Here is a 141394-nt window from a genome sequence, read left to right as displayed (position 1 = left end):
ACTAACTAGGCCGTGCTGGGGGATGTTCAGGTGTGGGGATGGCCCCCTCAGGTTTGAGAAGAGGGAGCCAGTGGCCCGGATTTGATTTCTGCTCTCAGCCCAGTACCTGAGAGCAGGAGCCCCTGAGTTTCGGTGCGATTCTAGGCTCGGTCTGCATTTATCGGACCCTTGAGCATCCCAGACCCTGGAGCCCATCTAGGTTTGAGCACCCAGAGGAGGGGCCTGCAGGGCCGGGCTGGGCCTGGGATTTGAGGGTGAAAGCAGACTGTGGCCTTCTCTCCGTTGGGCAGGGAACTTGTCTGCCGACTCCGTTGTATTGTTCTCTCCCAAGCGCTTCGTCCAGTGCTCTGCACAGAGTAAGCGCTCAATAAATAGCAGTGATTGACTGATCCTCAGGGACTCACGTTTCTCCCCCTTTTTTCTTCTTTTCTTCGTCATCATCTTCCCATCCTCCCCCACCTCCTGCCCCGCATCCCCTCCCCCCCACCGTCTCCCTCGCCTTCTCCTTCCCCTCCTCCTCCTCCTCTTCCTCCTCCTTCTCTTCCTTCTCCTCCTCTTTCTCCTCCTCCTCCTCCTCCTCTTCCTCCTCTTTCTCCTTCCAGGATGCAAAATCAAAGCTCTGCGGGCCAAGACCAACACCTACATCAAGACCCCGGTGCGGGGGGAGGAACCCATCTTCATCGTGACAGGGAGGAAGGAGGATGTGGAGATGGCCAAGAGGGAGATCCTGTCAGCCGCTGAGCACTTCTCCATGATCCGGGCCTCCCGGAACAAGGGTGCCGGGCTGGCTGGGGCTGTGCCGGGCCCCCCCAACCTGCCAGGTCAGACCACCATCCAGGTGCGGGTGCCTTACCGGGTGGTGGGGCTGGTGGTGGGGCCCAAGGGAGCCACCATCAAGCGCATCCAGCAGCAGACCCACACCTACATCGTGACCCCGAGCCGGGACAAGGAGCCAGTGTTCGAAGTGACGGGCATGCCGGAGAACGTGGATCGGGCACGCGAGGAGATCGAGGCCCACATCACCATGCGGACGGGCGCCTTCATCGATGCCAGCACCGACAACGATTTCCACTCGAATGGCACCGACGTCTGCCTGGACCTTCTGGGCGGCCCGGCCAACCTCTGGGCCAAGGCGCCCAACCCCACCCGCCGCCCCTCCTCCGGCCTGCGCGGCGATGGCCTCGGCTCCCTCGGGGCCGGGGCTCCGGCGGAGGCCTTCTTCGGTGCCCACGCGCCGGCCCCAGAGACCGGCCCTGTCAGCCCCTACGGTTCTGCCGGCGGCAACTTCGCCTTCAGTGGGGAGAGCCAGCAGGCTCCGCCCCTGGGCCCCGAGGACTGTGATTTGGGCTTCGACTTCCTGGGCCTCGACCTGACCGCCCCGGCGACCATCTGGTCCCCCTTCGAACGCAGCAATCCCCTGCAGGCGTTCGGCGGCTGCCCCGCCGCCGGCTCCCAGCGGCGCAACAGCGGCCTGAGTGGCGCTGCCACCCCGCGCCACTCGCCCACCTTGCCCGAGCCCGGCATGGCCCTGGAGCACCCCCTGGCCCGGCGGATCCAGAGCGACCCAGTCAGCACCCTCTCCTGGCTGCCCACCCAGGGCTCGCTCTCCTCCTTCTCCAACAGCACCGGCTATTCCTCCTCTTCCTCCTCCTCCCTGCCGGGAAGCGTGTCAGCCGCCTCGGGCTCCCCCACCGATTCCAGCAGCTCGGAGGGGCCGCGCAAGATCTCCAGGGACTGTATGGTGTGCTATGAGAGCGAAGTCATTGCTGCCTTGGTCCCCTGCGGCCACAACCTCTTCTGCATGGAGTGTGCCATCCGCATCTGTGGCAGAGCTGAGCCCGAGTGTCCGGTCTGCCACACCCCCGTCACCCAGGCCATTCATATCTTTTCGTAGCTTAGGCGGGGGTAGTTGTCCAGCAGGCGGGAGGGACCGTAGGGAAGAGCGGGCGGTGAAGGGAGCGGGGGCCCCCTTCTCCTCTCTTGGGTCACCCCGACCTCGCCCCTCTCCTCCCCTCCCCTCCCAACCCCCCCAACTTTGAGAACTCCCAGGCTGCCTCGTTGTTCTGCCTTTTCACTGAACAACTCAGACCGGGGAAGGACCGCCAGCCTCAGATTGGGGTAGGGGGGCGGCAATGATGGGGGTGGCCGGGGGGCGGGGGGAAGAGAGAAGAGAGAGAGAGAAAAAAGATGGAGGAGGGGCGAGGGCGGTGGGAGTAGTTGGGGAAGCCGTGGGTGGGGGCCGGGCGGGGGGGACAAGGAGGGTGGGCGTGGGGTGTTAAATTGGGTTCTGAGGGAGGTGAAGGGAATCCAATGTTTACAGAATAGCTTTAACTCTTAACCCAGGTGTGGGGGCTGGGCCGAGACACTTTGGCTGTTCTACACTTCTTTCCAAATAACAGTATTCAGTTGAAAAGTTAAAATAAACAGAGAGAATGGTCCAATTGCACTTTTATTTAGGAGACACAAGGGTTGTCTTAATTTTTTTTTAAAGTTTTTTTTGTAACGTAGCATTGTTTTTGGTGTTTTTTGCAGGCAGTTCTCAGCGTGTGTGTGTGTGTGTGTATATATATATATATATATACATCTTCATTGAGATTTTTTTTGGGTAACAGTTTATTCTTTGTACTTGGTCAATGTGAAGACAGCCTGTCATGGGGTGGGAGGGACCAGGAGGGGAACGTTATCACCATGAAGGGTGGGAGGGGGGCGGGGGGTGGGGGGCTGCTTGGGGGTCAGAGGGGGTAATGCGTGCACACACACACACACAAAAACACACACACATTTCTACAGGATTTTTTTTTGTGGTTTGTGTTTGATTTTTTTAGGGTCCTTTTTTTTTTTTTTTTACCTCTTGTGTATATGTAGGGAATTTATAGAAAAATGTACTTTATTGAAAAATTTTAAGAACTAAAATATATTTTATTTTAAAGAAAACGGGCCTTTAACGTTACACAGCTAAAGTACTGATTATATATTTGCTGAGCTGACTTGATGGCTATGAAAATTGTATCAAGAGTTTTATTTTTTTGACTTCAAAGCCTTCTTAATAAAGTCTTTTTACTATATATGAAAATTCAGATTTGGTGTGGCGGAGGGCGGGAGGTATGGGCTAGCTTGGTACAGGGAGTGGCGGTGGGGAGAGAGGGTGGGAGACGGGCTGAGGCCTCTGATAAACTTGAGTCCCTCTGGCCCCAAGCCTGCCTGCAGTCTCTCTTGCTGGTTCTTCCCCTGGCCTCTCCTTTTTTCTGGGACTCCTCACTCTCCTCTCTCACCCTCAGGGAACTCACCCCCCCCCAGCCCCCTCCTGGCTTTAAAGAAAGACCCTCTCCATGAGCATCCACTGGGTGACTTCCAAATCTACCTTGCCAGGCCCAGCCTCTCACCTCCACTGCAATCTCACCTTTCCTTCTGCCTTCCGAACAGCTCTGCTGCATCCTTACCCATCTCCGAGGCCCGCAACCTTGGCTTTATCCTCAACTCCGTCCTCTCTCTCATCCCCCAGATTCAGTCCGTCCCTAAATCCTCTCAGGTTTTCCTCCGAGGCGTTTTCCGTATCCGCCCCTTTCTCTCTTTTCAGATGGCTACCGTGCTGGTCCAGGCACTCGACAAGTCCGGGCTTGACTTCTACCTCGTCCTCCGGTCTCTCTCCTCTCGGGTCCTTACTTGACTCTGCTGTGCTGGATCAGTTTCCTAAAATATTTCGCACATCTCCCCGGGTCTCAAAAGTCTTTGGTGGTTGCCTGTTCCTCTCTGCATCAGAACTCCTGAAACTGCCAAAACTCCTGACCGTTGGCTCTAAGGCGTGCAGTCAGCTCTCTCCCCTCTACTCTTCTTCCACTGCGCCACAGCTTGTACTCTTGGTTCCTCTCAAGCCAACCTACTCGCTGGGCCTCATTTTCAACTCTTCCCCTCTCCGACTCCTTGCTCCTCCCCTTCCCCTCCTCTCCTCCCCATCCAGCAGGACACTGCTCTCCCCATCTTCAAAGCCCATTGGAAATCGCATCTCCTCTGGCAGGAACTTCCCCCGTGAATTTTCCCCTCTTCCCATTTCGATCCCCCAGCCACTGCCCCGGCATTCTGCGCCAATCCATTGCTGAACCACTCGTCTAAATGTCCACTTTCTTCCTCCTCCCTGTCTGTAAATTATTTTAGCGTCTACCTCCCCGGCTGGTCTGTAAACTCCTCCCAAGGCAGGGATGGTGGCTACCGACTCGATTGTATTGGCCTCTATCAAGTGCTTAGTACAGTGCTCTGCACCCAGTAGGTGCTTCATAAATGGCTTCGGTTGATCGATTGACCCAAAGAGAACCATGCTGAGGCGGGGGCAGGCTTAGACAGCCTTGTTTTTTCCTGGTTCGGATTTCAAGCAAGGCTACGCTGGCTCAGGGATGGACCTGGTGAGTTAGCTGGACCTGCAGGTCCCGGTAGGGTGACCGCTGGCAGCCTTTGCAGATACCCAGACAAGGCGACGCATGACATCACGTGCTCTGCGCCGGGCAGGCAGCAGCGGGATGTGACGTGTGCCATTTTGCGGCAATGCACTGATTTTGCCCAATCCTAGAGCATTCCTCCAGGGGAACCCCCTGAAGTCCCACTTGCTCCAGGGCCTTTGGGTTCCCCTCCTGCAGCTGTGTGCTCCCTGCTGCCACATCCGAGTCACGGGGGAGGGAGTCTGAGCGTTAATGTTTTAAGGCCATGAAAGCATCTGATGCCGTGCTGTGTCTGTCTCGGGCAGGAGACAGACCAGCTGAAAACTGGACTGTCCTTTGTCAAACTGGAACGCTGGCCACCCTAGCTCCCAGTAGCCCTCAGGGAAAACCCTGCTGCCTCTCTTCTCTTCTCTCCCCCCACCCAGAATTAAGGCAGGGCCCTGACTGGTCTAGCTGGGGCCCTGGATTGCTGTGTGTCTGTCATTCTTGGGCTAAGCTGAGTTTAACATGGTCCCGGCCTGATTCTGACCCATCCTAGGAGGTGGGGATGGGGGCAGGGGGGTGCGCGGGGAAGGGGCTGGCGACGCCTCCAGGCAAAAGCAGGCCGCGGGGGGGCGGGAGGGGCCGAGGCAGGGGGGAGATGTAGCTAGGCTAATGAGGGGGGCGTTCAGGCAGGGCTGAGCCCCTTTCGCTGCCGCGCCCTCAACTCACTGCCAACCCCTTTTCTAATTCCTGTTGTGTCAAGTCTCCGTGCCGCTGTCCAGTTATTCTCTCCGTGGCACGGAAGAGGTGAGCGTGATAGGCCCAGAGTTCAGAAACTTGAATTTCAAGTCCCAGCTCTTAGACTGACTTGCTGGGTGGGACTGAGTTTCCCCCATCTGTGAATGAGAGTGCGAGAGTGGTAAAGAGAACTCAGAACTCCTCGGGAGTGGAAGGTGACGAAACTAAAAGTCCACAATAGCTTTTCATCCTGCCATCGGTTGGCATGGCAACAGCAGTGCATCAGCGTTGAAGGGTAGACAATTGCCCTCATTTTAAAATGAAGTGGCTGGCTGTCACCACCCACAGCTCTTAACTCTGCGGCAGGTTGAGGTGCCCCGGGCCTAACACGGGAATCTAGAGGGCCCACCGGGGGGGCTGGAGGTAGCTGGGGAATCGGCTGCGACCCTCACTGCAGGCATCGGGTCTACCGACGGGCATCGTCCTCTCCCGGGCGCCCAGAACGGGTGCTGTGCATGCCCGACAAATGTCACTCGCTGACTGACCGACTGAGTCAGGGACCCCTCTTCTCATCATTGGTGGTAGTTACTGAGTGCTTACTGTGTGCAGAGCGCTCTGCTAAGTGCTTGGGAGAGTCCAGTACAACAGAGGCAGTAGACATGTTCCCTGCCCGCCACAGGAGGCGTTCCCCATCCGAGTTCCGACATCCCCTCTCAGCCCTCAGGCATGCGACAATGCGAACGCTCCCGTGGATCTGTCGGTCTTTCCAGTCTCTTGCTCGTCTGTCGTATCGCCATTTTCTTCCCTGCTCCCACCGTTCTGCAACTTATCTACATCTACCCATCTCTCCCATCAGCTTGTAGGCGCCTTGTGGATGGGGAACACGCATTCCTGTTCTTGACTTCTCCCAAGCTCCGAATATGGTGCTGAGCGCAATCGAATGAGGTGGAGGACGGTGCTCTGGCAATGCCGATGGCTGGAACCGTCTCCCCGTCCCCACCCCGGGCGGCTTCCTGCAGGGCAGTGTCTGACCCCCCTGGGATTAGGGAACTGAGTCTTGTCAGTCACTGCCCCTTCCAGGCCTTGGACTCTTTGGAGCCTGGGGAGGAGTCTCCAGGTCTGGAGAGAAGAGACAGAGAGCTGGGCACCACGGCCGCTTCCCCCAGTGTCCCGGCCGTGGTCCTGGACCCTCCCTTCTCTGCCTCTGCCGGCCAGAGCCACTTATTCTTAGATGTACAAAGTTTTCCAAGCCACTTAGTATTGTCCCATCCTCACCCTCCCCTCCCTCCCTCCCTCCTTGTGGAAATGGGGAAACAGCTGTTGGGGTGGTGGAGGGAGTGGAGATGCTGGGGGCCGTGTGCCAGGACTAGGCTCTAGGAGTATCAACCCCAGGTCTGGGCTGGAGGACGTTACGATCTCTCATGTGGCCATCTGCCATTCTTGCACTCTGAAATGTGAGCCAGCTCTGTGGAGGAGGAAACTGTCCCAGCCCCCCCAGAGAAGGGTGAAGGAGGAGAGGGGCGAGCGGAGATCTGCTAATACAGAGCAGAGCGGCTAGGTTGAGGTTTCATCTCCTCCTATGACTGCCCATCCTCCAAAGGAGATGCCAACGAGCAGATGGCAGCCATTGTTAAACCCCCGTTTACTATTGAGGCCCCAGAGGTGCGGTTGCCACCCAGCAAATCAGTGGTGGAACCGAGACTGGAATCTAGGTATCCGGGGCTTAGTTCTAGTATTGCCGCCCAGTGGGACAATGAGGGCTTCACTGGGCAGCGCGGGGGGATAGTGCCCCAGGAACCACAGCTTCTGATGCGGGCAGTCTCTCTAGAAGTCGTGGGCGTTTGCCATGGACGGCTGCTCCTCCGATGCCGGTAGGCCTCCGAGAAGAGGGGGGATGCGTTGGAGGTTGTGACGTTCGTAGTGTAGATGCGGAGGTTGGATAGGGGCGGTTGTGAGGCCTCGGAGAGGGACAGCGATGGTTTGGGGGGGACGAATCGAGGCGTGTGAGGAGAGAGGTGCGAGGCTGGGGAGGCCCCACTCCCTCCAACCTTTCCCTTATCTTCTCTCGGATAGCTAGCTGGGCGTCTGCATACGGTAAACCTTAGACTCATGGAAGCGAGCCAACTTTCTGCCACGTTGCGGCTGCAGCTCTCTGAGAGGCAGTGTGGCCTGGTGGCTAGAGCCCGGGCCTGGGCGTCAGAAGGACCCGGCTTCTAATCCCGGCTCCGCCACTTGTCTGCAGTGTGACTTTGGGCGAGAGGAGCAGCGTGGCCTACGGGGAAGAGCTTGGGCCTGGGAGTCAGAGGACTGGGTTCTAATTGTGGCTCTGTCACATGTACACTGTGTGACCTTGGGCAAGTCGCTTCACTTTTCTGTGCCTTGGTTACTCCATCTGAAAAATGGGGATTGAATCCCACTCCCTCCTACTTAAACTGTGAGCCCCATGTGGGGCAGGGACTGTGTCGGACGTGATTCCCTTGTACCTGCCCCAGCGCTTAGAGCAGAGCTTGACGCAGAGTAAGCGCTTAACAAGTTTGATGATCATCATCCGTTTCCCTCTTGGTGTATGGGTGCCTTGCCTACCTGCATGCGTGTGTGTGCGTGTAAGCACACACAAACGCACACTCCTGCAGCAAGCACTCTTAGATGCTCATGGAATCCAAATAGGTTTAATGACCTTAAAAACAGCTCACGTGTTAGCCAGTCACACTGGGATGATTCCACGTTTTCTCAATTGAGCAGAGTGGAACTCTTGAGCTGGTTGGACTGGTTGAGAGCGCATCCTTGTACATCCCTTCTGATGGGTCCAGGTTTCTGGCTGATGGGCAGCTGCTGCCTGGGGTTGCTGGCTGCTCTGTTTTTCCCTTCACCTCCTCACTGAGCTGCTCCCAGAGCAGCCTCTGGGGTGGGAACAGCCACCCCTACGCAGAGGCCGCCTCCCAAATTGACCTCACTAGCCTGGCCCCTGCCTTTGCAACCTTGCATCTTCTCCTGCCTCCAGGACAAACTTCTGCTACTTACTAAAGGTTAATAATGGCAGTATTTGTTTAGAGCAAACTTCCACTTCTACTGATCTTAATAATTGTAGTATTTGTTTAGACCCTACTCAGTGCCAAGCACCGTACTAAGCACTGGGGTAGATGCAAGATAATCAGGTCAGACACAGTCCCTGCCCCACGCGGGGCTCACAGTCTAATTAGGAGGGAGAACAGGTGTTGAATTCCCATTTGACAGATGAGGAAAGCAAGGCCCAGAGCAGTGAAGTGACTTGCCCAAAGTCACACAGCAGGCTAGTGGCAGAGCGAGATGAGAACCCAGGTCCCCTGACTCCCAGACCAGGACTCTTCCCACAAGGCCACACTGTTGCTTCTGCATAAATGTCCCACTGGCCCCGCCAGCTCAACGTGTCTAAAACCGAACTCCTCATTTTCCTTCCCAGATTCTTTCCTCATTTCGACTTTCCCATCCCCATCGATCTCACCATCAGCCTCCCTGTCTCGCAGGCCTGCGGCAGTTGGTATCATCCCTGAGTCCTCTCTCTCCTTCAAGCAGCATATTCCGTCATCAGATCTTGTCAGTTCTACCAGTCAGTGTCTCCAGAATCTGTCTCTTCTGCTCCATCCAAACCGCCACCACGCTGGTCCAAGCACTTGTCATATCCTGTCCCCGAATACTGCATCGGCCTCCTAGCAAACCTTCCTGCCTCCAGTCTCTCCCTTCCCTGGTTCACAGTTCACTCCGCTCTCGTTACTCTGCTCTCGTTCTGGACACGTGTCCCCACTCCTCCAGAACCTCGGGTGATTGCCCACCTGCCTCCGCTTCGAACGGAAACTCCTGACCATCAGCTTTAAGGCCCTCAGTCAGCTCTCTCCCCACTACTTATCCTTGCTCCTCTCCCACTACACCCCAGCTCGCACACTTCATCCTTGTCAAGTCAACCTGTCCACTGTGCCTCATTGTCATCTTTCCTGCTGCCGGCCCCTCGCCCACGTCCTTCCTCGTGCCTGGAGCTCCCATCCACTTCATGTCCGGCAGTCCACAGCTCTCCCCCTCTTCAAAACCCTTCTGAAATCACATCTCAATCAATCAGTTAATGGTATTTATAGAGCACATACTGTGTGCAGGGCACTGTGTTAAGCACTTAGGAAAGTACAGTATTATGGGTTCATAGATATGATCCCTTGCCCACAAGGAGCTCACAGTCAAGAGGGGGAGACAGACATAAAGTATGAGGATGTTTACATAAGTGCTCAAGGGGTACACAGTCAAGTTCGTGGAAGATGCAGAGGGGAGGGTGGATAGGGGAAATGAGAGTTTAGTCAGAGAAGACCTCTTGGGAGGAAATATTTTAGGAGGGTTTTGAAGGTGGGGAGAGTGGTGGGCTGTCAGAAGAGAAGGGGGGAGGGAGTTCCAGGCCTGAGAGAGGATGTGGTCAAGAGGCCGGTTGGGGGGGGGGGCGTAGATGAGATCGAGGCACAGAGAGGAGGTTGGGGTAAGAGGAGCCAGAGTGAGGAGTTTGGGTTGTAGTAGATCGGTGCGGTAAGGTAGGAGCAGGTGAACTGATAAAGCGTTGTAAAGCCAATGATGTGGAGTTTCTGTTTGATGTGGAGATGGATGGGTGACCACTAGAGGTTCTTGAGGAGTGGGGAGATGTGGACTGAACGGTTTTTCTGAAAACCGATCTGGGCGGCAGAGTGGAGCATGGACTGGAGTGGGGAGAGACAGGAGGCTGGGAGGTCAGTGAGGCGACTGATGCAGTAGTCAAGGCGGGATATGCTCAGTGCTTGGGTCGGCGTAGTAGCGGTTTTGGATGGAGAGGAAAGGGTGGATTCTAGAGATGTTGTGAAGGTAGAACCTACAGGATTTCTTGACAGTTTGAACGCATGGGTTGAACGAGAGATGAGTTGAGATTAATGCCAAGGTTACAGGCTTGTGAGACAGGGAGGAGGGTGGTGCTGTCTACAGTGACAAGAAAGGCAGGGGGAGGACCGGATTCAGGCAGGAAGATGAGTTGAGTATATTGTTCGACGTATCAATGGGACATCCAAATAGAGATGTCCTGGAGGCAAGAGGAAAGGCAAGACTGCAAAGAAGTGGAGCAGTCAGGGCTGGAGAGGTAGATTTGGGAATCTGCCATATAGAGATGGTAGTTGAAGTCATGGGAGTGAATGAGTTCTCTGAGGTGTAGATGGAGAACAGAAGGAGATTCAGAACTGAGCCTTGAGGGATTCCCACAGTTAGGGGGTGGAGGAGAAGGTGTGATTTTCATAAGACTTTGAAGGTCGGGAGAGTGACGGTCTGTCATATATGAAGGGGAAGGGGGCTTCAGGCCAGAGGCAGGACACGGACGAGGGGTCGGCAGTGAGATGGATGCGATCGAGGTACAGTGAGAAGGTTAACATTAGAGGAGCGAAGTGTACGGGCTAGGTTGTGTAATAGTAAATCCAGGAGGTGAGGTAAGAGGGGGCAAGGTGATGGAGAATTTTCAAGTCTACGGTAAGGAGTTTCTGTTTGATGGGGAGGTGGATGGGCAACCACTGGAGGTTCTTGAATGGGGAAACGTAGACTGAGTGATTTTGTAGAAAAATGATCTGGGCCGCAGAATGAAGTATCGACTGAAGTGGGGAGAGAGAGGAGTCAGAGGGAGGTCAGCAAGGAGGCTGATGCAGTTGTCAGGGTGGGATAGGGTAAGTGGTGCTCAGACGGATGTCAGAAGCACAGATAGAGGGGGTAGAATTTGAGGGGAGTCAGGAGATTTCCTCTTGAGGTAATGCTGAGATGGATGGGAGAGGTGATTCACCTCATCCTATCAGCGTGCTCATTAAATCCTATTGATTGCGTGATGTCAATCCCGCAGGAGGAGATTAATGATTAAAGATGGTATTCGTTAAGCGTTTACTATGTGCCAAGCACTGTTCTAAGGGCTGGAGATGTGAGAGTGCGGAGGAGAGGGGGCGAGGCTATTGAGGTAGATTTGGGAGTTATCCCATGCAGCTCAAGCTGTTGGGGCAGATGAGCTCCCCCAAGGAATTGGCTATAATTGGAGGATAGGAAGGGACCTAGGACTGAGCCTTGAGAGGCAGAGGAAGAGCTGTCAAAAGAGACCGAGAAGAAGCGGCCAGAGACGTAGGAGGCGAAAGGGGAGAGGATGGTGTCTAGGCAAGCCAAGGTTAGATAGTGTTTCCAGGAGAAGGGGGTGGTTCACAATGACAAGGCAGCTGAGAGGTCAAGGAGGATAAGTCTGTTCCATTTGGCAAGAGGGAGGTCATTGGTGACCTTGAAGAGAGCGTTCTCAGTGGAATGAAGGAGGTGAAAGACAGATTGTACAGGGACAAATAGGGAGTTGGAGAAGGGAAATCAGCGGGTATAAAACCAACCCGTCGAGGAGTCTGGACAGGAATGGGAGGGTGGGGATGGGCCATTAGCTGGAGGGTGCAGTGGGATCTAGAGAAGGTTTTTTTATTTTTTGTTTTTTTTTTGGATAGGGTGAGGGAATGTGGTGATGTTTGAAGGCAGAGGGGAAGAGCCATCAGAGGGAAGAAGAGTAGTGGCAAGTGTTTTTATGAGGGTGGTGGGATGGGGTTGAAGGCACAGGTGAAGGGGATCAATTTTGCAAGCAGGCAGGAGATTTCCTCTTGAGAGATGGCCAAGGAGGGTGAAAGAGTGGCTGTGCAGGTGAGAAGGAGCGGGAGAGGTGAGGGGGAGATTTTGCAGGGTCTCATGGTCTTGATCATCGTGAGTGAGCGGAGGAGAAATGGGGGCCCTGGAGTTTCAGGAGGGAGGTAAAGGTCTGGAATAGTTGGCGGGGGCGATGGACGTGGGGGTCGATGAGGGAGGTGAAGTTATCTAGGGGAAGTGAGCGGGAGAGAGGCGAAAGAGCAGGGGAGGAAGTGACAGAAGAGCAGGAGGCAGATTCCCAGAAGCAGCTCCCTGGCCGGGTCGGAGGGGTTGCAGCACGGTCTCTTCCCTGAGGTTTGCACCTCTCAAGCCCTGTTGCTCTTGGTAATGCTGTGACACACACCTATAATCTGTTCCCCCCAGGGGCTCGGAAGGATTAAGCCAACATGACATGGCAGTGGAGTGGGGAATGATTAAGACATTTGCTCTATGGGCAAATGTGCGGCCCCGGAAGCATCTACGTGCAGCTCCACAGAGCACCCTGGGCTCCGGCCTTACTCCCCTGTGTGATGGAGTCGCCTAAAGCCCTGGCTGGAACCCAACCGGCTTTGAAGTTATGCCCAATTGGGCGGCTCACACCAAAACCTTTCCCGGGCCCCTTTGCCCCCTCCCTCCCCGCTGCCCTGAGGCCCTTGGCCAGAAAGCTGTCCTCTTCAGGAGACTGGGGCAGAGTCAAGCTGCGCAGAGGCGGGGCAGGGTAGTTTGGCGATATCCCCCTTGTGCCTGGCAGGAGGGGAGATGCCCAGAATGCAAGGGGGCGGGGGTGGTGAGCTCTGGGCCTCTGCCAGTCACCCTCGGTCATCCGCATTACTGCTGCCGGAGGGAGGGCCCGGGAATCTCCTTGTTCACACCCGGGCTCAGCTCCCAAGCCATTTCCATGCTCAGCTGCTCCCTGTTCCCGCTCCCCTCACCCAAAGGGAATAAGGCTCCAAGGGTGAGAGCCCAGAAGGCTCAGTTCCCTCCAAACACTACTGCGAACTCAGCATGGACTCACACCACTCTGAATCCTTTATCCATCTCCTAGGGGCTGGGGCGAGGCATGAATGAAATGTGTGATGTGGAGGCTGAGGCCTTAAAATAACAGGTAGCCTTTTTTGAATGGTATTTAAGTGCTCATTATGTGCCAAGCATTTTACTAAGTGATGGCGTAGATACGAGATCATCAGGACAACAGACACAGTCCCTCACGGGGACTCACAGTCTTAAGTAGAAGAGAGAAGAGGTATCGATCCCCATTTGACAGGTGAAGAAACAGAGGCCAGAGAAGTGAAGTGACTTGTCTAAGGTCATGCAGTAGGCGAAGGCGGAACTGGGACTAGAACCCAGGTCCTCTGACTCCCCGGCCCGGGCTTTTTCCCACTAGGCCACGCTGCTCCCAGAAGCATTGTTCTGAACATAGCTTGGAAAGGAATGTTCCTCAAGAATTCCAGCTGGGGCTGGAAATGACAATAAGCCCTCCCTAATGTTGGGTGTGAGGTGGATAGTGGCAACATTTTGGAGATTTTTGAAGCATGGAGAGAGATGTGCCGGGCTATGTTTCCACTGGTTCGAATTCCAGAATTGGATACCATTTGGGTTGGACATTCTATCCTTGAAAGTAGCACACGTCGTCTTGTAGGAAGCTTAAATTGGGGTGTACCTTTGGCATGAGGCAGAAGATAAAGTTAAAACTCTCTAAATGTCTCTTGCTTTGAAAATAGAGTGTTCCTCTGAAATGTATTTTCTGCCAGCGTGGAAGGTCCAGAGGGAGGAATCTGGCTGGAAAGAGAATCGGGGCAGACGTTTCATTCCTCCCATCCTCTGAGGACCTGGGTTCCGATCCCGATTTTGTGACTAGCCTGCTGTGTGACCTTGGGCAAATCAGTTCACTGCTCTATGCCTCAGTTTCCTGGCCTGCCCAATGGGGATTCAATACCTGTTCTCCCTCCCCCTTAGATTGGGAGCCCGTGTGGGACAGGCACTGTGTCCGGCCCCATGTTCTTGTATCTTCTCCAGCACTTATTACGGCGTTTGACTCATAGTAAGCGCTTAACAAACACCACGATTATCACTGTTATTAGTGTGGGCAGAAGAGATGGGAAGGAGAATAACTAATATATCTTTTATTTATTCTACTAGCTCCTGGGCAATCCTCTTGATTGCTAAGTAAATACCAGTGACAGTCGATTGGGGAGGGAGAAAACACTACTTACACATTGACTGCTGCAGGATTTGGTGGTTACAAGAGAAGAGTTAGGTTCTCTTAGGAAAATCAATTCCCATGCTCGGGTATATGGCTATCAACGTTGATTGGTTTTTTCGGGTTGCTTTTTTTTATTTTATTTTTTTTTTATTTTACTCTGCCGAAACCATGTGAGCAAGGAAGCTTGGGAGGGAAAAGTTTCCTGACTGCTGATGTGGCTGAGCCAAAGCCCTAGATTCCTCAAAAACCTCTTTTTCCCCAAACAAGGGCTTATTGCTAGTGAGAAACTGCGGCGCTTGTCTCCTTCCGTTAGCAAGCTCCACCCCCGCCTGAGCCCCGTTCAGCGAGAGAGAAAATTTGGCTGAGCTTTCTCACATCAGAGGTGGGATGGGGAGGGGCTGTCACTCCTCCTCTGATGAGTGCTCCCGCAATCTCCCCCCATCACCCCTTCACCAGAGAGAAAATCTGGTTCCCCTTCTGGCCTCCCTGCCAACCTCAAAGGCTCAGAGAAGGGAGCATAGGTGGCGGTGGAGTCCTGTGAGGTCCGAATGATGGTCCAGGATCTGCCCAGATTTGAACCTGACCCTGCACTGAAAAATGTGAGGGCTGGCCAGCCTGAAGCCTAAACTTTCAACAAGAACTTTGATTGAAGGGCAGGGCGGCAGGGCAGGAAGGTGCCAGTCATATCTTCGAATGACTGTTCAGCGCTGAGTTGCGCACGCACACAGCACAGTGTGGGCAGAGGCCCCTCAGCGGCTAAGTGGAGGCAGTGGAGGCCCCTCTCCCTCCCCCATCAGCCTGGTAGCCCTGCGTGGGACAAGGAGGGTGTGGCCTAGTGGAAACGGCACAGACCTGGGAGTCAGAGCCCCTGGGTTTTAATCCGGGCCCCACCGCTTGCCTGCTGTGTGACCTTGAGCAAGTCATTTCATTACTCTGTGGCCTCTGTTTCCTCATCTGTGTAAATGAGGATACCCGTTCTCCCTCCCACTGAGACAAGTTTTGAGCCTCTGGTGGGACAGGGACTTGTCCTGACTAGCTGGTATTTATCCCAGCGCTTAATACAGTGCTTAGCATATAGTAGTGAGCACTTAACAGACACCACAATTGTTATCATGATTATCCAACTATCCCGTATCCACCCCAGCGCTTTGCATAGTGCTTGGCACATAGTAAGCGCTGCACAGACACCACAATCATTATTCTAGGAGAATGCAGTCTTTTATTTTGGGTCGTTCACGTGCCTTTAATCTGACCTGACCAAATTTGGGATGGGCTTTGAGCTGGTCCCTCAGGTTCAGGTACAGATGGCCAGCCGTCTTGGGTAGGGCTCTATTGGGCTGAGGCCCTAGCTGTCCCACGGTCCAGACGGACAACTGGTCAGGCGTGGACACATCACAGATGTCCACTGCGACCCCGATAAAGGTCAAGACAGTGGGCCAGAGGCCTCTAAGGCACACCCTATTCATCCGGCCCCATTTCCTGTCTGTTGCTACCTTCAAATGGAACTCCCGGTCTTCGCCATCCCTCAAGAGTCTCTCACAGCTTCCGCCCCCACAGCCTCCGTGGAACTCATCCATCAGGGCAAGAAGAGCACCCCTGGAAGAGCCATGAGAAGGCTTGGCTGAGGGGTCTTGGTTGAGAGCCCCCCTTCCCTAAGAAGAGAGGGCTAAGTAACTTCTGGAAAATAGAAGGGAGTGTCTGCCTTTCTGTCGCTGGTATCTTTGGCCCGGGTTGGAGACGAGGGGAAGGAGGGCCGGGGGTGGAGGTGGGGGGGTGGGGATCCTGGCTCTTGGGCTCTCCCCACCTCTCAGCTGATGCCCCAGAAGAGATCACCGGAGTTGCATCAGGAAAAAGGATCTGCTATAGCCCAACTGACTTGAAACTGTAACCAACTTTTACGCCAAGAATTGAGGAATCCCGGCCCGCTGCCTTGGGAAAGGTAAGTGTTCTCCCCCTTCCCTTTCTTCCCTTCGGATTTCCAGGAAGAGCTCACAGGGATATCTCCTACCTCACCTTACACACGGAGTCCTACCCAAGAAGGCGGCGTTAAGCGGCCGAGTCCCAGCCTGTCTCGGGGTAAGATCTGTGCGATCTTAAAACCCTTCGGTCAGAGGGCTGGCTGGTTGAACGTTGATTAAAAAACGAACAGGAAGCCAAGTGGCTGACTGCCTGCGTTTCCTAGCAGCCTTCACACTGCCAGGGTTGGAGACTACACCTTTACCTTTGGGTGGGGGCTAAGACTTTTGAAGGAATTATTCAAACTCCAAACCTCTCTCAGTTCCTGGCCGCTTTGGGCCCTCTGACTCTGCTAGGAGTCGGGCCTGCTCTGTTCCCAATCCAGCCTGAGGGTATGTGCAGAGTTTTCTCCCTTTGCCTAACCACAGACAGGCCAGAGACATAAAGACTTACTTTGGGGATGTATGATTCCATCCTTTTTCCCAATGAAGGGTTGAGAGTAAAGGTGGCTCCAAGCACACAGTGAAGGAGCCTCTTTATCCCTGAATTCAGGTGGGTTCATCTTAAACCTTAACCTGTGTGTAACTTCTAATCAGTGGTATTTATCGAGTGCTTTACTGTGTGCAGAGCACCGTAATAAGAGCTTGGGAGACAATTTTATTTTTGTATTTTTTATTTTAATCTTGTATTTTTCTTGTATCTTCTATTTTTATCAATCCATCCATCAATCAATAATATTTATTAAGCTCTTTCTGTGTGCAGAGCACTGGACTAAATGTTTGGCAGAGTACAACAGAGTTGGTAGACACATTCCCTGCCCACAAGGAGCTTACAGTCTCAGGGGGGAGATGGACATTAAAATAAATTATGGCTATGTACGAAAGTGCTGTAGGGCTGATGGTGTGGTGAATATCAAGTGCTTAAAGGGTACAGGTCCAAGCACAAGGGCAACCCAGAAGGGAGAGGGAGGAGGGGAAGTGAGAATTTAGTCTCTTGAAGGAGGTGTGATTTTTAGTAGGGCATTTAAATCAATCAGTGCTATTTATTAAACGCTTACTCTTTGTAGAGCGCTCAGCTAAGCACTTGGGAGAGGATAGTAGAACTGACCCAATCCTTGCCCTCAAGGAGCTTATAGTCTTTGGAGCTCTGATTATAATACTATTTGTTAGCCAGTATATCTAATTAGTCTCACAGCTACCCACAAGATTTATAGAGAGTTTTCTTTTGGCCCTTGGGCAAACACCATACATCCCTTATTCCTTTTGAAGGTCCGTCAGTCAATCAGTAATATTTATGGAGCGCAGGACACTGGATTGGGAGAGTTTAGCAGGGATTTTTATGCTGATTCAAGGGAAAAGGCAAATTCTTAACAGGTGGTTCATGGTATTGGTCACCTGGTCACAGCACCCCTGAAAATTGTCTGCCTCTCCCAAATCATATGGGGCTCACCAGTATACTGCGACTGATAAACTGTACACTTGTGATGCTGAAGTTTACAACAACACAGAAGCAATACTTAGTATTAAAGGAAACGGCCATCACGCTGCAGAATATCCAGATACTACGTGACCATGAAAACAGTCTTCACCCTGTAAGCAGTATTAGAACCCAGTCCTCTAACATCCAAGAACCCAGGCCTGGGAATCAGAGGACCTGGGTTCTAATCTTGGCCCTGCCACTTGACTGCCGGGTGACCCTGGGCAAGTCACTTCTCAGTGCCTCAGTTCCCTCATCTGCAAAATGGGGATTCGATTCCTGTTCTCCCTCCCCCTTAGACAGCGAGCCCCATGTGGGACCTAATTAACCTCTCTCTACCTTAATACAGTGTTTGAAACAGAGGAAGAGCTTAACAAATACCACAATTATCATTAGTAGTAGCACTTATTGAGCACCCACTTGGTGTGGTGTACTGTGATAGGTACTTGGGAAACCCACATTAACAAAATGACACTTTCCCTGCCCATAAGGTGTTTACATGCTAATGGGCGAGGCAAGCATTTTCAACATTGTTCAATTTGATAAATTGAACAGGCATGTAACATACATGTAGCAGATGAACTGGTTGGGGCGGAAGGCAGGTGCTGAATACAGAGTCTTTTAGAGAGACCTTCCCTCTTCAGAAGCTCTGCAAGTACAGTGCTTTGCACATAGTAAGCGCTCAATAAATACTATTGAATGAACGGACCTTCCAAATCTACCTATATCTGATGCCTCTCTGAAACAAAAACGTTCTGCCCCCATCGTGAGCGCCTGTGCTCCCACGGTGACCAACTCTGATGAAACAAAAGAACAATTTTACAAATGTTTTAGATGGGCTTGTGGCAGTACTAACATCCTAGAAACTATTAGTAAAAGGAGATTCTAAGGCTCCAGTTGGTAGCGATGCCCACACGGGGAAGAAAGTCATGGGACCATGTGGGGTTGACAAGCTCAACAGCAGTGGTCCGCTTTTGCTAGGCAGGTGTACCAAACTCCATTTTGTGCCTTTCCCCGCCCCACCCCTTCTCCATCCTGCCACATAAAAAGAAAACCTCCTGGATACCCTCCTGAGCTAAGCAGTGATATCTGACTGATTGTAACTTAGTATGGCAGAGGGCACCGTACAGGTGTATGGCTCACAGGGACCACATGCTGATGCTCTTTAAGTTCACACCGACTCCACGGAAAATAGGCTCCAAAAGGCCAAGATAGCTCCCAGAGAACGAAGACATCAACAAGGAACTCTGCAGCAGCATTACGACAACCCTGTTGGAAAAAGGAATCCCAACCACAATTTCTGACATAAACAGCCAAACGGCACTTGTCCACTATGCTTGTCAAGACATTGGGCAGGGCCAGGCAGAAATCCCCAAGATTGGTTCTATGCAAATTGCTCAGAGATAAAACATTTACTTCCTTGAAAACAAGTATCACACCAGTGACATCTCGCAACACCTCACGATTCATACAGAAATGAGTTTTTATAGAAATCTATATTGCCACATAAATCCATCAGTGGAATTGATTGTCAGTCAAACATATTTATTGAGCGCTTACTGTGTGCAGAGCACTGTACTAAGTGCTTGGGAGAGCACAATATAATAGTAGACAGACACATTCCCTTCCCACGACAAGCTTACAGTCTAGAGGGGAAGATAATATAAATAAAAGATGTGTACATAAGTGCTGTGGGGCTGGGAGGGGGATGACCATTCATTCAATAGTATTTATTGAGCGCTTACTATGTGCAGAGCACTGTACTAAGCGCTTGGAATGAACAAGTTGGCAACAGATAGAGACAGTTCCTGCCCTTTGACGGGCTTACAGTCTAATCGGGGGAGACAGACAAGAACAATGGCAATAAATATAGTCAAGGGGAAGAACATCTAGTAAAAACAATGGCAACTAAATAGAATCAAGGCGACTAAAGGGAGCAAGTCAGGGTGATGTAGAAGGGAGTTTAAGAAAAGGAAAAGAGGACTTAGGGAAAACCTCTTGGGGGAGATGTGCAGGACTTTGAATGCAGGGAGAGTAATTGTCAGATATGAGGATAGAGGGTGTTCCAGGCCAGAGGCGGGGCATGGGCGAGAGGTCGGTGGCGGGATCGATGAGACCAAGGTACAGTGAGAAGGTTAGCATTAAAGGACTGAAGTGTGTGGGCTGGGTTATAGTAGGGGAGTGGTGAGGGAGGAAGGGGCAAGGCGATTGACTGCTTTAAAGCCACTGGTGAGGAGTTTCTGCTTGATGCAGAAATGGATGGGCATCCACTGGAGGTTCTTGAGGAGTGGGGAGACACTGCCTGTATGTTTTTGTAGAAAAATGATCTGGGCAGCAGAGTGAAGTGTGGACTGGCCTGGGGAAAGACAGGAGGCTAGGAGGTCAGTGAGGAGGCTGGTACGGTAATCAAGGCTTCCTGAATGCAGAACAAGGTACTAAGCATTTAGGGCAGTAGAGTAGACCAAGCAGACACGATCCCTGCCCTCAGGGAGCTTATAGTGTAGTCGGGGAGAGAGGCATTAAAATAAATTGCAGGTAAGGGAAGCAAGAGAATATAGGATATGTTCAAAAGCACTAGGCGGTGGGGGGGGGGGGGTTTGGGTTGTGTGAGTGTGTGCGCGTGTGAACACACGAGTGCTTCCCCCCTCTTTTCCTCTTCTCCCACTCCCTTCTGCATTGCCCTGACTTGCTTCCTCTGTTCTTCCCCCTCCCAGCCCCACAGCACTTATATTCATATCTGTAATTTTTTTATATTAATGTCTGTCTCCCCCCCCCCCCCATGGACTGTAAGCTCATTGTGGCCAGGGCATGGATCTGTTTACTGTTGTATTATACTCTCCCAGATGCTTAGTACAGTGCTCTGCACACAGTAAACGCTCAATAAATACAATTGAATGAATGAAGTGCTTAGGCGACATGAAGTTGCATTTGAAGATGCATTTGGAGAGGATGTAGGGTCAAGGGATGAGAGGGTAATCAGGGAAAGTGTCCTGGGGGAGATGGGATTTCAGAAGGGCTTTGAGGATGGGTGAGCAGTATATGTGGAGGAGGAGGGCATTCCAGGCAGAAAGGAGGGTGTGATCAAGAGATTGACAGCGGGAGAGATGAAAATGAGGCAAAGGGAGTAGGTTTTTGTTTTTCTTTCTAGGGACTATGTCTGACTTGATTTTGTATCACCCCAGTGCTTAGTACAGTGTTTGGCACATAGGGCTTAACAGATAGCATAATTAATTAGTTAAGGGCTTATTATGTGCCGAGCACTGTACTAAGCACTGAAGTAGATACAATAAACAGATCGGACACAGTCCCGGTCCCAATCGGTCGATGGACTTTACTGAGTGCTTACTGAGTGCCAAGCACTGTACTAAGAGCTTGAGTGAGAACAATACGGTAGAGTTGGTAGATGCATTCCCTGCCCCATCAGGAGCTCACAGTCTAAGGGAGAGGGAGAACAGGCATCTTATCCCCATTTTACAGGTGAGGAAACTGAGGCACAGAGATGTAAAGTGACTTGCCCAGGGTCACACAGCAAGTAGGTGGAAGAGCCAAGAATAAAGCTCAGGTCTCCTACCTCCCAGGCCTAGGCCTTTTCCTTTAGGCCACGCTGCTTCCTTCTGGCATTAGAGCAGAAAAACGAGGCTAAATTGGGGGAGAGAGCTGGTGGAATGCCTTACAGCAAATAGGAACTTCTGCTTCACGTGGGGAGACATGGATGATGGTAGAAGGTTTTGAAGAGTGGGGAGATGTGTGCAGGTGGATGTTTTAGAAAAATGATTCCGGCAGCAGAGTGAAATCTGTGAAATATGCACTAGGTAGGGGATGTCAGGGAAGAGGCCGAAGCAGTAGTTGAGTCGGGATCTGACGGGGCAGTTTGGATGGAGAGGAAAGGGTGGATTCTGGAGATGCCGTGGAGGGAGAACTGACGGGATTTGGTGACAGACCGAATGTAGGGTTGAAGGAGTGGATCAAGAATAATGCCAAGGTTACGAACTTGAGAGATGGGGAGGATGGCAGTATTGTTAACAGTGATGGGAAAGTTAGGTGGAGGAGAGAATTTGTGGAGGGAAGATGAGTTCAGTTTTAGTCATATTAAACTTCAAGTTCCAACAGGACATCCGTGGTGAGATATCCTGGAGGCAAGAGAAAATGTGAGCTTGTAGTTGATGGGAGGTGTTGGAGCTAGCAAAATAGATTTGGAAATCATCCATGTAGCATTGGATGAGTTTCCCAAGTGAGTGGGTATAGATTGAGAAGAGAAAGGGTCCCCAGACAGAGCCTGGGGGACACCCGCAGTTGGGGTATAAGAAACAGGGGAAGGAGAAGGAGTCTCTGGTGAAGGAGACTGAGAAGGATCGGCTAGAGGGGTAAGAGGAGAATTAGGCAAGAGCTGCTGTGTTGGTAAAAGCCAAGGTTAGATAGCATTTCCAGGAAAAGGAGGTGATCCACAGTGTCAAAGACAGTTCGAGATGTCAAGGAGGGTTATACATTATCTGCTGTGATCTACAAAGACAAAAGAGATGACCTCCTTAAACACATACACAAGCTCTCCCTCAACATATGGACTGCTGAGAAAATGCCACAGGATAATAACAATTCTGGTATTTGTTAAGCACTTACTATTTGCCAAGCACTGTTCTAAGTGCTCGGGTAGATACATGGAATCAGGTTGTCCCACGTGGGGCTCACAGTCATCCCAATTTTACAGATGAGGTAACTGAGGGTGGCTTGCCCAAGGTCACACAGCGGGTAAATAGCAGAACCCAGGCCCGTGCCACTAGGCCACGCTGCTTCCATACCTTTCTTCTTAACCTCTCTCCCCCAGTTTAGATTTCACCCTCTAAACTCAACTGAGACTATGCTTACTTGGGTCTCCATTGATCTCCTTCTGGTTAAATCTAATGGGCTCTGTTCTGTCCTATTACTGCTTGTTCTTTCAACTTGGTCAATCATACCCTCCTCATGAAAACTCGCTCTTCATTTGGCATCCCCCTTCTCCTCTCACTCCTCAGCCTCCTTTGCTTTCCCCCTCTCGGTCCCCGATTCCTCTTATTCCAATAGTGACAGAGATCAGTAGTTATTTGTTAAGTGTTCATTCATTCATTCAGGTGTATTTATTGAGCACTTACTGTGTGCAGAGCACTGTCCTAAGCGCTTGGGAGAGTGCAATACAACAATAAACAGACACATTCCCTGCCCACAGTGAGCTTACAGTCTGGGGGGAGGGGGGAGATAGACATTAATATAAATAGATAAATTATAGATATGTACATAAGTACATACGTGCTCTGCATACAGCAAGCACTCAATAAATTCGATTGAATGAATGAATAAGTGCTGTGGGGCTATGAGGAGGAAGAACAAAGGGAGCAAGTCAGTGTGACAGAAGGGAGTGGGAGAAGAGGAAAAGGGGAGAGCTTAGTCTGGGAAGGCCTCTTGGAAAAGGTGTGCCTTCAGTAAGACTTTGAACGGGGGGAGCATAATTGTCAGATTTGAGGAAGGAGGGCGTTCCACTCTGTGCCACCCGCTGTACAGAAACACTGGGACAGATTCAGTATAAGCAGATAGGGTAGGTCCTTGAGGGATAGGGACCATGTCTAATTCTCAGCTGTCTATTCTTTCCCAGCACTTAGTACAGCGTTCTACACCCAGTAAGCATTTAATCAATAATATTACTACTATTGCAGAGGGCTTATAGTCTAAGAGAGAAGGAGTGCTACTAGAGAAGGAACGTGGCCTAGTGGATTAGGGAGTCAGAAGGACCTGGGTTCCAGTCCCGGCTCTGCCACTTGTCTGCTGTGTGACCTTGGGCAAGTCACTTAACTTCTCTGTGCCTCAGTTATTTCATCTGTAAAATGGGAATTAGGACTATGATCCCCATGTGGGACAGGGACTGTGTCTAACCTGATTATCCTGTATCTACCCCAGGGCTTAGAACAGTGCCTGGCGCTTACTATATGCCAAGTATCTTATCACCATTTTTACCTATGCGGAAACTACCGAGGCACTGAGAAATGAAGTCAGTTAATCATATTTATTGAGCGCTTACTGTGTGCAGAGCACTTGGGAGAGTACAGTATAACAATAATGTAACAGACACATTCCCTGCCCACAATGAGCTTACAGTCTAGAAGGGGAGGCAGACATTAATATAAATAAATTACAGATCTGTATTTAAGTGCTGTGGGGTAGGGATGGGGGGAAGAACAAAGGGAGGAAGTCAGGGCGACACAGAAGGGAGTGGGGGAAGAGGAAAGGAGGGGTTAGGGAAGGCCTCTTGGAGGAGATGTGCCTTCAATATAGCTTTGAAGGAGGGGAGAGTTACTGTCTGTCAGATACAAGGCAGGAGGGCGTTCCAGAGCAGAGGCAGGACGTGGGCAAGAGGTCGGCAGTGAGATAGAGGAGATCGAGGTACACTGAGTAGGTTGGCATTAGAGGAGCGAAATGTGCAGGCTGAGTTGTAGTAAGAGAGTAGCAAGGTGAGGAAGGAGGGAGCAAGGTGATTGAGTGCTTTAAAGCCGATGGTGAGGAGTTTCTGTTTGATGCGAAGGTGGATCGTCAATCGAGCCCTTCCACCTCTCAATCTATCAATTAATTAATGGTACTTATCGAGCACTTACTATGGTACTAAGCACCTAGGAGAGGACAGTGCAACAGAATTAGCGGACAAGTTCCCTGCCCATAACGAGCTTACAGTCTAGAGTCTCAGTACGTGTCTCTGCCTACCTTATCCTCTCATTTTCTGCCTCTAATGATGATAATAATAGTGAGAAGCAGCGTGGCCTAGTTAAAAGAGCTTGATCCTGGGAGTCAGAAGGACCTAGGTTCCAATCCCGGCCCAGTCACCCACCTGCTGTGTGATCCTGGGCAAGTCACTCCACTTCTGTATGCCTCAGTTCCCTCATCTGTAAAATGGGGATTAAGACTGTGAGCACCGTGTGGGACATGGACTGTGTCCAACCCGATTTGCTTATATCTACCCCAGTGTTTAGGACAGTACCTGGTATATAATAAGCACTTAACGAATACAACTAAAAACATTTAAAAAATGACTTGTGTAAGGTCACAGAACAAGCAGCAGAGCCAGAATTTGAACCCAGGTCTCCTGACTCTCAGGCTCCTTCCTAGTGATAGAGCCTCAGAGATGAGGATGATGGTGTTGGTGTCAACTATGATTGCAAAGTTAGGTGGGGGAGAGGGTTTGGGAGGGAAGATGGAGAATTGAGTTTTGGATGGGATGAGTTTGAGGGATCCTGGAGGAAGGAGGAGATGCGAGACTGCAGAGGAGGAGAGAGGTCAGGGCTGGAGAGAGATTTGGGAGTCATCCATTTAGAGGTGACAGTTGAAGCAGTGGGAGCAGATGAGCTCGCCAAGGGAGTGAATGTAAATTGAGAAAGGGACCTGGAACAGTGCACTAAGGAATCCTCACAGAGAGTAGGAAGCAGAGGAAGAGCTGGCGAGAGAGAAGGAGTGGCCAGAGAGATGAGAGGAGAACCAGGAGGCAACTGTCAGAAAAGCCAAGGTTAGATAACATTTCCAGCAGTTTTGAGGAGGATCAGAATAGAGTAGAATCCATTAGATTTGGCAAGAAGGAGGTCATTGGACCTTGGAGAGAGCAGTCTCACTCCTTATCTTCCCACTCAAGCCCTGTCCTCCCCCGACTTTCCCATCACTGTAGACGGCACCATCACCCTTCCTGTCTCACAAGCCCGTGACCTTGGCGATGTCCTCGAATCCTCTCTCTCATTAAACCCACATATTCAATCCATTACTAAATCCTGTTGATCCCACCTTCACAACATCACCAAAATCCCCCCTTTCCTCTCCATCCAAACTCCTACTACGTTAATACAGTCACTCATCCTGTCCCACCTGGATTACTGCATCTGCCTCCTTGCTGACTTCCCAGCCTCCTGTCCCTCCCCACTCCAGTCCATACTTCACTCTGCTGCCTGGATAATTTTTCTTCAAAAACATTCAGGACACGTTTCCCCACTCCTCAAGAATCTCCAGTGGTTGCCCATCCACCTCCACATCAAACAAAAACTCCTCACCATTTGCTTTAAAGCACTCAATCACCCTGCCCCCTCCTAGAGAAGCAGCGTGGTACAGTGGAAAGAGCGCGGGCTTGGGAGTCAGAGTTCATGGGTTCGAATCCCGGCTCCGCCACTTGCCAGCTGTGTGACTTTGGGCAAGTCACTTAACTTCTCTGTGCCTCAGTTACCTCATCTGTAAAATGGGGATTAAAACTGTGAGCCCCACGGGGGACAACCTGATTACCTTGTATCCCCCAGCGCTTAGAACAGTGCTTTGCACATAGTAAGCGCTTAACAAATACCACCATTACCTCACCTCGCTACTCTCCTACTACAACCCAGCCTGCACACTTCATTCCTCTACTGCTAACCTTCTCATTCTGCCTCCATCTTGTCTATCTCATCACTGACCCCTAGCCCACATCCTGCCTCTGGCCTGGAAAGCCCTCCTCAAATCCGATGGACAATTCCTCTACCGCCGTTCAAAGCCTTACTGATGGTGCATCTTTAATTTATTAATTTATATCAATGTCTCCCCCTCCCCCACAAGACTATAAGCTCATTGTGGGGAGGGAACGTCTCTGTTTTATTGTTTTATTGTACTCTCCCAAGCGCTTAGTACAGTTCTCTGCACGCAGCAAGCACTCAATAAATACGATTGAGTGAATGAATGAAATGGGGCAGAAATTGGATTTGAGATGGTTAAGAAGGGAACTGGGGGAGAGCAGGTGAAGGTAGAATATAGCGATCATGAAGGGAAGAAGAGTGGGAGGAAGAGTTTTTGGGAGGTGAAAAGGGATGAAGTCAGAGGTTACGTAGGTAAAATACTATAAAGGCAAGTCCCTGGCCCGCAGGGGGCTCACGTTTTATAGCAGGGGGCTGAGCAGTTGGTGATGAGCACTCAAGAAAGGATTGACGAAACAACATAAGAACCCAAGGACAACAATTAACACAATCGAACTCCAGAACGAGATGGTAGAAGGAGTCAATTTCAGGCTCCTCAGCACTCAGGCAGGATTACCTCCAGAGCCCGATAGTCACCATAGCCACAGTGTTAGCTTCATCCATAGCCACCACCTCAGTCACAGCCACCGTCTTTCCAACGCTTGTGGAGGCGTCTCAAATCTCTCCCCACTCTAATCTGGAAAGGCAGATCGAGACCCCCTGGAAGGCGTAGGGGAGGGTGGCGTGTGACACCTGGTCACCGACACACGAGTGTAATTGATACTGATGACCTGGAGAGTGGAGAAGCTTCTCTATGAAGAAAGACTGAGATTAGGACTCTTCTGTGGGAAAAGACGAAGGTTGAGAGGGGATGAGACAGGAGTTTATGAAATCACGGAGGGCATGGAATTCGTGGCCACAGGAAATTGTCCTGGCCGCAAATATCCGTGGGTTCAAGTGTTTGGACGAGAATTCATCATGGGTTACCAGAGAGGAAAGTGAGGAATATTAGCCGTATTCCCACTGGGGCATGGAGTACACCGAGTAAGGAGATAGGTAGAGGGGCAGCACATCATGAAATGAACGCCAAGGATGTTTTTTACCTGCGGGATCCATTTATGGCTGAAGAGTGTCCGTGTTGTGCTGTAGTGCCACGACCCAGCAGGCAGTTGCCATGGTAGCTGCTGCGGTCTCTGCCGCCCACGTCGGCCAGCTATTTGTCAGGGTTCCTGTTGGGTCTGTCCACCTTGCAGAAGGCCCTAGGTGGTTCTTCGGCCAGAAACCCTCACCGCTGATGGCAGAGCCCCAGCAGATGGAACCGGGACTAGAACCCAGCTCTCCTGATTCCCAGAGCAGGGCCCTTCCCACTGGACCTCAACTCATTTCTCTCCTATAACCCAAATGTTCAATCTGTCTCCAAATCCCGTTGGTTCTACCTTCACAACGAGGCTAAAGTCCCCCATTCCTCTACATCCAAACTGCTACCGTGGTGAGCAAAACACTTTTCCTATCCCACCTTGACCACTGCACCTGATATTCGCCCCACCTTCAGCCCCACAGCACTTATGTACGGATACATAATTTATTTTAATGTCTGTCTCCCCCTCTAGACCGTAAGCTCCTTGTGGGCGGAGGACATGTCTACCAACTCTGTTGTACTCTCCCGAGCCCTTAGTACAGTTCTTCGCATACAGTAAGCGCTCAGTAAATACCACTGATTGACTGGACTGACAGCAGGGCTTGGAAAAGTACAGCAGAAGCCCCAAACGATTCCCTGCCTGGAGGGAGCTGGCACTTTAATGGGAGGGGGAGGGGGCAGACACACCTAGTATGTGCAAATCATGGGTGCAGTTGAAAGAACAAGTTTCAGTCAGGCAGTAAAACGAATATGCCAGGTCCAGAATAAGTAGAATAAATAAAGGAATCAATCAACCAATCAATGGTATTTATTGAGTGCTTACTATGTGCAGAGCACTGTACTTACTGAGCACTTGGGAGAGTACAACAGAATGAGTGGACACGTTCCCTGCCCACAACGAGCTCACGGTCTAGAGTACAACTGAATATACCTATATGAATTGTGTTGAGGGTGGAGACAGATACGTAAGTCGCTGTTGGGGTGCTGTGACTTGGGAGGTAAGGGGAGCAGCGTGGCTTAGTGGATAGAGTAGGGGCCTGGGAGTCAGAAGGACCTGGGTTCTAATCCTGGCTCCACCACTTGTCTGCTGTGTGACCTTGGGCAAGTCGCTTTGTTTCTCTGTGCCTTAGTTATCCCATCTGTAAAATGACACTTGGGACATGGACTGTGTCCAACCTGATTAATTTGTATCTACTCCAGCGCTTAGAACAGTGCCTGGTACATAGTAAGCGCTTAACAAATACCATACTTTAAAAAAATTGCTGCAGAAGGAGGGATTTTACCAGGGCTTTGAAGATGGGCAGGGTTATTATTATGGTACTTGTTAAGTGCTTACTATAATAATAATGTCGGTATTTTTTAAGCACTTACTATGTGCCAAGCACTGTTCTAAGCACTGGGGTAAATACAAGTTAATCAGGTTGGACACAGTATCTGCCCCACATGGGCCTCACACTCTTAATCCCCATTTTGTAGATGAGGGAACCGAGGCACAAAAAAAGTTAAGTGACTCACCCAAGGTCATACAGCAGATGTGGCAGTCTGGTGGACCTGGCAGCAGCTGGGGGGCGGAGGGGAAGGAGGGGGCCGGCGAAGGGAGCCTCCAGGTGCAGATGAGATGCAGATAGAGTGATAAAGGGCAAGTGAGGGACTTCCTCTTCAGAGATACTGGGAAGGAGGAGAAAAAGGAGGAGGAGGAGGTGGCAGAAGAGCCCTGAAGAGTTGATGGAAGGACTTTTGGAAGTGCAAGCCAACGAAGTAGTTGGGGAAACCAACAGGGGCAACAGGTGGTGATGTAGGGGGGCTGTGGGTGTGGGAGTCAATGGGTTGGGGACAGAAGTGCTGCTGAACAGAAGAGAGAGCTGAATTTAAACAGACCGGGGAATTGGACTCTGGCCTGCAGTGCTTAGCTGCGCGACCAGACCGAGGGGGGATGATTCAGGGGCGGAGGTTGGTGATGTCAGAGTGACAGATCTTCAATCCCGGATCGCTAAAAAAAGAAAAGAGAGAGCCATTTACCTTGGATGATTTAATCATTCCCCGACTGGCCCAAAGGCAGGGTTCTGGACCAGATCATCCTTCCAGTCTCTTCCCGACCACCGTTCAAGAACTTGCCCCCGGGACTTTTCCTTTCCGTGCTTCCTGGATGCAGGGAGTGGAAGATGGTGGAGAGGGAGGTTGGTGGGAAATGAGCTTCTAGGATGACAGGGAGAGTGCCGAGTGGGAAAGAGTGAATCTGGCCGTACTTGTGCTGTGCGGGGAGGCCTGTGGCTTCTCTACAGCCTGTGGGGAACAACTCTGCTCGGTCAGTCAATCAGTCGTATTTATTGAGTGCTCAGTGTGTGCAGAACACTAGATTAAGAGCTTGGGAGATAACCCAACCGAGTTGGCAGACATGATCCCTGCCCTCAAAAAGCTGATTTCCCAAGCCTCCTCTGCGCCCACGTCAGTCACTTGGCCTCTACCTGTCACTCAACCGATGGTATCTATTGAGTGCTTACTGTGTGCAGAGCATTGTACTAAGTGCTTGAGAGAGTGCAGTATTACAGAGTTGGTAAATACGTTCCCTGTCCATGAACAGCATGACCTAGTGGAAAGAGCACAGGAGTCAGAGTCAGAAGGACCTGGGTCTTGATTCTACTCCATCGCTTGTCTGCTGGGTGACCTCGGGTGAATCACTTCACTTCCCTGTGCCCGTCACCGCATCTGTAAAATGGGGATTTGGACTGCAAGCCCCACGTGGGACATGGGCTACGTTCAACTTGATTTGCTTGCATCTACCCCAGGGCTTCGTGTTTAGTAGGGTGCCTGGCCCGTAGTAAGCACTTTACAAATACCATAAAAAAAGGAGTTCACAGTCTTCCTCTCTAAGCACTACTCCATCTGGGCCTCATCCGCACCACCCCTTCTCATCTCTTCAAACCACTTCCTATCCCTCACTCGCTCGGCTTTTTCAGCGCAGAGCAGAAACCGGAGTCATCCTTCCCCATTCGGAAAAACACACTCTCTCTGCAGCCCTCATGGTTCACCTCTCCCATCGGAAGCAGAGCTGCAGAAACTCCATTCCGGCTCTCCCGGCAGCGCTGCCGGCTCCCCACCCTGTGGGGCCCGGTGGCGCTGGCTTTCGGCCGGAAGCCCCACATCTCGAAGGGTGACTGGGAAGCAGCTTGGATGGAGCCCGGGCCAGGGAGTCCCAAGGTCGTGGGTTCTAACCCCGGCTCCCCCTCTTGTCTGCTGCGAGGCGTCGGGTGAGTCATGTCTCCGGGCCTCGCTCGCCTCATCTTTAAGATGGAGGGGTGAAGACGGTGAGGCCCAGACAGGGCAGGGGTTGGTTCCTACCCAACTGGCCGGTCTCCTGGCACACGGTAAGCACTTAACCAAGAGCACGGTGATTAGGAGAGGAGGCATCGCTGGGTGGAAGGGAGGCGTCGGCCTGCCCCTGCTCACCCGGCTGCCGGGCTCCGTGCTGAAGCTGCCGCTGAATGGGGCGCCCTCTAGTGGGCAGAAGCCTCGTTGCGAGCTCCCCGCCCCACTCGGCGGCTGCTGCTTCCCGCTTTCGTCAGGTCGTCTGGCCCCCACACTTCTCGACGAGGCTACTTGTCCAAGCTTAGCCCCTGCGGTTCCCTCCGCCCAGCTGCAGCCTGGCCTTAGGGGAGCAATCTGGGAAGACCAGCCTCGGCGGCGTGGCCGGCGATGGCGTGTCCACCCCCTTCCAGATCCCCTCAGATGCGTGTGACGGCACACGGTGTGATGACATGTCGTGGCTGCCATTTTTCAGAACTCCACTCGACTGGGCCTGGATTTGGCCCACCCTGGAATGTTTCTGTAGCTGGAAGTTGAGATCGGGGCCCTTTCTTTTCAGCTAGCTGGGAGAGGGAAGCATCAGGGCCCAGCGGAAGGAGCACGGGCCTGGGAGTCGGGATACCTGAGCTCGAATCCCCGCTCTGCCACTTGTCTTCTGTGTGACCTAGGGCAAGTTGCTTCGCTTGTCCATTCCTCAGTTACCTCATCTGTAAAATGAGGATTAGGACTTGTGAGCCTAATGTGGGATAGGGACTGTCCAACCTGATCATCTCGTATCTACCCCAGCCCTTAGTACAGTGCCTGGCACATAGCACTGAACAGATATTCATTCATTCAATCATCTTTATTGAATGCTTACTTCGTGCAAAGCCTGTACTGTATCATTAAGAAAAAGAAAAGGGGGATACCTCAATTAGACTGCTTTGTCTTCAGCTTCGTTTCTGCACTCAGGAAGCAGCCTCACACCTCTGCGGAGCAATCAGTCAATCACTCAATCGCACTTATTGAGCACTTACTGTATGCAGAGCACTGTATTAAGCACTTGGGGGAATCCAGTATAATAGGTGGTAGACAGGTTCCCTGCCCACAAGGAGCTTACAGTTGAGAGGAAGACTTTTAATAAATAATAATAATAATTACAGTATTTGTTAAGCACTTATTATGTGCCAAACACTGTACTAAGTGCCAAAGGAGATACAAGGTAATCGGGTGGTCCCAAGTGGGGCTCAAGGTCTTAATCCCCATTTTTACAGATGAGGTGAACTGAGGCACAGAGAAGTTAAGTGGTCTGCCCAAGGTCACACAACAGACAAGGGGCGGAGCCGGGATTAGAACCCATGACCTCGGACTCCCAAGCCCGTGCTCTTGCCACCGCTTTCTTCTTTGACCGAAGAACACCTTTCAGCAACGAGTTAAGAGATTGCTATTTTGTTCTTGGGAACTGAGTCCTTCTCCCTTCACTAGTGCCTCCAGAAGATATGACAGGAGCTCAACAGCACCTGCTTCAGTTCTGAATCCCCAGGGGAGTCCTCCTGTTACTGCATGGAATCGGGATGGGGAGTGGGGAAGGGACAGGGAGAAAAACACTTCCTTCTCTGTCCCCATAGATGTTTAGCTTTGGAGATCTCCCTCCGAACCGTCTCCCTCTGACCCCCAAGAATGGATGACCTTCCTGCCGAGGGGGTTTGGAGGCTGGCGACGGACGCCCGAGAGGAGACCAGCTGCATAAAGATCCGAGGATGGCGGAGGAGGTCCAGAAGGCTGCGTTGGAGTTGAGTTGTTTTCAGGCTCCTCACCGCTCAGGCAGGTCTGTCCACAGCCCAGTAGTCTCCCCAGCCAAAGCCTTCCCAGGGGACTATTTATTTGGGGGAGAAGGTGGGCTGTTTCTCCTGCTTCAGTCTCCTCGCCCAGCTCAGATAAGGGCAGGTTGGCAGTGGAGCCCCTGGATGATGCGGGGGGTGGGTGGTGCGGGTTCCAGGCACGGCACAGTGGGACCCATGTGGTGCCGCTGCTTGATGTACTGGGGCTCTTGGCCAAGCATGTCCTTATACTCTGCCATTTCCCTCTGTCATTTATTTTCATGTCTGTCTCCCCCTGTAGACTGGAAACACGTTGAGGGCAAGGATCACATCTACCAACTCTACTGGATTGGATTCTCCCAAACGCTTAGTCCGGTGAACAGAAGTGCCAGGGTGCCGAGATGACCACTGATGATCTAACTGGGGTCCAGAAGCGAGAGTCCGGAGTGCTACATTCTTCCCAAGATGGTGGTTGCACATCTGTGGATCCCCCTCCCCATCTATGTCTAATCATGTGACCAATCAGACCCCCAACACTTGAACCTGTCTGCTCAAGCTTGCTAGAGCCTGACATCCCTCTGCCGTCCTTCTCTTCCTCTTTCGAATGTCTGGAGCTGGACAAGCTGGAGTTAAAAGTCCAATTTTTCGTTTATGGTATTTGTTCCGTGCTTACTACGTGCCAGGCACTGTACTAAGCGCTAGGGTAGATACGAGATAATCGGGCTGGACACAGTCCATGCCCCCCCAGGGGGCCCACAGTCTTAATCCCCTTTTTACAGACGAGGTAATTGAGGAGGCCCAGAGAAGTGAAGTGACTTTCCAAAGTCACACAGCAGACATGTGGCAGAGCAGGGATTATTCATTCATTCATCCAGTCGTATTTATTAAGTGCTTACCATGTGCAGAGCACTGTGCTAAGTGCTTGGGAAAGTACAATACAACCAAAAACAGTGACATTCCTTGTCCACAGTGAGCTCACAGTCTAGAGGGGGTGGAGACAGACATCAATACAAATAAATAAGATTACAGAAATATATATAAGTGCAGTGGGGGTGGGAGTGGGAGGAAGAGCAAAGGGAACAAGTTAGGGTGATGCAGAAGGGAGAGGGAGATGAGGAGAAGTGGGGCTTAGTCTGGGAAGGCCACTTGGAGGAGATGTGCCTTCAATAAGGCTTTGAAGGTGGGGAGAGTCATTGTCAGATTAGAGGAGGGAGGGCGTTGCAGGCGAGGGGTCGGCGTCGGGGAGACAGGCGAGATCGAGGCACAGTGAGAAGGTTAGAGGAGCCAAGTATGTGCTTAGAACCCAGATCCTTCTGACTCCCAGGCCCATGCTCTGTCCACTGGACCCCAGCTTGGGTGGAAGTTTCAGGGCTAGTGTAATTTATTCTAGTGACTGTCTCCTCCTCTAGATTATAAACTCCTCAAGAGCAGGGATCGTGTCTACTGACTGTATTGTACTCTCCCCAGCATTCAGTACAGTGCTCTGCCTACAAAAGCAGCATGGTGTAGTGGCTAGAGCCCAGGCCTGGGAGTCAGAAATTCATGGGTTCTAATCCAAGCTCTGTCACTTGTCTGCTGCGTGGCCTTGGGCAAGTCACTTCTTGGTGCCTCAGTTACCTCATCTGTAAAATGGGAATTGAGACCATGAGCCCCACCTGGGACAGGGACTGTGTCCAGCCCCCTTGGCTTGTATCCACCCCAGTGCTTAGTACAGTGCCTGGCACATAGTAAGTGCTTAACGAGCACCATAATTATTACTATTATTATTAGAGCATAGACCTGGGAGTCAGAAGGACCTGGATTCTAATCCCAGCTCCACCACGTGTCTGCTGTGTGACCTTGCGCAAGTCACTTCACTTCTCTGGGCCTCAGTTACCTCACCTGTAAAGTGGGAATTAACTTGTATCAGTGCTTGGCACATAGCAAGCACTTAAAAAGTACCGTAATTATTATTATTATAACAGAAAGCGTTCTACGATTGTTTGATTGAAGGCTCCAGCCAGGCAGGTTGCCCCCTGGCTATTGCTTCCACTGCTGCCATTATGGCTTTGGGCTAATATCCCTTGGGGGTTTGGCAACGCCCTCCCTGTGCCCTGGTGTGTGTAGGCAGGCAGGGCCAGCAGAGATGGCAGCGGAGCTCTGGGTGGAGCCAGGGCAGAGAAGGATATGGGCGAAGAGGTGGAGGGAGTGTCCGTGCGGCAGAAAGCCCCAGCAACAGCAGCTGTGGTGAGGTTGGGGATGGGGCGGGATCGACTCGCTCCCTTTGCTCTCCGTGCCCCCTCCAGCACTTACGTATATATCTATATATATCTATAATTCTACTTATTTTGATGCCTGTTTACTTGTTTTGATGTCTGTCTCCCCCCCCCAGACTGTAAGCCCGTTGTAGGCAGGGATTGTCTCTCTTTATTGCCGTATTGTACTTTCCATGCGCTTAGGACAGTGCTCTGCACACTTTAAGCGCTCAATAAATATGATCGAATGAGCAATTGAAAGTTGGGGTGCAGGTGCCTCACTGGTTCTGTCTGCATCCCAGGGTTGGGTGATGGCGGTGGTGGGGCGGAGGTGAGGGGTGGGAGGGTGGAGGTCCCTAGGCCAGTTCGGGACATGCAGAAGCCCCTGGTCAGAGTCAGTTCATGCCTCTGGTGGCCTCTGGGGCCCAGAGAGGTGTAGGGGGGATGGTGGGGGGGCGGCACTAAGGGAGGGAAATCATGGATTCCCTTACTCCCCAAGGCTTAGATAAACAAATATTTTCAGAAGCCTCCTTTATTGTTTTTATTTCAAGGGGGCAGAGGCAAGGTGTTACGGGAGGGCGGGAGGAATGGGGGAATCACAGGAGAAATGAAACCTTCCTAAAATGGCTTCTGTGCACCCCGCCCCAGGGTGACCACTTACCTGGCTTGTGGTGTGCGGCTGGCCCTGCGCAGCTGGACCCAGAAAGAGTGAATAGAACTGGTGGAACGAAGATCTGACTTTGGATTTCTCATGGGTCTCAGAGGAACCCATGGGGCTTTGGGAAGGGCTGAGAAACCCTGTTCCCAGCTGGCTGGGCCGCCAGAGAGAAACTGCTTTTTTGTTCAGCGTCGGCCCCTTCTCTCATTTGTCTAGCTTCTGGGCTCCGTTCTGCTGACTTGAAAAATTCTCTGCGGCTTCTGATGGATGAGGTATTTCCTGTTCTCCAGGCCCCTTTCCACCTCTCCCCCTCCTCCTTCTCCCCACTCTTTCTACATGCCTGAAGCAGCTGTTTTGTATCTCTTTGGAGGTGGGTGGATGGGAGATTCTGACCCATTTGGTTCCTCAAGAACTCTGGAACTTTTAGCTGGGAAAGGTGTGTCTGTGTGTGTGGTAGAAATCCGGTTGTCTAACCGTGTCTGGCGCTTTAGATAAATGAACAAACAAAGCTTTACAGAAGTGTCCTTTGTCGTTTTTATTTCAGGGGGCAGTGGGGTAGGGGCGTCATTAAGGGGAAGGAGAGAAGGTGCAGGGTTGTTCAAAAAATGCAGTCTTCTAAAGATGGCTGTCAGGCATGCACAATATCAGGGGGAGTGGGAGGTAGTGGGATTCTGCCTGTAAAGTGGCCTTTGGACTGTAAGTTCGTTGTGGGAAAGGAATGTGTCCGTTTATTTTTGTATTGTACTCTCCCAAATAGTATAGTGCTCTGCACATGGTAAGTGCTCAATAAATACGATTGAATGAATGAATGGTTTAGGCACCATCTTGTATTAATATCCCAGGCGGAGGCCATCTTGAGTGGGTTAGGAAGCAAGATGCATGCCACCCTGAGGCAATTGATTACCTCAGTTACCTTATGAAGCCAGCCCTGTGGAAAAGATAAATCTCTACATCTATTCAGTAGCTGAGAAAGCACCATTTCTTCTCCCAATAATCTTATTCTCTCTCTCTCTCTCTCTCTCTCTCTCTCTCTCTCTCTCTCTCTCCCGGTGCTGGGAGATTGACTGGTTTCATTCATCTACAGTGTTAGTGGGGAAATATTTCAATAGAAGAAAAATCAGTTGAGAATTGGGGAATAAGAGGAGTCTCCAGAAGAGGAATCCCTCTTCTCAATCAATTGATCGATCAGTCTATCTATCAGTGGCATTTACTGAGTGCCTACTGCGTGCAGACCACTGTACTAAGTGCTTGGGAGCGGACAGTTAGAAGAAGACATGTTCCTTGCCCTTAAAGAGCTTACAGTCTAGTGGGGAAGCCAGACACTGAAATCATTTCCAAATAGGAAGAAGTGCTCAAACAGTGTAGTATGAAGTAGTGAATGCTAAGGCAACACAAAAATGCTGAATTGATAGTAGGGAGTTATTAAATAAGTGTTAACTCATATACCCATCCCATTTTCCTTCTTCCTCCTAGCTGTAATTTATTTTAGTATCTGTCTCTCCTGCGGGACTGTAAACTCCTTGACATCAGGGATCCTTGTCTAATCACTGTATTATTTTTATGGTATTAGTTAAGCACTTGCCATTTGTTAAGCACTGTTCTAAGTGCTGGGGTAGTTACAAGTTAATCAAGTTGGACACAGTCCCTGTCCCACGTGGAGCTTGCAGTCTAAGTAGGAGGGTGAACATTGAATCTCCATTTGACAGATGAGGAAATTGAAGCGCAAAGAAGTTAAGTGACTTGCTCAAGGCCACACAGCAGGCCTATGGCAGAGCCTGGATTAGAATCATTCAATCGATAGTATTTATTGAGCACTTAGCATGTGCAGAGCACTGTACTAAGTCCTCGGGAGAGTACAGCATAGCAGAAGTGGTAGACATGTTCCCTTCCCACAATGAGCTTACAATCTACAGGGATCTAGAACCCAGGGCCTCTGATTGAGAAGTAGCACGGCCTAGTGAATAGAGTACGGGCCTGGGAATCAGAAGGTTTTGGGTTCTAATCTTGCCTCTGCCACTTGTCTGCAGTGTGACCTTGGGTAAATCACTTCACTTCTCTGTGCCTCAGTTATCTTACCTGTAAAATGGGGATTAAGAGTGTGAGCCCCAGGTGGGACAAGGACTGTGTCTAACCCGATTTGCTGTATCCGCCCCAGTGCTTAGTACGGTGCCTGGGTCACAGTAAGCACTTAAATAATAATAATGTTGGTATTTGATAAGTGCTTACTATGTGCAGAGCACTGTTCTAAGTGCTGGGGTGGATACAGGGTAATCAGGTTGTCCCACGTGAGGCTCACAGTCTTAATCCCCATTTTCCAGATGAGGTAACTGAGGCACAGAGAAGTGAAGTGACTTGCCCACAGTTACACAGCTGACAAGTGGCAGAGCCGGGATTCGAACCCATGACCTCTGACTCCCAAGCCCGGCATCTTTCCACTGAGTTACGCTGCTTCTCTGTGTAAAGACCACAGTTATTGTTATTTCTCTGCTCCTCATGTGTAGACATGACTCTACTGTACTCTCCCAAGTGCTTAGTACAGTCCTCTATACACAGTAAGTTCTCAGTAAATGCTGAGAATAAATAAGTATGTGAGAAGCAGCGTGGCTTAGTGGAAAGAGCACGGGCTTGGGAGTCAGAGGTTGTGGGTTCTAATCCCAGCTCTGTCTCTTGTCAACTGTGTGACTTAATTTCTCTGTGCCTCAGTTACCTCATCTGGAAAATGGGGATTAAGACTGTGAGCCCCACGTGGGACAACCTGATTACCTTGTATCTACCCCAGTGCTTAGAAGAGTGCTCGGCACATAGTAAGCGTTTCACAAATACCATCATCATTATTATTATAGAGCACCTTAAAACTGATAGGAGTTTCTGCTTTATGCTAAGGTGAATGGGCAACCACTGGAGGTTTTAAAGGAGCCTCAGTCCATACAATCATATCTTTTTACTCAGATTCATTCTGTACCTGTAATTTCTGTCTTCCCCGCTAGACACTAAGCTTCTCGAGGGCAGGGATCATGTCTACTTACTCTGTTGTCCTCTTCCAAACACTTAATATAGCGCTCTGCATACAGTAGGTGCTCAATAAGTACCATTGATTGATTGAAAGAAGCGTGCAGAATGACGTTTTAGAAGCAGGGTGAAGTGCAGACTGGGGAGGGGAGAGGCTGGGAAGTCAGGGAGGAGGCTGGTCTAGTAGTCAAGCCAGGATGTCAGTCCATCAGTCAGTCAATTGTATTCACTGAGCACTTATGGTGGACAGAACACTGTACTGCTTCAGAGAGTACAATGCCACGATATCATGGACACATTCCCCAACCACAACGAGCTTACAGTCTAAAGGGGGAGACAGACATTAATATAAATAAATAAAATTACAGATATGTACACAAGTGCTGTGGGGCTGGAGGAGGGATGAATAAAGGGAGCAAGTCAAGGCGATGCAGAAGGGAGTGGGAGAAGAGGAAAGGAGGGCTTAGTCAGGGAAGGCCTTTTGGAAGAGATGCACCTCCAATAAGGCTTTGAAAGAGGGAGAGAAAAATTGTCTGTCCGATATGAAGAGGGAGGGCGTTCCAGGCCTGAGGCAGGATGCGGACCAGAGGTTGGCAGTGGGATAGATGAGATCGAGGTACAGTGAGAAGGTTGGCATTAGAGGAGCCAAGTGTGTGGGCTGGGTTGTAGTAGGAGAGGAGGGAGGTGAGGTAGGAGGGGGCAAGATGATTGAGTGCTTTAAAGTCGATGGTAAGGAGTTTCTGTTTGATGCAGAGGTGGATGGGCAACCACTGGAGGTTCTCGAGGAGTGGGGAAACAGGGCCTGAACGTTTCTGTAGAAAAATGATCCAGGCAGCAGAGTGAAGCATTGACTGGAGTGGGGAAAGACAGGAGGCAGGGAGGTCAGTAAGGAGGCTGAAGCAGTAATCAAGGTGAATGCCTGGTGGCTTGTTTGGCTGGAGAGAAAAGGATGGATCCTGGAAATGTTGTGCAAGAAAAACTGACAGGATTTAGCAAGAGAATCATTGTGAGAGAGGAAAGAGACTGAGGAGTCAAGGGTAATACCAAGGTTGTGGTTTTGGAAAACAGGGACCATGGTGGAAAGTTAGATGGAGGAGAGGACTTAGGAAGGAAGAAGAGTTCAGTTTTGGACAATATTGAGCTGGAGGTGCTGGTGAGACCTCTAAATCAATCAATTAGTGGTCTTTTTTGAGCATTTACTGTGTGCAGAACACCGTTCTAAGCTCTTGGGAGAGGTCTTGCAGGCAAGTTTGCAGGTAGATGGAGAGGTCAGACTCTCGAGATAAATTTGGGAGACCTGGCCATAGAAGTGGTAGCTGAAATCAAGGAAGCAGATGAATGAGTGTAAAATGTGACGAGACGGGGACCCAGAACAGAGACTCGAAGGTCACCCACAATTAGGGAATGAGAGTCGGAAGAGGAACAACCAGTGAAAGAACATGAGAAAGTGTGACTGGATAGTAGGAAAACCAGAAGAGAATTGTGTCAGTGAAACCAAGATAAGAAAGTGTTGCTAGAAGGAGGGAGTGGTATAGAGTCCAAGATGACTGAGATTTGGCAAGAAGGAGGTCATTGGTGACCTTGGAGAGTGCAGTTTTCAGGGAATGAATGGGAAGGAAACCAGATTGCAGGGGGTCAAGGAAGGAGTTGGAGGAGAGAAAGTTGGAGGCAGTGGATGTAAGTATGTCAGGGAAGGAAGCAGTGTGGCCTGGTGGAAAGAGTCTGGGCCTGGGAATAGAGGACCTGGATTCTAATCCCAGCTCTGCCCCTTGCCTGCTGTGTGATCTTGGGCGAGCTACTTCACTTCTCTGTGCCTCAGTTTTCTCACTGGCAAAATGGGGATTAAATACCTATTCTTCCTCGTACTTAAACCGTGAGCTCCACATGGGACTGGGACTCTGTCCGATATACATTTACTGTATCTACCCCAGTGCTTAGTACAGTACTTGCACACAGTAAGCGCTTAACAAATAGTAATAGTATTATATTAATACTTATAATATATTAATAAATTAAGCGCTTACTTGGTGCTGAGCACTGTACTAAGCATTGGGAAAGAATATCTAGGTAGGAATTAGACATGGTCCCTGCCCCTCAGAAGGCTCACAAGCTAATAGTGAATCCAACATTTTGGGAGTCCTAGTACACAGCAAAAATAACAGTAACAGCATTGTATATTATTTAGTTCTCAGAACACTTGTTTTATTAACTGGTCATTGAGCATTATCTTACTAATCACCACCATATTCCTTAGAATATCAGTCACTGGTATTATTCAGTGCTTACTGTGTGCAGAGCACTGTACACTTGGGAGAGTACAACACAATGGAGTTGGTAGACAAGTTCCCTGCTCACAATAAGCTTACAGTCTAGTGGGGGAGACAGTAATATAAATATTTACGATATGTACATAAGTGCTGAGGTGCTGAGTGGGAAAGAATATCAAGTGCTTAAAGAGTACAGATCTAAGTATATTGGCAATGCAGAAGAAAGAGGGAAGAGGGAGTAGAGGAGATAAGGGCTTAGTCAGGGAAGGAAGGCCTCTTGGAGGAGATATGATTTTAAGAAGACGTTGAAGATGGGGTGAGTGGTGATTTGTCGTATTTGAAGAGGGAGGGAATTACCAGGCCAGAGACAGAACATGGGCGAGGGATCCATGATGAGACAGACAAGGTCGAGACACAGTGTGTAGGTTAGTGTTAGAAGAGCGATATGTGTGGACTGGGTTGTAATAGAAAATCAGGGAGGTAAGGTAGGAAGGAACAAGCTGACTGAGTGAGTGCTTTAAGGTCCATGGTGAAGAGTTTCTGTTTGATGTGGAGGTGGATGGGCAGTCACTGGAGGTTTTTGAGGAGTGGGATATGTGGATTTAATTTTTCTTATAGAAAAATGATCCAGGCAGCAGAGTGAAGTAAGGCCTGGAGTGGGAAAACACAGGAGACAGGGAGGTCAGTGAGGAGGCTAATGCACTTGTCAAAGCAGGATAGGAAAAGTGTTTGGATCAGTGAAGTAGCTGTTTGGATGGAGAGAAATGAGTGGATTTTAGAGTTGATGTGAAGCAGAACTTACAGTATTTGGTCACAGACTGAATGCGTGGGTTGAATGAGAGAGATGAGTCGAGGATACTACCAAGGTTGGGCTTGTGAAGCCGGGGCAATGTCTACAGAGATGGGAAGGATGGGGGAGGACAAGGTTTAGGTGGGAAAATGAGGAGTTCTCTTTTGGACACATTAAATTTGAGGTGTTAGCAAGATATCCAGGTAGAGATGTTCTGACGGCAGGAGGAAATGCGAGACTGCAGGGAAAGAGGGAGGTCAGGGGTGGAGAGACAGATTTGTGTGTCATCCCTGTAAAGATGGTGTTGAGGTCATGGGAGCAAATGCGTTGTCTAAGATAGTGGGTGTAGATGAAAAATAGAAGGTGACCCAGACCTGAGCCGTGAGAGACCCCACAGTCAGAGGGTGGGAAGCAGAGGAGGAGAAGTGAAAGAGACTAAGAAGGAATGGTCAAAGAGATCGGCGGAGAATCAGGAGAGGACAGTGTCAGTGAAGCCAAAGTTAAATAATGTTTCAAGGAGAATAATAAGAATCATAATGGTGATATTTGTTAATCATTTTATTATTATTATTATTATCATGATCATCATCGTATTTGTTAAGCACTTACTATGTGTCAAGCACTGTTCTAAGCCCTAGGATAGATAGAAGTTAATCAGGCTGGACACAGGCACCCTTTTTTTGTGGTATTTGTTAAGCGCTTACTATGTGCAAGGCACTGTACTACAGTAGATATGAGTTAGTCAGGTTCGACACAGTTCCTTCCCCTCCCCTCAGCACTGTGCTCATTTGTATATATTTTATTACCCTATTTATTTTGTTAATGAGGTGTACATCCCCTTGATTCTATTTATCGTGATTAAGTTGTCTTGTTTTTTGTCCGTCTCTCTCCCCCGATTAGACTGTAAGCCCATCAGTGGGCAGGGATTGTGTCTATCTGTTGCTGAATTGTACATTCCAAGCGCTTAGTACAGTGCTCTGCACATAGTAAGCGCTCAATAAATACTATTGAATGAAAGTGGGACTCACAGTCCTAATCCCCATTTTACAGATGAAGTAACTGAGGAGGCCCAGAGAAGTGAAGTGACTTGTCTAAGGTCCCATATTAGCCAAGTGGCAGAGCCAGGCTGAGAACCCAGGGCTCTCTGACTCCCAGGCCCGAGCTCTTTCCACTAGGTCACAGTGGAGCACTGACACCTATTCTTTTAGCCGTGCCTTGTTCCCGGTCATGCCAGCGTACTTTCACCCCTGGTTGTGCTATGATAACCTTGACAGGTGACTGGGCCTTCTCCCTCCTGATTATGTATCCAGGCTGCTGAAGTCACTTCCTGGCCCTGGAAGTCCTGGGCCACTCTTTCCTGGCCTCCAGAGTTGCCATTTTGCTCGATCTAAGCAAACTAGGGCTGGGGAATTCCAGTCTTGAGGAAGGGAAGAACCCACTGAGCCTAGGGAAGAGTATGCGACCCCGATAAAACCAGATGACAGTAGGGCAGGGGGACTGTGTGAGGAGAACCCAACCCACTATAGCTGAGCTGCCATTTTAGGTTAGGAAATCAGGGAGTCAGTCCATACAGGGGAGGGGCCCAGTCCCTGCTCAGGGAGAGGAAACCGGTGTCCTTAACTTCTGGTCTTGTTGGTCAATCCTGTTTGCCAGTCTGAGCTATTTCTGTGCCTGTCCCCCCCCACCTCCTTGCCAATGGATGGGAGATCTGGGGTGAGACTAGATCTGCCACTCTCCTTCTGTGTGACCTTGGGCAAGTCACTTCTCTGGGCCTCAGCTTTCTCATCTGTCAAATGGGGATTCAGTATCTGTTCTCCCTCCCCCTTAGACTGTGAGCCCCACATGGGGCAGGGCCTGTGTGCAATTTGCTTACGTTGTGTCTACCTCCGCACTTAGCACAGTGCTTGGCACATTGAAGGCACTTACCAAATACCACAACTATTATTATTATTACTGTTGTAAGAGAAGCAGTTTGGCCTAGTGGAAAGAATGTGGGTCTTGAGAGGCAGAGAACCTGGGTTTAATCCCAGCTCCTCCGTTTGCCTGCTGTGTGACTTTGGGTAAGTCACTCCACTTCTTTGTGCCTCAGTTTCCTCATCTGTAAAATAGGGATTCAATTCCTGTCCTCCCTTCTATTTAGACTGTGAGTCCCATGTGGGGCAAAGACTGTATCCAACCTGATTAGCTTGTATCCACTCTAGTGCTTAGTACAGTGCTTGGCACATAGTAAGCACTTCAATACCACAGTTTATTATCATTATTATTATTATTACTGACTTCAAGAGTAGTAGGCCTGATCAGTGATCAATCCTGTTTGCTGCTCTGGGCTATTCCTGTGCCTCTCCCCACCCGACCTTCGCCGAAGGATGGGAGGCCTAGGATGAAGCTGGCTTAGAATGGTTTGACCACATATCTGCAGGAGAACCAGAGGCTTTTGGGAAAAAGTTTGAGGCAAATGGCCATGAGGTCTGGAAACTCTGCACTGCCTTCCTCCAAACCTTCCCTGGGCCACTTCTCCCAGACTTGGTCTTGGACATTCCCTCTCTGCTGCGGCCTAATTTCATGGCCCATTAAGGCCGGGAACCCGGTCTGACGGATGAAGAGACACCAGCTTGTGAGCAGGTGTTTCCTTTTGATTCACTTCTCTAGCTTCTGGGGGCCGGGGGTGGGAAGGGCTCCAAATGGAATTAACCAGTGAGAGCACGGACCAGTTTGAGGTCTCAGAATCTAGACTGTTTGCTTGGGACACTCAGCTTCAGGCAGTGAGGCTGTCTCCAAGCAGAGCAACTGGAGCCTGCACACTGGGCTCCTCTCCGATCCTCTTTGCTCTGTAGCCGGAGTATTTGTAGAAGAGCTTTCTGGAGGCAGACACAAGATTCCAGTGTCTCCAGAGCTGATCGGAGGGATACAAGCCAGCAAAGAGGCAGTGTTGGCCAAGGAACAGAAGGGGGGAGTGTGGTCTCGGGCTGTGCGGCTTCCCGCCACGAGAGAAAACTTTGTCCTTCCCCAGGGGCTGGAAAGGAGAGTCTTTCTTTCAGGGCCTACTAAAACAGGCTTCCTGAGGCATGTGGGGCCAGGAAAGAGAGTCAAGCTAGTGTCTGAGGGAAGAAATTCCTGCTTCCTTTCTATTTTAGAATTGGGAAATGTGGACCGGGTTGCATCTACCAACTCTGTTGTGGTGAACTTTCCCGAGCGCTTCAGACAGTGTTCTGCCCACAGTGAGCGCTCAATAAATGCCACTAATCAATCGATCAGTTGATTGATATAGCCCTCTCTTTTTCTCACTTCCAAGCACATTGCTGATCCCCTCGTGATTACCAGGGTTTCCTCGATGGGCTAAGAGCTGGGCTTCTTGGCCTGAGACTTTCCTCTGCTTGGGTTGTTAGGGCTGGTTCTGGCCTTTCCGGGCTGTAGGCAGCTCTTTTGCAGGGGCTGAGGGTTTGGGTTTGAAAAGTCAGTCGTTAGAGCATGTGCAGGAGTGAAAGGAGGGTAGAACGAGTGCTCCGTGTGGCCTCAGAGGGATGGAAGAAGGGAAAGGAAGAGAGTTAATCCTGTAAGAACTGCTGAAGGCAACACAATTGCTTTTTATATTAAGACTTCTCCACAACTAACTCTTCCCACAAGGAGGTGCCAGAGTCCACGCTTTTGCTGAATGCTTGAAAAAAGCTTCCTGGCTTTTTAAAATTTAATTTAATTTATATTTGTTAAGCACTTACTACGTTCCAGGCATTGTACTAAGTGCTGGGGTAGATACAAGCCCTCATTTCCTCTTCTCCCTCTCCCTTTTGCATCACTCTTGCATTTGGATTTGCACCCTCTATTCTCCACTCCCTCAGCCCCATAGCATTTATGTAGCTATCCATAATTTATTTATTTGCATTAATGTCGGTCTCCCCCTCTAGACTGTAAGATTGCCATGGGCAGGGAACGTATCTACCAACTCTGTTGTGCTGTACTCTCCCAAGGACTTAGTACAGTAAGTGCTCAATAAATATGATTGATCGATTAATTGATTGATAGGCACAGGGCATCCCATGTGTCTTGCTGGGCAGACTGCATAATACGATGGCACCAGGCATGCCGTTTTGTGGAAGTATGCTGAGGTCCCCCGAATGTAGAGCGTTTCCCCTGAGTGCCCCACTTGTTCCAGACTGATCACATTCCCTTTCCACAACTTTGTGGATGTGGACGCTGCATTTGAGCTGTGGAATTTGGTGGCAGGAACCACGATGGAGGAAGGCTGGGCACTGCAAAGAAAAATACCAGTCATAAAGGCTGTCTACCATTAAATCCATAACTAGCTGAAAACCAGAGAGTTGGCTCTGGCCTTCCTAGTTCCTGCCTTTCATGTGGAGTGCTTGAGCCAAAGCCTTGCTAGTGTTGATGCTCTTCTGATTGCGGGAGCAGGGGGGCAGCTCCAAATTGATACTACTGGGAGAGGAGCTGGGGTGGGCTGTGAGAGGCTTCCCCTTCCCCTCCCCTGCTGAGACTTTGCTCTCCGCTGCTCAGCTTCTCCCACATTAAGACCAGGAGAAGAAGCAACGTGGCCTAGTGGAAAGAGCACAGGCGTGGGAGTCAGAGGACCTGGGTTCTAATCCCAGCTCTGCCACTTGTCTGCTGTGGGATCTCGGGAAAGTCACTTCACTTCTCTGGCCCTCAGTTTCCTCATCTGTAAAATGGGGATTCAATCCTGTTCTCCCTCCTACTTAGATTCTGGGCCTTCTGTGGGACAGGGACCGTGTCTAACCTGATGATCTTGTACCTACCCCAGTGCTTAGTTCAGTGCTAGGTACATAGTAATTGCTTAACAAATATCATCATCATTATTATTATTATTCCCACCAGGAGCAGAGAGGAGACTAGAACCCGGGTCTCCAGACTTCCCGTCCCAAGCTCCTCCCACTTGCATGGTGCCTCTATGCCTCTCCAGCAAGATTGGATCCTTTTGCACCTCCCTGATACACTCACACTGCCAGGGAAGCGTGAATTTATAGTGCCCAAACCAATCAGTCAGTGGTATTTATTGAGTGCTTACTGTGTGCAGAGCACGATACTAAATGCTTGGGAGAGGATAATACAACAGAGTTGGTAGGCATGTTCCCTGCCCACGACACACTTACAGTCTACAGTTACAGATATATAAATAAGACCCAAAACATATAGCATTTTCACCTCAGCAAAAAAAAAAATGTGTAAAGAAATCCAATTCAAACCACCTCATCCCACCTTTGGCAGTTATTAAAGGATTAGCTTTCTTCTTTTCCCCTCTTCCATGCCTCTGAGGCCACATAGAGCTCTCATTCTGCCCTCCCTTCACTCCTGCCCATACGATGTTCCAAAAACCACTGCAGAACCTCCCTGGTATGGTCTAGTGGAAAAAAACCACGGGGCTGAGAGTCAGGACACCTGACTCTGATTCTAGTCCCACCTCTGCCCATCCCACCTCTGCCCTTGTCCTGCTGTGGGACCGTGAGTAAGTCACATAACCTCTCTGGGCCTCGGTCTCATCTGTCAAATGGGAATGAAATACCTCACTCACTTCTTAGATGGTGAGCTCTGTGTGGGGCAGGGACTGTATTCCATTTGATTCTCTTGTATTTACCCCTCTGCTTTGGCACAGAGTAGATGCTGAGTAAACACCCGAGAAGGGGAGGCTGATAAATCTCTCTGAACCTCCACCTCCACCAGTAGCCTTCGAGAAGTAGCATCTGGCTGGAAGGAATCCCCAAATGAGGTCTCTCTGATCAGTTCACCTGGACTCATCACTTCCTCAGAGTGGCCACCTCTGATTCCACTCCTCTGGCCCGCTGGATCTCCAGAGGAGGTTCAGCTTTGCCGAATCTGAAGCCTAAAGATCTCATTTTCTTGCGCTGAATTTATACTCCATTTGCCTCTCTTTCCCCTGCTGGCTAGCCCATGCCCCTTTTCTCAAATCCTTCTTGGAGTGGCCCTCTTCTGATGGTCTGAGAGGAATGGAATAAATTTGCTTTTCTTCCTGCAGTCCTTTTGAGCCAGCAGCTGTCCATGCATGTCAATGAGCTTTCCCTTTGAAAGTTTTCTCAGGATGCTGGCTATCGTTTCTTAAGGTCATCACCCGAGGATGGACATTTTCCAGATCCACAATCTTAGTGAGGGAACTGTCCCCCTAACTCTCCTTCCCCAATCAATGTCAGATGTCTTTTTCCCCAAAGTCATCTCTCTCTTTTCCCCAGGCACCAGAGGTAAGTCTCCATACCTCCACCTAGCCACTAATCCTGACTGGGACCACCTGCCTGGCTTGGAGCAGGTTACAGAAGTCCTGATTCTTGGGTGGGGACTGCTCCAGAGCATGTTCTAGACAGCAGAAATCCCTGGGGCCTCGACTCCTCAGCTTTCTTCTCCCTCACTGAGGGAGCAGAGGGGCTCCCTACAGCCTAGGGCAGTGCCACTGACCAGGCCTCACACCACTAGTCTGACACCACAAGGTGTTCTAGCTGAGGGCTGCTGTCTGCTCTCTGCCAGCGTGGACCCAGGAAGACACTTAGTCAGCAGGGACCCAGCCAGGGTGATGCCCAGGGCAAGCTTCTCGCCCCTCAACCTGGCATTTGATATCACCTCCCACCCCCTTTCAGTGTGCAGATGGTGCCCTTTGGCTCTGACATTTGCTGATATTTCAGGCATATATTTCCTCTTCTTTTCCCTGGGTGGAAATGCCAAACTCTGCCATCTGGGCTTTCACTCCCATGAGACTATTACCACCCAGCTCTGTTCCTGAAGGCTTGGAAGCAAGGCCCCTAGGCCACAGAGGTTCTTGCTCTGAGATATACCTCTCAACCTCTGGGCAGAGTTTCCTGGCCATCTTTCCATCACTCCCTGGCCCAGCCCTCCAGTTCTGTGACTGTCCTGGCCAATATGACACCCAACAAAATATTGCCCCGTTGTGAGATCCTGGACCACTTCTGACTGCTCTAACTTCTCTAGACTGCACTCCATGGGCAAGGGGAAAGTGGCAGGTGGGGGCGGATTCGTTCCTTCCTTTCTGGACTCTAGCCATCTGACAATTGAAGACCCAGTTGGCCAGTTCATGGTGAAGCTAGACTCTTCAACCCTGCCAACAAGGCGTTTACAGTCTAGAGGGGGAGATAGACACTAAAATAAATTATGGCTATGTATATAAGTGGTATAGGGCTGAGGAAGGGATGAATGTCAAGTGCTTTCAGGGTACAGGTCCAAGTACAAGGGTGGTGTAGAAGGATGAGGGAGTAGGGGAGATGAGGGAGTAGGGGAGATGAGGGCTTAGTTGAGGAAGGCCCCTTGGAGGAGATGTGATTTTAATAAGGCTCTGGAGGTGGGGAGAGTGATGGTCTGTTGAATATGAAGGGAGAGGGAATTCTAGACCAGAGGTGGAACATGTGCGAGGGGTCGGCGGTGAGATGGGAGAGATCGAGGTACAGTGAGTGGGTTGGCACTAGAAGAGCAAAGTACGGGGGTTGGGTTGTAGTGGGAGGCCAGTGAGGTAAGATAGGAGGGGGTGAGCTGACTGAGTGCTTAAAACCAATAGTGAGGAGTTTCTGTTTGATGTGGAAATTCCTCCCCACATCAGGCAGACCCCAGCTCTCTGTACATTCAAAGCCTTCCTAAAATCTCATCTCATCCAACAAGCTTTCCCCAATGAATTTCCCAGACGCCTATGCCATTGTAATCTGTCTATGCAATTGTACATTCAAATACTTAATAACAGTGATAATAATAATGATAACAATTAAGGTATTTGTTAAATTCTAGTCTCGGTTCTGCCTCGCTGGTAACAACAGTAATAATAATTGCGATATTTGTTAAGCACTTACTATGTGCCAAGCACTGTACTAAGCGCTGGGGTAGATACACGATCACCACATCCCACATGGGGCTCCCAGTCTAAGTAGGAGGGAGAAAAGCCTGCACATGTCACTTCTCTAATGCCACCGTCCCTCCATCTCGTCTATCTCACCACCAACCTCTCGCCCATGTCCTGCCTCTGGCCTGGAATGCCCTCCCTCTTCATATCTGACAGACAATTACTCTGCCCAGCTTTAAAACCTTATTGTGAAGGCACGTCACCTCCAAGAGGCCATCCATGACTAAGCCCTCATTTCCTCTTTTCCCATTCTCTTCTGTGTCTCCCTGATTTGCTCCCTTTACTCACCGCCCCCCTCCCAACTCCACCCCTCCAGACCCATAGCACTCATGTACTTATCTGTAATTTATTGATTTATATCAATGTCTGTCTGCCCCTCTAGACTATAAGCTAAATGTGGGGGCAGGGAATGTGTCTGTTATATTGTTGTGTCGTGCTCTCCCAAGTGCTTAGTACAGTGCCCTGCACATTGAGTAAGCACGCAATAAATATGGCCTGATGGATTGATACTGAATCCCCATTTGACAGATTTAGAAACTGAGGCTGAGGCACAAATAACTTAAGTGAATTGCCCAAGTTCAGTAACACAAGGTCACAGAGCAGGTGAGTGGCAGAACTGGGATTAGAACCCAGGTCCCCTGACTCCCAGGCCCATGCTTTTTCCACTAGGCCCTGCTGTTTCCCTAAATAAAGACTAATACTATTTTGGCTATTTCTATATGCATATTTATGTTTGTTTCCCTCATGTAAGCCCCTTGTGGGCCAATAATGTGTCACTTCTTCATTTTGTTCTTCCCAAGCCTCTAGCACAGTGCACTGCACCAAGTGGGTGCCCAATAAATATTATTATTAATAATAATACCAATAGTGTTTATTCGACCTTTACTATGTGCCAAGCACTGTAGTGGATATGATATAATCAGATCAGACACTGTCCTTGTCCCACATGGTGCTCACAATCCGAAAGGGAGAGAGAACAGGTATTGAATCGTCATTTGACAGATGAGGAAACTGAGGCACAGGGAGGTGAAGTAACTTGCCCAAAGTCATACAGCAGGTGAGTGCCTGAGCTGGGATTAGAACCCGGGTCCTCTGACTCCTGGGCTCCTGCTTTTTCCGTTAAACCACGCTCTCTCCCTAAATAAAAACAAATAAATGCTAATTATACTCAATATGCTAAAATACATAATATGATATATTCTCATATAATACTTGACAAACATTGAACAGAACAACACAGCAAGGGACAGCCTTTTCATGTGCCCAGTGACTGTGGGTCCTTCACTGGCCTTTTCAGTCCCACACTCACTCGTAGGTAAACTTCACCATCAGTGGTGTCTTCCTGAGTGCTTACTGTGTGCCAAGCACTGTACTAAGCAATGGGGTAGATTCAAGACCTCAGGATAGTCACAGTCCCTGCCTTATTTAGGACTCACAATCTAATGAGGAAGACATAGGATTTAATCCCCATTTTACATATGCGGAAACTGAGGTACAGAGAAGTTAAGTGACTTGCTCAAGGCTACATAGCAGGCAGCCTGGATGACATCACTAAAATCTGTCCTTTCCTCTTCAACCAAACTTCTACCATGTTAATCCAAGCACTTATCCTATCCCCACTTTATTACCGCATCAGCCTCCTTCTTGACCTCCCAGCCTCCCGTTTCTCCCCACTCCAGTTCCTATTTTACTCTGCTGCTCGGGTCATTTTTCTACAAAAATGTTCAGTCCATGTTTCCCCACTTTCATTCATTCAATTAATTCATTCGATCATATTTATTGAGCGCTTACTGTGTGCAGAGCACTGTATTAAGCCCTTGGGAGAGTACAATATAACAATAAACAGACACATTTCCTGCCCACAATAAGCTTACAGCTTAAAGGGGGAAACAGAAATGTAATAAATTACAGATATGTACATAAATGCTGTGGGGCTTGGTGGGGAGGGGAATGAATGAAGGGAGCAAGTCATGATCGCTGACCTCTTGCCCATGTCCTGCCTCTGCCCTGGAATGCCCTCCCTCTTCATATCCAACAGATGATCACTCTCCCCATTTCAGAAGTCATATTAAAAGAACATCTCCTCCAAGAAGCATTCCCTGACTAAGCCCTCATTTCCTCTTCTCACACTTCCCTCCGTGTCACCTCTGCATTGGGATTTTCACCCTTCATTCACCCCTCCCTCAGCCCCACGACACTGATGTACCTATCAATTATTTATTTATATTAATGTCTATCTCCCCCTCTAGACTGTAAACTCATCGTGGGCAGGAAACACATCTACCAAATCTGTTATACTGCACTCTCCCAATACTTAGAACAGTGGTCTGTACACAGTAAGCACTCAATAAATGCAATTGATTGATTGAAATGAAAGAAACATCATGGCCTAGTGGAAAGAGCATGGGCCTGGGAGTCAGAGGATCTGGGTTCTAATCCCAGATCTGCCGTATGTCTGCTTTGTGACATTGGGCAAGTCACTTAACTTCTCTTTGCCTCAGTGACCTTATCTGTAAAATAATAATAATTATAATGGTATTTGTTAAGCGTTTACTATGTACCAAGCACTGTTCTAAGTGCTGGGGTAGATACAAGGTAATCAGGTTGTCCCAAGTGGGGCTCACAGTCTTAATCCCCATTTTACAGATGAGGTAACTGAGGCACAGAGAAGTTAAGTGACACAGTCACACAGCCAAGTGGTGGAGCTGGGATTAGAACCCATGACCTCTGACTCCCAAGCCTGTGCTCTTTCCACTAAGCCATGCTGCTTCAATACCTGTTCTCCCTCCTACTTAAGACTGTGAGCCCCAAGTGGGACAGGGACTGTGTCAAACCTGAGTAACGGATTAACTATTAATTACTGATGATTAGAAGAGAAATTAATCCAAGCAGGGTTAGGGCTAGCATCACAGAGGGCCCAGGCAAGACAAACCCCGAGTTGTTACTTATCAAACTACACCACTACGATAAAGCTCTGGCTCTGGGCTCTCTCCATCCAACCACTATCTTGCCCTTGGGGCACAAGGACTGAACTATTTATCTTGTTTATTCTCTAGTCTGTTATCTCCTTGTGGGCAGGGAACACGCCTACCAACTCTGTTGTACCCTTAATTTAGTGCTCTGCACACAGAAAGCACTCAATAAATACCACTGATCGAATGATAGGTGAAATAGTAGAGTATAAGGATATTTACATAAGTGCTCCTTCCCAAATCTATAGCCCCTCACCTCTCAGCCTAACAGTCATTTGCCAATGAGAGGTCGGTGGGTTTTAATCCCAGCCTCTGTCTGTGACAAAGATGCAGAGACAGGGGATAAGTGCTGCTTCAATCAATTGTATCTATTGAGCGCTTACTGCATGCAGAGCATGAAGCACTTGGGAGAGTACAATATAGCAGTATAACAGAGTCAGTAGACACATTCCCTGCCTACAATGAGCTAACAGTCTAAAGGGGGAGACAGACATTAATATAAATAAATGACAGATAAGTACATAAGTGGTGTGGGGCTGAGGGAGGGGTGAATAAAGGGAACAAATCCAAGTGCGAGGGCAACCCAGAAGGGAGTGGGAGAAGAGGAAGTGAGGTTCTAGTCAGGGAAGACCTCTTGGAGGAGATGTGCCTTCAATAAGGCTTTGAAGGTGGGGAGAGTCATTGTCTGTCAGATGTGAAGAGGAAGGGCATTCCAGACCAGAAGCAGGATGCAGGCAAGAGGTCAGGAGTGATAGACGAGACCGAGGACCGGGTCCCTGGCCCCCGAAGAAGCTCTGTACTCAAAACTGGGACCTGAAGCGCAAGAGCTGGCAGGGGGGATGGGCCTGATAGGCTGGCAGACTTAAGGGGTCCTGCCAAAATCCTCTCCCCAAAACACCCTAACATGCTCATCGCAAACTCTCCCTGCTGGAGTCTTCAAAATCCACAGTAGAATCGGGCCACTTCGCTTTAGCCAACAGTCTGTCACCTTGAAAACTAAGTGGTTTAATACAGTTGGGCTATTGTATTCAAATTTCCATTCACCACATTTCCATTTATCACTACATATTTTCAGAAACAAATAGGAAGACTCACATCACTGAAGTTCAAAATCACTGACCACCAAATCATTGCCTAGAATGAGTCCGATGGTCCCAGCCTCCTTTCACCATCTTGGTGAACCACAAGGGATCGAGGAGGCATGGAGACGTCTGCTAACCTTCTGGGAGGTGCATTCCACTCCCTGCTCCCACCCGAGTGGGAATCTCAGCCCACAAAATCTCCTGAGGACCTGTTCCCCAACCCCCACCTCTGCTTTGTCCCCGTTCACCAGGTCCAAGACCGCCTGGAGTTTTTTAAGGGATCCACTGCCTCGAGAAAGAAAAACTTTGGGTCGCCTTTTGAGCCTGGGAATCCTGGTTTATGGTCTGCCCCCATATGCCGAGTTCCTGCCCCTCCTTCTGACGGGGCATAGGTAGGGGGATGTCCTGCATGTTCTCCCTTATGTGGTTCCTCTAGAGACCTTGTAAGTTCGTGGTGGGGAGGAAACGTGTCCACTGACTCTGTTGGATTTTACCCTCCCAAGCTCTTAGTATAGTGGTCTGCACAGGTTAAGCGCTCAATAAATACCAATGAATGATTTCAGAGGGCAAGCGGTGGGTTTCTAAGAGGGAGGGCATGGCCGACTAGAAAAAACTCGAAGAGGCACCACCAGGTGGCGCTATTACAACTAAAACAACCCCATTTTTAGTAATAATAATGTTGGTATTTGTTCAGCTCTTTCTATGTGCAAAGCACTGTTCTAAGCGCTGGGGTAGATACAGGGTAATCAGGTTGTTCCCCTTGGGGCTTACAGTTAATCCCCAATCTACAGATGCGGTAACTGAGGCACAGAGAAGTGAAGTGACTTGCCCACAGTCACACAACTGACGAGTAGCCGAAGTCGGTATTCGAACCCATGACCTCTGACTCCCAAGCCCGGGCTCTTTCCACTGAGCCACGCTGCTAACTGCATTCAAGCTTTGGGAAAGAGGGTTCTTTGTGAAAGAGAAAAGAACTCCAGGCACCACAAGCACTAAGTACAACACAACGAGGGACAACTTTTTTGTGTGTGGTGTGTGTGGTTAGTGGGGCCACCACTGCGGATCCTGCATTGGCCTTTTCAGCCATACCCGCAGTCATAGATGAACTTCACCGTCATCTCTCTCTGTCCCCCTCTCCCCCTCTCCCCCCAACCTCTTTCTAATTGTCGGCTTCTCATTGCTCCAAAGCTCTCCTCGAGGAAGCCAATATCCTGCCAAACCCAGAAGCCAACTCTGGCTTCTGGGAGTACCTATCCCCAGCACAGCGACTGTAGCGTGTGGCTAGTGAGAAACGGGCAGAGCAAATGACAGTTTTGCAGATTGAGAGCTGAGGTTTTGAACTCAGTGTGCCAAAGTTTGCCTGAACCCTGGATTTCCTGGAAGATACAGGGGGCGGAATGGGAGGTGAACGGGGTAAGTAGACACGTCAGGGGGTGGGCCCGGCCTGATGGCCCGGAGGGAGGTGAGGAGGAGTCTTTGGCCTTTCCCTAGCCAGCAGGATGCCTCTCTGTCATGTGTGATTTCCCTTCTCTGCCCAAAGTCTGGGCATGAAGGCAGGGAATGGAGTGATAGAGACGGTCGGGGTGGGGGGTGGGGTGAGCATGTTTTGTGGGACTCGGGGAAGGAGCCAGCTGACTCCCTCAGATCCCTCCCCAGTGAGATATGGAGATACTCTGGATTGGAGGGAGGGAGGGAGAGAGGAAGGGAGGGGTTGGGGATGGCAGATATATTGCCACAAATTTTCCACTTTTTGGAGGACTTTCACCAGGAGGCTGGTGTCCAATCGCTCTTCCTGTCTTCTGAGGGCAAGGTTTAGGCAATCTGCCCCCCTTTCCTCCCCCCAGGCAATCAGGAAGTGGGACAGTGGACCGGGGCCGTTAGACAATAGAGTGGACGCCTCTCGGTTTGGTTTCAAGTGCACCTAGCCTGGAAACAAGGGAACAAACTGGATTTACTGACCACAACCTAGAGTCAGAAGGAGGGGAGTGGGCAGGGCTGGACAGGAACTCAAGCAAGCCCCAGGCTGGGGCCACCTGCATCTTGCTTCCTCACATCCTGCTGGACACTGGGAGGCGTGGGGAAGGGAAATGGGACTGAGGGGGCGGGAGAGACCAAAGGAGACAAGAGGCAGCCTCAGAGAGGATGTGCTTTTTTAATGTCTGTTAATAAAATATTTTTACAGAGACCAAAAAGTCAAAATAGTGCAAAACATCTCCATATCATGCATTCATGGTCATCGTAACACATCTGTTCATTTGGATATTTACAGGGAAACACGGCATTGATGGAGGTGCTAGACTAGCTTTAATGCTGTTTATTTTAGCAATCACATGCCGGAGAAGTTGTGTAGAAGGGAGATGGTGGAGGGGAGGGAATGGGGTGGAGGGAGCCAGTTGTGGGCAATGGGTGGGGTTTTACCCTGAAACAAATCGTCATCCTCTTTGCTCAAACTGGGGAACCAGCCTGGGCCACTTGTGGTAGTGAAAGAGGAAACAGGTGGGCAGGAAAGAGATTCCAAGGTGGTGCCAACCAGACCCTGCTTCTAGCTTGTGGAAGGAGGGGAAGCCAGGGCATGGGGAGAGGGAGAAGAAGGGGACACGGGAGATCTGACATAGTAAACTTCTCTTTTAAAAGGCAAAAGATGAACTACAACCGGGTGTTAAGTGTGTACCACTTTGGTCCTAGGCAAGTTTATCAAAAAAGGAATGGCCACTGAGGGGCAGGGTGGAGTAGGGCTTAGATCTGCACCTGTTGGGCTGGGGGCAGGGGCAGGCAGTAGGAGGGGAGCCTTGGGTCTGACCCACCCATCCATTTCAGGCAGTGGCTGCTCTTCTCCTCCCTCCCCCTGCTTCTCCCCTCTCACGGGCCCCACCCTCTCCAGCTGTTGACCAGATGAAACTTAACTCCTGCTCCTTCCCCTGTCCTTCCTTCCTTCTTTCCTTCTCCCTTCCCTCCCTTCCCTTCTTTCCTTCCACAATCCTGCCCCCGGGGGTGGGGGAATCTCTCCCAAGCTAGTCTCTTTTCAAACTGTTTCCCTGTCCTCCATCCCCTTAATCCTTAACAGGCAGGCAGGTAAGGGCTCATGTACCTTCTGGGCACAGATGAGTGATAATACCAACCCTCTGCCACCGCAGGAGCCACTGTAGAAAGAGTGATGTGTGCCCACTGGTGTGCTCTGCCTCCCCGCTCCACCCACCCCCTCAGCCCCAATCCAGGACCCCAACAGAAATGGCCTCTCTTCTCCAGATTCCTATGCTTCAACATGGCCTTTCCCCTCTGAAGCTGTCGGTTGCTCTAGAGCCTCTTCCCTCTCCTCCTGTAATTGATCCCAGCCATCCTCCCTGCCCTGCTTTTCAGACTTGGGAATAACATCTGGACCGCCCCTCTGTACAGACCTCTGATCTCTTTCCTTTGGTATCGCCCTCATCTTGCCCTTTCCTCCTCCCACCTCCCTGGTTTTGTTCCCCTGGCCTCCACCCGCCTCCTCGGCTCTCCCTGGCTAAGATGACTTTCCTCTTCCCCATGTTCCTGTCATGGAACAGTTTCTCTAGCCCCACTTTTCCCCTCCCCACCTCCCACCCCAGGAGTTGGTTTGGAGACTGAACCTGGCTGAGTATGAAGGAAAGTGGCCGGGAGGGGGTGGGGGCGAGGGGGGCTAACTTCATGTTTCTCCTCTTTCCTTCTACCTTCCTCCCACCCCGAGCTGTCTGGCAGAGGCGGAAGTCCACCCTGTAAATATCAGTGAGGGGGACGGGACAGGATTTAGATGCTTTTTCCTACCCCTTCTTCAACTACCCTAATTCAATCGGATAGGTTTTTCCTTCAGTAATCATTTTCTGCTCTTCCCCTCTCACGCCTTTCTCTCCCCACCCCCACCCCCCCACACAAAGTAATGGAAGGGAAAGCAGCAGAGTCTATCAGCAATCTCATCCCATGGCACTGTCCCCTCATACTGACATCCCTGGCCCCTTTCCCCATTATGGATTATAACCATGCCTCACTCTGGTCTGAACTTTTCCAACTCCCGGAATGGCCTGGAGTTGGGCTGGGATCCCCAAAGAGCACCTTGGGATTCCTTCCTCTCTCGCCTTCAGTGTCTCGATTTGCCCCCATTCTCCCAGGCTACCTTCTCAGGGTCTGAAAGGCTGACACCCTGTCCCCTCTCTCCTCCCCCCAGCCACCCTCCCCCCCGCCCCCGTGCACCCCTCCAACACAGACACAAAACACACACACACACACACACACGCACACACGCCCCCCACCCCCACCCCCCTCAATCTCTCTAGTAGTGGAGAAGAGGTCAGACAGCTTCATGCACTGATTGGTCACAAACACTTGGGTTAGGGACAGGGAGGACAGCAGAGGCTTATTAGTGCAGTTCTGCTTCCCTGTGTATTTTCACAGGCCTCCAGAATGCAGTCCTTGGCAGAAGGGGAAGAAGGTGGAGCTGGGGCCAGGGACAGGAGGGGAGGAAGCTTCCTTCCTTGGCGCAAGGTCACAAAAATGAAAATATGCCAGTCGGGGTCATGCTGCTCAGTGGGCGGGATTAAAAAAAATCTTCCATGGCTTAACCGGCCTGAGTCCTGGAGCAGGAGGCCAGTGGGAGTCGGGGGTGGGGGGGAGGGGAGCTGCACTCTCTGCTTGACCTCTAGCCCGTAGAGGGTGGCAGTGAGGGAATGTCAGCCACCGTCGGTTTCAGAGTCTGAGTTCCAGGGAAGGGGCTGAAGTAGGGTGGGAAGGGGGGTGCCCAGAAGGCGAAGGGAATGAAGGGGCGAGGGAGGGAGTTGAGTAGGACCCTTGGGCCCGGCCCCGGCCCCTGGCACGTCAGTGAAAAAGCCCTTCTTGCCAGCGAACCACTCCCTGTTCCGTACTGGCTCTCCAGCCGATGGGCCTGGGGACAGGAGGGCGGAGAGGCTAAGGGCCTGCCTGGGAACTTGATTGCAGGGGGTAAGGAGGAGGGAGAGCAGCGGCAACAACAACAGAGCTCAGAGGTCTGAGGTCCAGCCCTTTGCCCTCGCTGAGTCCTGGGTTGGGAGGAGGGACCGATTGGCATCGAGAGCTCCTCCCCTGGCTGCAGAGACCCCAGAGAGGGCTTGAGGGGTGCCACCTAAGCCAGGGACAGCCTGCTGGGCTGCCACCCTGCCCCCGTCAGCCAGTCCAGGGCAGGAGCCCCATCCTCCGTGCTTTCACCCAGGGGCCAGGAGAGAGGGGGAGGGGGCGGGAGGGCCCATTATTTGGTAATTCTCCGCCCGTTTCCCTGGGCTCGATCTCCGGGACCAGAGCAGTCCTGCCCCCAGCACAGGACTTCGTGGAAGGCGGCAGCGGGACCGCGGAGGGCCCTGGGCTTTGACAGGCAGGCAGGCGGACGGACGGATGGACAGGCAGGCAGGCAGGCAGGCAGGCGGGTGGCGGGGGCATTGGCCCTCAGTCAGGATGGTGGTGCTGGCTCCCAGCTCCCTGCTCTTATGCTCCAGAGAGGAGCTCCTTGCTCCTTGTGCAGAACAGACTCTGGAAGTGTGTGCTTTTCATAGCGATACTTTGGGGGTGCAATCCTTGTGTAACCTCCGGTCCTCGAGTGGTCTGCCCAAGGAGCCCTCTCGGAGGGATTGGGGTGGGGAGGAGGAAGGGAGGAGCTGACCGATGGGGAAGGTGGAGGTTGAGGGCCCCTGCATAGCAAAGGCCCAGCCTCTGAGCCCTCGCCTCTCCTACCCCTTCTCTTCCCTGGGACTCACCCCCGGGGCTGCTCACTTTTCTCCCCCAGGGCCCCCGGGCTGGCTCTTCCTCCCATATGGCCCATCTCCTCCTGGGACCGGCCACGGAGGGGGAAGGGGCACGGAGCCAGGCAGGCCCCAGGGCTCCTTCCTGGGAGGTAGCCGGGGTGGGAGTGGTGAGCTCTCATTAGGGACAACCTGTATGGCTTTTGGGTGGGTACGAGAGAGTGGGTGTGGGGGTGTCAGAGGGAGGGTGGCCCCTGTGTCCCCCCCCTTCCAGAGCTCCTTAGGTGGCAGGCGGGGCACCGCCCTCTTCAGCTGAGCGGGTGTCGGACTTGAGCTTGACAAATTCCTTGGCCACTTCGTCGTTGTTGCGCTGGGACAGGATGCGCAGCACCGTGAGGCCTGTGTCATCCATGTGCACGCGGCGACCCAGGGGCAGCCAGCAGGCGCAGCTCCCCCGCTGCATCATGTCCTTCAGCTGCAGCACGGCGATGCCCACGGTGCGGTCTTCTCGGGCGAAGCAGTAGTCCTTGACGCACACCTGCAGCTCATAGCATTCGGGACCTGTCTCGCTGCTAAGAGTGCTGGGGGTGGGGAGGGAGAGGAGGATGGGGTTGCGGGGAGGGGTGGCATTTCCTTCCCTCCCTCCCTACCCACCTCCTCAGACTGGCTCTCCCCGGCAGACATACCCACCCTACCAACCAGCTTTCCTAATAATAGTAATTGTGCTATTTGCTATTTGCTAAGTGCTTACTGTGTACCACTGTATCAGGCACTGGGGCAGAGACAAGATCATCAGGTTCCACATGGGGCTCACGGTCTAAGCAGGAGGGAGCACAGGTATTGAATCCTCACTTTGCCGATGAGGGGACCGAGGCACAGAAGAGCAAAGTGACTTGCCTGAGGTCACACAGCAGACAAGTGATGGAGCTGGGAAGGGAACCCAGCTCTTCTGCCTCCCGGGCCTGTGCTCTTTCTACTAGGTTACACCATTTCTGCTTGTTCTCCCCCTCCCTTGGACCATGAAACCCCATGTGGGACAGGGAATGTGTTCAGCCTGATAATAATAACAATGATGTTGGTATTTGTTAAGCGCTTACTATGTGCAGAGCACTGTTCTAAACACTGGGGTAGATACAGGGTAATCAGGGTGTCCCACGTGAGGCTCACAGTTAATCCCCATTTTACAGATGAGGTAACTGAGGCACAGAGAAGTCAAGTGACTTGCCCACAGTCACACAGCTGACAAGTGAGCGTGGCTCAGTGGAAAGAGCACGGGCTTTGGAGTCAGAGGTCATGAGTTCGAATCCCAGCTCTGCCACTTGTCAGCTGTGTGACTGTGGGCGAGTCACTTCACTTCTCTGTGCCTCAGTTACCTCATCTGTAAAATGGGGATTAAGACTGTGAGCCCCACGTAGGGCAACCTGATTCCCCTGTGTCTACCCCAGTGCTTAGAACAGTGCTCGGCACATAGTAAGTGCTTAACAAATACCAACATTATTATTATTATTAAGTGGCAGAGACAGGATACGAACCCATGACCTCTGACTCCCAAGTCCGAGCTCTTTCCACCGAGCCACGCTGCTTCTCCATGATCCTGTATCTGCCCCAGTGAAAAAATACCACAATCGTCATCACCATTAGACAACCCCCCAGCCTCAGGGTAAGGGATGGATCATCTACCTGTCTGAATCTGCCCCTCTGTGTCCCTAACCTTTTCTCCAGCCATCCCGCGTGGCTGGCTTTATCCATGCCCTTTAGTGGTTGAAGAGTGCTGCTTCGAGATCTTCCAAGAGAGACAAGCTGGGTGACGATGGAGGACTGAATGGAAGCCGAGGGGGGATGGCCTAGAGTTTCTTAGTCATGGGTTGAACAGGTCCACTGAAACCCACCTTCCTTCATAGTCTGTTGCTCTGTCCCCAATGTAGGTCCTTAAGGCAGCTGCTCTGGCCTTGTGCCCCTTGTGATCACAAACGAGACCCTGGCTTGCTCCCCTCAGCTAAGCCCCTTTTCCCTCTGCTCCTCCCCCTCTCCCTTCCCCTCCCCTCAGCACTGTGCTCATTTGTATATATTTTTATTAACCTATTTATTTTGTAAATGAGGTGTACATCCCCTTGATTCTATTTATAGTGATTATGTTGTCTTGTTCTTGTCCGTCTCCCCGGATTAGACTGTGAGCCCGTCATTGGGCAGGGATTGTCTTTATCTGTTGCCGAATTGTATATTCCAAGCGCTTAGTACAGTGCTCTGCACATAGTAAACGCTCAATAAATACTATTGAATGAATGAATGAATAACTAGTTCAGCGACCCCCTGACCGAAGCCTTACTGAAGGCCCATCTCCTTCAAGAGGCCTTTCCTGACTAAGCCCTCATCTCCTCTTCTCCCACTCCCTTCTGCGTCACCCTTGCGCTTGGATTTGCTCCCCTTATCCACCCCTCCCTCAGCCCCGTAGCACTTATGTACATATCTATCATTTACTGATTTATATCAATGTCTGTCTTCCCCCTCTAGACTGTAAGCTCGTTGTGGGCAGGGAACGTGCCTACTAACTCTGTTATATTGTACTCTTCCAAGCACTTAGTACAGTGCTCTGCACACAGTAAGTGCTCAACAAATACGATTGATCGATTGATTGACCCTACAAAGAAACTGTCATCTGATGCCTCCCCTACACTTGCCTTCCCCTCATGGAACTGTGGAGCTGCCTCCCACTTGGACTGCAACCAGAGAGGTCAATCTCCGTCAGACTAGACCCCATTAATAATAATGATGGTATTTAAGCGCTTACTATGTGCCAGACACTGTCTTTTCTGGGCTCCCACTGACCCGCGCGGAGCTGTTCATTGTAGATCCCCCTCCCTAGAACCATTTCCTGACTCGAGATTGGTCACCCATCCAAACCCTAGCCCTGTCTCACCCTCCTTGGGTTTATGAGAGGAGCCAGCCACCCCAGCTAGCAGAGCCCATCCTCCTGCCCAGTCTCTGCCTCAAGAGCCCACTCACAATTGGAAGTTCTCGTTGTACTTGGGGGCCCAGCTGTTGTTTTTGGACTTGGTAGCAAATTTCCTCTTCTTGTCGCTGAGCTGAGGCCCAATGATGTTGACCTCGATGAAGGGACGGAAGATGCCAGATGTCTGCCATTTCAGGTCGTTCGCTGCCACCACTGCCCCGGGGAGGAAAGTGGAAGGGCCCAGGGTGAGGAGGGGTGGGGGCTATGGACCCCTCCCCCTGACTTCGGAGCCCCAAGGCCAGGCCTGTTTACTTGTTTGAATGCCTGTCTCCCCGCTTCTAGACTGTGAGCTCACTGTGGGCAGGGATTGTCTCTATTTGTTGCTGAAGTGTACTTTCCAAGCACTTAGTAAAGTGCTCTGCACACAGTAAGCGCTCAGTGAGTATGAATGAATGAATGACTAGAGTTCATGCTCAGTCTTCCTTTCAAGCCAGTCCTGTCTGTCCATGGGGGAAATAGCTTGGTAATCAGATCAGGAGCCAGTCCCAGGAAACTGGTGATCTGTGGAACCAAAAGCTTCTATTGGCTGAGGATGGGATTATGTTCCCATGAGCCCCAGACCCAGGAAACAGGAGAGGAGAGAAGCCCTTCTCTGTCCATGGCCCCCCACCACCAACATTCCTCCTCCACTTCAATTTGGACCCGAATGGTTCCAGTTGCTGAGGATGGGGTGTCTTCCCACAGCTTTGTCCCCTCCTGGCTGCCTGTGTCTACTGCCAGCCAAGGCAGGTCTCTGCATATCAGTGCACCTTACATTCTCAGCGTTGTGGTAGCTAGTGTAACTAGGAGCACTTGAAAACTCTCAAGGGAAGAACCCCGAGACTCTGCGTGTTCTGACATGCCCCGGCTAGTTCTACAGATATCACCTGATCTCCACAAGATGATTTAAGCTCAGACTGCTAACCCACCTGGGCAATGCTTCTCTTCTGTGCCTTATAGCCCCCTGCCACTGGCCAGGAAGAAGGACCCGGACTAGGGGCCTGGCATGCTGCCTTTCCCCTGGACCTACATCCTCTTCAACCCCTGGTGCCTCTCCCACCCCCAGGCACCCACCTTTCCCGGAGACCTTGTGCTCTCCCGTGCCTGGATGGGTGAAGAGCTCCACGTGCACAGACACCTCTCCGACGGGGTCGTCCACACCTGATCCTGGGCGGGGAGACACACAGTCAGCTCTGCTCACTGCTGCAGGGACCTTGGTCAGTAGCTCTAGGACCTTCCACCCCTCTTTCCTCCTCCCTTCCTTCTTCCTTCCCTCCCTCTCGCCTTCCCTCCCTCCCACTGTGCTGTGGGTATCAGGTCAGCAGGGAGCTCAGGTCTAGGTTACCAGGGAAACTGGAGACCCAAGAAGGAGGAGGAAGATGGCTGAGGCAAGAAGTCATATTTATCATGGGTGAGTATCGTTCCTGCATCCCTGGGGTAGGAGCCTGGGCCCTTCCCCTCCCAGTGAGTGGTGGGAGGGTGGGAGTGGTCCCACATTGGAATCATCAGCTAACTGCACTCCTTTCACCACCAAGCCTCAGGTCTCATCACCTCCCACCCCCTGCAGGGATGCTCCTCGTTGGGAGCTGGGCTAGGACATAAGCTATTGTGCTCTCTTCCCCTCTGCCCCCTGGGTTGACCACTGACCCTGCCCTTCGGACTTCAGGCCTGCAAAGTTGAAAAGCCCCAAAGAGCATCAGGTCTGCCTCAGGGTTCCCCTGGGCAGGCTGCCCACACTGTCCCATGGTGTCTGGTTGGCCTGTCCTTCCTTGCCTCAGAATGGGATATGGGAAGCGTACCCCCCCCCCCCACCCCATTAGAGCCTTACTTGCAGCCTGGTATGGTGTCACATGCTGGCACTGGGTTCAGAGTTGGTCAGGTCAGTGGAGGGACAAGAATGCCCTAAAAACTCCCCAGCACCCTGCCCTACACTGAGCCAGCATCTCGGGGTCTGGGTTTGGAGGGTGGGGAGGGGTCTGGTTGTGTCACTACCATGAAGACAGATGCCCTCCTAGCTACGCCTCCCCCTCCCTTCCCCTGGCTCCCAGAAATCAATTGGGCCATGCCTTCTTCTAGAGAAGACAGCTCCAAAGCCATCTGGTGCAAAGTTTTTCCTTTGTTCTAAAGGCAATCTCTCACCTTTAGCATCACAATCCTCTAGGAACTTCCATGGGATAGCCAGAGGCCCCAGCCTCAGACCTTGGTCTGTTCTTTTCTTCTCCCCTTTGCCCTCCCTCCCCGCAAAAGAGACAGGAGGGTTTCCTTGCCAGGATCCCCGTAGATAGAGCCCATTGTGACCTGAGTCCTCCAGCACATCCCTCTCCTTTGCCTTCTCCCCTGTGGCCCCAAACACCCCTCCTGATCCCAAAGGCAGCACCCTGCCAGTACCCCACAATGCCCCTCTATCCTGTCATCCCCTCTAGGGTGGGGAGGGCAAGCTTGCTTTACTCCACATGCAACTGGGAAGGGAAGGAGGAGGGGGAGGGCAGGGGAAAGAGAGGGTGGCGATAGAGGGTGAACCGCAGAAAGATTGTAGGGGAGGAGGCAGTAGGGAAAAGGGCCCTCATTGGCCAGGATCGGAACAATTTGGTCCAAATACAAATGAGGAGTATCTTCACCCTGAGTGGAACGGGAAGCCTGAAAAGGAAACCACAAGACTGGAGAGGAAGAGGGTGGGAGTAGTGGGGGGGGGGGGGAGAAGGAGGAAGAGGAGGAGGAGGAGGATTCCTGGCTGATGGGAGAGGCTATGGATCCCCATGCTGGGCCGACAAATCCCTGCCCTGCCTCTGAGCTGGCCCTCCAGTCCCCCTTCCCTTTCCTCTCCATATGTGCCTGGTGGAGCTGAGGGCCCCTCTGGATAGAGGGAAGAGTCGGGGGAGAGGGGCAGGGGAAATTGAAGGATGACCCAAAGCCAGATACCCAGCCCCCTTAGCTTCCTCTCCATCCACTAGCCGGGGGGCAGGGTGGTGGTCGTGGGGAAAGGAGGACAACTGGACTTTTAATCCCGTCTTTGTTCCTTCTTCCACCAGGCTCCCACCCCTGGCCTCCTCTCTCTGTGATGGCCACAGCTACCCCAGGGATCCATAGCTTCCACCCCTGTCCTGCCCCCTTGCTACCTGTCCTGGGGCTGCTCATGAGGGGTCTTGGAACAAGTCACCCCCTCCCCAACAAGTCACATGCTCAGCTTTGCCTCCCTTCCCCTCCCCGCTGTGCTCAGTGCAAGCATCAAACCAAACGGCACCCTGTGACAGGCCAGCTCAATGCCAGGGCAGCGCGGGGACCCGGCCAGGGGCAGTCATTCAGTGGGCTGGGCAGAGGCGGGGGATGGGGCTGCAGGGTACACCAGGACCAAGGCTAGTAAGAGTCTGGGGGTCTCGATACTTTGGCCAGAGCTTGGATGGAGCTGGCTGGGCTTTGGAGGGGCTGGGCTTTGACTTTACCTCTACCAGGTTGAAGTTTCCAATCCCTTTATTTGCTGGCTCCAAGGGGACCGGTCTTGACTTGGCCTTTGCCCCCCAGTGTTTGGAGACAGTGGACCCCCGAAGTGGGGGTGAGCAAGAGTGAGTCCTCCCAGTAACCTTGAACAGAACATTGCCAATCCCGAGGAGTGCTGGTCCCTATCTTTCCAACAACCCAAGTCCCATCCCCTGGGTGCTACGTTCGATGGTCAGGCATCGTGGGAACTGCTTGATCAGCTGGATGGATGCAGTCCAGCAGACTCCCCTCTCCACCTCCACTCTGATGGGGGAATCTGCTGAAACAGCATGGCCTAGTGGAAAGAGCCTGGGCCTGGGAGTCAGAGGACCTGGGTTCTCATCCCGGCTCTGCCAATTGCTTTCTGTGTGACCTTGGACAAGTCACTTCACTTCTCTATGCCTCAGTTTCCTCAACTGTAAAATGGGGATTTAATTAGCCTGTTCTCCCTCCTACTTGAATTGCTAGCCCCAAGTGGGACAGGGACTGTGTCCAACATGATTAAATTGTGTCTACCCCAGAGCTCAGAACGGTACTTGACACAGCTCTTGTAACGGCTCTTTCTGAGTACCCTAATGATAATAATAATGATAATAAGAAGAAGAGGATTGGGGAGCCTGGTCCAGCCCTGTAGTGGGCAGAAGAAAGTGGGAAACAGCTGATCCAACTGGGGAGGGGGAGGGGGAGGTGGCAGACTGATACCAAGTTGAGGAGAAGCAGTATCTAGTAGCTATGGTTCCTATTTCTCCATCTCTCCCTCCTTCCTTTCCACCTCCTGACCCCTTCTCCTGTTCTCCTTGTGATAGCCCAGGAGAATCCAAAACTGAGCCCTAGGCTGGGAGAAACAGGATCTGGGGCTCAATTTCTCTAGGGAAAACCTTCTCCCTTCCCTGACCAACTTTGTGGCCCCTCTCCCGGATTCATTCCTCCCCTTGGAACCAGCAACCTACTCAGCACCCAGGTGAAGGCCTGGATGACCCCACCCCTCTATACCCCCCTTCCTGTGCCCCCAAGGCAGGACTAGCCCAACCTAGTGAGCAGCTGGGACCAGGTGGATTCTGGGAGAAAGGAGTGTATCCATCTGTCATTCCCCCCCCCCCAACCCCCCCTGCCCATCTTTTGGGGCTAGAGAATGACTTTTACTAGCCATGGGTGGCAGGATGGAGACAGAGTGCGGGAATCCGGTCGGGCGAAGAGACGTACCCTTCTCAGGATAAATTTCTTCACTAAGGGTAAACCTAATACCTTTTCCACCATGAACTTGTCAAAGGTAAGAGGAGAAAGAAAGGGAGAGAGTGCCAGAGAGAGAGCCAGAGATGGAAACAGGCAAAGACAGAGACAGAGAGAGGCAGAGGAACAGTGCGAGGAGGTGGGGAAAATGTTGGGAATTGAAGGGGAAGAAAAATGAGAGAGAAGGTGTGGGAGAGTGAGAGAGAAAGAGAGAGAGAGAGAGAGACATCAGATTTCACAGACAGACACACACTCCAGCTCCTGGTGCTATGATGGGAAGAGATGAAAGTTAGAGTAACGATAGAGCCCAGGACTCTGTTGCTGTGGATTGTCTTAGGCTTCGCAGGCTGGAAGGCTCTCCAGAGATCATCATATCCAGTCCCCTGCCTCTAGGTGGCTGCCTAAGCTTTTTCCATCTCTCTTAGGATCCCACAAGTCCTTCTGCCTAACCTCAATCCCTTCTGCTTTATTTCCTCTCAGGCTGGTAGACATGAGGCCAGGATTCAACTCCTCTTTTCTCTTAGCTTGTCATCCTAATTTCTGTCACTGATAGATGAGGAAACTGAGACCCTCGGGGTGAGCTCACTAGACTCCAGGTCTCCCCCAGGGGCAGCAATTGTTCTCCCATTTCCCCTATTGGTAATTTATTTTAATGACTGTCTCCTCCCGTAAGCTGTAAGCTCCTTGTGAACAGGGATCCCATCTGTCTACTCTGTTGAATTGTACTCTCCCAAGTGCTTATATAGTGCTCCGCACACAGTAAGCCCTCAGTAAATACCAATGAGTGATTGATCCAAGAACACGGGAAGACGACCTCCCCGGAACCCGCTCTAATCATTGCTTCATCTTTCCTCCCCTTTGGTCTCAGGGACAGGGAAGGGTAGTCACGTTCTCTCTCCCCATCCCCCAAGCTCTCAGCTCAGGTTCTAAGGGCCAAGGCTCAGTCTTCTCACTAACGAAGGGAAACAGCATGGCCTAGTGGAAAGAACCCGGGCCTGGGAATCAGAGGGCCTGGGTTCTAATCCCAGCTTTGCCAAGTACCTGCTGTGTGACCTTGCACAAATCATTTCACTTCTCTGTGCCTCAGTTCCCTCATCTGCAAAATGGGGATTCAGTACCTAGTCTCCCTCCTACTTAGACTGGGAGTCCCATGTGGGACCTGATTACCTTGTATCTCCCCCAGTGCTTAGTACAGTGCTTGGCACATTGTAAGCGCTTAACATATACCACAATTATTATTATTATTAGTGGCAGATACAGCCCCTGACCCTCCCATTCCCAGCCTTCCAGCTGCAGTAAACTCAGACAGATGGGCAGAAGACCAAGATATAGGCAGAAAAAGAGGAGTCAGACAAAAAGACCCTGATGGCTGCTAACCCTCCCCTTCCCACCACACATTTGAGAAGCACAGAGAACAGACCTGGCATCCCCTTGGCACTGAGGAAGTTCCTTTTTGCTTCATCAGTCTCTCTTTGTGCCAAGAAGACCCCCTTCCCACTTCCCCTCTTCTCTGCTTTCCCTTCTCTCTCAGGGAGTAGAGCCCAGGAACCTGCCCTGAGCTTGGTCCTTCCCCAAGAAGGGGATGACAAACCTTAAACTTGCCAGCTGGAGCCACTGACTCTCAATGGGCAGGAACCTGCCTCCCCAAGAGCTGGCTATGGGAGGCTTACCCATCCCACCTTCCCAGAGCACACTCCAGGTGGAGGATGGCATCGATCAGATGAGTCCCTCCCCTTCGCTGCCCCCCACCCCTTCTTCCTCACCCACTCTCCAGGGCTCACTGCTCAGCCCACTGCCACTGGGTTGGGGATCAGGGGACACCAGAACACATGACCTGAGGGGACACGCCCTGGACCCCGGGTACAGCCCTTACCCTGAGAGGACTGAGTCTGGACGAAGGTTTTGATGAGCAGGTCAGTGGCCTGAGTGTAGAGCGACAGAGCGTAACGCAGGGACTGTAGGTCTGGACTCTTCTCTAGGAAGGTTTTCTTCAGCCCAACCCCTCCTGCATGGAAATATTGCTGCCGGGGAGAGAGGGTGATTCAGTGTGGGGAGATGGGGGGCCAGCTCTGCCCGACTTAGCTCAGCCTGGGGGCAGCTGTTTGAAGCCACATGCTCTGCAGGGCTGGCTGAGTGGGGTCAAGAGCAGTAAACAATGGGAAGAGATAGGGGATGGGATGGGATGGAGAAACACACAGGACCCACTGATGGTGGCCGATGACAATGGCTTTAAGGCTCTCAATGTGCCTTGACCCTTTGGAGACACACGCAGGCTGAGTTGCTCTTGTGGGGGTGGGCATGGGTGTTGGAGGTTTAAAGTTCTGGCCCAGTGTGGTGGGCAGGGTTCAATGGCATCTCTCTGCTGTTGTGGGTCTCCCTGAGACCCCAGATCCCAGGGACTGATGTGGGGTGGGTGGGGTGAGGCTGGGGTGGGGGTGGGGGCGAGGAGAAGAGGAGAGGGGTATTACCTTAATTGTGTCCAGAGCCAGCTCTACCACCGCACACTGCTTGGGGGTCAGGCTCTTGGCTTCTTCCCTCACCATGTGGTCCTGAGATGAGAGATAGACCCTACCCCCTTAGCTTCCACCCAGGCTCCAGAATCCTCTTTTTCATGGAGGTGGGGAAAGGACTAACTTGCTAAGAGGTGGCACAGGCAGGCACAACCAGGTATTACCCTATGTTACTCAGGGCCTGGCATGGCATGTGAGGGTGAAGAGAGTCTGGCGCATGGTGGACGGGGAAGTGGTCCTGGCCATTTGTGGGGGAGGGGTGGTTGGTGGCCTTTTCCTGGGTAGTGAAGGTTAATTTTCTGAAATTGGAGTTAGGGGCTATAGCAGCACCTCAGGGCAGCCAGCGTGACTCTGCAGGTTAAAGGAACTGGCACCTTCAGGCACCTTCCCAAGGTCAGCACCGCCCCCGTCCTCCCCATTCTCCTTTCTCTCCCTCTCCATTCTATTTGACTCCTTTCAGAACCCCAGACATCTCCAGCCACCGGGCAACTCCCTTCCCACCCTGCTCACCCCGCCCACCCACCATTTCTCCTCACCTTAAGCTTGGAGAGCTGCCCCAGTTCCTTGGCTGCATTGAAGATCATCTGTGTCCCCTGTAGGGCCCAGAACAGAAACAGACACCCCCCTGGAGTGAGCCAGGAGCCGCTTTCCCCAGCCGTAACGTCCACTCCCAGGGAGCACTGCATCCAGCCTGGGCCCAGGCTCTATGGTGAACAGACAGGGTCGGGGGAGGAGGGGGAGTGGGAGCTTGCCAGATTACTGCCCGGTGGCAGCTCATTCTCTGATGGAGCTGGGCAAAGCCACACTGAGGGAGGGGAGGCCCAGCTGGATCCCTAGAATTTGGGCCCAGCAATAGTTGACCCCCGCCTGCCAGCTGCCTAGGGGAGGATGCACTTCCCAGTAGATTCCAGCTTGTTGAGACCAACTCCCATTTCTCTCAGGTACCCAAGTTCCCAGGAGGGAAAGCCCCAATCCCAGGCCAGAGTCTTGGAGTCAACTGGAATGAAAGTGAGTTCGCTTCCTGTCCCTGGGAGATGGCTTCCCCCGTGGTTCTAACTTGGCTGTCATTATTGGACTGGATCTTTCACTCACCTTGGTGCTGACAATGCTCACCCATGCCCCCCTCCCGCCCTCCCTCCATTTGGGGTTTTCAAGACTATCCTCCACTCCTCCCTAAGAGTGCGAGATTCCGGGGTCCCTCCCAACACAACTCCCAGGTTCCCACCTGGCTGAGCCCCAGGAAACTCAAGCCAGAGACAAGAGAAAACAGAGACGAGAAATAGCACATGGTGGGTTAGGGGGTGGGGGTAGGCAGGGGAAAAGAAGCAACAGAAAGAAGCCAGGAGGCCTGGGGGTCCAGATGGGGAAGATTCAAGACAGGAAGACAGGGTCTCGGCCACACGCCACTGTCTCACCTGGTCCAGGAGCCCCAGGTGGGAAGGAACTTAGGCCTCAGGAAGAACTGCCCAACAGCGAGATGGGAAACCCCGGGAAGGGAGGGCATAGGGTCTCCTTTCCTGGAGAAAACCATCTTCTGGGGCTGGGGTCTGAAGGCAGGGGAATGGTCTCTGGGGCTCTTAGTTGCCCCCACTGACTAGTCCAGATGCCCAAATCCCATACGGTAGCCATAGGCCATGGAATGTGGTTCCAGGGAACACCCTTTCTTCTTGGAACCAGCCCAAGGGGCATGGAGGCCATGGCACCTCGAGGGCAAAGAGGGCATCCAGGAGCCCCCTCGGAAAGCTGGCTCCATCCCCGAGAGGCTGCCCCTACTCTGCCAGTCCCAGTGGCTGCCATGAGCCCTTCCACTCCCCTCCCTCACCCTCTCCCAGAGACCTGGGGCTGCAGCAGGGAAGCCAGATGGAAGACAGTGAAGAAGAGGAACAAGATCAAAGATCAGAACAAAGACCAACAGACAGTACAGCACAGGGAGGGCCCGGACTCTCCCCAGAGGGATTGGGCAGTGGGTGAAAGAGAGAGAGAGAGGGAGAAAGGGAGGGAGGGAGGAAGAGAGAGAGAGGACCAAAGCACAGGACAATGGACTGAGAGAACAACAGAGGCAAAGAGGCACAGGATGGGGGAGCTATATAAAGAGAGAAGCCAGACAGAGTGAGAGGGCAAGATCTTACGTCTGAGTGGCTGGGAAGCTTCACCCTGCCCTGTGGAGAAAATGGGAATTCAGTTTTCATTGCTTTTGAGGAGGAATCCACCCCACCTCCAGCCCTTCCAGTCCCCTTTCTCTCCACTCACCTACAACCACCCCATTCACTCTCACTCTCCCTCCACTCAACTCCACAGGCACCCACTCCCCCACCCTGGCTGCTCTAGAACTGCTTTGGTCTCCCACTGTTCCACCTCAAGCCCAGAGAGGGCTAGCAACTTAGTCCAGGTCTCACAGGACTCCTATGCCTTGATTTGGGTCTCTCTCCCAGCTCATTTCTGAGCCCGGCAAGCAGGGAAATGATTCCCTAAGGGCTCTAATCTCATCTGTTACTCTGGCTGGGGGAAGTTTGAAGGCAGCAGTAAAACCCTGGTCTGGATTTCTGTGTCAGGAAAAGTCTCAGGCAGACTGTCCCTTAGTCTGAGTTTCAGGGCTATTTTCATAGCTGAGGGGGGGCCTGAACTCTCAGTTGCCTGGGGTTCTGAGAAGTCCTAGGCAAGTCAAGTTTTGGGGTGCCCACCGGGCACATGGCAGTCTTCAAAGCCTGGTGCCAGTGCAAGTTTTGGGGCCTGCAGCTTTCACTCTAGGTTTGTTTCTCCACCAGGAGAAATAGGCCTCTGGTCCTGTCCCCATGGACAGGGATAGGGGCAGACCCAGGCAGGGCCAGATATTAGACTCCCAGGAAGGACTTGGAGAGCCACCCAAACTGGCACTGTTCTTTTCCACCCAACACCCCCCTCACCCCCCCACCTCTACTTTCCTGTTTCCGCACTCACACCCTTCCATGGCCATGTGGCCTCTCTTCACAAATACACTTCCTTACACTCTCACACATGCACAACCACATCCCGCCACATCCACAAGCAAGGCTCGATTCTAAGTTGAGGTGAAGCAGAGCCAGGGTCCAGCATTGGCCATTACTGGCCTCGTTACCTTCTCTAATCCCTTGCCATGTTTTCTCAAGAGCGTTCCCTGTGGAAGCAACATCACAGGTTGATCAATGTCCAAACAGGCATCAAGTATGTAAGGAGGGAGGGGCAGGGGAGGAAGGAGGAGTCCCTATCTGCTGCATGTGTGTGTGTGTGTGTGTGTGTGTGTGTGTGTGTGAGCGCACATGAGTGCAGGGGGTGTGCATGTGAGAGCCCAGTATCCAATTCCTCTAGAAGGCTGGGCAGGGGGGGCGGGTGTCGCTCCTGATAGACCTTACTCATGATCAGGAAAACGTATGCTATAATGCGCGTGACTTGGCCCATGTGGGATGCATGTGCGCTTGTGAACTTACAGTTTAGGAACCTGTATAAATGTATGTGTGGATATTTATGTGAATCAGAACATGTCTCATTAGATTGAAGGCTTCTCCAGGACAGAGACCATGTCCTTTACTTCTTCTGGGTGTTCCTAAGTGCCTAGTTCAGTGTTCCACTCCTTACCATTGGCTTTAAAGCACTCGATCAGCTCTCCCCCTCCTATCTTACCTCCCTGATTTCTTACCACAACCTAGCCCACACACTTTGCTTCTCTGAGGCCAACCTACTAACTGCACCTCCATCTCATCTATCTCACCACTGACCCCTCGCCCACGTGTGCCTCTGGCCTGGAACATCCCTCTCCCACTCATATCTAACAGACCATCACTCTCCCCACCTTTCTTTTTTTTCTTTATGGTATTTAAGTACTTAACTATGTGTCAAGCACTGTTTAAGCACTGGGGTAGATACAAGTTAATCAGGCCAGATACAATCCCTGTCCAAAATGGGGCTCGCATTCTAAGCAGAAGGGAGAACAGATATTGAACCCCCATTTTGTAGTTGAGGAAACTGAGGCACAGAGAAGTTAAGTGACTTCCCCAAGATCACACAGCAGGCACCTTCAGAGCCTTATTAAAATCCTATCTCCTCCAAGATGCCTTCCCTGACTAAGCGCCCGTTTCCTCTTCTCCCTCTCTCTTCTGCATCTTCTTGGATTTACGTCTTTTATTCACCCTACCCTCAGCCCCACAGCACTGTGTACCTATCTGTAATTTATTTATATTAATGTCTCTCCCTCCCTCTAGACTGTAAACTCCTTGTGGGCAGGAAATGCGTCTATCTCCTCCGTTGTACTCGCCCAAGCGTTTAGTACAGTGCTCTGCACACAGTAAGCACTCAGTAGATACGATCAATTGATTGATTGATCTGAACCCTGTAGGCCCTCAATAACTGCTGTAGATGATATGCGTGCCCAGAAACACCCTCACAAGTACGCACAAGACAGATACACATAAACGGCCAGGTTGGATCTGTGGCAATTGAATGTGTTGCCTCACACTGAATTCTTCTCCCAGAATAATGATTTTCATTTCTACAACATACGGTGGAGACCACTCACTCAGCAAGAGCAGACCCGGTGTTGGGGGAAGCTTGCCTGTGTGGCTCCATCACTGTCCCATCCCCGAGTCCCCTCTGAAGCAGGGGCAGCAACAGTTCTGCCTGGCTGGCAGCATCTCCCCTGGGTGGCCCTGTCCTGCACTGTGGGACTCTGGGACCCCTGAACCCAGGAAGCAGCTCCTATGAACCAGAAAGGGAAGGGAGTGTTCTCCACGAGCCTGCCAGAAGGTGGGGGTTGGAACCATGCAGCAAGTAGGTGATTCAACTGCAAGCCCCCAGGATGCAGACACAACCTGGAACTCTGTGCGTGTGTGTGTGTGTGTGTGTGTTTGTGTGAGGCTGGATGAGTGTGTGTTTGTGTGTGTGTGTGAGATGGAGGGAAGCACACTGTGTTAAGGGACAGGGACACCGCCCTTCCCCCATCTCTGCCACATATCCAATAGGGGACTGGGCTGGGGGGCTAGGGGCTAGCGTAAGAGAAGGTCCCACTAGACGTCGGCTCCTTAGTTAGGTGGGGAGCAAGGGAGCTGGTGGGGGCAGGGCCCAGCTCCCAGGCACGTGGGACAAAGCCCTCTAACCTCCAGACTCCATAGCAAGACTTCAGCTTGCTTCTCCTGGATTTCCTTTAAGCCTCTTAGGCCCTCCAAGACGGGCAGTCCTGCCCTCTGCTGCCCGGAGGGCATCAGCTCCTCTGGAGAGCAGAGTGGAGCCTGTTGGCTGTACCTTTGTCATCAGCTCCCCTGGAACCCAGCAAGTTGTGAGGAGGGGGAGAATCAATCCAGATGGGGCAGTAGGTCCTGGAAACCAGGTCCAGACTGGGGCAGGGAAGAAAGCCCATGGGTGAAAGGCACAGAGAGTTAAGGGATCATGCCCAGAGGCCACGGCGCAGAGCTGAGGAGCCCGAGGAGGAAGAAGGACAGAGGCTGGGGTAAGAAGGGACAAGGGAAAGGACTGGGACAGAAATGACCAAGGGGGTAAGCTCCAGGACTCAGACATTTTGCCGTTCTGGCCTCCAGCCTCTCCAGCCCCTGCCCTGCTGCCCCTTGACTCCCGACACCTGGGATCCAAGACAAGAAGAGCTGGTCGGGGGGGCACGTCCAGCCTTAGAATAGAACTCTAGGAGGACCCTACTTCTCTCACAGTCGCACCCCTCACCTAGGAGGTCGGGTGGCAGGGCGGCGCAGGCTCACCAGGGTGGGGCGGGGGGAGGGAGACGACGACGACAACGACGACGATGATGGCAGATTTGGGTCCCACTGAAAGGGTGAACAGGCTCTCACCCGAAGGAAGAGACAGAGATGAAACAAGGAAGCATCTCCAAAGGCACAACCTCAGAGAGCTGAGGATGGGACAACCTGCCCTCTGGGGGCATGGCGGGACCAGGCCAACTGGGAAGCCTGTGGGGAAGATACCAGAGTGGTCTAGGTGGAGCCCCGGGAGGGTGAACCTGGGGCCAACCAGTGGGCACCACTCCCACCGAGAGCTGGGCATAGTGAGACAGCATCACCGCAGAGAGCAGGGGTCAGGAACGGTAGTTGGGCGGCGGCTCCGGAGACCGCAGGCCTCAGGGGCTGGACCGTGGCTGGGTCCCGTGGGAAAGGAGGGCCCACGGGGTGCATGTTCAGGGCGGGCATCCGAGGTGGGCCGCTCCCCAATGCTGTTGCTCTTCTATTCCCAGCCGTTCTCCCTCAGAACTGCCCAACCCCCAAGACAAACACAAGGCACAACTCAGGCACAGACAGAGGGGCCTGAGGCTGAACAGTTCAGCTGACACCAAGCAGCTCAGCAACCAGGGTGGGAGGGATGGGGCAAGAAGGGACCCCAAGACTGAGGGTCAGGGGCGGGGTGTGGAGGAGGGAGTGCCACGAGGGAGGAGGGGGGCAAAGTGCAGCCACACAAACAGAGGACTGGCTGACCAAGATCAAACACAGAGCAGACAGAAAGACAGACAGACAGACAGACCGGCTGCTGTACTTACAATCATCTGCCGAGGTCAGGGTTGGGGGTGGGGGGGTGGGAAGAGGAACAATCAGAGAGAACAAGTGACAGGTGAGTGTCTTGAAGGGGAGGAGGGGAGGGGAAGGGGCACCTACTCATTCCATGCCATGCTTCCTAAGTATGCCAAGGGCAAAACCCACTCCGCCTTCTACCTCTACATCAGGACCTTCCCCAGCTGGGTGGGGATGAGAGCTGGGACCTCCCCATCCCCATCTCCAGCCAGCACTAGGCAGTGGGGCTAGGCAGTGCTATCTCTGACCCAACCCCATCACACAACACAGGGCAGGAGAGAGAAGCAGAGAGAACCAGGATGGGGAGGGGAAGGGAAGGGAGGGAGTGAAGGAGAGGGGGGAAAGAGAGAAGGGGAGCAAGGGAGGAAGGGAAGGTAGGGGATGCCCAGTTTGCAGAGGAAATTGTGCTCTGAGGCTTACTCCTGTAGTCACATTATGGAGGGAAGGGAACATATGGGTGGGATCAGCATGCACCCAATCAGCTGTTGAGCGGTCCCCTCCCACCACAGCTGCTCGGGCAGTCGGGAGTCAGGTGATACCACAGATGGTCCCCCACCACATTTTGCCACAGGCAAAATGGTGGAAGCCATGGCGGAAGCCATGGCGGGACCTGGTTCTGGTGTCACGTTTGATCTCTCCTTCCACTCGCAGGTCTGGACATCCTGGTCCTGCCACCCCCTCCCCCCAACCCAGACACTTCCATTCACCAGTGGCCCCGGCCTGGTTCTTGGGGACAAGGGAACGACGTAAGCCACCTAGGTATCCAGGGCCATCTGGCTTGGGCATGGGCTGCTGGGGGAGGGAGAGAAGGCTGCTCCTGGAGGTCATGCGGCCCCCTCTGAAGTGGGATATGGAAGAATCACTGAGCAGAGGTCTAGGCTGAGAGCTTGAGCCAACCCACCACCTGACTCCAGGCCAGAGCCCCACCATGTGCAGTGCTTACTTGAGGGGCCCTCCAGGTGCAGAGAAATGGGACCAGGCTTCCAGGTGAGTCAGAGTCTCCTTGCCCAGTGGTGGAGCAGCAAATGGTATTGCTCCCCCTCCCCGACATGGGGATGAAATTCTGACTGACCCAGCTCCCCTACTCCCCACCCTCTCACCTTTGGGTGGCAGTGGGTAAGGGGGCAATCTCAGAGTGCCCTGGAAGGGTTGAGCAGAGGACTTAATGGCACTTCAATGACTCCCCCACCCAAACAACTCCCCAGTGCCAGGGTTGGCCCAAGTAGAAGTTGTGCGTGTGTGTGTGTGTGTATATGTGTATGGAGTGACAGTTCTGATCCTCAGTTTGGTGTGTGTCACCATCCAGGTTTCCCACAGGACATGACCCCTTCAAGTTAAACCCCCTGTCCCCATCCTCCCTCTGGCTCTCTCTGCCTCTGTCTCTCTGTCCAAAGTCTCAGTGGTGTCTGCCTCTTCCTATCAGCCAGAGTCAGTCCCTGAGAACAGACCCAGCTGCCCTCGGTTCCCCGGCACCCCCGATTTCCCTCTCTCCTGTCAGGATCAGAGAGGTCTAGCTCCAATTGCAGAGAAGCTGGGATCCGGACACCACTTTCAGCACTGAGGATCAGTCCCCAAGGCCCCAGCAGGCGGGACTCACCGTCTGGTCAGTAAGTGGTGGGAGGACAATGGTCTTCTCCATAGTGTTCATCACCAGCTTCCAGAGCTCCTTCAACACCCGCTTCAGGACTGTCTTCTCGCATATTTTGGCAAACAGGGTCAAGCTGGGCAATGCAGGATGGAGCAGTGGCAAAGGAGAGGGCAAGAGAGAGAGAGAGAGAGAGAGAGATGAAGGCCAGAGCAAGGAGCCCTGGGCCGGCTTCCCCTATCTGTATGTCCTCAGGCTTCCCTTTCCTTTTTTATCCCTTCCAGCGCTAGCAGATGGAGATCCAAAGCAGGCTCTGCCTCTTTTCCTCCTTCCCAGAGTGTCCCTATTCCCCTTACTGTCTCCAGAATTTCATCTCTTCCTGTGGTCCCCCCCCCACCTTTCTCCACCCGCATCTTCTATGCCCCTGACCCCCAGATCCCACTATCTGAACCCCCTGGTCTCTGACTCCCAGCCCATGATCCCTTGCTCTCAGCTACCTTCCCAGTCCTTGGTCCTTTGATCAACCCTGGCCGCCACATCCCCCTTTGCTCACTTGCTGTCCAACAGGTCCATGATGGGCTGTAAGACATTGTCTGCATCCTGGGCGACGCTGCTGCAGGCACTGGCTGGCACATTACCTGTGCCCTTTACCTGGCTCAGGATATCTCCCATCTGCTTCACGCACTCCTCGATGTGTGGCTGGAAGCTGGGGACCGGGAAGGGAGTGTCAAGCACAGGTCTCCAAGGCTCTCCACCCACTAGGTGGGGAGGAGGCTGGACCCTCTCAGCCTGACCAGCAGGGATGGAGGATGAAGATACTACAGGGAAGAACCAGGGAGAGCGAGGATGCACCTATGTGATTCGGCAAGATGGAGCACTGGGGGAGATTGGGAGAACAGAGAACTGGGCACCTCAGAGAGCTGATGGATCTAAAGACCCTGCTGGAAGGAAGGTGGGATGCTGTTTAGACTCTGTCTCTCAGGGACATGGGCTGCAACACACAGCAGGATCCTCCTCACACACACATATACACACATGGCCACAAAGCAGCGTGTTCTAGTGGAAAGGAGCCTCGGAAAGGTCCTCGGAGTTGGAGGACCTGGATTCTCAGCCCGGCTCTGCCAATTGCTTGCTGTGTGACTTTGGGCAAGTCACTTAACTTCTCAGTGCCTCAATTTTCTCAACTGTAAAACAGGGATTAAATACATGCTCTCCCTCCTACTTAGGTTGTGAGCCTCATGCAGGACAGGAATTTTGTCTGACCTAGTTAACTTGTACCTACCCCAGCACATAGAACATGTTTGACACATAGTAAGCGCTTAACAAACACCATAAAACAAACACACACACACACACACACACAAATCTATATATAGCATATCTAAGCTGGGGAAAAGGGTCGCCTCAGCATTTGGGGTTGTCCTGGCTATCTATGGACTGTTTTCTTCTGACAAGGCCCTGCTTCTTGCAGAAACAGAAAGGCAGACTAAAGCTATCAGGGCTCCCAGAGATTGCCACACCTTCACACTGTCCACCAAGCTGCCATAGCTAGTGTGGAAAGAGGGAGACTCTGGGGGAGTGAAAGAGAGAAAAAGAGAGAAGAGGATATATGGTAGGGTGGTTGAATAAAGGAAAATGACAAGAGGAACAGAGAGGGAGGAGGGAGAGAGGGAAGGAGAGAGATTGTCAGGGAGTGAAAGAATGAGGAGAGGAACCAGGAGAGGACAAGAATACAAACAGTAGAGAGCCAGGATAATGGGGACCAACAAGGGGACAAATAAGTAGAGAGACAAGTAAGAGGGAAGGAAGAAAATCTAGTTAGTCCAACAGAAGAATTGAGGAGTCTGCCAGGAGATGAGGAGAGTGACAGGGAGAGGGGAAAGCAAAAGAGAACAGGGAAAAAAGGAGGAAAGTTCAGCATCTCTCATGTGTGTGTGTGTGCAAGTGTGTGGTTTCAGAAAACCAATATGTGGCCATCAGCCCTTCCACACCAAGGATATAGACTTCCCAGAAGCCCCTGAGCAGTACCCCTCTGGAAGCAAGACCTGAGATCCCCTTCCAATCCTGACCAGACACAAACCCTACCAGCTTGGGAGCTCGACTTGGGCTTGGGCAGGGCAGGCCACTCATTTCCTGGCCTGATGGGGGTTCGAAGACTGGCTGAACAAGACCGAATGACTCTGATGACCCAACAGGAGCCACCCCCAATACTGTTCCACCCTAATCTAGACAGCATATGTCCCCTGCCCCTCCTCTGGGCCTCAGGTACCTGGTGGCAAAGACTCTGCTGAGCTCATCCAGGACGTTGTTTAGTTTCACCTGCAGCTCCTTCAGGATGTCGCTGGCCTCAGCATCCAACTGGGGGAAGGAAGACAGTGGTCAGGAGGACCCACATTGACCCTCGGCCCCTCACAGTGATCCTTGGCTCCCCCACAAAGCTTCAGCTTCTTCCCACCGGCCCTCTCCCCACCCCGTTCTTTCTTCCATTCAGCTCCAGTCTGCCTAGGCAATCTTCCTCCTCCACATCAACCCTTGGCTCCATTCCCCCCGTTCTCATCACTTCTGCTCTGCTCCGCTCCCTTCTCTTCCAGCTTCTTCCCCTTCACCCCCAACCCATCCAATTCCCTTAGCTTCCCTCCACCCCACCTGCCTTACCTCCTTTCCCCCCATGGCCTCAAACATCTTCTCCAACTGCACCCGGAGCTGCTGAGTGTTATTCATGAGGATGCAGGGCTGCAGGGACAAGGTGGTAGTGGGGTCAGGAACGATCCACCATCCTCCTCCTCGCCCCGCATCCATCCTTCAGTTTTACAGTTGAGCCATTCAGGTCCCCAGAGCCCCTCAAACCTCCTCATCTCCTTGGATGCCAGGGAAAGGAGAGACACTGAGATTTCCTTGGCAGAGAAGGGGAAATCTAAGCCTCATGGGGAGAAAAATGTTTGTTTCCAAGGTCACAAGCAATTGGGCAATGGAGCTGGGAACAGGACCTAGGCATCCTAACCCTCCGAATCCAGTGCTCTCAGCCGCTCAGGGTCTGAGGTGGGTCCTGGGTAATGAGGTTGGGGAGACTGGGACAATGGAGAAGTTCTGAAACTTAAAGCAGCTCAGCCCCAACCCAGTCCAGGGGTCAGGGTTGGGGGGGAAATCAGGTGCCACCCTGGGCACAAGGGCTTCAGTTCCCCACTCTGGTGTCCTCAGGTTCCCTCTTCTAGACTGTGAGCCCATTGTTGGATAGGGATTGTCTCTATCTGTTGCCGAATTGTAATTTGCAAGCGCTTAGTACAGTGCTCTGCACACAGTAAGCGCTCAATAAATATGATTGAATGAATGAATGAATGAATGCAGGAAGCAGGGTGAGAAAGACCTCTCTGAGCACTTGTGTACACATGCACACATCCTCACACACAACCCCCCTCAAATCCACACCCCAAATTACTTAATAATGTCGGTATTTGTTAAGCGCTTACTATGTGCAGAGCACTGTTCTAAGCGCTAGAGTAGATACAGGGTGATCAGATTGTCCCACGTGGGGCTCACAGTTTTAATCCCCATTTTACAGATGAGGGAACTGAGGCTCAGAGAAGTTAAGTGACTTGCCCACAGCCACACAGCTGACAAGTGGCAGAGCCGGGATTCGAACCCCTGACCTCTGACTTCCAAGCCCGGGCTCTTTCCACTGAGCCATGCTGCTTCTCCACTTAGACTGTGAGCTCCATTTGGGACAAGGACTGTGTCCAATCTGATTAACTTGTGTCTATCCCAGTGCTTAGTAGATGTTTGCCACATAGTAAGCACTTAACAAATACCATAAAACAAACAAAAAACAAAAACTAGGGACACGTCCCCTTTAGTATACAACAAAACCAGGCTGACCTACAAATATACCTCCCTAACCTCCCCCCCCCATCCAAACAGATGCACACGCCTCCACCCTGATGCTAACAAAAACTCTCTCTCTCTCTCTTTGTCTCTCCTTCTCTCTTCCCCGCTCCCCCCACTCCCTTATTCTGTATCTGGGGATTAAGAAATGGAACTTGGGGCAGGCAGAGACACAGAGGATAGCTCACCACTTTCTCCTTTTCCTTTGAACAGTAGGAGGCGAAGTCCTTGGAGATGATGTCAGCATACTGAAGCAGCACGTTGCTGATGGTCTGGAGGCATAAAGAGGCAAGAGGGGAAGAGAGAGGAGACCCCCAGGCTGTAGGCCAAGCTAGGGGAGAAAGTAAGGTGGCGAGGGAAGCAGGGCTGGGCTAATGAGCAGAGCGTGAGAACCATTAGCCAATTCTCAGGGCTGGACTGATTCAATCAATTGGTGGTATTTATTGAGCACTTACTGCATGCTGAGCACTCTGCTAAGCATTTGGGAGAGTACAATACAATGGAGTTGGTAGACAATGTTCAATAACATGCATTTCATTAGAATTCACAGAAGCACAATGAAGTAAATCCACCTCAGTTCCCAATGAAAGGTGACCAGTGTGGTGTTCAGCTCAATCAAAGGATTCTCCCTAAAAATAAACTTTCACCCAGGCTTCTCCAGGAGCCCCGGGGCAAAGGGGTCCCAGCCCCTCCATTCCAGACAGGGCCCCCAGGGCCTGAGGAAGAAGGCCACCCAAGCTCCCTACCTTGGCAAATCTGCGCATGTAGTGGCCGACAATCTGGGGGTCAGGGCACTCCAGCTTCTTGATGATCTCGAAACTCTGGTTGAGCTGGGAGAAGACGTCCACCACGGAGCAGGAGAAGAGGGCGTGCTCCGAGGTCTGCTGGAACTGGGAGGGCAGGGCGGACAGCCGTGACAGGGGGCCCTACCCACCGGCGCCACGGGCAGCCACCTGGGAGCCTGGAGGGCGGGGGAGCCCCCCCGCCGCCAGCTAAAGTGCTGCCCATCTCCCCGGAGCAGCTAGAGCCACCTTGAAGAGGGCCCAGCAGCTGGGTCATTGAGGTCCTAGGACAGGAGAAGGCTCCCTTCTGGGGCAGCCTTACTGCCCCGCTTCCTCCCTGATGCCCAGGCTGGACAGGAGCAGAGGGCCAGCGACGGAGAACCAAGGAGCTGGCAATCATGCGCCAGGTCAGGCCGGGGGCTCTGCTCTGCAGGGAGGCAGGCACCTGGGGGCCCCACAGTCTGTGCCAGTGGGAGGGAGAGAGCTGGCAGTTGCAGCTGGGCAAGGGCCTGGGCTCTCTCTGGAGCCCTGTGGAGAGCCACGCCGGGGGCCACACCCTACCCCGTCCTTCTTGTCCCGTTCCAGCGCTCCGTGGAGGAAATCCCGGGAGACCTCCTCATTCTCATCCAGCCACTGGATCACAAATGGCTCAAACCACCTGGAGCAGGAGAGAAGGGCCAAGGCCCCTTGGGATGATTAGCAGCCGGGCCCTAAGTGGGCAGGCAGAGAGGGACGGGGTGGCCTCTGACGGCAGGAAAAACAATAATAATAATAATAATAATTATAGTATTTGTTTAGCACTTAGTGCCAGGCACTGTACTAAGCGCTGGGGTAGATACAAGCAAATTGTGTTGGACACAGTCCCTGGTCCACGTGGGGCTCACACTCTCAATCCCCATTTTACAGATGAGGGAACTGATCTGACTTCACGGTGTGGAAATGGAGGAGACAAAGCCCCGGGGGATATAGTGGACTGAAAGTTGACTCCATTAATCAATCAATCAATTAATTAAGAATGTTCAGTTTATGAATGTGGGGAATTGCCTGCTCGCAGAAGGAAAAAGTGACCCTAAACAGGGTCCCAGGTTGGGGCCCTAGTTCACCCACTTCCCTCCTCTAACCCTCCCTTCCTCCCTCCATCCCTCAACCCTTTTTGTCTCCCCTCATTTCCATTCCTCCAACCTTCTTCAGGTCCCTCTTTTCCCCAGCCCCTCCCTTATCCTTTCCTCTGCTCCCTTTCCCTTCTTTCTTCCCTTCCCCATCACAGCCCTCATCCTGTCCCCTCCCATTAGACTGTAAGAGCCTCATGGTCAAGGAACACGTCACTTAGTTATTCTGTACTTCCAAACGCCTAGTAGAGTGCACCGCACCAAGTGGGGGCTCGATAAGTCTTACTACTAACTTGGGGAATTCTCAGTCCTACCTCCTGACCACCCGCTCAAGAGGCCCAGCACTGCCATCCCTCCCCACAACCACCATCATCCCAAGCGAGCCAGTTTGGCCCTACAGCCACAGGATACCATCCCCAGTTCCATCCCTAACCATATTCCCAAACTATCCAGCCCTACCCTCTAGAGCCACCCCTCAGCGGGTATGAAACTTGGGGCCTGTCACCCTGGGAGGAGCCAATGATCCATATAGAAAAAAGAGGCTGGATGTCTACGGAGTAGAACTCTTTGCCATTGCAGGAGTTCTCCCCACCATCTAAACCACTCTTACCTTCCCCTTGGAGACACTGAATCCGGAGCTGATTTGGACCTGTAGCAAGTTGGCTCTGCTCCTTGTAAGGAGGGGAGGGCTGAGATCCCCTAAGGCACAGGGCAATTGTGCCAATTTGCCCTCTCCTAGGAACAGCCCTGCCTCCTTTTGCCCAAGGCCGTTTGATGCATCCTGACTTTTGCCCCAACCATGATCCTGACATGCTGTGACCCCACCTGATCCCTTGCCCAGCCAGAGCTAGGCCACACTCCCAACATCCCCCCTCTAGACTGAAAGCTCATTGTGGGCAGGGAACAAATCTACCGACTCTCCTATACTGCACACTCCCAAGTGCTCAGTACAGTCCTCTGCACACAGGAAGCACTCAATAAATGCCATTGATTGATTGATTGATTGGTCCCACCACCCTGGCCATTTCCTCAACCCGCCCTGTCTCTCTCCTCAGGACCATGTGTGCCAAGGCTGGGCCTAGGAAGAAAGGCTCCTGAAGAGGACAACTCTGCTTGAGTGCCTGGAGGAGACTGGTCAGGGACCACTGTTGAGGGGAGGGGAGGCCCTGGCCTAGCACAGGTAGATTGAGCTCCCCTCAGCTCTAACCGCTGCCCACAATACTCTCCGGCAGTTGATGCTGGCTAGTGGGCAGGGATTGGTGGGGGTCAAACAGCAGCAGCGGTGAAATTGGGCCCCCGTCGGGCACTGCTCACAGCACTTTAGTACACACCTGCAATTTATTTATTTATTCATATTAACAATTGCTTCACCCTCCAGACGGTAGCTCACTGTGGGCAGGGAACATGTTCACCAACTCTGTCACATTGTACTCTCCCAAGTGCTTAGTACAGTGCTCTGCACACAATAAGCGTTTCATAAATACCACTGATTGATTAATTGATTGGCACTCCATCAAATATCAGGCTAATTCCTTCCTCAGCAGAGCCCTTTCAGGCAGGGATCGGGTCAGGATGGGACCTGAGGCTCTTGGAACCGGTCGCTGGTGACTTACGCGGGGTACTCGGGCACACGGTCCTTGAAGGCAGGCAGGTCTGCCACATACTCGTTGTACAACCACTTGACCTTGAAGTGCAGGTTCATGTAGTCGGCGCTTTTACACAGCCGGTGCTTGTCGTGCTCTGGGGGAGAGTCAAAAAGCTCAGATGGGTGGGGGGGGGCCTGGAGGTGACTTCTTCTCTCCATCCTTTACACCCTGCCAGCTGGAGGTGGGGAAGGACCCTGAACTGGAATTCTCTCCCAGGGCTTTGAGTAACCCCAAATGCTTTAAAACACACTCCCTCTGCTTTGTCTTTCCACCCTGGCCTCCTGGGGGACAGAGAAGAGCCAGAGCTACCCAGAGGGGGAAACTTGGCAGCTGGTGAGCCCTCTTTTGCTGGTGGGAACACTTGGGTCATCCTGAGGGATGGGAGGGATGATTAGGGTTAATATTCTGTGTGTCTTTGGACTGAGAACTCCCAGCTGCCTTTGGCATTGTGGACCACTCCTCCTGTAAACAATATCTAACCTTGGTTTTCCTAATATAGTATTCCACCAGTTCTGCCACCTCTACACAATTCTTCCTCATTAGCCCCGACTGCACTTCTTCCTCTGCAATCTCACAACTCCCCCTGCCTCCAGGACACCTCAAACTCAATATGTCCAAAGCTGAACTCCACATATTCCCCCCCAAATCCTCTCCTCCACCTAACTTTGCCCCCACAGTCGACAATATCATCCTTCTCCTGTCCCTGAGAACCGCAACCTTGGCATTATCCTTGACTCCTCCCTCTCTTTCAACCCCCATATTCAGTTTCTTTTGAAAACCATCCCAAGTGCCATCAGGCTGATCCAGACACTTGTCATATCTGGTCTTGACTCTTGCATCAGCCTCCTCGCTGACCTCTCTGCCTCCAGTCTCTCCCCTCTCGCTCCACTGTCCAGATCATTATTCTAAAATATCTTACTGCACACATGTTCCCACCCTTCAAAAACTTCAAATGGTTACTCATTCCTCTCTGCATCAAGCAGAAACTCCTGACTATTGACTTTAAGGTTCTCTCCCCAATACTTATCCACTCTTTTCTTCCACCACACCCCGCTCACAGTCTTCATCCCTCTCTTGATAACCTAAGCACTATGCCTCGTTCTCATCTCTCCCATTGCTGACTCACATCCTCCCCCCTGCCTGGAACTCCCTCCCTCTCTACATCCAACCGATCACAGCTCTCCCCATTTTCAAAGCCCTTCTGAAGTCCCACCTCCGGCAGGAAGTCTGCCCTGTTTAATTTCTATTCTCACCTGCTATATCTCCACCACTGCCTGTTCAGCACTTCTGTGACACTAAAGAACCCAAGTACTCTCAACCTCCCAAAGCACTCTTGTACCTATCTTACCTACTCCATTATTTAAGCATTAACTCATGAACATAGTGCCTTTTCCTTCTTTCTCCTAGCTATAATTCATTTTAGTATCTGCCTCCTCCATTAGAGTCGCTTCACTTCTCGGTGCCTCAGTTCCCTCATCTGTAAAATGGGGATTAAGACTGTGAGCCCCACGTGGGACAACCTGATTGCCCTGTGTCTACCCCAGCGCTTAGAACAGTGCTCGGCACATAGTAAGCGCTTAACAAATACCAACATTATTATTATTATTATCTTAAGTTCCTCGGGGGCAGGGATCATGTCTACTAATTCTGTTGTGCTCTCCCAAGTACTTTGTACAGTGCTCTGCACACAGAAGACATTCAAAAAAACTAAATTGATTGGTTGATAGACCTGAACTGTACTTTCAGAGAGTCCAAGAACATCATGAAGGACAATAGCTGGCTTAATGGCAGAGGGGAAATCAGTTATTTAGTCCCAGGTTCCAGGTGTGCCTGATTTACAAAGGGGTTGTGGAGACAGGAGAGTGAACGAGACCCCCTAAAACCCGAGCGCTTAGAACAGTGCTCGGCACATATTAAGCGCTTAACAAATACCAACATTATTATTATTATTATTAAAACAAGGTCCAGAGCCTGAGATCTAGTTCAAGAATTGGATCAGGGAGGTGACAGCAGGAAAAGACTTAGAAGAAGAAGAAGGAAGCAGAAAGTCAAGGTGTTAGACCAGGAGGGTGATGAAATGCCAGTGAAAAGTCTAATTTGGAGAAGAGTTGAAGGGCAGGCCATACAGAGAGGAAGGCATATGGCACAGGAGCAACTTGGAAAGATTCAAGAATCCAGATTCTGCATTTGGTGACCAGATTTGATTTCTTGCTCCTTTGAACCTTGGGCTGGTGAAACCTTGTTATCGGTGGTAAGCTTGTCAAATACTGACAGATGATTATGATTTTTACCTAAACCTTGGCTTGTTTTCAGTCAAGAATTTCTCAATGGAAAGGGCACAGGACCGGGAGTCAGGAGACTTGGGTTCTAATCCCAGCTCCATCATTTGCCTGCTCTAAGGCCCTGGGGAAGTCACTTAACTTCTCTGGGTCTCAATTTCCTCCTCTGTAAAATGGGGATTCAATACCTGCTCTCCTTTCACTTTAGACTGTGAGCCACATGTGGGATAGGGACTGAGTCCCATCTGTATTTTGACTACCCCAGCATTTAGCACAGTGCTTGGCCCATAGTAAGCACTTCATGAATATCACAATGAGTAGTAGCTTGGCTTAATAGATAGAGCATGGGCCTGGGAGTCAGAAGGATCTGAGTTCTAATCCCTGTTCTGCCATTCATCTGTTCTAATCCCTGCTCTGCCATTTGCCTGCTGTGTGACCTTGGGCAAGTCACTGAACTTCTCTGTACCTCAGTTCCCTCATCTGTAAAATGGGAATTAGAATGTGAGCCCTTTGTTGGACAGGAACTGGGTCCAACCCGATTATCTTGTATCTACCCCAGCACTTAGAACAGTGCCTGGCACCGAATCAAGCAAAAATTCCTCACTATTGGCTTCAGAGCTCTCTACCACCTTGCCCCTTCTTACCTCACCTCCCTTCTCTCCTTCTACATCTCAGCCCGCACACTCCGCTTCTCGGGTGCTAACCTTCTGTGCCTCATTCTTGCCTGTCTCTTATTGATGCTATTGATACCTGTTTACTTGTTTTGATGCCTGTCTCCCCCCTTCTAAACTGTGAGTCCGTGGTGGGTGGGGATTGTCTCTACTTGTTGCTGAATTGTACTTTCCAAGCGCTTAGTCCAGTGCTCTGCACACAGTAAGCGCTCAATAAATACGATGGAATGAATGAATAGTAAGAGCTTAACAAATACTGTTATTATTATTATTATAATTCGTAGTAATCGTAGAAGGGGAGATTCTTTGTGTCCTGTGTCCTGGGTACCCATGTCCATAGTGGGCTCACACTACTGAGAGAGAGATTAAGATTTTGAAAAGTCCCCTAAGAATAGCTATCCATTCTAGCAATACCCAAGGCCAGGTAGTGGAACCCAGCAGATTTCTGAGCTGGGTCAGGGGAGCTGGTTTGTGGTGGCCATTTCCTGGAACGATCTTGCAGGGCTCCAGCTGGGAATCCTTTCCCAAAGCAGTGTGAGAAATTGTTTGGGTTAGGGAAAGTCCTGACTGGTGAACCTTCTAGGGATTCTCACTATAGGGAGTCCCAGGGGTACAGTTCAAACCGTTATGGCCTCATACTCACCTTCCATCGCATATTTCATATCTTGAGCAAACAGGTTCCACATCACCTCAGCACTGATCTTGCCCACATTCAGCTCCTGGGGAAATCTAGTGGGTGACAGGGAGGGGAGATCAGTGATTAGAGGGCCAGTTCTTCTGCAATACCTATGTTAATGGGGTGGAGCCCCAGGCAGAAGCATGTGACAATAGTTTTGCTTTGTTTGATGAGTTTAGGGTGGTGGGGACGGCTGGGAAACCTGGTCCTTCACACTTTCAGTGGGAAGAGGAAGGAGGTGTCATCCCCCCCCTCCCCCCCCCCCCCCCGTTTCCCACTGGGACTCCCCCCATGCCACTCACTGGTTGAGGCAGGGAGTGTATGAATTCTTGTCTTCTTCGATGATGGAGACGATGAGGGTGATGAGTTTAGACCAAAAATCTAGGTTCTTGATGCTGGGCCCCTGTTCCTCAGGGGGCACTTCCCCCTTCTTGGCCTGGAAGAGGGAGGGTGGGGGTGGAATCAGTGGAAGTGCTCAGGTTCAGATGTCTGGGCCCTTAGGGTGGTCACTGATGGCACTCTCAGATCCTGGATGCACCTCAGCCGGCCTGGGAGTGACAGACATACGGCCTGCTCCGCCAGGTACCCAACGCAACCAAATGCTGTTCCACAGAAACTTCTGGAGTGTTTTCCCAGGGAGATTCCTGACCCCTCTCTTTTCTCCAGAGCGGTGACATTCCTCTCTCAGGACCCCATGGTCATGGGGGCCACTTCCAAGCTGCAGAGCTCAAGGGCAGGGACTAGGTGGAAGGAGGCTGGGCATTTTTTTAAAAAAGTGCCCAACAAATAAGTTCCCTTGCCCATACCAGCTCCGGGAACAGGAGACAGACCGACCCCAAACCAGGCAAAGCCCACCCTGTTAGTTCCCCCTCCCATTGTGCCAAGGAAAGCGAAATTGTAGGGAGCCAACTAGGGCTATGGTTGTGGGCCTCTGATTCTGTTCTCTTCTCCCCTAAATGACTCCCCTCCTTCCCCACCCTCCCAGATTCATTCTGCTGGGAGAGTCAGAATACGATCCAAGCCCTGCCCCAACCCCCACAGCCTGTCCTGTTGCTGCTCAGGTCACTCACAGGGTCGGTCTGGTACTCGCGGCTGTATAGCTCATGGCAGTTATTGAAGATGTACTCGTAGGTCGAGTTGAGACAGGCCTTGACGCAGTCCTTCACCACCTGGCTGGCACGGGGTGGGCTCTGCAGCTCCTGTACCTGGAGGGCAGATGGGCACAGAGAGGACAAGGGCTGATAGACTCAGTGGAGGAAGGGCCCCCACTCCAGGAGCAGAAGCAGGATTGGAGACAGGAGTGGAGACAGGAGCAGAGACCAGGGCAGAGGCAAGGCATGAGGGAAATGATGGAAGGTTCTAGAGCTGAGAAGCTGGAGGCCACTGGGAAGATGGGATGGGGACTGAGGAAGCTGAGGGTGAGGAACGGCTGGAGCTATTTGGGGAGGGGGAGCTAAGGGATCCAGGAGGGTTGAGACTGCAGGGGTTTGGAGGATTGGGGAATTGGAAGGGAGGTGCTTGGACTGGGAGGGCGGGCAAGAAAGTTAAAGAGCCGGTGAGGTGGAAATCAGGGGGTTGGGAAGGCTGGAGTGTGGAGAAGACTAAGGGAGGCTGGTGGGGCTCTGCTCTCCCTGCGCAGCTGCTGTGGGGACCCAGAGAGACAGGCGCTGAGCAGAGTTGAACTCTGGGCAAGCAGCTCTGCCCAGCTGTGACCCTTCCTAACATCATCCCCTGGGTTCCCGCCTGGCACCTTCATCCGGAAGAAAGTAATGCTGGTGAGAAGATCCACCGTTGACTTCAGGTCCTGGAGCCTCTCAGGACTGCTGGCAGGGAAGTTATTCTGTAGGGAATGGAGAAGGAAATGCCTTCAGACTCCCCATCAAGGGGCTTGGAGGATGCCTCTCACCCTCTGATACCCAGGAAAGGGCAGGAAGGCCCTGGGGAGGACCAGGAGGCCTAGGACAATGGGCTGAAGGCTTCTGGGGGTCAAGAAGAAGCTGAACTAAGGCCAGGAGAAGAAATGTGGGTGTGGGAAAGTGGGGGAGAGGGACGACAAGGGGGTGGTTGTTTGTGCCCATGTATGTGTGTGTGTGTGTGTGTGTACATTGGAGTTCATATTTTTTAAATAGTATTTATTGAGCGCTTATTATGTGCAGAGCACTGTACTAAGCGCTTGGAATGAACAAGTCGGCAACAGATAGAGACAGTCCCTGCCGTTTGATGGGCTTACAGTCTAATCGGGGGAGACAGGCAGACAAGAACAATGGCAATAAATAGAGTCAAGGGGAAGAACATTTCATAAAAACAATGGCAACTAGATAGAATCAGGGTCATGTACATCTCATTAAACAAAATAAACAAAATAAATAGGATGGTAAAGATATATACAGTCGAGTGGACGAGTACAGTGCTGAGGGGGAGGGGGTGGGATGGGAGAGGGGGAGGAGGAGAGGGAAGGGGGGAGAAGAGGGTTTAGCTCAGGAGAGGTGAAGGGGGGGTAGAGGGAGCAGAGGGAAAAAGGGGGGAGCTCAGTTCATATGCCTGGATGTGTGCAGGTACTCTTATACCAATATGTGTGCTGATGAATGCCTGAGCGTTTGAGTGGAAGCTCATATATGTGTGGCTCTGTGTGTGTCTATGGGTTCGTGTGTGTGTGTGTGTGTGTGTGCGCGCGTGAGTGTGGTCAGAGTGTGTCCATAGGTGCATCCCCATGTGCGATCGAGCCCGTATGTGTGTATGCACACGTATGTGCCTCTCACTCGGTACATGGATAGGTCAATCCGGAGGGAATTGTGCAGCTGATCCAGGAGTTTCACAAACCGCTCTTTCTGTGGAGACAGCAGGAAGGGGAGAGGGACGTGAGACCAAATGATCCCGGTAGAAAGCCTCTTCCTCTCCCCCTCCCTCCCACCCCCCAACACACACTCATCCCTTCTAAGAGCTTGGAGAAGGTGGCGCGACCAGCTGCCGCCACCACCTCCTCCAAGAGGCCTTTCCCCCTTACCCTCTATCCTCCAACTGCCACTTCAGCACCTCTGCACCACTTTTGCCCTTGTGTACTCACAACCCCTTATAACACTCATGTACCTATCTTCATACTTTGTTACTTGCTCACTAACTCCTGAACATAATCCCCTTTTCCTTTTCTTCCTACCAGTCAAATATTTTAGCATCTGTTTCCCCCCACTAGAATGGAAGCTCCCTGAGGGCAGGGGCCATTTCTACTAATTCTATTGCACTATCCCAAGCTCTTAGTCCAGTGCTCGGCACATGGCAGGTGCTCAATGAGTGCTATTGATGTTGATGACGATGATGGTGATGATGATTATGATAATGTGCTCTCTGCACAGAGACTGGGAGAGAGACACAGATGACCCAGCTCTCACCCTGATTGGCGACAGTCTGTGAGTGGGGCTCCCCCTACTTCCCAGTTTCTCCTCTTCCCTTTTCCACCACCCAGGGATCTCCCCGACCACTCTGTTACCCACTCCCTCAGTCCTTTTCCTGGACAAGGACTCACCCCAAAGTTGGAGGCAGCAAAACGGTCGGAGGCAGAGACGTTGGTGGAGGCTGTGGTATGGGCATAGTAGGCGTTGATATTGGCCAGCAGGGTGCTCATGACAGCCGGCACCCCGGGACACATGTATTTGGAGGAGAGGCAGGCGAAGTGGCTACAGGAGAGGTGGGAGAGGAGGGCTGGGGAAGGATTGAAGCAGGCCAGACTTGGCCTGGCCAGGCTAAGCCAAGCCCTAGAGAGAGGCTAAACCCTCAGGAAACAAGTAACCAAATTAACTCCCTGCTCCTCTCCAACCCTCCAGTCAGTCCTTTCCCTAACTCTCCCACCACCCCTCCTCTCTCCCTCTCCTCTCAATCTCCTAACCCTCCCCCACACCCTTTATTCCTCCAAGAGAAGAATCTAAAAATGGAAATCTCCAGATGGAAAACCAAAAAATCCCCTATCATCCTCCCCACCACCACTTCTTTCCAGCAGGAGAAGTCACAAAGCCCCAGCAAAACCACGGCCCGGTTCCCTTCTGCTGTGTCCATCTGGTCCTATAATTCCCCAAAAGTGGCTGCAGGAAGCTTGCAGTTGCCCAGGGTTACTGCTTGGCCCCCGCAGTGGATCCAGGCAGAGCCCAAGGTGCCCCCAGATTTGAGCAGCTCCATTAATGGAGCCTCAGGAGAGGCTGAGACTGGCGTGGGGTAAGACAATGACTGCTTTGGTGGTGTTTTTTTCCTCTCCAGAAGCTTGGATCGGTTGCCATGACTCCCTCCTGCTCCTTTCCCTTTGCTCCTCTCTATCTCATTGGTTTTCTCCCCTGCTGCCCCTCTCTCCAGGCCTAGGCCCCCATGGGGGCACTCACGTCATGGCCTGGTAGATGGACTCAACACCATAGCGCATGGCAAACTCGTCCACGATCTCCTGGGCTGTCTCATCATAGTAGACCTTCCAGGCATCGTCACCCTTGGCATCGGGGATTTTCACCACTCCGTTGTTTTGCATATCCGTCACAAAGTGGAACAGGTTCTGCAAGGGGAGGGAAGAGGTGGAGGAGCTCAAGCCTATAGGGGCATGATAAGGGGGAGGCTGGGATAGGAGGCAAAGCCAACTGGTCTTCTCCAGGCCCCAAAGCCCAAAGCCCAGGCATGGCTGGCATGGAGAGGGCATCCGGAGGCTCCAAAGAGTCAGTGTCCAAGCCCAATGGGTTCTGGCCCCTCACCTCGTGTAGACACGTGTACTGGACGTGGTATGGTGCCACCTTCTCCTCACCCTTGATCTCCACACTGATATGCAACCGTATGGCTCCGGACACAGCTGACTTGTCAGTCCGCTTATCTGAGAGTCAGAGAGGGCAGAGGAAAGGCAGGGTATCAATGCTGTCAGCATCCCTGCATCCATTTCCCTGCATTCTCCTCTACCTCCCACTCGCTAAAATCCATCCTTTCCTCTCCCTCCAAACTGCTACCATTCTGATCCAAGCACCTATCCTAACCTGTCTCGATTACTGTATCACCTCCTTTGCTGACCTCCCTGCCTCCTGTCTCTCCCCATTCCAGTCCACACTTCATTCTGCTGCCCCGATCATTTTTCTACAAAATCATTCAGTCCATGTCTCCCCACTCCTCAAGAACCTACAGTGGTTGCCCATCCACCTCTGCATCAAAAAGAAACTCCTTACCATAGGCTTTAGAGCACTCAATCACCTTATATCCTATTACCTTTCCTCCCTGCTGTCCTACTACAACACAGTCTGCGCACTTCGCTCCTCTAATGCTAACCTACTCACTATACTTTGATCTCATCTATCTCACTGCCAACCCCCTTGCCCACATCCTGCCTCTGCCCTGGCATGCCCTCCCCCTTCATATCCTACAGACCACCACTTTCCCCACCTTTGAAGACCTCTTCCAAGAGGCCTTCCCTGATTAAGTCCTCATCTCCTCTTCTCCCACTCCCTTCTGCGTCACTCTTGCACTTGGATTTACACACTTTATTCACCCCTTTCTCAGCTCTGCAGCACTTATGCCAGTAGTCATAACTCATTTACTTATATTAATGTCTGTTTCCCTGTCTAGACTGTCAGCTCACTGTGGGCAAGGAACTTGTCTTCCAACTCTGATATACTGTACTCTCCCAACTGCTTTGTACAGTGCTCCACACACGGTAAGTGCTCAATAAATACAAATGATAGATTGATTCATTGATCTCTGGGCTCTTCCTTGTCCTCATCTAGTGGGTCTGGGTTGCTCACGCCCCAGACGTACCAGGCCCGACATGACCAGTTCTTTCCCATTAAAGATGGGGCACTTTGGAATGGGCTTAAATGCAGCAGGAAAGATCCCAAGGTCAGACCCGAGGAAGAACTTCCTGACCACCAAGGCCTTAGGACCCACGATTCGGGGAGGGTGTGGAACCTTCATCTGGGCAGATTCTTAAACCTAGGGGAACTGTGGGTCTCCCTAGGGCTGGGAAACAGCTCTAGGAGGGAGGGAGTTGGATGAGGTCAATCAGTCAATCAATCAATGGTATTTATTAAGCACTCACCCTGGGCAGAGCACTGTACTGAGTGCTTAGGAGAGTACAATACAGTAGAATTGGTAGACATGATCCCTTTTTTTAAGATATTCATTAAGCGCTTACTATGTGCCAGGAACTGCACTAAGCTCTTGGGGTAAATACAAGCTATTAAGGTTGGAAAGAGTTCATGTCCAACATGGGACTCCCAGTCTTAATCCCCATTTTATAGCTGAGGTAACTGAGGCCCAGAGAAGTGAAGTGATTTGCTCAAGGTCACAGAGCAGACAAGTGACGGAGCTGGGATTAGGACCCAGATCTTTCTGAGTCTCAGGTCCATGATCTATCAACTAGGCCCCGCTGCTTGCCCACAAGGAGTTTACAGTCTATATGGGGAGACAAACATGAAAATAAATTATGGATTGGAGAACTAATGGAGTATAAGGATATGACATAAGTGCTGTTGGACAGTAATAATAATATCGGTGGTATTTGTTAAACGCTTATTAGGGGGTGACTACAAGACAGCCAAATTGAACACAGTCCCTGTCCCACGTGGGGCTCACAGACTAAGGGGGAGGGAGAATGGGTATGGAATTCCCATTCTACAGAGGCCGAAATTGCCATATTGACAAGTGAAGTGATTTGCCCAAGGCCCCAGAGCAGACAAGTGGCAGAACCGGAATTGGAACTCTGGTCCCCTGACTCTCAGACCTGAGCTACTTCCACTAGACCATGCTGCTTCTCTGTGAGGGTGAATGTAGCTTGCAAGAACCCCTAAAGTCTGAAGCGAAACCATGAAAGTGATTGGAGCAACCGTGCAGATTAGCCCAGGCCACCAGCCTGACCAGGAATAATTTGAATGAAATGGAAAATCCACCCTGCCCTAAGGACTGCCCGGACTCTTCTCTGGGCTGCTGCTGCTGTTCCTCGCCACCTCCCTTCTCTCTGATCATTTGTACTGTGCCTAGCCAGAGTGGAGAGAAACAATGGCTGGCTGTTCTCAGAACCCTCATCCTGCCCCCTGCTGCTGCCCAATCCCATGTGACTCCCCATCTTCAGAAGCTTCTGTGCCCTCCCAGAAGCCCGTTTGAGAAAACGCTACCCATCCAGCTTTGAGAGGGTCATCTGATTTGAGGCCTTCTGGTCCCAGATGGTAGGAGTCACCCTCAGGCCAGTGCCTCCCCCAGTGGCCTCCCTGCCAGCCCCCTACCTCCAGCAACCCCGGCAGGTGCTCACCCAGATTGTACCAGACGTCCATCTCGCCGCTCAGGGTGCGCACCTCGATAATGGTCTGGCCCAGGAAGTCATCCGACTCACGCTTGAAACGTTGCTTCACCCGGGACTTGATGTCATCGTCCTCATCCCACACACGCACCTTGATGCGATCTGATGAGTTGTGGCATTCGCTGGGCACAGGGTGGCAAGAAGGAAAGCAGTCATTCCCTGAGTGGATACAGAGGGCACGGACCAGGGAGGCTGCAGCAGGATTGGGGGCTGGAATCTGCCTGGATGCCAGGCATGGAGCCCGCTACTGGAGCTGCCTCAAAGGGATGGGGTTGAGGTTCTTTCTGCAAAATGTCTCACTCCCTCCATAGCAGAGGAGGCTTGGAAGGAGGGGAGGGAAAAGAGGATGACTCCCTCTCTCCAATGCGGGGAGCCAGGGTGGTGCCAACCTGCCCTGGCTCCTGGCTTGCACGGTCTTCACTCGTACCCCTGCCCCCCAGCCCTGGCCACTTACAAGTGGAAGTTCTCCTCCCACACTGGGTTGAGGTTCCCATAGATGGTTTTAGTCCGTTTCTTCGTCTTGCCAACCTGGACAGTGACATAGGGATCGCTGGAACCCGTCTTATCCTTTGCCTGCAGACCTTGGGCACAGACCACTGGAACACACACACACACACACATGTGTTTGTATGTGGGGGTCACACAGACACTTCATCCCCATCCCTTACCATACTCTCCCCACATACATACAGATATGCATATATGTATGTGTGGAGGTTCACAGCCCTAGTCTACCCACATACCCGACCCCCACATTCCATGTATGCCTATATAGACACAAATACATTCCCTGCACACACATATACAGATGTACAAACATCTGCATACAAATATACCCCTAGTGTGTCTGAGCTGATTTATCTGATTCAACCCAGAGCACTGCACAGAGTTTGGTATATAATAAAGTACTTAATTAATACTGTGTCCATATGTTACACAGAGGTGCCCACACACACATACACATCACACTCATGTTGCACATTCAGACACACATTTCCCTCAGACACACATTTCCCTCAGATTGCATGCATACACGTACACACACACACACTCACAAGTATAGGCATACACATGTATATTATACACCTATACATTTAAATTTAAAATTGCTGTGCTTGCCTTGGCACTACTGACTACAGAAACTACGACGACACCAATGAGCTTTTACCAATATGGGCAGATGTGGCAGGTGTGACTTGGGAATGTGTGACTCGGGAAGCAGCTGTGGTCTAGCAGAAAGAGCCCAGGCCTCGGTCCTGGGTTCTAATCCCAGGTCTGCTACTTACCTGCTGTGTGACCTTGAGTAAGTCACTTCACTTCTCTATGCCTCAGTTCCTTCATCTGCAAAATTGGGATTCAATACCTGTTCTCCCTCCAACTTAAACTCCATTGCTAAGTACAGTGCTTGTCACATAGAAAATGCTTAATAAATATCACAATTATCATTATTATTATCATTGTTATTATTAGTGGTCCCTCCATGTGCACTTAAAGATCTCCCCTTGTGACACTGTTGGCATTCGTCACACCCTAGACCTGCTTTTCTTCCTCTCGGCATTAGGATCACCCTGAAGCCTCTGCTTAAAGTCACTCCATTTCTGATTGCTGCATGCCACTTTCTCCCCATTGTTGTCCACCTTTCCTATGATTATTCTGTTTCAGCTCACCATAAAGCAGCTATATTTGGGAATGTCATTCTCCCAACAAAAGGGTGATATGATGAAGATTGCTTTGATGTTGGTATTTTCACTGTGAATTATAGGACCACATTCTTTTTGATCTGGTCTTGTCACAGAAGGGAGATGCTGTTCATAGGTAGCATTGATGGAAAGGCTCTAGAAGTTGATGTAGCCTCTGTGGTAAGTCCAGGTCTTCTAGCCACAAAGAATTGCACCAAGCCCCCTTAGTTGGGTCAAAATCTTAATGCCATGCTGGTGCCACTCTGTCTTTGAGCCTCCCAAGGAACACATTAGCCTTTTGGTTTGTTTTCTACCTTCCTGCCTATCCTTCTTTCCCTAGGTAACAGAATTTGGTGACTCTGACATCAATCCTTAGTTGTTTTTTTTAAATGGTATTAGTTAAGCATTACTATGTGCTAGGCCTCGAATGGAGACCTACATGGAACATGAACTGCTCGATGTTCAAGCAGAATTCTGGAAAGGATGAGGGATGCGAGATATTATTGCTGATATCCGTTGGATAATTGAAAGGCAAGAGAATATCAAAAGGAAGTCAGCATGGGCTTTACTGATTATAGTAAGGCCTTTGACTGCATGGATCATGAGAAGCTCTAGAGCGCATTAAGGAAAATGGTCATGCCGGACCATTTAATTGCATTTATACGGAACCTGTATGCCGGACAGGAAGCTACAATCAGAACAGAGTATGGAGAAAGTGATTGGTTTCCCATTAGTAAGGGTGTAAGACAAGGACGTATCTTATTGACTTATCTGTTCATTCTTTATGCCGAAAAATAGTGAGAAACACAGGATTGGATGAAGATGAGTGGGGAGTAAGGATTGGAGGAAGGAATATACACAACCTAAGTTATGCTGATGATACTACCCTCCTAGCAGAAAGTGAAGAAGATATGAAGGGCTTATTGTTAAAAGTTAAGGAGCAGAGCAAAATGATTTGCCTGTATTTGAATGTCAAGAAAACAAAGATCATGACAAGTGGAAGTTTTAACACATTTATAGCGGATGGAGAGAAGATCGAAATAGTTGACTATTTTTCTCTCCTGGGATCGATAATCAATAATAAAGGAACTAGTGGTCAAGAAATAGGCCAGAGATTTACGTTAGGAAGATTTTCTATGAAGAGCCTGGAAAAAAATCATGAAACGTGCTGACGTAACAATTGCCACAAAAATACAAACTGCCAATTCTATGGTGTTTCCAGTGACAATGTATGGATCCAAAAGCTAGACAGTGGAAAAAGCAGGATAGAAAGAGCATCGACTCTTTTGAATGTGTTGGAGAAGGCTTTTGTGAATACCGTGGACTGCTCGAAAAACTAACAAATGAGCTCTGGAGCAAATTAAGCCAAGGTGGTCTTTGGAAGACCAAGTCACTCGACTTAGATTTTGGACATATCATCGGGAGGACTAATTAACTGGAGAAGACACTAATGCTAGGAAAGGTCCAGGGAAAAAGAAGCAGACCAATAGCTAGATGGATAGAAACCATAACAATGATAACAAAAGAACTGTTAGCAAGGTTAAGGATTACGGCAGAAGATACGACATTACGGAGAAAATATATCCACAGAATAGCCAAGAACTGGAAATGACTCAATGACATTTGATAATAATAATGTGCTAGGCACTGTACTAAGCACTATGGTAAATACAAGTTAATCAGATTGGACATGGTCCATGTTCCACATGGGGCTCACAGTCTTAAATCTCCATTTTAAAGATGAGGTAACTAAGGCACAGAGACATGAAGTGACTTGCCCAAGATCACACAACAGTTGAGTGGTGGAGCTGGGATAAGAATACAGGTCCTCCTGACTCCCAGGCCATGCTTTATCCAGTAGGCTATTCTGCTTCTCTTATGTGGAGGGTTTTCCAGGTGCAGGCTGGCACGTGCCTTTGGTCTTCAGAATAATTGTCACTCTGCTGCAGTTTTGCTGATTCATAGAAATGCTCCCTAATCATCTACATGTCTTCTTGTATGGGTGCTTCCAGAGTACAGTCATCAGCATAGAAGAACTAACTGCTTAATGAGTGATTCAAGAATTGAGAAGCAGCATTACATAGTGGAAAAAGCATGGGCCTGGGAGTCAGAGGACCTGGGTTCTAATTCCACTTTGCCACTTGTCTGCTGTGTGAACTTGTGCGAGTCACTTAGCTTCTCTGTGCCTTAGTTACCTCATCTGTCAAATATGGATTAAGACTATGAGCACTGTGTGGGATGGGGACCGTGTCCAACCTGATTATCGTGTATCTACCCCAGCACTTGATACAGTGCCTGGCATATAGTAAACACTTAACAAATACCAAAAAAAAAAAAAGAAAAAAAGAAAAGAAAACCAACCCCCAAACGAGGACTTTTAATGTTAGTCAATGAGAAGCACCATGGCCTAGGAGACAGAGCACAGTCCTGGCAATCAGAAGACCAGGGTTCTAATCATGTGTCTCATTTTCCTCATCTGTAAAATGAGGATTAAATATACCTGTTCTCCCTCTTTCTTAGACTGTGGACCCCATCTGGGACAGGGACTGTGGCTAACCTGATAATCTTGTGCTTAGAACAGAGCTTGGCAAGTATAATAATAATAATCACATTATTATTATCATCATCATCATCATCACAGTCTCGGCCTGTTCAGTCAAAAAAAGTTCCCCAGAGGATTGGAATCATACTAGATACTAGATCATAGATACTAGATACTAGATCATACTAGATACTAGATCATACTAGATACTAGATTTCAGATCTCTCGTATCATCCTTGAGCATGGCTGCATAGAATAGGTGGAATGGGCCTGGGCCAGGTAAACAGTGCTACTTTACTCCATTGATCTGATGGGGTCCCTCCAGTTCTGACTTGGCCAGCCTATAACATCAGCGCATCAATGTCCCAGCGCACCTTTCAATAGCTGCCAGAGACCGGATTTACTGATCGGGTTGAATGCCTTTGAAAAAGTTAGAAGCATCCAATAGGCACCTTGATGTAGTTTCTTTCAATTTCCCTGGATCTGGTGCTTAGCAAAGATCATGTAACCTGTACACCACTGTGGCCCCAACCACAGAAAAGAGTAGAAAGATAAGTGATAACTTGCAGAAAGTCTTAAAGCCAAAGGTCCAGCCAGAGTTGTTCTGTGCAAAGTAATCAAACTATCACCAAATCTTGTCAGTTCTACCTCCACAACAGTTTTAGAATCCTCCCCTTCCTCCCCCTCGAAACTGCTACCAACGCTCATCCAAGCACTTACCCTATCCCGCCTTGACTACAGCATCAGGCTTCTCGCTGACCCTGTCTCCCATCTCTCCCCACTTCAGTCCATAGTTCACTCTGCTGTCAGGATCATTTTTTTAAGAAAGCATTCATTCCACGTCTCCCCTCTCCTCAAAAATGCTGATGGTTGCCTATTCATCTCTGCCCTAAGCCAAAACCCCTCACCACTGGCTTTAAGGCATTCCATCAGCTCTCCCCCTCCTACCCTACCTCTCCAAACCCCTACTACAACCTAGCCTGCAAGCTTTGCCCACTGTGTACTTTGATCTTATCTATCTCTCTGCAGACCCCTCACCCTCATCCTGCCTCTGGCCTGGAATTCCTCCCCCTTCATATCTGACAGACCACCACTCTCTCCACTTTCAAGGTCCTCTTAAAATCACATTTTCCCCAAGGGCCCTGCCCTGATTAAGCCCTTATTTCCCACCCTCCTCTCTGTCTATGCACTTGGATCTGTACCCCTGAAGCACTTGTTATTCACTCCCTCTCAGTCCCATGGAGTGCTATAGACACATCCTTACATTCTTCCATTTCTCATTTCAATAATTTATTTTAATGGCTGGCTCCTTGTGGGCAGCGATCATGTCTACCAACTGTATTATACTGGACTTAGTTCAGTGCTTGGCACATAGAAAGCACTCAATAAATGCCACTAATTGATTGATTGATCATATTTAATACATTGCTCTTCTTTTCTCAATGGGATCTAGTACTGTATCCTAGTGGGAAATGAAATTGTAAGCTCCTTGAGGGCAAGGAACTTGTCTATGAATTCTGTTGTACTCTTCCAGGCACTTCGTACATTACTCTGCACATAAGAGGCACTCAGTAACAGGCACTCATCACAGGCTATCAATACTACTGATTGACTGGTTGTTCTTCAGCAGTCAGCCCCGGAAGACTCAGGGTAGGATTTTGCCAGAAATAGTGGGGTCCCACTTCTTCTTGAAGATGGCAATAATGGTGGAAAAGAGATTGAGAAGAAGGACTGGGCTGATTGCCAAAGAATAATCCACAAGGAGCCAGACATTACCGAAATGGGAAATGGAAGAATGTAAGGATCGGTCCATAAGTGTTGTGGAGCTGAGGGGGAGTGAACATATGCTGGAGAAGAGACTGAGAAGGAGGACTGGGAAGCATGTCTCCTCCTTCCTTGTAGACCTCGGGGAGTGTCACATAACATCCTGGAGCTCCTAGTTCTGACTACAGTGGAGATCTCATCAATTTACGCAACCTCTATGCTGAACTCCTCATCTTCCCTCCCAAATCCTCTCTTCCCCTACCAACTTTCCCATCACAGTTGACAAAACCACTAGCTTCCCTGTCTCTGAAGCCCACAACCTTGACTTTCTCCTTGATTCCTCCTTCTCTTTCAACCCTCATATTCAGTCTGTCACTAAATCCTGGCGGTTTTTCCTCCATAACATTTCCAGGATCTGACCCCTCTGATCAAAACTTCCACGATGCTGGTCCAAGCACTTGTCATAACCTGTCTTGACTACTGCATCAGCCTCCTCGTTGACCTCCCTGCCTCCAATCTCTCACTCTGCTGCCCAGATCATTTATCTAAAAGAAACATTCTGAGTATGTCTCTCCGCTCATCAAAAGCCTCCAATGGTTGCTTATTTACTTCCACATCAAGCCAAAACTTTTAGGCACTCCATCAGCTCTCCATTGACTACTCTCACCTCCCATTATTCCTGAGGTCACTCTCTTCATTCTTCTCAAGCCAGCCTACTCACTGTGCCTCGTCATCTCTCTCGCTATCTAAGTTTCGCTCACCCTCCCTTCTGCCTAGATCTCCCTCCCACTTCAAATTTGACAGGCCACAGCTCTTCCAATGCTCAAGGCCCTTGGGAAATTATATCTTCTCCAGGAAGCCTTCCCTGATCAATCTCTCTCTCTCCCCCACACCAGCTATGCTTCTCATGTACTCGCAGCCAGCCACAACACTTTTGTACATATCAATCAATCAATGGTATTTATTGAGCATTTACCATGTGCAGAGCACTGTATTAAGCACTTTGAAGACGATAGTACAAAAGAGCTGGTAGACATGATCTCTGCCCTCAAGGAGCTTGCTGACTAGAGGATCCATCTCCACACCCTACTATATAAGCATTCACTCATCTACATATCCATTTCTCCTTCCTCCAACTTGTAAATTACTTCTAGGTCTGTCTCCTCTGCTAGACTGTAAGCTCCTCGAGAGCAGAGCTTGTGCTTACTAACCTTTTCATACTTTTCCACGTGCTTACTACAGTGCTCAGCACACAGTAAGCATTCAGTAAATCCAATTGATTGATTGACTGATCGATCGAGTGTTGGAGTAAGAACCATGTCTCCACATGTTAGGAGGCAGCTTAGTATTCCTACAGCACCATCCTCAGTGTGGGTAGGAGTATTAAGGAAATCCTCTCTGATGGGAGGAAGGTGGAGCCATCTTTACTCTTCAGTGGTGCTTGGAGGTGTGGGGGGCCTTTTTACCTTCTGCAGGGATGCACAGAGGTCCTTGTTTTAATAATAATAATAATGATGGTATAAGCACTTACTATGTGCAGAGCACTGTTCTAAGCACTGGGGTAGATACAGGGTAATCAGGTTATCCCACATGAGGTGCACAGTCTTCATCCCCAATTTACAGATGAGGTAACTGAGGCACAGAGAAGTTAAGTGACTTGTCCACAGTCACACAGCTGACAAGTGGCAGAGCCGGGATTCAAACCCATGACCTCTGACTCCCAAGCCCAGGCTCTTTCCACTGAGCCACGCTGCTCCAGCTTAGCTTCTGTCTGCATAAGGCCTCGCATCTCTTTGACCCAGGCACCTTTTAACTTGTTGTGACTGCTTTTTCACATGTTAGCACACAGTCAGCCTCATAAACAGGAATACACATATATGCACTCACCCATACATGTTGTAGCCATACACTACATGCAAATGTGTATGCAGATCTACCTCTGCATGTACATACACATAGAAATACCATCCGTATCACAGATATTACATGCACGCACAGAGACACACCTAGGCAGGCCTGCATGTATAAGCGCACACGTGATGCACCATTGAATAGCCACACACAGCCAAGCACCTACACATAGTTGCAACAACTCACACACACACCCAAGTACGCACATGCCCCTAGCTTATTGACTTTGCCCCTTCTGTCTCCAAGTTGCCCTTCCCCTCACTCTGCCCACCACACTCCAGCCCATGGTTCCCAGTGACTCTCTGCTGACTGTCTTGCAGGCTGGGAGAGTGGTCTAAGAAACAAGACCTCTCTCCTCTGGGTGAGTTAGTTGGATGCTTTCTCCAGGATACCTGGAGCTCTGGGACTGGGATTGGGGTTAACAGACAATTACTGGCAAGGGCCCATGGGCAGAGGGCTGCAGATCCAGGCTGGAGTAGTGGGGAGTGGGGGAGGGAGCAGGAAATGACACACTTCCAACTTCACTGACCCTCGCCTACTTTGAGCCCCCCCCCCCCGCCACCCAAGGTAGAGCCAGTGGTGAGGGGGCAAGGCAGGGGTGAGGAGGAGGGCACTGCTGAGTTGCAGATCTGGATTGGAGGCTGGATGGGGCCCGGGTGATTAGGGTGGTCTAGGCTGGAGGGGGCCTCACCGGTGATGCTGATCTTGGCTGACCATTTGGAAGTGCCGTCCAGCACGCTTTGCTTTACGGCCTTCATCTGTTGTGTGTGGGTCGTCTTGGAGACAGCAAAGATCTCCTGGATCAGCTCAAAGATCTCAGGCTTGTTGCGTTCACGGATTTTCATTCGATCCTTCAGCACCATGATGATATTCTGGGTTCGGTCCTCTGCCCCATGTTTGGAACTCTTCTCTGCCGCTCCTGGAGAGGGTGGAGTGGTGAGGAGAAGGGGAAGCAGGTTGGCCTGAACACCCAGTGGGGCCTCATCTGGAGCTGGGCTATGGGCCAAGGCTATCCCTCCACCCCTTCCCAAGGCTAGCAAGAAGCCCCCTAAGCCTCAGTGGGCTCCAGGGACACTTGTCCTGTCCTGGTAGGTATCTATTCTGCAATAGGCTGTCCGGCTCTCATGGCAGAAGGTGGACACACTGTGACAGACTGAAGATTAGCTGAGAGAGAAAGGGTGCTTGGGGTCACTGCTTGAGGTGTGAACTTATACTCTTCCCCAACAATTAGTTCAGTGCTCTGCACACAGAAGGGGCTTCATCAATACTACTGAATGAATGAACAAATAAACAAAGGAATTGGCCCAAGAAGGCAGAGCCTGGGGGTGGGGGGGGTGGGGGGTAGGGGTGTGTGTGTGTGTGCACGCTTTGTCAAAGTTACTGATGCAAAGTTATTTTGGTTAAGCCTATAGCCACCCCCCACCAATGGGACTGGGGTTCCCACCAGGCAGGAAAGCCACTTCAGGTGCTGGAACCGGGTCAGGGTGTACCTCTTGGCCTGGTATAAGTCGAGCAACTGAAGCCCTGGCTGTGGTGGCCACTTGACTGGAAGTCTCCCAGCAAGCCAAGGATGGGAGTCAAACCCAGGCGTCCTGGGGCATCTGCTAAGCCCAGACCTTGGGTAATATACCAGTCTCACTCACAGCCTCTTGCCCAGAATGAGGAATAATGGGTGTTGGGGAAGGAGGGAAAAGAGAGGAAGAGGAAGGTTGATTTCATTTCTTTCCACCTCCGCCTCCACCAGGAGTCTTCTTGATTTTGGGCAGAAGGGGCTGGGGAAGACCGCTTAGAAAGAGGATTTTGTTTAGGACTACAAGTCTCAGTGATCCCCCTTACTGCACAGGAGCAGAGATTTTTCTTTTTCCTTTATAGCAGGCTAGTCAGAGGAACTGGATCAAATTGTGGTGACCACACAGGATGCTTTAGACTAAATTGATAGAATAGGAGGAAACAAATCACCGGGACTGGCTGGCATCCACCAGAGGGTTCTGAAGGAATTCGGAGGGGTAGTTGCAAAGCTGCTAGCACGAGTGTGCAGCCTATCATTACCAATGGCCATTGGCCCAGAAGTCTGACAAATCACCAATGTAACTCCCATCTGTGGAAAGAGTTCAAAAGATAATATGGGGACTCTAGATAAGTGGGTCCCACTTTGATTTCTGACAAGTTTGTAAATTGAAAATTAAGTTTAGGATCAGTGAACACAGGAGAACACTACCTGTTGAGGCCAAGACCACATGGTTTCAGTAAAGAGAAATCATGCCTCACTCAATTGCTGGAATTCTTTGAAATGATCAATAAGCAGGTGGATAGAAGGGAGCCAGTAGGCATAATATATTTAGACTTTCAGTCAAGCACCCACACCAAATACTTTCTGCAACTGCGGGATTGGAGGGGATGCTCTATCATTGATTGAAAACTAGCTGCTTTTCAGGATGGAGAAGTATAAATAGCAGGGTCTCTCAGGGACCAGTGCTCGGACGGGTTATGTGTATCATCTTCACAAATGATCTGGATGAGGGAGTGGGCAGTGAAATCTCCAGGCTGCAGATGACGCTAAGCTTTAGCAGGTGGTGAGATGCCAGGCATATGGAGATAAATGCAGGAAGACACTTTCCCCCCTCACCCCCAACTCCATAAAGCCGAGCAAGTGGGCACATGAGGGCAGATGAGCTTCAGGACAAACAAGTGCTAGGTAAAGCACCATGAGAAAAATCATCCAAACTATAGCTTCGTGGTCATGGGCTCTGTCTGAGCTGCCAGTCACGACTCAGAAAAGAGATCTCATAGTCACCGCTGACTGTTCACTTAGATCACCGGTCCAATGTGTGGCAGAGGCCCAAAAGGCCAGCCAGACCCCGGGCCTCACCAGGAAGGGGTTAGAAAACCCAGCCAAAGGCAGAGTTCCGCTCCTCTGTCTGACCACCATCCACCTGCCCCTGGAATCCCGGGGGGCGGGTCCGGTGGCTGTGTCATGGGGAGGATGGGAGAGAGTCCGTGAAGGGGCTGAGAAGGCAGCCCGGATGAGTGAGGGGCCGGAGAGGATTAGGAATCTTCAGTCCAGAAAGACGCTGCCCAAGAGGGGATACGATTGAAGTCTACAAAATCATGAAGGAGACAGACGGGGTGAACAGACAGAATTGCCATTCCCCAAATCCCACAACAACCGGATGAGGGAGCACCCACTGAAGCTTGAAAGTGGGAGTTTCAAAACAACAAAAGGAAACACTTCTTCACCAAGCGAGTGGGAAGCATATGCAACTCGTTACCACAAGAAATTGTGCAGTTGCCAATGCCAGTAGGTTCAAGTGGGATTCGGATACATTTGTGAACGAGTGGTCCATGGTGGGTTATCAGTGGGAAAGTTGTGGGGGCTGGGGTGGGGGGCACTAGATGGTCCTTCCAGAACCATTACGGCAGGAGGGCAACCATCCCACAAACGGTTCCTCTGAGGGTCCTAGTGCCAATGTCAGAGCCAGAATTCTGGGCTGAATGGTTCATGGGTCCAGCAATGGTGAGTTCCAGGGGAACATATCCCCTCCACGTCCCCCCGCTCTGCTCCCATGGGCATAGGCCCAGCTTCTCCCCCTTACTCTGCAGACAGTCGGCGTTGAGCAGGTCCTGGCACTTCTCGTGGCACTTGACCCCACACTCGGTGCAGCGCATGCCCTGACGGGCGATGCCCCACAGCAGCCCCTCGCACTCGTAGCAGTAGGTGGGCGTGGTGGCCGTCCACACCTCGAAGTTGTGAGGCGTGGTGCAGGAGATAGGGTAGATTAAGGCTTGAAGCGTCTTCTTGTAAACATGGTTTTTCTGCGGGGAAGGGGTAAGGAGGGAGGGAAGAGGTGGCAGGAGGGTGAACAGGAGAGGCTGGTGGGTAGGAGCCAAAGCAGATTGGCCCCCTCACACCATATCATCCCAGAGTACACCCCTTGGTCCTCCCAGCAGTAGCAAGGGGCCCTTCAGCCTTCTTTTGTCCAGGTGGGGAAATGGAAGCCCAGAGATGGGCAGCCCCTTTTCCTGAGGTCACACGGCAAATGAGCTGGCAAGTGGACCCAGGGATTCTGGCTCTCAGCTCAGTGGCCAGTCCCCACTAGAAGCCTGCCTTCTCTACTGGGTGGTTTCCACTCCCTGACTCTGGGAACGAGTCTGTGGGGTAGGGTGGCTTAGGAATGGGTTGGAGGCTGTGGTGAGATCTGGGCTTCCCCAGATCCCCACCCCACCTGCCCACCAAGGAAATCTTCCTGGCCTGGTGAGACCCCAGATCTCTAAAGCCAGACTTTGTCTCTGGCTCCCCCAAGCTACAGGGAGGCCCAAGCTCCCACTTAGCGCCCTTCCCAATCCCACTTACTAGCTCTTCGTTGTTTAAGGTGCTGGAGGTGAGGGCCGACGTGATGCCAGCCTTCCGGGACTGAACCAGAGACTGCGGGAGGAAAGTCAGAGAACAGCACCATCATCCATGCTTCTTCCGGGGAGGCTGAGAGGGATGGGGGGAGGACAAATAGGGTTCCCCTCCTGGAGTGGGAGTAGTGGGTGACGAACCCTGTGCCACTGGGTAGGACTCACTCCATAGGACCCTCTCCACAGATGTGTTTGGGTCTCATGGGGATCAGGGCTAGCCACTTTCTGTGGGAGAAATCCTAGGAGCCTCATCAAGGAACAGCACAGGGGGAACAGATCATTAGGATGTGGGAAGTACAGGCCCAGGTTAAAGATGGGGCTGGGGGAGATACAGGTCCTCTGTGGGAAGGGGTTATGGACCCTTGAGGAGGGGAGATAGGGTTTCTGTGACCTGGGGATAGCAGGAAGGCCAGGTGGATGCAATGGGGCCAGGAGTCAGGCTGGATTCTGGCAAAGGGCTCTAGGGTGAGGCACACTTACCATGGCCTTCAGGTGGCAGGGAGCATAAGGAAGGAAAGTAAACTGCATTAGTCCCGGGGAAGTCCAACGTTCAGGTTCCACGGTGCTCCCTTGCCTCCCCTGGGGGCCCCAGTCCGAGCCCGACCCCCTTGCCATAGTAGTTGGTGGCCTAGGCAGCAGAAATCTGGCACTAGGAGGAGGGCATGGGAGAACTGAATCCAGTGGGAGTGATGCCAACAGTGGGTGGCTGGTACAGTTTGGAGGCCTTATCCCTTCCACCCCTGTGGATTCCCATCTACATAAATGAGGCAGGTGATGTATGCATGAGTGTGTGTGTGCATGTGTGTGTTGATGAGGACAATGATGATGATGATGATTATGGTATTTGTTAGGTGCTTACTATGTGCCAAGCACTGTTAAAGCGCTGGAGTAGATACAAGGTAATCAGATTGTCCCATGTGGGGCTCACAGTCTTAATCCCCATTTTTTACAGATGAGGTAAATGAGACACAGAGAAGTTAAGTGGCTTGCCCAAGGTCACACAGCAGACAAGTGACAGAGCCGCGATTAGAACCCATGTCCTCTGACTCCCAAGCCAGTGCTCTTTCCACTAAGTCACACTGTGTGTGTGTGTGTCTGTGTGTATGGTCGGGGGCAGCCAAGAGGTAGGCAGAACCTGAGACACTGAGAGGCTAGACCAGCCAGTAGGGAAGCAGACTGAGGTGTCAAGTAGTGACCTGACAAAAAGATAACCCTAAACTCTTTCCCATCCACCAGAAATAGTAAAGGAGGTAGTAAGGAGGCTCCTGGAGGGGGATATGGGGAATCAGGAGAGTAGAGAAAAATCTAGCTTCCAGTTGTATCCTTTCAGGCCTGGAGTTGGCTGGGGATGGGGAAGGTTGGCTCTAAAACAAGACCTAGTTGTTACTGGGAAACCACCAGCCCCCAAATAGAGGGTCTTAGCTACACTAAGAGTTATGGGAGCCTCTCATCCCACTGAGGAGGCTAAGTCCTGCTTTTTAGATGCTCTGGTCTGGCCCTAGGGCTTGCTGGACACATTACTAAACAACAGGACCCTGTCATGAACTTGCTTTAAATGAAAACAGGGCTTGGCCCAGCCTGTGGTGTATAGACTGTGAGTTATGGTAGTTGGCAGTACACCCACTAGTATTCCTGCCAAGGCTTCTGGGAACATCCAGAATAGGGAATGTGCTGTATCAGCTGGCAGTGCTGTTCTGTTTGGAGTGCTCTCAGAGAGGGAGGAGGTGTGGGTCTAGGCTGCAAAGTATGTGGGAACTGGTTGTGTTAGCTGAGACTTGGCTTCTCCAAGACCCTGGGGAGTGAAGAGGAAACCATGAGCAAAACGGGAATTTAAAGGCAGTGGACATAGGAAAGGGGGAGGGCACACATATGGGGGGGCTGCCGGGCAGGAGGTAAAAAAGAGGGGGAGGAGGTAGGATCTATTAAAAAGACAGTGGCCCATTCTGTGACCACACACCTCCTCCCTGCTGGTGGAGTTGATGAGGCAGCTAGTAATAAAAGCAATCTTGGGTTCTGGGAAGTGGGAGATAGGAAAGCGTTAAGAAAAGGTTTTAGCAGGGGCCAGCTGGGGTGGGGGGGGATAACGACCCATCGAAGAAGGAGGCCTCCTCCCACGGCCCCTCACTCTGGCCTCAGCCTGTCCACAGTCCCCTTTCTTCCTTTAGGCCTTTTCCCTTGAGTTCCCACCATGAACATGAAGGGCTTGATCCTACCCCCAGGTGCCCTAGTTGGGGCATCCTGAAGGCCCAGCAGGGCTCCTGGGGACCATAGCCAGGTTGAGGCCAGGAATATGCCTCCTCTTCAGCAATCACAGATCCTCTCAGCATAGTACTCCGGCTTGGAGAAGACAGGACTTTTAACCCAACTGCTCCCTGGGGGCACTGTGCTCAGCTGGCATGGCTTGCCTGCACTGGGTCATCTTGCAGTCAGCTGGCAGGAGAACAAGGAAGCTGACCCAGAGGAAGGGTCAGAGCTGAGGCAGTGTCTTGGGGGTGGATGTAGGAAAGGGGAAGGAATGGGGCACAGGATTCTGGGGCTAATGCCCCAAGGGGGTCTCGCCTGGTTACTGAAGGTGTGGAGAGAATTTCTGACATGGTTTAGTGTTGGTCATGCTGTCAGTGCTATGCAGCAATGTGACAGCCAGTGCCCTGCAGTGCCAGAGGCTGAGCCACAAGAAAAGGAAGGGAAAGTGAAATGACAGCAGTTGAGATGAGAGAGAGAGAAATAGATGCAGCCAACCTAAATGTAAGTAGCCACCCAGAACCCAGTCTTTAGTGGGTTCTGGAGTCAGAGGGACCAGACTCCTATATGATCTGGGGAACCCTCTTGCCTCCTCTGGCTCCACCACCAGGCCTCCACTCTCTACGCCACCCCCTCAAGAGCAGAAGTGTGAGCAGCCGACACTGAACAGGGAGCAGGAGGTGAGAAGGGAGAAGGGGGAGGAGGGAGAAACCTCACCAGATCGCTAACTAGGGGGATGGGTTTTCTCTTGCGAATGTCGGGCATGCTGTCTATGATGATGAGACCGCCTCCTGGCCTGAAAGAGAGACAGCAGAGAGTCACAGGGATCAGGGAACTGGAGTGTGGCTGGCAGAGTTCGGGGAGAGACAACCTGGAGACTGGCCTTTTCCCTCCCTGGGGAATCCCTACAGTTTTGGTTGGGCCAGTTCCAGCTTGGGGCTCTCCTGCGAGGGCTTGGGGCTGGGGAGGGGGGGTGCAGCGGGGGGGTTCTGTTCCCATGGGCAGGTCTTGGGACATTCCAGGACCAAGGGAATTGGGGGAGTTGGGCCAATTCTGGACCTCCCACCTTGGGAATCTGGTTGCTCCCCCCACCCTCCAGGAATATTCTTGAGCCCATGGAACAGTGGGGGCAACCACGGCCTCTCAGGGTGCTCAATTAATCAGTTGCATTTATTGAGATCAGTGGTATTTACTGAGTGCTTACTGTGGGCAAGGCCGGGGGGGGGGGGTACCAAGTACTTGGGAGAGCACGGTAGAACCAAAACTTACATTCCCTGCTCTCAAGGAGCTTACAATCTACTGGAGGAGATGTGTTAGGGACGTTGGTCTATTCTCTCCAATAGGGACTGAGCACTAGGGTCAAGGAGGTCCAGAGATTTGGTCCTTACCTAACTTCTAGTCCTCTTTCTTCTGCCCCCTCAGGGCTGGGGGTGAGGTTTTTCTGGGTGAGAAGTTGTGGTGGGGAGGACAAGGAGGGGCACCCACCTTCAAGGTTGGGTCTGTGTTCCTCCAGCAGCTGGCAAGGGTACCCCTCCCCTCCCACCCCCGGCCTCACCAACCCAAACCACCCCTGATGCTCACTTCTAGGGCTCCCTCAGCCCCAAGGGACCCTGAGACAAGCAGCAGGAGACCTCTGGAGACACTGACACCCACCTGCTCCACGTGCTACTCACCCGCCTTTAAACCAGAGGGATTTGGTCATTTCACCTTCTCCCCGGGCCTGCGGAACAGACAGACATGCCTCAGTTAGCTGCTGAGGGAAAATGCAGAACAGAGCCGGGCAGAGGCCAAAGCCAGAGCAAATGGCAACCGGAATGTGCCAGGCCCAGGAAGGGGTTTGTCGTCTGGTGGGACTTGGAACTTTTAACCCCCAAGGTTACATACTCTGGTGGGGCTCTGGAAGGACCACTGCCGGGTAGTAATGGGGCTGGGGCAGATGTGGTAGACTCTGTGGAACAGCTGGCCTGGAGATGGCCCATCTGAGCAGAGGACAGGAGGGCTCAGGCGGAGTCTGATCGCTGGTGTGGACTAGCGCTCCGGGATGGCAGGGTTGGAGTGGAATGTCTGGGCATCCATCTGCTACGGGCATTTCCTTCACATTAGTCTTGGGCATCAAGACTCGCAGAGAAGAAGATAATTCTGTCTGGACCAGGAGCACTGTCACTGCTGCCCCCCCTACCCCTACCCCCAAGTCCCCCACCAGGTACAGAATTTGACAGTCCAAGTTTCCTCAACTGGCTCCAACTTAAGGAGCGGGATTCCCAGATGGGGTAAGGTAAAGGACACCTTGGCAAGACTCCATCCTAAAGTGCCCAGAGGGACAGATGCCCCTTCTGTCTCTGTGCAGTGCAGCCTTGCATGCAGGGAGGTGGGCAAAATGATCTCTGGAAGAAGACCCTTCCAGCCTCTGATCAGGATTGTGGGTCAGAGCTGTCCAGAGCAATGTTTTGACCCAACTCAACACTTCTTCACCATCATCCCTCTTTCGAGGCCAGGGGGAACGGAGGGAAATGGGTTCCCAAGGACCTTCTCTCCCCAACTCCTTTACCCCACTCAGGCATGTGTCAGGAGCTCCAGAGTAGGCCCCCCCTCCTCCCACTCCACCCCTGCCAGGCTGAGGGAGAGAGCAGAGGGCAGGAGAGAGGAGGAGAGTAGGCCCTGGCCCCACAATCCTTAGCCCACCTTTGGTCCTCTCCATGCCTCCTGCCCCCCAGCCATACCCAGGGTGCCCCCAGAGCCTACACCTACCTGCATGCACGCCACCCATGGGGCCCGTGGGGGGAGGCACATACACGAGGGTGGTGATGATGGTGAGTAACTGAAAAGGGAAGCCACAAGGGAGGCAAACCAAAAGCCCAAGGCAAAAGAAAAACAAATGATGGAGGATGGACCCTGGGGAGGGGGCTGGAGCCAAACACAGAACAGCCCAAAAGAACATCCACAACTCAACTGAAAATCCCCAGGTGAGGAAGGCTGGGGAGAGGGGAGAGGTCACCAGCCAGCAGAGCCCCCAATCTCATACCCCAGAGCCAGCCCCAACACCACCGCAAAGCCCCAACCCTACCTTAAATCCTGACCCCTAAACCAACCTACCCACTCTACCCTAAATACTGAGTCCTGAGACAAAGCCCAATCCCACACCCAAACCCAAGCCCAACTCTCAAACCAACACCTCATTAAACCTCTAACCCAAACCTTGATTCTAAGCCCTGACCCAAACCCCAGTTTTTAGCTTTAATTCAAATCCAACCCCAACTCGACTGCCCACTGGCTGAGGACAAAGAGAGGGGGAGGGAGAGGGGGCGGACCTGTGGTCCGACCAGGGGGACGGGCAGGGTGGGGTGCGGGCACTCACCTCCTGGAGCTGCAGCCGCACTTTGTTGAACACCCTCAACCAGTTGGCTTTGGCTCGTGACATGGAATCCTGGCCCTCCGCATCCTCCCCAACCCTGTAACTGAGATATCCCCCCCACCCCGCCCCCCACGACATACACCATCACCAACCTGGACTCCTCTCAGGATTGGGGATCAACATCCAAATTTCTTGCTAGCTGCCTCCCCCTCCCCGTGTTCCCCCCCCACCCCGCAGTTAGGCATTTGCCAGGTGCATTCCTCCCAAGACCAGGGCTGCTAACTCTTGGGCACCTATTGGGGAGACTGAGGCAGAAGGGCCTCCTCCATAAGCTGAGCTAGGAAGAGAACCTAGGAGTCCTTCTCCCCACAGCAGTGCCCCACTGCCCACCCCCCGAAGCGGAGTCTGCCTCTCCACCCGCCTGTTACCTCTCCTCTGGCTTAGGAGGCTCTGGTTCAGTGGTCCGATCAGATTTTGGGGTCTCCTCTGCCACCAATGACTCTGGCAACACCTTGGGCCCCTCAGGAGCTGCAGTGGGGATGACTGGGGGCTTCTCTTCTAGCTCAGCTGGAGCAGGGGTTGGGGGAGGGTAGGCCTCTTTCCCAGGGATTTCCCGGAGCTCCTCCTCCTCTTCCTCCTCCTCTTCCTCCTCCTCTTCCTCCTCCTCCTTGGGGTAATCTTCCTCATTCTCGCTGTAGCCCTCACGGGTAAGGTCCTCCTCTTCCTCATCTTCCTCCCGGTCCCAACGGGGTGAGTCCTTGTGGTAGCTGACAGAGCTGTGGCAGGAGTGGTAGGAGTCTCCGTCACGCTCTTCTTCAATCTCTGAGCCCTGCAGGCTCTCATTGTCTGGGTCAAAGTCGTCGCTCAGCTGAGAGCTGCCCTGGCTCAGCTCCCCAGAAGAGGCATAGCGGCTGCTGCCAGTCGGGCTGTGTTGGGGTCGGTGGCAGAGAGGCAGGGAGTGAGAAAGGGGACAGAGAACTGCTAGATGCACAAAGGCGTCTCAGAGGTGAGAGATTTGGCTCTACACAGTTGCCCGCCCCCTTCGCCGCCCGCCCCCAACCCTTTCCCTCAGCCCTGGACCGGGGGCTTGGCCCAGTCAGGAGGTCACAGAGTGCTGGAATCACAGCACTGAGGGTTGAGCAGGAATGGTTTTTGTGCTCCTCCTTCCTCCCCAGCCCACCTCCCCGTCACCCCTGCTGTCATCTTCACGTGGCCCTTCTCCTCTTCCCCAAGTGAATGTCCCACAGGGTCCAGTCACAGGCCAAGGACTTGGGCAAGGCTGTTGCCAAGGGGGGAGAGGGAAGGGGCATTTCTCTTCCAGGCCTGCCCCCGCAGGCACCTCCTTCTCCGGGTAGAGTGGCTGGACTTTCAACCCTATGGTCCGGTCCTCAGCTGGTCTGTCCCCTGCCCAGTAGCGATCTGGCATTGGATGCCTTTGTGTCTGGTATTCTTATTTTTATCCTCCCTCCGTCCTCCCTCCGTCTCTATTCCTGCCTCTGGGGCCAATGTCCCAGAAGCGCCGTTGACATTACAAGGACCTGGGGGCGCCACACAACAGCTGTGAAGGGGTGGAAGGGGTCAACGGTATGCTCGGCAGATTTCCGCCAAGGACCATTTCGGAGCGTCTTCATGATGCCCGGACGTAAAGTTAAGGGGCGAGCAAAGGGGCCCATAACCAGGTCAACCTAGGCCTAGTGGGAAGGGGATCGACAAAGAAGTGCCCAGTGCTGACCCCCCAAATCCAAGGCAAGCCGGCAGCTGGGAGCAGTCTGGCCCCTCGGGATGTTTACCGCACTGCTGGATGGCCCTCGCGTTTCCTCACTGTCCTTGCTGTCCCCCTGTTCTCAGGTCCCCCTGTATCCTACCACTTTCCCAGTTTCCAAGCGTGGCTCTTGGTGTCAGCATTGGGCCCTCTCCTCACTGGCCAAAGGATCCAGAACAACGATGCAGGTGGATGAGGTGTGGATGGGGGCGTGGGGGCGGGGGCCGCGGGAGAACGGAGAAGCGCGGCATGCAGACACGGACAGGGCAGCGCGGGGGAGGCCGATACCACTTCTGCTGCCCAGCTCGGGGGCCGGAGTCTGGAGAGTCCCCGGGATCGGGGCTGGAAGCTGGTCGGAGATGGGCAGAGCTCAGCTCCGCTTTCAGAAAATGGCTGATGGGGGGGGCGTCGTGGTGTCCCCCCCACTCCATTCCCCCCCTTACCGCTGGTGGGCTGGGGGGAGGGGAGAGGCGGGGCTGCCAAGCCGCTGCCCTTCTATTTACTCCGCGGTTGGATTTTTTTTTGTTTTCCTTCCAGCCCTGGATCCCGGGGTTCCCGAGCGGAGGCGGAGGGAGGGGAGCCTGGGGGCCTAGCCATGGCTCTTGGGCAGGGAAGCCCAAGTCCTCAAGCTCCACTTTTTGCCACTGGCTGGGGATCGGTCGGTTGGTCCCCTGATGCCCCATATGGCTCCCCACTGTGGAGTCGGGGGAAGAAGGAGGGGAGGTGGGCTGGGAATTGGGTGGGGGGTGGGGGGAGGGGGAGAAGACGACGGGTATCGGCCTGACCCGGGTTGCGAAGACCAAAACCACAGCACTCTGCGTAAGGCACAAGGCTATAGATGAGGTAGAGACCCACCTATCCGATAGGTCTAAGGAGTACTGGCGGCCGGTATGCCGGCTCGAGCCCGACGCGGACTCGGCGTCGCTGCGCCCATTTGGGGCAGAGTCTACGCTACCGTAGCATCTGCCGGAGGGGAGAGGAATACGGTCAGCACACCTGGCATCATTGGGCCCGCTGGCCCTTCCTCACTTGAGGGGGCTGAGCCCTGGCTCTCCAGGCCTTGTGCCTGATGAGGGGGAAGTGGGCTGAAGTGGGGTTGGAGGTGTGGGGCGACACTTTCGCCCCTATGGATGGTTTCCCCTCTAGGCTGCAGCCTGGATCTCCCGGTCCTTTTGGTCTCATTTGCCTCTGACCCCGTGCGGGAAGCCCGGCACCCCTGCCAGACGTGCTGATATCTGTGTTAGGCCCAGTTCAGTCTCCGTAATTCCCTCAGCCCCAGGGCCTTTCTTCTGGGACCAGGGTCTGTCTTCCTACCCTTGGATCACTCCCCCAATCCCAGTGTTCACATTCTCCCTTGTCCCTCCCTCTGAGGTCCAGATTCTCCAAAAGCCCTAGGCTTCTTGCAGCCCCTGGTCTATCAAGCCTCAGTCCTTTCCATCTTGTTTCTGCCAGTCTCCATGTCTCTCCCATTCTATGATCTTATGACTCTCTCTCCAATTCTCCCTGTCAGCCCTGCCCCAACTCCTGTTCCCCCACCCCCACCCCCACCCTCCCTCGAGGCTCCTCCAGCGCTACCTGATGGGCCGCTGATCGGAAAAGTCCATCTCATAACTCTGCATGGAATCGGTGTAGGAATCCCGGGAGCTCTGCTGGTGCCTCATGGGATACTGGTGGACAGAGGCATTGGGCTGGGAGGTGGTGTAGTAGGGGGGTGGGATACTGTTGCTAGTCTCGCTGCGATAATCACTGTCTCGGTCATCCACGGCGCTGTCAGGATCCTCATCTGTAAGCCAATGGGGGAGGAGAAGGAATGGGGGCAGGGGGCAGCGTAGTGAGCAAGGGTTGGACTGGGGTTGGCAAGCCCCCCTCGCCCCCAACCCCAACAAGGAGAATTTCAGAGCTGTTCATTCTGCTAGATTCACACGGGAAAGGGTAGGGAAGATCCAGACCAAAGGCATTTACGTGGGTGGACAGTTGATACTGCAGATGCCCCTGTTCCCCGAAAGGTGCTGCCCACTTTTGCAGCTCTGTCTATCGTGGGCACTCCCTGAGCAGCCTGGGTTGGTGCCCAGCAGCAGATGGACTCTGTGCCAGCTTCCTTTGCTCTGCCTTTAGCTCCCAGGCCCAGGAATCCTCTAAACTGTAACCTCATTGTGGGCAGGGAATGTGTCTGTTATATTATTGTTCGTACTCTCCCACGCGCTTAGTACAGTGCCCTGCATATAGTAAGCCTTCCATAAATACAATTGATCGATTGATCCATCTGAGCTCTATTGGGGAAGACAGGGAAGGAGGGAGAATGCAGGCATGAAACACTTGGGGTGCCAAAGTCCCCTGCCTTTTATTTTAAGCACTCCATCCCTTCCCAGGCCATCTGGCCTGATTCCCGAGGGAATGTAGGGCCTCATGAGCACTGGCCCAGATCCATTCCAGATGCCCAGGGTGGGCTGGCCCCTGCCCCCAAGGTGTCAATCAGGGGTGGGAGGAAAGGAGGCATTGAAGTTGAAAGGAGATTAGAATGTCCATTGGACGGGGAAGATCACGACCATCCTCCATCCTCCTTTCCCCGACATCCCTGGCCTTTGGGCTGGATCCAACCGAGACAGATGGATTTGTGAAAAGGCTCTACAGGCCACAAGAGGGCCTCTCATCTCTACTTCTAAACCATGTCCCCTCGGGTGCCCAAGACTCCAGAATCAAAAGGCTGCTGAGGGCACAGTATCCCTACCACCTTCTTCCCCCACCCCACCTACCCCACTTCCGGTCCAAGAGAGCTGCCCCATGGGGCAGGTAAGCAAGGCTGGGTCTGCGGGGGGGGGGGGCATGCAGGGATGGGGTGATGAATGAATAACAGGGGTTACTCGCACAGGAGATGGGAGGTGGGGAGGGGAAGTGGGGATATACAAGGGGAAGGGACCAGGAGAGAGAAGTTCTAGAGGTCCCTGTTATGGGGTCAGGGGGAGCTCTAGGCCTGGTCTGACCCTATTGGAGCCTCAGCCATGGTTCCTTCACTTCCTTCTGCTGGCCTAACCTGTCCCCCCACCCCCACCCACCAATGCCCATGCCAGGTCCAGCTGCCTGGCCTCCCCGCTGACAGACTGCTCTACCCCGATGCAGCCACAGTGACGAGTAGAAGGCAGGACGAGCCCAGCTGGGAAGAACCACCGGCCAAAGGGAGGCAGTGCCAGGCTGACTAGCCCCAGCTCAGCTGGCGAGACAGCTCCCTTGGGCTCCCCAGGTCCCTCTAGTGGTGGAGGGCAGTGGGAGGAGATCCTCTGGAACTCAGATGCCACCCCACTAGAGCAGGCAAAGAGACAGGAGACTGGGTACTTACTCTGCTGCTCTCCCCAGCCAAAATAATTCCAGTTGCCTACAAAGAAAAGGGGCAGAGACAATAAAGACGGACGAGACCGCGGCAGGAAGGGCAGAGCCAGGGCAGGCAGGGACCTGGTGGAGCGGAGGGGCAGGGTGTGGAGACTGATTGATGCTTAAAGTCCAATGGGGCTTCCTCCAGCCAAGCCAGCTTCAAGGGTCACACTCTTAAGCCACCCCAGGACTGTCTCTCCTCATCCTGAACACCCCCCATTAACCCCGGCTTAGTCCCAAGTCCCTGCTCCATCACTCCTCCGCCTGAAGCCCCTTCCCACCATTCCTCCCAAGAGCCCTTTATTCTGCCAGCTCAGTCCTGAGTGCAAGCTATAGCCCTGCACCAGAGCTTAGCTGTGATTCCCTTGCCCTCTCAACCCCCTCAGCCCAGCCCCAAGCTCTCTTCATTCTCCCAAATAGTCCTAAACTTCTCCCCCATCCCAACCCAGTCCAGCCCTAAGCCTCATCCCTGCGGCATTCCCCATAATTCAGCCCCTGCCCCAAAACAGCCTTCTGGTTTCCTTGCCACTTCTGGAGAGGCCTGTAGTCTCGATCTCTACAGGAGGGAGGGAGAGGGAAGACGGAGGGGCGAGAGGTGAAGTGGAAGAGTCAGGGAATGGCAGGAAGGTTGCAAGTCTAGTCCTCTGGTTGAGAAAAATTTGATATTGGCTGTGGGCCCGAGACTTGGGAAGGAGAGGTGAGTTGAGGTGAGGTGTATGCCATTAGAGCCTGTGTGACTCCTTGGTAGGGGCTGTCAGCCCAAAGGCAGTGGGCAGCAGGGTGGGCAATGGAAGCGGCATCTGAGGGCACTGGGACTCTGCTAACCCTGCCCCGGATCTGCCCTTGAAGGTGTCTTCTCTGAGAGGTGAGGGCAAGGGAAGGGAGGCAGTGTAGCAGGGGTCTAGGTTGGAGTGTCCTGGGGGAGCCTTCTTGGGTCACTGCAGTCAAATTGGATCCCAGGATAGGCAGTGGCTTCTCCTGGAAAGAACAGGGGTTCATCCAGAGCCTGCCCCCAGGCAGCCTCACCCAGGGCAGTTGCTCTCTGGGGTATCCCCCACCTCCAATTCTCCTCTGCCCTGAGCAGCTCTGAAGAGGTCAGGGAAAGTCAGGGTCAAGGCAGTTTGGGGCTGGAACCTGGAAACTCAGCTCTAGGATGCATTCCCTAAGCAGGGCTGGGAAGGGCAGGGGGTGGGGTGGGGAAGGGAGGAGGGCTGCTGCTTTATGTCAATCCATTTGGCCTTACCCTGTTCTGGCCTAAGTCTCCTTCTTAGCAATTCACCTCTGCTGTTCCCTCCCTCACTTGCCTCCTCTGGCCCCACCCAGTTGGCACGATTTCCCTCTCCTGAGCCCCATCCCCTGCAAAAAAACCCCGGTCTCAGTCTGCAACTTCCCAGACCCTGTGAAGCGGGGGAGGTGGGTGGAGCACAAAAACAGGAGACAAGGGGGACACAGGAAAGAGGAAGATGGATGGGGGTAGGGAGTAGGATACAAATTGAGGTGGGAGGGGGCTTTTCTTCAGTCAGCCCATAGGAGAAAGGGGTTCTACACTCCACCCAGCACCTGGATCTCTCCCGGCGAGTCTCCGCATCCTTAATCACCATCCTCCTCCTGCTCCTCCTCCTCCTCAAGTTCAGAATTTTCTAAGCCCATAGGGCAAAGCCCCACCCTCACCTGGAGTGGTGGGTGGAGGGGAAGAGGGCTGGTGGATCTGGATCCATATTTGCCCAAGCACTTCTGCAGACTCACAGCCTCCCAGATAAGGGGGTGGAACTGGTAGGGCTTTGTAGACACTCTCATCCAAGCAGCACCAGCCAAGGGGCTGTGGGCTTGGACAGGCACCTATAGATCTGGGCTCTGGGGCCAGTGCAGTCATGGCCAGGGAGAGGGGCTGGTTCCTGGAAACCAGGTGGCAGTCAGAAATCAAGCTGACCATCCTCCCACCCCCATGCACATGCTCTTGGGCATGAAGTCATGATGTGGGCAAAATATCCCTCTGGAGGCTTGATGCTCTCAGACATGCTTGCTCACCATTGCCCACTCCCTGCCTCCATGGCATTCAGGGAATTCAGTTTGGCCTGGCCTGAGGACCAGGACACTAAAGAAAGATAGGGGCAGGAGTCTGAAAAGCTGTCCTCTTTTTGGTGCCCTCTCTCCCTGAGAGGAAACATGGCCGATGATGCTACAAGATAAAGAGAGGTGTACTTACAGCACTGAGAGCCAGGAACGGGTAGTGGCTTGTCCTGCTCCTCTTGGAATGAGTACTGAGGAGTGACAGACAGCGGGGGGGGGGGGGGGGGGGGGAGAGTGGAGAAGAGCAAAACTCAGCAACAACAAGGGGATGGTGGCAGTAGGGCAGGGTGGCAAGGGGGTGACATGGGACTGAGGGTTGGGACAGGGACTGACCTACAGAAAGGGTTGAGGGGGCTTGAGATTCTGGCTTTCCCTTCTTCAGGTTGCCCCAGGAGGGCCCCAAGCATGGCAAAGGACAGGGCCCAAGAGAGACTTGGGACTAGGCCCAAATCACAGCCCCAACTTACTTCATCTTGGTCCCGCATGGCATTGAGCTGCTCCAGCTTTTTGGCCCAGTATCGAGCCTCCTCCTCAGGGATGTCTGAAAAGCAAGTTTAAGCCAAAAGCTCAATCAGTGGGTCCCCTCCAATCCTTCTGGAGAAACAAGATGGAGGAGACAGAGCAATCACCCAGCCAAGGGTGGGAAGATCAGGTGTCTCTTGCCCACGCTTAACTTTCACAACCTATGGTGTGAAGTGAGAAAGGCCCACTGGGCACAGCAGGGCTTGGATGTTAGTCAAGGATGAGGATGGGGCCTCTCCTTCTAGGTCATTGCACGCCTTCCCCCCGCCCCCCTGCAAATCCTGCCCTAGGATCCTGGGGACCCTCAGCCTGCTCCAGAGGACTGGGGTCTTCAGAAAACGATATGGTCATCCGGGCAGTGGGCAAGCCGGAGGGCCCAACCTGAGGAACTCAGGTAGCTTGGAGGCTAGAGCACATACCCAGGGGCAGCTCAAAACGGGTGTCCAGGAGAATGCGGTGGAAGGTCGGGTCTTTGGTGCCACAGATCTCATTGTCAGTCATGATGACCTGGGAATCGAGGGTGAGCCACTCCCCAGGTCCTTCCTAGGGTGAGGATCCAAATGCAGGGAGCCAAGGAGAAAAGCAGAAAGGGGTTAAAGCAATAGCCAAGGACTGAGAGCACTTCAGACAGACTCCCTGCACCACTCTGGCACCAGTGACTTCTGCAAAGTATTTTTACCCCCAGTCCCTCCTTCCCTGCTCCCTCCCTCTTCCTGCCCACATCTCAGGCCATCTCCCCATTTGCCCCCTCCCCGCAACCCATTCCAGCTTTCCCTCTCTTAAGTGAGGGGCCCTTGAAACTCCACTTTCAGTGGGCTGAGGCCACAAACCGAGGTCCCCAGAGGAGCAGAGGGTAGGAGAAGCAACAGGCTGAGAGTGTCCCCAGCTCATCTGGCTTCTGAGGCTTTGGAACCCTACTCCTCCCTCCTCCACGTTGGGGTCCCTCCCCCTGCCCCTGGGGACCCCTCACCTCATTCGACTGGCGGATGGTCCTGAGTGGAATCCACACTGTGCCCACCATAGTGTCCCAGATGAGCCCCTTGTTCCAAACTTCTACCGTCAGGCCCAGGTCCAAGCGATTAATTTCACTGGGGAAGGGAAGTGGTGGGGGGAGGGGTGGGGAGAAGAGGCAGAGCAGCCATGTGTGGATGCCCCCACCCCCAAACCCAGCCTGCCTTATGCCTGCCCTTGGCAGGCCAGGGTGGGGCCAATTAAGGCCTACAGCTGAGGAGCCCAGCCTGGCTAAGGGCTGGCCAAGTTGCTGGACCTGGTTTTACATGGCTGGTGGGTTTGAAGGGGAAAGATGGGGCAGGTCTGGTACATGGAAAAGCAAGATGTTGGGGGGAGAAAGGGGGTCAGTCAACCATCTGCTTACTGGCTGTAATAAGCCCAGGGCTGGAGGGGCACGGGAAGCAGGGCACTATACTTTCCTGGGTTCTGGGGAGGTGACCAGATTAGGGATGGTAGAGGGTGGTCCATCCTGGGGAGGGGTGTTGGGCTGGAACTCACAACATGAAATCCTGCTCCCAGCATGGCAGGTTGCCCCGCACTGCGATAGTTGTGCTCTTGACATTTTGCACCTTCAGGGTCACGTATGTGTTGAATTTCTCTGTGGGATGAGATGACAAGCACAGTTAGAGGGACCATCACTGGGCGGGGCTGAGAGTCACTAGAAGCCAACCCTCCCTACTGTGAGACTCCCTGCTCCTCCTGCCCCTAGCTGGTGGTGGGGGCCTGGAGGGGGTGTGCACTGTGAATAGAGGCCCCTAGGAAACCTGACATTGAAAAGACTCTGGAAAAGGTAGCCTGGGCCCAAGACCACATCAAGCCTATACCTCAAATCTCCCCAGTCTGAACCCCTCCAGCCTGAGATCCCACTTTCTCCCACCATTCCAAATTCAGCAACTTCAACTCAACTGGTCCTGCAGCACCAAAAGCCTCAACCAACCCCTTTCCTGATCTCCTGCTGCTCTGGTAGCTTAGAGCTACACCAGGCTGTCATCACTACACAGGGGCCCAACCCCCTACCCCACAGCCAGATGGATTAGGCCTGACCTGCCAGGCAGATAAGGGTCCTTCTTTGCCCAGATGGGCTCTCTGATCTCTCTCTCCATCCTCCCTGCCAGCTACTGGCATCTCACCTGTCCCTTCCTCAACACTGCTGTCCAGGCTCTGCCTTCGTGGCAGAGAAAGAGAGAAGGAGTCCCCATGATTCCCCTGGAGATGTTCATCCTGTGCCGGGGACAGCACAGAGCCTGACTCTTCACCACCCCCATCTTACTGCCAACCTTCAGCCTCTGAGGTCACCACCAAACTGGGAGCAGCCGGACAGTGTGACTGGGAAAGGGGATTCCACAACACCCTTTCTGAGAAAGAGATGGGGCTTGGGGAAGAGTTGGAGCTGGGAATTTTTGAGAACTCAGCTTCCGTTGACTCTGGACTGGAGGGCTGGGGGCACCATCTCAACAGAGCAGCACAGAGCAGCAGTTTCCCTCCCTCCCAAATGCCCACTCTTCCTCCAGCGTAGCCTTTCCCTCAGGGGCCCGGGGTGGGGGCAAACCCCTCCCCCTTCCAGGGCTCTAGAGACAGGAAGGCCCAGCCCCTGGCAGAGCCCAGGCTCCGATTTGACCCACGGATGTATGTTCTATCGGTGAATGGGTACTAGCCGGTGGAGGTTGTGTTCCTGGGCTTGTGTTGCCTGCTCATGGAAGAGACCCCATGTGGCATATCAGCCATGCCCCTAATCTTCAGACTGGAGAGCCCGTGGCTTGCAACAGGGACTAGCGACATCTCCCTGGGGTTGTTCGGAGTGGACCCCGTGGTGATGTGGCAGAACACAAGGACAAGCAGCCCATCAATGCCAGCTCTCTCTCCTTTCTTCTCTTTCCCACCTCCTCCCCAGCTGTCACCCTGCTGAGCTCTTTTTCAACTCCTTCCTTCTTGCAGGATCAGATTCCCTCCTCTGGCTAAAATGAAAGTGGGACAGTGGGCTGGTGCCCCTTCTCTCCTCCCATAGCCCCACCGTACAGATCCCCAGAGGGCAAGCAGGGCATCAGTGAGAGAGCTGACTGGGAGGTGGAACTAGTCTGGGAGAATGGGAGGCACCCTGCACACCCTGGTTCTATCAATCGATTGATAGTCAATCAAGAGAGGATATGGGAGGGGAAGGAAAGAGCTGAAGAATGCCCTCAGATGCCCAAAAAGAAGTTCTTTTCTCCCGCTTCCTTGCTTCCACCCTCCCACCCCCATCCCCCACCGACTCATCTCCAGGCCCAATGGGTGAGGAGAAAGAGTGAAGAGGCATTCGCCCCCTCCCTCAGAGCCCCTTCTTCTTGGGACCAAGAGGGAAGACAAGGAAAGAAAAAAGGAAGTCACTTACCTTGAGCTCCGTCAAACTTAGCTTTTTTAACTGCAGGAAGAGAAAGAAGAGGTGGAGAGAGACACAGAGAGAAGAACCACATTAATGGGTAGAAAGGAGATCAGAGGACCAGACCATGGAGAGGACTGGAAGATAGATGTAGAGTGGCAGGCATGCAGACCTTACCCCCCCCCCCCCATGGCCAGGGGTGCCACCCTGAACAGGAACCGTCTTGGTCAGAGACAATGTTATAGTCACATCTCCTAGAGTCTCCCAGAATGTTGGTGGTTTGCTCCCCTTCCCCTCAGCTAACCCGAGCAAGTGTCTTGATAATAATTATATTATCTGTTAAGTGCTGTGCTAAGGGCTGGGGGAGATACCATCAGATCAGACGCATGCCGTGTCCTATAGGGGGCCCATAAGGAGGAGGGAGAAAGGCATTTCATCCCCATTTTACATATGGGGAAACTTAGGTGCAGTGAAGTTAAGAGCCTCTCCCCCCATCCCCCACTCCACATCTTTCCAGGCTGGGACAGCCCCACGTCCTCCCCTGTTTTCCTGGTTGTCTTAGTGAGAGGGACCAATGGCCCCTACCCTCTGCCCCAGAGGTCAGTGACCCATCCTAAAAAGATCTGTTCCAAGCAACATCGATGCAAATCCAGTGGCCTCCCATAACTGCACCTCCTTCCTGACCCCTTTCTCTGGAAAGAGCACCTTGCCACCTTAGCAGTCTACAGTTCTCTTTCCCAACCTCCTTCAGTAGAATTTAGCTGAGGGATGTCCTGTCTCGAGGCTGTTCCAGGAATCTGGGGGCTTGGACTCTTGTCTTCATCAATCAATCAACCATATTTATTAAGCGCTTACTGTGTGCACTGTACTAAACACTGGGGAGAGTACAGTGTAACAGAGTTGATAGACATGTTCCCTGTCCACAACTAACTTACACTCCCCAGGAGGAGACTGAAAATGGCTCTTAGAAGATCTAGACCCTTGGCACCAGCTTCAGGTGGCTCAGATTTCCCAACTCTGGATGTTTAATCCATCAGCCCTGGAGAGCATCCTGGAGGGTTAGGGGAACAAGGGTGAGAGCAGCTTCCAAGTCAGAGCCACTGGCATTCTTGGGGGAAGGAGGGAAGTCTTCAGGTGGGGCTGACTGGGTAATCCCATCATTCCCAGAAAGCGGTGGCTCTCCTCTGACTCCATACAGAAACTGGCATTAAAAGCACAGACGGACAAGAGAGCAGGCAACCTCCAAAGCCAGGGACCGAGGAAAAGCCAATAGAGCTGAGAAGGAGTGTCTTCAGTGGCTAGTAGTTGTCGAGGAGCATGAGGATGGAATTCTCTTAGAGTTGCCCAGGGGTTATCTGATCCATCCCCCACCTATGGACAGCATGACATCTAACTGGTCCCAGACGGGCTGGCGTCTCTTCACTCCCACTTTTCCAAGGAATGAGGTCTTGCTGCAAATAAGATCCATCTTTATTTCTGCTGTCACCATCATTAGGCCAAAAAGCCATATCTTACCAGACCTCTTGACAGCCCCAGCTCCAGAAATGTTGGCCAGTCAACATTTCCCTCAATACTCCTAGCACTGCTATCCCTCCAACTCTCTGCCCATTCCCCCAGCTCTGACTCCCTTCTGAAGTGGGACTAGATTAGAGGTGACTGAAGCCAGGTGGGGCTGGTATGAGAAAGATGGACCAGAGAATGGAGCTCTTGAGACAGTGTGTCTATGTATGCAGGTGTGTGTTTGTGACACAATAAGGGAAAGAGAAATGGGTCGGGGTGTGTGTGTGTGTGTGTGTTTCAGTGTCTATGTGGGTATCTGTATTTGGGTATGTCATGTGGGAGGGAGAGTTGTTGGGATGTAGGAGTCTGGATGTGTGTCAGGAGGAATGAAGCTAGGTATGTGATTTTGGGTGTTCCAGTGTGAGTGTGTGGGTCAGGATGCTGGCTGTTTGTGCATTGGTAAGGGTTGTGAGTGAAACACGGGTCAGTGGGTGGGTTGCCTGAGCATGCGAGTTTGGAGGTGAACGTGTTGCGTTGAACTGGAGTTGTGCATGGAGGTGTTAAGGAATGGGTTGTTTGCCATGAGTGATAGGGTTGTGTGTTTTTCAGGTTTATACCAGGGTAGGGTGCTGGGGGAGAGAGGGGTGAATGTGTCAGGTGTATATGTATCCAGACTGTCAGTATCAGGGTGTGTGATGCAGGGATGGGGTTGTGTCGACATGCATATGTGTCAGGGTGTGTCAAGGTATTGGCAGCATGTCTTGGTCAAGGGGTATGTCAGTGGACAGGGATCAGTAGGGAAAGCCAAACTGTCATTGTTTCACTTGAGATGAGTTATTCTGAGAATCAATGGCCACTGTCTGAAAAAACTGTATGTGTAGACAGTCAAACAGCACAATAGACTAAGGAGAGAATATTAGAGACATTACATATCTATCTTTTATGCAGCTGCATGTATCATCTTTCTAAAATGCTGGTCAGAACACATTACTCCCATTTTTGAAAACCTCCATTTCAAAGCACAAGCCACATTCTCTGCCCACAAAGAGCTTCCATTCCAACTTGGGAGTCAGATGGTGAAATACAAATGTACAAGTTCTAAGAATGGGCATAAATAAACAGTCGAATACAAAAGTGCAATAAGGGACTGAAGGATTGGTAAGAATCAGCATACAGATAAACAACTGGGGAAGGCTTGTGGGAGGAAATGGGATATAGGAGGTCTTTCTAGGTGTAACAAAGAAAAACCAAGCTTTGGCTTCAAGGGTAACTTCCTCTAATCAATCTGCTCTCTTTTCCCACTACACTCCAGATTTCACTCTTCACTCCTTCTAAGTTAATTTACCTTGCTCTCAACTCTCTCATCTTTGTCCCATTAATCCATCTTCCTTCCCCCACCCATCTGCATGGAACTTCCTCCCACTTCAAATCCACCAAACCACATCCCTCCAGGGAATGTACCTTTTCCCTGACTATCACCACTTTCCTGGTTAGGCCAACCCCCTCAGCCACTGCCTATTATTTATATCTTCTCCCCCAACCTTACCTATCTGCTCTCTTCAACCGCTAATCCCAAAACTCGCTGTCTTTGTTCCTCCCAAGACAACCTTCTAGCTGTATTTCACTCTTGATTCTCCCACCTCTGACCCTTCACTCAGGCTGTTCCTTCCTTCCCCACATCAGACAGACCACATTAAAATCCCTCCTAAAATCCCATGTTCTCCAACTAGCCTTCCCCAAGTAATTTCTCAGTACCTTGAACATTATTATTATTATTACATCTGTTAAGAGCTTAGTATGTGTCAAGCATTTTTCTAAGCACTGGGGTAGACACAAGAAAATCGAGTTGGACGCTGTCCCTGTCCCACATGGGGATCACAGTCCAAGTAGGAGGGAGAACATGCTAATTGAATCCTCATTCTACAGATGAGGAAATGGAGATGCAGAGAAGTGAAGTGACTTGCCCAAGATCACCCAGCAGGCATCTGGCAGAGTTGGGTTTAAAAGCCAGGTCCTCTGATCCCCAGTCCTGTGCTCTTTCGGGTAGGCCATGCCGCTCCATATCACCCCTTCAACCAACTCTAGCACTTACGAATTTATCGACCCCCTCTTTAGCACTTATGCATATATGTCTGCTCTATTTATTTGTTTTGATCACTCTACTTGTCAATATTTTTATATTTGTCTCCCTGTTAAGAGTGTAACCTCCTTGTGGGCAGGGAATATGTCTCTTTGTTTTCTGGACTTCCCAAATGCCCAGTACAGTACACCACACCAAGTATTCACTCAATAATCCCTACCTCTAGTCTCACACTTTCTAAGTATGTTTTTTGCCCAATTGTCTACTGCCTCCCCTAAGAGTCGAGGGCAGGCATTGTTACTTCTTCTGTGTGTTGCCAAGCCCTCAGAACAGTGTTCTGCTGGGGACAATGTTGGCAAAATGACTATGACCAAGAAGTGAATCAATCAATCAATCGGTGGCATTTATTGAGCATTTACTATGTGCAGTGCACTGCACTAAGCACATGGGAGAGTACAACAGAATTAGCAGACACATTCCCTGCCCACAGTGAGTTTACAGTTTGCAATTAGGCTCAGGTTCAGTGGAGGGCTAGGAGCATCTTCATCAGCATTCAATCCAGGAATTTTTCCCCCCTACCCCACCCCCTGGTAAATAATAATAGTATTTGTTATGCACTTACTTTATGCCAAGCACTGTTTTAAACGCTGGCAGGTAGGGCTAGGAGGGAAAGAGGGATACAAGGCTTGGTGGGGGGGTGGGGCAGGAAGAGTTTCCAATATCAAGTGGATGCCATTGAAATGAACAAATAGTAAGGGTGGGTCAGACCCCCCTCCCCTCACCCCCCAAGGGTGTGGTGGATGCTAGACAGTTACACACAAAACCTAGAGTTCTCTTCAACTGGGGGGATGGGGGGGGCGGCATGGTTCTAGCATGTCCAGGAGTGAAGTATGGGAGTGTAAGAAGGTGTACGGGAGTGTAGGGGAAGGTAGAGTGTGGGAAGGGTGAGAGGTAGGGTTAGGGTTAAGAAAGCAGCTAGGCAGACCAAAAGGGGCGTGAGGCTGGACAAGTGGGTTTGTGTCTTCCTCTCCCCAAACCTGATTGTTGAGTAGGTACTGGCAGCCTCGCTGCCCCATGGCCATTTTCCTACTGGCTGCACGGAGGCCTGATTGAGCAGGTTGCCCCCAGGGAGGAGAATGGGTATGACAGAGTGGAATGGTCTGGAGGTGGGACCATTGGGGAGCAGTTCCATAAGTCTTCCCTCCACATGGAGCTCTTCTAAACTGTCATCTCATTGTGGGCTGGGAATGTATTGGTTATATTGTTATATCGTACTCTCCCAAGCGCTTAGTACAGTGCTCTGCACACAGTAAGTTCTCAGTAAATACGATTGACTGATTGATGGGGCTAATTGCATCCACCTATAGCCAAGTAGTGAGGGAAAACCAAATAATGGGTGTAGTGTGGCTCAGTGGAAAGAGCCCCGGGCTTGGGAGTCAGAGGTCATGGGTTCGAATCCCGGATCTTCCCCTTGTCAGCTGTGTGACTGTGGGCAAGTCACTTAACTTCTCTGTGCCTCAGTTACCTCATCTGTAAAATGGGGATTAAGACTGTGAGCCTCACGTGGGACAACCTGATTACCCTCTATCTCCCCCAGCTCTTAAAACAGTGCTCTGCACATAGTAAGCACTTAACGAATACCAACATTATTAAATTATCATTATTATTATTATCATTGTTATTATCATTAGATTTGCTAAGAGCTTACTATGTGTCAAGAACTGTACTAGGCACTGGGGTAGGTACAAGTTAATCAGATGGGACATAGTCCCTGTCTTGCATGAGGTTCACAGTCTAAGTAGGAGGGAGGATAGGTATTGAATCCCCATTTCACAGTTGTGTAAACTGAGGCACAGAGAAGTGAAATGACTTGCCCAAAATCGCACAGCAGACACGTGGTAGAGCAGGGATTAGAACCCAATTCCTCTGACTCCCAGGCCCATGTTCTTTCCAGTAGGCCACGTTGCTCCTCATAGGCCACGCTGCTTCTCATGATTTGATCTCTTGAGAGGAAAGGTTCTTTGGCCCTCTCCCCACAACTGGAGCCCTAGACGTTTTACCTCTGAAAATCCAGGGAGGGAATCAATTTCTCAAGCTCCCCATTGAGTGAGGCCAGCGAGGCTGAGCCAGGCACAGAGCCAAAAGGAGCTGCCAGTGGGGGTGGGGTGGAGGGGAGGGGGAAGGGGTCTGCAGAGCTAGAGTCGGAAGGAAAAATGAAACCTACGTGAAATTAGCAAGTCAACTAAAGGATGGGGAAACAGAGAGAAGAGTCCCATACCCTAGGGACGGGCCAGCTGGGCCAGCTGTGAGATTGGTTGGGGTTGTGCCCCTGACCCTACCTCCTCATCTGCAGAAAGTAAGTGACTAGTCATTTCTTTATGGACACGTTCTACTAACAAGAGCTGGTTTATTCCATTTCTCCCCACCTGCTTCTCATGTATTCATATATTTTTTGCACCGATATCCACTATCACAACTGTGCCATCCCAGCCTTTCAATCACATCCCCACAAATTCATCCACATTCACAATCACATACGCAAAATCACCCCCTCATCATACTCCCACAAATGCAAAATCATACTCCCACAAATGATCACACATTCACGCACGATCAATATGCTGACACAGACACACCCATGCCTTCTGATACTCACATTTGCCTCACACTCACTCGTTGATGCCTCTCATCTTTACACAGACATAAGCACACTTTTCATATAAGATGCTTATACATACACACGCACATATCATTCTGCTGGTGGACAAAGATGGATTGAAAGATTCAAGATTTATAAAGAACTCCACCAGCTCGGCTTCCTAAAAGAACCTGGATCCTTTTCATGGGTTTGCATGTGATCAGAACCCACAATTAACAGCTCATACGGTCTGAAAGAGCCTCCGAGGATTATTCAGCACTGAAAATAGCTACCTCCTCTGAGTAGATAGAGACAGAAAAGGGTAGAGAGACAGAAAGAGACGCGAGATGGAGGGAACAAGAAAAGAGAAGAGGGAGAGGGGTTTTGGGGGAGGAGGGGAGGAGAAGAAATCTAGAGTAGGACTGGGGAGAGAAGAACAGAGAAAGAGACAGAGGGAGAGGAGCGCAATGAAAACTAGAGAGTAATAGAGAGAAGAGTGTGATAGAGAACTGGGAGAGTGACATATTTCAGCACTCTACTGCGGATAGCTCCCAGCCCTCTTCCCCGAGATTACCGAAGCTGGGTTTAGTAAGAGCCAGGGGATCCTTTGTTCTTTCTTGAAAAAGCAAAAATGAAAAACAAAGAGCAGCAGCAACCAAAAATATTCAGTTATCTCCCCTGGAGATGAGAGGTCACTGTCAGTAACCGAAGGGTAATTCTACAGACTGGAGCTGAGCAAGGATTTGTGGGATGGGGGCTGGGGGCGAGGCCGGGGGAAGCCGAAAGCTGGGGGAAATGAGATTGGACTCTCGCCGCCCCTCCTCCCCCCGGCCTCCAAAGGCCCCTTGAGGGGGCCCAAAGACAGATCCCTTGGAGCCCTGCAGTGCCCCTCCTGGTCCGAGGCTAAGGAAAAGTGGGTGGGACTCGGACTGGAGTAACATCATGCTGGGTATACAGCGGCTACGGTGCACCGTGCAGTTGTGCGTGCATGTCGCTTCCCGCATGTGCAGAGACCTGGGTATGTCCACTGGGTCCCCAAATTCAAGCAGTGCCCAGAGACAGTCTTGCCTGCACAGCCCCTCTCTCCCTCCCTGCCCCTGGCTGAGATGACGATGGCCCTGTGGGCTGGCTTTAGAGTGCCCATCAGCCCGTGGCAATTCTAGCCCAGTCAGAGCCTTGAGCCAAGGCTATGACTATTCTTCCCGGTTTTCTGCCCACCCCCCACCACCCCCGGTGCCAGAACGGAATGTTGGCTGTGAGATGGAGATTTCAAGTCTGCCTTCCTGCTCCCCTCCTCCGAGTAATGGACCAGATGCCCCCCTGGCCCCAGGCCTCCGTTTTTCTCCTTCTGAAACATGGACCCAGTATCTTCAAATAGGGATCGAAAGAGGTCAATCATGGCTTCAGGTCTGGGAATAGGGGGCAGGATGAAGGAGAGACTGAACTGGGATCTTGGTATGCCTGGCTGTGGATCCTCTGCCCTTTTTCTTCTCTTTTTTCTAGTCTTCCTCCAGATTGTAAACTTGTCCTGTAGATTGTAAACTCGTTGTGGGCAGGGAGCGTCTCTACCAGCTCTGTTGTATTGTCCTCTCCCAAGGGTTAAGTAAGTAAGGGTTAAGTTAGCTCTGCCTACAGATAGCCCTCAATAAATACGATTTGTTCTTTCTCCCTTTCTTTCGTCCTTCTTTCTTCCCCCTCCCCTCCCCTTCCTCCTCCTTCATCCTCCTTCTTTTCCTTGTCCTTTCCCCTCCCACTCCACAGAGAGTCTGATAACACTGTGTCCCTGCCGCCTTCATCAGAAAGCTGAGTGTGGACCTATGGATCTGATCTCAGGTGCTCCGGAGGGCATAGGGAAAAGAGGGGATCTCAGGGGCTCCCTGTATAACAGACATGGACTGGTCTCTCTCAACTCAGTTCCCCTCTTGGTTCTCATTTCATAGTCCCTTCCCAGGAGCTGGATTGGCCTCGGGTGTTTCATAAACCCGCGCGCGCGCACACACACACACACACATGCACACACACACACAGAAACATGCACTCACGTTTATATAAACACATACTTCCATTCATTCATGTGCGCGCACACACAGAAACATGCACTCACGCACATACAAAAGCATACATCCATACATTCATGCACACACACACACACACACACACACACACACACACACACACACTTTTCTCTTGACTGCTGTTTCCGTCTCTCAGCCTGATCCAAGGAATAAAGGTTGCTCTGCAGTTTTGAAAGCTTCAGAGCGGCTATATTGTCTGGACCGCTGGCTCTCTCCCGCCTGCCAGGCCGTTGTGTGGGTAACCAGCGCTGCTAGACTTTTCAATAATTGGGGAATATCAAAACAGGTAAAAGCAGAGGGAGATCAAAGCTGTTCTGTTATCCGCCCCCTCCCCCATCCCGCCCCCCTAGGGGCAAGGAAATTGGAGAACATAAAAGCGAGGGCCTGTTTGGATGGAAAAGAGTGAAGCAAAGAGGACGAATGGGTGGAGAGAGACCCACGGGTCTTCTATTTCAGGATTTCACCAGATGAGACTCAGTTTATTCCCACCCTCTCTTTGCTGCTGGGACTGTATCCGTCTTTTTTCACTCTAAATGTGATCGCCTTTGCTTGATCCCAATCTGGACCCTAGGAACTAGGGTGACGTTACCTATGTGACGTTCTTGGGGTCGAGCCCTAAATCCCAGCCGAAAGAGCCCCCGGAGTCACCGTAGGAGTGCCCGGACCTGGGTCAGCCTCCGCTGGGTCTTAAAGCCTAACAGATTTCTCGATCTTTTACTACAGGGTTAGGGCGTCCTACTCTTTGTGCAAGCAACGAAGGGGGAGGGGAGAGAATGGGAGATGGGGGGTGGGGTAGGAGGAGAGTGTGGGGAATGGGGTGGGAGGGGAGAATAGGGGATGGGGTGGGGGAGGATTGAGAGAAAATGTTGGGGAAGGGGTGGGGGTGGGGGTAAGAGGAGGATAGAGAGGAGTGGAATGTCACCAGACAGCTCAGGATTCTGCTTTTTGAGACCAGGGATTTATCCTTTGAGCTGAGTGGCAAGACTGAGCTTGTCAGAAGGTAATGAGCAGTCTGAAGATACCTCATTAATTTATTATTTTGTGTTTTCTGCAGTAGAGTATCTGCCTATGCTTGACACCCCTTTATTAAGGAGCATCCCATCGGCACAATCAAACCCAACCGGATATATTCTCATCTGGACTAAATGCCCTGAGTTTCCGGCTCCCTTCTATCCACAAGCACCATTCAGCCTGGGGGGTAGGGGGAGTGGGGCGGAGGGCTGCTCACCTTGCAGCTGCTACGGGGGTGGGGCCTCTCAGGGAGTGTCTGCCTAGCCTGAGTTGCCGAAATTCCTCCTGAGTCCCAGGACCCAATTTTCTTCAGCCTCCAACACTTCCCAGTTCCTGCTCTCCCAATCAACTACCTGCCCACATCTCCTCCCCGCACCGCCCCCAACCCACCCCACCCCCGTCCCCACAGCTATCAAACAACAGGAGTCCATTTTTTAGATTCACCATCTGATTTCTTGGGGACTCACCAACTGATTTATTTTAGGTCCTGAGAATGTGGACAAGGGCTGGAGAGTTTATGACTGGATTAGGGGGTTGGGATATTTTTTCTGACTTCCTATGTGAGTCAGCCCGAAGACCTTGCTCAGGGCTTCAGTTTCCTCATCTGTAGCATGGAAGAATCATCCCCAGCCCACGCCAGGCTCCCAGGAAGAGGAGTTCTGCCATGGACCTCAGTGCCACACTCCTCCTGCTGACCGGTGGAGAAGCTGAGCCTGGACAATGCCAGCCAGGGCAAATTGGCATTCTACATCTGCAGGTCTCAGGAGTGCCTGGTCCAAACCAGCTTCTCCAGCTGAAGAAGGAGATCTGGGATGGGAGAGGCACGTTGCCAACCTTCAGCAGATGGTGTCTCTTTCCGTTTCTGCCGATCCTGTCTGCACACTGCACGTCCTAAGCTTTGCTCTGCACATGCTCTGTATGTGGCCAGGTCCCTAGAGAAGACAGCATCCAAGCTGGGAGGGAGGGAAGGAGGAAGGAAAAAAAGGAAGGAGAGGGAAGGGGGGAAGACAGTCCCGTTCCCTCCCCCCCCCCCACCGTCCCCCAGTGAAAAGAGGGCAAAGCTTTAAAAAGGGAAAAAACAATGCTGGGGGAAGAGGAGGACAAGAAGCAGGAGCCTCTGCTGGGGCCTCCCAGAAAAACCACAGGCTTTGACCGAGGTGCAGCTCAATCCCGGGGCCAGCTGGGCATGCAGGGGACCAGACCTATTAGCCTGACTAGGAAGACGATCTGGTAGGGGGCCTCACCCTGCTCCACCTTATCCCATCCCTCTACCCCGAAACTCTGATGCTTCATTTATTGCTTTCTCAAAGATCAGAATCTGAGCCCCCAGCACTGACTGATTCTGCTGGACCCAGGGCACTTGGAGGTCAGACAGAAAAAGTGAAAAATACCATCCCTGACCTTGAGGAACTCATAGTCGAATGCGGAGGACAGTAGACAAACACTGAGAAATAAAGTAAGAGAATGCCACCCGCATACATGTGCGTGTATGTGTGTGTGTGTGCTTGTGGGTGTGTACACGTGCATGCCCCCCCCACACACATGCACGCACGTATAAACTAATAAAGAGTGCTGATGAGATCAACCCAATCTTGAGCCTGGTGAGGAAAAGGGACCAACTTGGGTATGATGACCTTGACTGGAGCCATGGACTTTGCTGGCTGCCAATTCTGGAGGACTTCCTGAAAGAGGCAGACTCATGAGAAGCAGCATGGCTCAGTGGAAAGAGGACGGGCTTTGGAGTCAGAGGTCATGAGTTCAAATCCCAGCTCTGCCACTTAGCTGTGTGACTGTGGGCAAGTCACTTCACTTCTCTGTGCCTCAGTTACCTCATCTGTAAAATGGGGATTAAGACTGTGAGCCCCAAGTGGGACATCCTGATTCCCCTGTGTCTATCCCAGCGCTTAGAACAGTGCTCGGCACATAGTAAGCACTTAACAAATACCAACATTATAGTGCAATCACTTGGCTCAGCTTTAAAGGTCAGGTCACTGGAGAGGGCACCAAAGATTCTGAGATTGAGTGTCAATTTTGAGGCCAGGAAGGTGTCCAACACAGACCCTCCCCTCCCTCATAGTGCTATTATTATGACTATTATCATTACATTTGTTAAGCAGTTACTATGTGCCAAGCACTGCAGGGGGAGATGCAAGTTAATCAGGTTGGACATTGTCCCTGTGTCATGTCCCATGCAGCTCAGAGTCTAAATCGGACTGTGTCCAACCTGATTTGCTTGTACCCACCCCAGCACTTAGTACAGTGCCTGGCACACAGTAAGCGCTTAACAAATATCACAATTATTATTATCACTATTGTCCTTGAGTTGCCTGGCTATCCCCCCTACAGTGAAGATTGGCCAACTGCAGCCTAAACAGAGGTGATCCACATGGGGGGCAGGGGATCCTTTACCCTAGCTAATCCCAGTTAAACCACTCCTGTGGCCTCTCCTTCCCCTTTCTACCAGCTCAGCCTCAACCCACACTAGGCTCCAGCTACCCAAGGACAGCCCAGGGAATTTGTCCACACCCCCCAAAGCCACTTCACCTCCCCCCACCCCCGACGTCCTTCTTAAAATGCTCCTTTAAGATCATTTCCCCCAAAGGTCCTTCAGGATTGACCCTCTTCTCCCACAATGAACCCAAAGTTCCCTCCTCAAGGGGGTGATGATGACAACGACGACGATGATGATGACGATGACGACGACAGCAACGACAAGGATGTTGAGTCCTGTTAGGAGTGCTGCAGAGCCTCGGGTTGAGTCTTCGGGACTGAGAACAGGCCCAGGGGATTTGATTCCTGCACGAGTGGCACGCGGAAATAGGCGGGCATCGGTGACACCCCATGGGGGTATTTGACTCTGGTCTAGTCGGGCATAAACCTGGCTGGCTTGGAGAATATGGAAGGGAGCTGCCCAGCCTGGTGCCTTATTGAAGGCATATCTCGTCCAAGAGGCCTTCCCTGTCGAAGCCCTCCTTTCCTCTTCTCCCATTCCCTTCTGCGTCGTCCCTGCACTAGATTCGTTCCCTTTATTCTCCCGTCTCTCAGCCCCACAGCACTTAAGCACATATCAGTAATCGATTTATTTATATTAATGTCCGTCTCCCCCTCTAGACCGTCGACTCGCTGTGGACCGGGAATGTGTCCGTTCTATTGTCGTATCGTCCTCTCCCAAACTCTCAGTGCAGTTCTCTGCACACAGTGCACGCTCAATAAATGTCACTGATTGATTGATCGATTCATGTGTAGGAAATGACGAGGTTGCCTACAAATGCCTTTGCCAAGAGATCACCTCTCTCCTTACCTCCCCCAATCGGGAGCCACCCCGACCTCGGGGGCTGGGAGCCCGGGAAAAGCCCTCCTCCCTCCCCATCTCCCACTCGCCCCACCCCTAGGAGTTGTGGAAACCGCAGTGACCTGAATTTTCCTTCGGAGAAGCCCACCGGGGACTCTCCTCCATCCCTCCCAGCCTCGGCCCAGTCGTGCCCTTCCCCCGCCGGGGAGGCTGCCCGCAAACCCGGAGCGACCGGGAAATGGCAACGCTTCCCCTGCGACCCGATTCGGCCAATTCTCCCTCGGAACTTCTCCCACCCCCACCCCTGCGATCCATTAGCCTAGTGATCTTTCCGCGCCTAATGTTCTTCCGCTCTCCGTCGGTCCTAACTAAGACCGCCACGGCCAGCTTGGAAAGGCAGCTGGCAGGAGGCCCAAGGACTCGAGCGGCGGCCGGGAGGAAGAGGGGGTGCAATTTGGGTCTGAGCCTTCCTCCCTGGAGGGAGGGAGGGTGGGGGACGGCGGGTCGGGAGGCCACAGCTGGGGTCCCGACCTGCCATTAGCCTCACTGCCTGGGAAGGAGGGAGGGAGGGAGGAAGGGAGGAAAAGGGAGGGAGGGCTGCTCTGCCCCCTTTCCCCTCCTGCCCGTCTCCGTGATTGAGAGCGGAGCTCTCTTCGGAAGAATAATCGTCTTCCCAGTCATTTCTGGCTCCCTCTCCCGGGGCTTTTGCTGCTCTCGGGTTTTCGCTGTCATTCCTCGACTATTTATGGCCATGCCTGGGTCCCGAAAAGGTCTCAAGGCTGCGAGCGGGGAGCGGAGGGCGGGTCAATCGCGAAAGTAGGCCAAGCTTCATCTCCTTACGGCTCTTTGGGCGTCTCTGCATTAGAGAGAGGGAAGTGGCTTTGGAGTGGGAGCTGGGCTAGGAGCTGCGGTTAGTGGGCCCGACCGTGCGCCTCCCAGGGACGGGGCCACACCAGATCCAGACGGGGAGCGAGAGCCGGGTTCACTCGGGGACTCGGTGCTGGGGCCGGGGCCCGGCTCAGCCCCCGCTCCCTCCTCGGGTCACAGAGCCCTCTCTCCCGCACGTCTCCGCCGTGGGAGGAGGGAGGAAGGGGATGGCAAGAGGCTGGCGGGGGGCGGGGGGGGGAAGGGGCGGGGACTTAGCATCCCCTGCCCTCCGTCCCTCACTTCGATGAAATAGCCTCCTTCCCTATCACCCCCTCCTTCCTTGTCCTGCCCACAAGCCCGGGCAGGAGAGACTCAGCGAGATGGAGAGGCGAAGAGGCGATTCCCCCCTCCCCCCACTTCCTGTCAGATCTCCAAATGGGGTCGGTTTGCGTCAGAGCACCCCCCCCCCCCCATACATATCCCCAGGCGAATCTTCCAGACATATTTTCTCCTGATGCAGAGAGGCAGGAGGCAGAGCAAAGAAGGGACAGGGCCAAACTAGCCCCTCCTCCCTCCCTTTCGCCTCCTTCCTCCCTTCCTTTCATCCCCCTTCTCCTCCCCTCCTCCGTCCCTCTTCCCAAGCCAAAGGAGGAGAAGCTACCCTCACCCCCAGCCCGCCGCTAGTCACGCTTTCTTTGCTCCCTTCGGCTCCTCCCCAGTCCAAGTTGCACTAGACTTTTCAGGACCACCCTGATCTGACCACCCCCGGGAGCGTGCTCAGGACTACCTTCTGGGGGAATCAAGTACAGCCGAGGTGGGAGGTGCCAGATCCTCTCTCCTCAGGGGTCATTCCGGCCGCTCGCCCATTTCGTTCACCAGAGCAGAAGGGTTTCCAGTCCCAGGCAGGACTCGGGGGGTGGGGGAGGGGATCCTGCCGTATCCGGTCAGCAGCAGGGCCGGAGGCAGGAGGGAGGGGCTCCTGCCCCATGCGGACAGCAGGAGGCTTTGGAGTCGGGGACTGGCTTCTGCCTTATCCGGCCAGCAGAAGTGTGGGGGGGGGGGGGGGGGGTGGGGGCTCCTGCCCCATACGGTTAGCAGGAGGGCTGGGGGGTGGGGGAAGCGCTTCTGCCTTATCCGGTCAGCAGGAGAGTTGGGGGCGGGGGTGGGGGGGGTGGGGAGGGATTCCTGCCCCATGCGGTCAGCAGGAGGGCTGGGGGTGGGGGAAGCGCTTCTGCCTTATCCGGTCAGCAGGAGAGTTGGGAGCGGGAGGGAGGGGCTCCTGCCCCATGCGGTCAGCAGAGGGTTTGGAGTGGGAGAGGGTTTCTGCTTTATCCGCTCAGCAGATTTGGGGGTGGGAAGGAGGGGCTCCTTCCCCATGCGGTCAGCAGGAGGGCTTGGAGTGGGAGACGGGGTTCTACCTTATCGGGTCAGCAGGAGAATTGGGAGTGGGAGGAAAAGGCTTCTGCCTTATGCGGTCAGCAGGGGGGCTGGGGGTGGGCAGGGAGGGGGGAGCTCGCAGGCCGTGGCGGAGGTCTCTTCTCAACAGAGCGCCTTAAGTTCAGCTCTAATGCAGGGGAAGGGATGGGCCTGTCGAGAGGCAGGGAATGGACAAGTTGACCTTTGGCAGGCTCTTCTCGGGGGTCTTGGTTTCCCCAACCGACCCCAAGCCCAGGAAACCCAAGCAGCGGGACCGATCTCTTCAGTGCTACCGTCTCTTTAAGAGCACCCGCCGAATACTCCAACCGGGGCCATTTCCGTTTGAAAGGGCCCTCGGTGCGCCAAGCGGGAAGCGGGTTTATGAATGAAAACAGAGAGACTCGGCCGAGGTGGAGTGGGCGGGGGGAGGGGAGACGAGGAAAGCAGGGTGACCTGGCTCTAGATTTCTGAAGCCCCAGATGCGGCACCCCCACAGCCGGGCCTGAGACTTGAGCGGGTCGCGGCGGCCATCTATCTCCCCGGGGTCCCGAGTCCCCGCGTCCCCGAACATACGCTTGTCCGACACGCGCGGTCCCAAGCTCCGTAAGCCCCCGTCCCTGCCCTCCCCATCTGGTTCGGTTCGCCGGGATCCTTTTCAGAATGAATCATTAGGCTGACTCTTCCTCAACTTTCTTCGCTCCGGGAGTCTCGGCCGAGGAATGAGGGTCGGGGAGAAGGAAAAGGCGCAGGTGACACCCTGCCACCAAAATAGCTCCCCCCCTCCTCCCCCCGTCCTCCTCCTCTTCTTCTTTTCCACCCCCTCCTCCCCCTCTTCTTTCCCTCGTCCTTCTCCTCTTCCCCTTCATCCTTCTCCTCCTCCCCCTTCTTCCTCTTCCTCTCCTCCTTTTCTTGCCCCTCTTCCCCCCCCCTCCTCTTCCTCATCTTCCTCTCCCTCTTTCTTTCCCCCTTCTCCCTCCCCCACACCTTTTCTTTCCCCCCTCTTCCTCCCCTTCCTCCTTTTCCTCCTCTCCCTCCTCTTCCTCCGGAAAGCGAAAATCAATGCAACTGAACCTGCAAAGAGAACCCCCACGGGAGGGACCCCCACCCCTGCAGCCTCTCAGGCTGGGACTGACCAGGGGTGAGGATGGCAGAAAGAGTCGGAGGGAAGGAGATCTCCCCCTCGCCCCCCGCCCGTCCCCAGCCACCCACCCAACCAACCAACCAACCAACTAACCAACCCTCAGCAGGGGCTGTCAATCGCAGCTTGCTCTGAACCCAGGAACGGGGAGCATACTCCAGGATCGTCTCTCCCCTATCCCCGTCCCAAGCCCACCTCCTATGCACCCTCCTGACCGGTCAGGCATGACCGCGAATTCGGACCCTGCCGGTGCCCAGACTTGCCCACCTGGCACCATTCAGAGCGCCTTACCTCCAACGCAGAGCAAAGACATGTTACTTGGAGCCGGCGGCGGCTCTTCCGGAGGACCCCGCTCCTTCGGGAGTTAGGACTCAGCGAAGGTCCTGCTTCTGGGCAGCGGGGAGCTCGAGAGGAAATGGCATCCTGCTCGCTCTGCCCGCTCTCTGCTCACTCCGGGTTCCTGCTGCCAGCCATTTTGTTTCAGGACCAGGATCGGTGGACAGTTCCTGACGTCATGCCGATGAAAGGCAAGGGGTGGGCACTGGGAACGCCTGATCGGGAAGGAAGGGAGGGGGCGTTGGGTCTTAAAGGCTCCAGTGCTTTCCCTTGGTCAGATGGTGACTTCTTTGAAAATGTCCAAAAAGTCCCCTGGGGGAGTAACTATCATAGCCGCTCTCTCTCTCTCTCGCTCCTCTTCTCTTCCTCCCCATCTCCTTCCTTCCCTCCCTCCCTCCAACCCCTTGGTCACCGCGACAGATTGTTCTGTTAATTCGAAAATCAGTTACTGAACTTGTCTCTTCCCGGGGTTTAATGAACCCATCCTCTCCCCGGTTAGCTAGTTATCGCCAAGGGATATTGCCGTCCCCTTATTAGAATAGACACTTAGTCCTTAACCAGGTAGAGCCTAAAGTGGGGAATCCAAAGGTCTGGAGGTCTTGGAACTCCGCCTTCCATTTCTCCCTAGCTG

The 141394-nt window shown here is 52.2% G+C and overlaps 2 protein-coding genes and 1 long non-coding RNA gene across 13 annotated transcripts in view; 2 read left to right on the top strand and 1 right to left on the bottom strand.

Moving 5' to 3' along the window:
- Nucleotides 1-2452, top strand: part of MEX3D (mex-3 RNA binding family member D) — a 13640-nt gene extending 11188 nt beyond the window's left edge. For 2 of the 3 annotated variants that reach the window (XM_029052774.2, XM_029052773.2), the window contains exons 3-4: nucleotides 603-1880; nucleotides 2344-2452. In XM_029052774.2, coding sequence (XP_028908607.1) covers nucleotides 603-1880; nucleotides 2344-2396 — 1331 coding nt within the window. In that variant the 3' untranslated portion in view covers nucleotides 2397-2452. Of the gene's footprint in view, nucleotides 1-602; nucleotides 2138-2343 lie in introns of those variants that run through there. The other variant, XM_029052775.2, reaches the window with a different exon arrangement.
- Nucleotides 2453-31675: 29223 nt separating this feature from the next.
- On the top strand, nucleotides 31676-32809 carry LOC120638098. The gene is made up of 2 exons (XR_005659586.1): nucleotides 31676-32167; nucleotides 32461-32809. It is a non-coding gene; the product is annotated as an uncharacterized LOC120638098 (long non-coding RNA).
- Nucleotides 32810-57420: 24611 nt separating this feature from the next.
- UNC13A (unc-13 homolog A) lies at nucleotides 57421-140931 on the bottom strand. Of its 9 annotated transcripts, XM_029053199.2 has the most exons (46): nucleotides 140719-140931; nucleotides 124423-124452; nucleotides 122553-122652; nucleotides 122014-122131; nucleotides 121463-121586; nucleotides 120989-121062; nucleotides 120658-120712; nucleotides 118420-118455; nucleotides 116661-116868; nucleotides 115941-116048; nucleotides 113752-114249; nucleotides 113327-113426; nucleotides 111645-111691; nucleotides 110689-110767; nucleotides 108211-108216; nucleotides 107681-107752; nucleotides 106923-107142; nucleotides 104021-104248; nucleotides 95888-96029; nucleotides 95386-95555; nucleotides 92852-92967; nucleotides 92495-92658; nucleotides 91651-91801; nucleotides 90890-90958; nucleotides 89881-89970; nucleotides 89201-89335; nucleotides 88433-88566; nucleotides 88098-88183; nucleotides 84472-84598; nucleotides 82311-82407; nucleotides 81714-81857; nucleotides 81156-81239; nucleotides 79744-79821; nucleotides 79358-79446; nucleotides 77642-77794; nucleotides 77101-77224; nucleotides 75473-75478; nucleotides 72062-72100; nucleotides 71097-71126; nucleotides 69504-69560; nucleotides 68926-69006; nucleotides 68331-68478; nucleotides 66431-66487; nucleotides 62828-62920; nucleotides 61768-61927; nucleotides 57421-59345 (listed from the first exon to the last, which is right to left on the bottom strand). In XM_029053199.2, exons 1-46 carry the CDS (start codon nucleotides 140738-140740, stop codon nucleotides 59045-59047), a joined length of 5250 nt encoding a protein of 1749 aa, XP_028909032.1. In that variant the 5' UTR covers nucleotides 140741-140931; the 3' UTR covers nucleotides 57421-59044. The 9 variants fall into 9 exon arrangements, with proteins under 9 accessions (XP_028909032.1, XP_028909035.1, XP_028909033.1 ...); XM_029053202.2 differs by lacking the exon at nucleotides 66431-66487; XM_029053200.2 differs by lacking the exon at nucleotides 75473-75478.
- Between the last annotated feature and the right edge of the window lie 463 nt (nucleotides 140932-141394).

Source organism: Ornithorhynchus anatinus, chromosome X2 (genome assembly GCF_004115215.2).
Source record: "Ornithorhynchus anatinus isolate Pmale09 chromosome X2, mOrnAna1.pri.v4, whole genome shotgun sequence".
In the NCBI taxonomy this organism is placed as follows: Eukaryota; Metazoa; Chordata; class Mammalia; order Monotremata; family Ornithorhynchidae; genus Ornithorhynchus; species Ornithorhynchus anatinus.
Note: the sequence above shows the minus strand (reverse complement) of the source record. Positions and strands in the feature narration are given on the sequence as shown.

What these genes read in the sequence shown, in the direction of transcription:
- UNC13A (XM_029053199.2), bottom strand. Translation starts at nt 140,740, where the DNA reads ATGTCTTTGCTCTGCGTTGGAG. An exon ending in TGCGGCTGCAGCTCCAGGAG is followed by an intron (nt 111,692 to 113,326) that starts GTGAGTGCCCGC and finishes TCTGTTCCGCAG; the next exon opens with GCCCGGGGAGAAGGTGAAAT. An exon ending in AGCAGAGTCTTTGCCACCAG is followed by an intron (nt 77,795 to 79,357) that starts GTACCTGAGGCC and finishes CCCGGTCCCCAG; the next exon opens with CTTCCAGCCACACATCGAGG.